Consider the following 144,179-nt stretch of genomic DNA (forward strand, 5'->3'; position numbering starts at 1 on the left):
AATTTTGTGGAAGTTGGTTTTGCCTTTCGGTTCGTCTCTCGCTGAGAAGGAATGTAGAGCCATCTATTATTCATGCATGCTGTTCTCCAGACAATTAACCATGCACATTCACACCTGGGCCTCCCCTCCTCTGAAGCTATGAGTGGAGGGTGGTGAGGGGGTGCCTTGTTCAAAGGCTCCCTTACTGAATTTCACCTTTTTATCTTTTCTTTAAAAAAATAAATAAATAATCAACAATAGATATAGTTCCCCAGAAGACTCCTAATACTGTATATAAACAAGGAAGCAACAGTCCTGGAGTTGGAACCAGCAGCTCTCCTCTCCAGCCTCTGGACCACCACACTTGGAAGCTGACACATGTATTTGTAATGGAAGGAAACTCTTGCCTCTACCTCCCACCTCTCCATCCCTGTGGACGGGGTAAAGACCGCAAGTATGAGCGGAGAGGAGTCGAGGCAGAGTGCAGCACAATTTTTAGAATCCACTGGTTGCATAATCAGCTTCCACAGTGCAACAGGCAGCAGCAGCAGCAGCAGCAGCAGCAGAAGCAGCAGCAGCAGTCTATTTCAGTCTAACACACACACTGACAAACAGTTACTACCTGCTGTTCTCGCATGACCTACTTTTGTACCACCTCAACACCAAACCTTAAAAAACCCTAACTTCCACCCTTTGATTAGAAACGTGTCACTTTTTAAACACACGTTGAATCACCGTGGACACAGTGTGTGTGTGTGTGTGTTTCTGCTTTCCTCTGGAGCACTCTCAGTTTCTCTCCAACTCTGTTTCCACCCTCAGTCAGAGCCCAGACTGCAGGAATGTGCTTTAATGTCATCGTACAGCAACACAACACTGCCCCCATGAGCGCAGAGTGAGTAATGCTTGTAAAAGAAAGACGGGGGCGCCATCTGCTGAGCAGAAGTGGAGCAGGATTTGCGTGTGTGTCCACAGCAAATAAGACTGCAATCTTGTTTATTGACTTATTTACTGTAAAACAAACCCTGCTTTCTTTGTAAAGCACAGTGCAGTAAGCTGCACCCCCTCCCCCCCATCACGGTGTAACCTACCCAGGATGGCAACATGTTCACATGAAAATGTCAAACTACTCCACTCTTTGCTCTTTGCAGTTTTAAAAACCACAGTGGAAAGATTGCAGAGCTGGCGAGCAGAGAACGAGAGTCTATATCAGGGTTTCCAAAGGCTGATATTTTGGTTCGTAGGGTGTAAAAATGTTGTGCAACACATATCACCAGAAATTGCAGGTTTGTGCGACACTGGTAACCATTAAGTCCTTTCCATATAGGATCATAATTGAAAGAGTGGCTTAAAAATGATTTTTTCTTTCTGTGACATGATTCAATATTCTCTTAAGTGCTGAATGGTTTGGGTTGGAAGGGGGGGGGAGGAAAATAGCGACAAGCGAAAAACAAGTGACATAAGAGGTTGGAATCTACTACTAGCCACCCTAAAATTAGTCTGAGGGCTGTCCCCGGACTATTTGCGCTGTGCAAGATGTGATAAATAGTTTAATGGGAAGGACAGACGCAGCAAGACTCCTAAGAAATCCCTTGAACATGTCCTCGTCCACAGAAACCGCTCTCCCATCACACAGCTCTGTTTTTATTGGGGGGATGTTGAGCTGTTCCAAAACATTACGTCAGTTTTACTGTAACAGGGAACATGGCAACCAGGGAGAGAGAAGGGCCCAGCTGTAGGAACAAGCAGTACCAACACACACACACACACACACACACACACACACACACACACACACACACACACACACACACACACACACACACACACACACACACACACACACACACACACACACACACACACACACACACACAGGACAGTAGTCCATTGTGCCGTCCTCCTAATTACATAACCAGGAAAACTAGAGGGAAGCGTAAAAACACAGTCCAATGGGAAGAATCCTGCAGTAAATTAAATATCACAGGAAAATAACACCTCGTATAAACATACAGTAGAAGTCAAGCGTACACTAAAATACAACGTTGGTGACGTGTCAGAGCAAACACTTGCTTTCACAATCCCGTGCCTCGGTCATAAAGCTCGGCTGGCTGCACAATCACACCACTGAAGTCTGTGCTTGAAGCTTTTTTTTGGTTCCAAACTTTAAATCCCTGGTGACACGGAGAGAGCAGACCGCTCACAACTGCCGTGTGACAAGTTACGATCGATAAAAACAACAGTGCGTCGAGTGTTGTTGTGTACAAGCGTGTTCTGAAGTACTCCCACATGTACAGTATTCCCATAATATTATCACTTTCCTCCCCTTTTTCCAGAATCAAGAGAGAAGCAAAGACGTTATTTACTTTCAGGGGGGAAAAAAAAACCTGGAGCATTGGAATCATGTAGTAATCTGAGACAGTATTTATTTAAAAGACATCAAAAACAGTAATCATAAAAATCAAATGGCAACATTTGTCGGAGACAAGTACAGAGTGGAAAAACAAACTTAAGACTTGACCACAAAGCCTGTCTGTGGTCTTTTCTAAAATATTAGGAATTCCCCTTACAAAATGTGGTGAAATCAGAAACACACCTTGCTAATTCGTCTACTTCAGCCTCTCCAGCAAGTCCAGAGCCAGTGTGGCCCTCTTGTGCTGCAGAGTCAGCCGAGTGTGTTCCACGGTGCAGGAGAATTGGGGCAGAGCAGGGAGGGAGTCCAGGGCCTGCTGAGTGCCGAGGGCCTGGGCTTGGGCCTGAGTTGACAGTATTTGGAGCTGGGTTTGGTCCAGGGCTCCCACTCCTGGGTGCTGGGTCTGCTTCAAAGTCAGGATGAGGGAACTGAGGTTTCTGTGGAGCAGCGCCACCCACTGGACAGGTTCAGCCCACAAGTTCAGGTCCCCCTTCTCAAACAGGAAGTCTTCCTCATCCTGGTCCTAAAAGAAAATTTCCGTCTCAGTCAGATTTTTGGGAGAATCTACAATCAACATTACTTGAGTTATGGTTTACGGTAACAAGTAAAATGCAGCACGAAATGTGTCCTAGTTTTATTCCCTGAAGTAACAACACTGATGGAAACAATGACTCTGTCCAGGAACCAATTCGTTCATAAACACTAAAATACTGAGTGGAACTGCAAAATTAGGTGAAACTTTGTGGTTTTAGACGTACACTGAACCGCAGGGCGGAGGAGCTGTACGTGTTAATACAAAGGTCCGCAGAAGAGGCTGTGAAGATTGTCCTGCCAGCTTCCTCCTATAATCTCTGGTCAATGTCCAAAACGCAGCGGGAGAAACTCGAGATGTGTCTCACAACCTCCCATCGCATTCATCACATGTGGACAGCAAGCTCTCCTCAGACATTGTCTGGAGTTCACATCTAAAAAAAGGCTCCATGAGTGAGTGAGTGAGTGAGTGAGTGAGTGAGTGACACCCTTCACATTAGACACGGTCATTCAACTTTGTTGATGTACAAATAAATGGTGCAGCATTAAAAACCAGAAAGACCTCAGGCTTTAACGCTGTTAATATTTAAACAGACACAAAGAAGCAACAGTCTACAGTGGCTCGCTCAAAGCTGCATCGTACAATCCGCCGTTTAACTCGAGTCTGAGAAGAAAGAACCCGGCAATTAAACAGGCACCAAAACAAAACAAGCTGCTAAACAAAGTGGTCGGAGAGCAGAAACTTTGGCGGCTATAAAATGCCCTGCTATTTTGTCTGCTACTGTGAGTAAAACAAGAGCGACCATAAAAAAAAAGAAAGAACGATATAGTTCTATTTGTTCCTGTTATTCCACAGTGTTAAATCAACTGGAATCACAGGTTGGATGATAGAAATTGTGTTCCAGCGTGAAACACAAGGATAATGATTTTTTTTTTTGAGGAAATGTTTTCCTTTCGCACTCGAAAATAATCATCCGCACGACCTAAAAGCTGGCGATCACATTATTTCTCAAGGACCAGCGTCGCGTCTGTTGTGTCCTCGCAGTTTTCCTGGCAGATGATGACACTTTGACAAAATCTACTGTCTAACAAATGTGTTTTCTGCAGTTTGGGATCTTCCTGTTCCATAGAGTAACAATGTAAGATGACAATATGTATCTGCACTGAGGTCACTAAAGGCGCTTTCCTCTGCTGTGTGTTACATATAATTTGTTTACAGAGTGTTTGTAGCATGAAACAGGTTTACAAGTATTTAAAAACACTTAAACCTCTTTCACACTATACTTTTATACTTTATACCTTTATACTTTCTTTCTTTTTCTGCCCTGTGGTGTGTTTTTCTTTCACCCCTTGCCTCACCTGTGTGTAAACTGTGATGTCATGGTGGGGGGGGGGGAGAAGAGTTGCAGGAAGAAAAACAACAACAACAACAACTCCATGCAGTTGCATCTTTTGATTCAGTCTAACTTTAATTTGACCCTTTCAATGATCCAACTGATGAATGAACTGCCATCAAACACTGTCCCAAGTTTTAAAAAAGTAAGGATGACGACAAAGATTAATGTTAACAGCTGCACTGATCAAAGCTGATAAAAAAAGGAGTATTTTGACCCAGAAGTGAATGCTAATTAAACAACGGTAAAAGAAAACAAAAGCAGTTTAAACCTAGAATTAAACGTGTTTTTGACCCTTGGAAATGGGGTATAATTTTAGTTTCAAAGAGGTTTAAGTTACCGGAGAAACGTTCACCAGGCCAGAAGCTTCGTCTTCAGCTGCCTCATCGTTGGCGCCGTCTTTTCCCAGCAGCCACTCTGTCAGAGCGAGGAAACCTGCAGGAACCTGCTCCCACGTCTCAAACAGATGACACAGGATTCTCATGCCCGATTCCAAGGCGACTGGGGGACACACGGACATGCCTGCCATGTCTGTGGACAGACAGAGACGAGACAGTCAGACACAGTCAGAAACATTTAGGACACACAGGTGGACCGGGTCACAAACCTGGACCTTCCTGCTGCGAGACAACAGTGCTAGCCACTTCTCTGCCATGTGACCTATTAAAAATCATGTAATTGAGAAACCTGATTTTCTTAAACAAGACCCTCGTCACCAGAGCTACAATGAAAAGGAAAAATATTTCTGCGGCGCGTTCACTGAAAGCAGTTTCTACAACAGAGTCTATATGAGAGTGAGTATCGTGTGATGTGGTGGCAGGAAGGGAAAAAGCATTACTTGTACTGGAGTGTCCCTCTATCCAAAATAATTAAATTGCACCAAATATTTCTAAATAAGTCGTTTTCCACGGCTGAACAGAGCACCATTTGTAAAATTCAGATTTGCCTCTAAGGAAAAAATGTGAGTGTACTCCCGTCACTGTGCCGCAAGTCCTTAAAGCAGAGAACAAACTCTATATTCTGCAAGATTATCACATGTAAAATATCACGTCTGGTTCCCAAACACCTACGTGGAAACAGAATCCCTAACTTGTTGTGTCAGTGATGTTTGAATGATGCGGCGCTGACGCTGTGTTCCAAACACAGTGTGCGCATGTGCGTCTCCTTCTGGGCTTGATGGCTTTCTGGGAAACAAAACTATAACTCACGCAGCCAACCGCCATCAGGTTGTGTATGAGTGAATTCAAATGCACACACACACACACACACACACACACACACAGAGGGAGACTTCCTGTTTACATGTCAATGAGTGGAGTGTCAGCGTTTAATCACAACAAAACGAGTTAATCCACGGATTATTGAAGACATTAGAAGTAGAACAATAAATACCTTTAATCACATCTATAAATATAATGTTTCCTTCTTTTGGTTTTGTAGTTGTTTACTTTTTCCCCACGTGTTGTTTTGAAGCTTTTGGTTCGAACATTAAATGGTTATATTTTGTTTATTTGATGCCACGGCCACATATTCTTTCATCACATTTGAATAAATGTCATATTCGTGTGGATTTCTTTTTTCCCCTCACGACCACATCACTAACCCAAAGAAATAAATGCACATTTCTCACAAAAAACCGAGGCAGACCTGCTACAAGCCCATATGCTGTATAAGTCAGAGGAGGACACACAGACTTCAAAAGGGGGGAAACATAATGTTGGACTTCACTTGCCGTCTCCAGTTGTCCACGCAGAGCGACGGGGAGAGTGTGTGAGTGTGTGTGTGTTTGTTGTTCTCCCACCTTGACCATCCTCACCACAGCTGACACCCTGATAACACCAGACACATCAAAAGACTTTGGGAGCCACTAGCCAAAACACTACCACTATGGGAAACAAGGAGGGAGGGAGTGTATGTAGACCCTCATCAGCACACAGCCGTATACAACACACACACACACACACACACACAGGGTTGTTGGGAACCCGGATTGTTTTTCCTCTTCAGAGAGGAGGCGTAAAATCAGAGCAGAGCCTTCCGTCTGCACAGAAAGCGGGAGCGAGAAACCTGGTCTGTGAACATTAGAGGCCGTTGATTGTAATGTATTAGAGGAGATTTAAGAGTTTAGGAGCTTGAGTGACAAATTCCTTTCTTCACCAAGAGGCCACCTCTCTTTGGGACGGCCCTGCCTCTCATGTCGAACCTTTACAGGTCCCTGCCGCCCTCCCTCTCCCTCCCTCCTTCACGGGAAATTTTAGCTGCGTTCAATTTATCTACTTTTCTATGGAGGTTTCACACATTGCTTAACATGATTTCTCTCCTCAAGCTGTTGGTGCAAAATGTGCCGTTTTCTCAAGGGGATTGTCTTTCACACGGTTTACTGGTGTGAAGTGAGCGAGTGAGCATCTGTTTGTGTGTGTGTACTTGGGTATATATTACCTTTTCAGGACCTTTTCTGACCGGTACGACCAAAACCGTGTCCATTTCTTTGGAAGTGGTAAAGTTTAGGGCCGATATTTGAATTGTGGTTAAGTTAAGGTTAGGCATTAACTGGTTATGGGTTAATGTCGAAATATGAATGGAACTCAGTGCAGATTGTGTGTCGGTATGAGTATTATCCAAGGTTGCGTGTCAGTGCCAGTTGGTGAATGAAAGGGTGCGGGTTTGACCGTGTGTGTGTGTTGTTGGCATCCACTGGCACACATCTGAGCTGGGCAGGGCAGGAGTGTGAGGGAAAAACTTAACCTTATGCCTCTTGTGGAAACAGTATAACAGTTGGACCATTCTGCTTCTGATGAGTTTTTTTTATTTTTATTTTTTTTAAAAAGACCTACGATGTTTGGTTGCCTTCTTAGAGACAGTGGCTTTATATTTTAAAACTGATTGAAGAATAACAAACAAGCCTTCAAAAACGTCACATTAAAGAGCCCCACTGAGGTATTATACATGGAAATGAAATATGGAAGCTCTTTTAACCTAAATTTAGCTGTTGTTTTTTTTTTTTTTCAAAAAGAGGTCGGTAAACCTGGGTTAGGGTGAGAGGCAATTTAGTTTTTTCCCATGCCAGTGAGGGAGTTTCTCTGTTTTCTTCCTCCAGTGAATCATGTTTTATGTCACAGTGTACCTTAAACAACCAACGTGCCTGTCAACAGTGCAGTGGTCACATTTTTTTCACTTCAGTCTCTCATTCAAACTCACCAGCAACTGAACATGTTTTTCGATTGCTGCTCATAACGTCATGGTTAAAAAAGGCACAAAATAAAGTAAAGTAGTAGATTACAAAATGACCATGTTCACACACGTAACATGTTTAGATTACTGTTGATCAGAGCCAATAAAATAACCAGATATGAGTGGATTTAAAATATGTTTGAAACAGTGGAAAAGGGGCAATAGTTTTTTTTTATATGTACATATATATATATATATATATACATATACATATCTATGTATATACATGTGTATCTATGTACATATAAACACATGTATACAGCACTGTGCAAAAGGCTCCGGCCACTATTATATTTGTTGTTTTAGCAATCCTTTAAGGACCACACCGTATAATTATTTCCAGGAAACACACCCAGTAAATACAGGAAACATATGCATTTTTAAAAGTAGTCAAGTATTTAATGTGACCCACAATAGCACGACCCCAGCGCTCTTAAACCTGGAGTAGAATCTTAACTCATGTTACCGATAAAACCTGTGTTTGTCCTATTCTTCATTTAACAATTCAACAATTATCTGCTACCAAAAACGTCTATAACACCAGGTTTATTCAAGACATGCTTGAGCATTGCATACACATGCTGTATGGACAGCGTTCTAATATAAAAATAACTTTCAGTCACATTATTTCAATCCAATGACCACAGAATAAGAAGAAGGCATAAAAACAACAAAGCTGGTGACGTCCTAAGACTCTCGCACAGTACTCTGCATCTCCAACAAAGAATGCTGCAGGAAGTCATCACTGGCAGCTCATGCTGCACAATGGTTTTCCTGTGTGTTGAAGAGGGGGGGCGAGAGCAGACTGCTCCAGGGACAGTATAGTTTTCCAAAGTTAACAGAACAAATTGCTCACCTGGACCTTGTATCATATCTGTTACATGAATCAGAACAATGTGACCTTTCAAGGTTAGCTCCCTATATACGATATTATATTACCACCACTTCACAACATACATTCACGGCATGGTTATGAGTCTCTCTTTAGTTACTCTGTCCATCCATCCATCCATCCATCAGAAGGCAGTCAGTACATTTCCAAGCACAGTTAAGTCGAACCACGCCATTTAATTGGACTGCTGTCCTTGTCCCACTATAGGAGTTTTAGTGAAGAACAGACTGAAGCGACCTGGGTCACTGCAGAGGGCCTGGGCTCTACCAAGTGAGCCATCCACCACCCTGCATTTATAAGTCCAGGTTAAGTCGCACGAGCACAATAAGAATTTTATCAACATATTCACTGTGGTGGGACTTCATTCCTCTGCTCAGCCACCCACAGAGGCGCAGCGGATTTGGTTTAGAAACCCACTCATCTGAGTGTTCAGCAGCGGGTGAGAGGGCATCCATCCCACCTGGGGCTGTAAACTGACGACAGACCACCGTATGGGTCCCTCAGCGACACCTGTCCTGTCCCAAAGTCAGGTCTTTATTCTATACAGCCTGAATAAAGATTGTCTGTCAAACAGGGGGCCCCGCACAGATCAGCTGAAAAGGGGAGCCGGGTGTCTGGGCCCTTCAAACAGTTCATTTATTAACCCTAAAAGTGCATTGTTGCATTGTCAACTGTACAAGGAAGACTTGGTTAAAAAAATGGACTCGTTTTCTCACTCAAAACACAAACAGAGTGATTATGTTTCCATGCACAGGAACGCACAGTTGCAGCTCCACTATGGCCCTAGTGGGGAATAGATTAATTAAATGAAGTGTGTCTGCCTCCATTACTCTAGGGGACAATACACGGCCCCTTTGTCACTTCTGCGGTCTTATTTTTCAGCAGCAGCAGCAGCAGCTCCACTCCCACTCCTTTCATTATCTGGTGTGTGTTAGTCCAATTTTGGGAAATTCGATTTAGTACAATTTGAGTTGGACTAAATGGTGTTTACATTCATTTTAAAAAGGTCTGGCTTTAGTTGGACTAACACAATTTGTTATTTTTCTAGAGTCATGTGAACGCTCTGACTGCGTAGGCTACAGGCACGACAGCGGAGCCGAGACACCAGGAAACAAAGGTGTGAGGTAGAGAGAGAGGTGTGAAAAAAACAGACACTTTACAGCCCCGACTTCCTCTGGAGACTAACAACAACAACAACAACATCCCCACCAGGAATAATTAACACGACGATCATTATACAAATGTCAGTGAATAATGACATTAAATGACATTAACATTAAAATAACAGTCTGAGAATATGCTGGTACATGAAGTCTGAGCGAAGCATTTGTCATCAGAGCCCAGTCTGTGGTTGGCTCAAGGAATCATATACAAGTTAATAGCTCTCTAATGGGGGGTGGTCTCCTGTCTGTCTCTGTCATGAAAACAACACCATCACCTGCAGTCATTTCTTTCCCCCACAAGACACAAATACAGGATGATTTACAAACAGTTGCTAATGTTTTGGCTCTGGTTGTTTGAGTTCAAAGCCTTTTTTTCAGATAAGGAATAGATTCTGCTGGTTTCATCCTCCTGTGGAATAAGCTAGTGTTGTGCTTCTGTAAACGATTGAAGAAACATTGACTTTTGTGCCTTTCTTTCTTTTAATATTTTTAGAACTAAGTGATGGTTCAAAAAAAAAAGGGTTAATGTTGATGGTTCGACATTGGCCTCCAGTGCAAGGAACTCTCATTATTAATTCATCTGTCAATTATTTTCTCAGTTCTGTCGTCCATAAATCTAAACCTAAAACATATTTATTCAGTGAGCTTTTAATTGTTTTTTTCATGCTTTGATTTATGTGTCATGAATTTGTTTTTACCGTCTGCTTTTAATGCTGTGTGTCTGTGATGCTTTTATTTTGTAAAGCACTTCTGTCAACTATGGGCTGTTGTAAAGGGCTCTAGAAATAAATAACATTACATTACATAAAATGTATAAAATAGTCATCAGTGTATACCAAACCTTAAAATGACATTCATCAATTCCATCACTTTCTGATGCGTGGTTCACAGTAGCACTATCCTTGAAATCTCTATCCAATCAACACTAGCCTGAAGACACCAGTCATTACCGCAAACATGTGATTGTATTTCCCACTAAATCATTAAGTGAAACCAAAAAAAAGTGACAGAAAAACACGTCTGTTTGGTGTTTTTCGGTGCACTCGCATCCAAATTCTATGCAACTCATTGTTTCTACTACGATGTTCGACATAAAGAGGCACGCCGCGTGTTTGATGACAATCTTCCACTTCCATTCATCCCTGTGAGTGAATGAACTGAGGACACATGAATGAAAACATTACATACAGAGAGCAAAGTAGGTTCATCCAGGACAGTTGGATGATAAAGGTTGATAGAGAACCAGAAAGTAAGTTTGTGAGGCCACTGTGGAGAACTGAGCTCATTTTGGTTTTCTCTTCATGCCTAATAGTTACTGACTAAAGTCATTTATGTCCATACTTTATTTTTACACAATGGGTTATTTTTTCCTGCTTCCTCCTGACTTTTTGTCTTCTTGATTCTAATTCTAATCACTGCCTTCTTATACGATGTTGTCCAATCCAAATCCCTCTGTGTTCTTTCTCTCTCTCTCTCTCTCTATATATATATATATATATATATATATATATACATATACACACATATATATATATATGTGTATATATATCCATATAAAGTGATCCCTCTGTTCCTGCCCGACTCTGTCACGGTGCTCGAGGTGAGTGAGGGTGAGTGGAGTTTGATTTCAGACCCAATTACTCTGGAGGTATTTGGGTGGTGGTGGCAATGCTGGTGGGGGATGGACAGGAGTGTGTGTGTGTGTGTGGGAGGGGGATTGTTGGCGAGTGGGATGGGGTTAAATTAAATTTGCTCTTCCTGTCCAGAACAATGACTCCACTGTGAATCACAGCTCTGGGAAGAAGAGCCTTCACTAACCCTAACACCACTAATCACTAACTAAAATATCAGTATGCAATTGTTCAAGTGCAAGGAACATTCATGATTGCAAGTGATAAGGAAAACATTCACACACTTCATTAAAAAAAAAATAATAATAAAAGCATGTTTGATATTTATCTGTTTCACTAATGACATGAAATGAGCCATTTGTAAATAAAAACTATTTTACAAAGAAATAATTTACAATGTAGGGAATTATGCTTTTTTACATTCTAGCTAAGTCTATGATGTTGATCTTCTGACTATTGTCATTTTTAGTCATTACTATAATCACTCTTCGTCGTCATCAACGTACAATATGTTTATTGAGATCATCTGTGAGTTCTCGATTGTTTGTGTTAACTTTAAAAAGAAAAAAAAAGTCTAACCGGGGAAAGAACTGCTGCTAAATCTCCTATAAACAAGGTATTGAAACATTTAACTGACACAGAATATGTATGATATGTATTGCCCCGTCAGATAAATCAATAAAAATGGTTTTAAAACACTAAATTCGGATTAAAAATGAAATGCAAATGACACGTCTACATCTCCACTGTCCAGTACGATTATAATCAAGAAGACAACAAGTGAGTTTCAAGAAATACATTTGAATTTTCTTTTTTTTCAAAGGGGTTGTTTTGCATTTTGCCCTTTTGTGTGACGGCAAAGACCCCGTCTCTGTTCTCACATCTCTGGCCGTCCTCCATATCAAAGGGCCAAGAGTCGTCGCCTCCATCTGAAGCAGCTAACACCTCCGATACTTGACTCTGCAGCGGCGGGTCATAAAACACACCCACACACGCAGGCCTTACACACACACACACACATTCACAGTGACCTGTGTACATGCTCCCAGTTACTGCGACACCAGGGTAATACTGCTGAGCAGAGATATTAAAAAGGTCACCAAAGACAGACAGACAGAGAGGGAGAGTACCGCCATTAAAAATCAAACACCTGGTGTCTGGTAGGCGAGAACTTGACCCCGTTGAAAGTGTGTTATAAACAAACGCGTGCTCTCGACAACAGAAACCGTCATTTTATAACAAAAAACAAAACATTGGGTACGTTTCAAGCTTTCAAATCACTTATTCGGTTAATAACATATTATTAATTCAAACGCATTGCACTGTGTGTGCATTCCTGACGTGTGTACATGGTACATGTTAATAATAGGTTGGAGTAGGTTTCTGAGTGGCTTGGCTGGAGAGTAAGTGGTCATGCAAAAGAATAGAGATAAACACTCATTACCCACAGTGTGTCCAGGAGGAAATGTAGGCTGGTTTACGGTAAGTGACTCACACTGTGCCTCCCCCACACACACACACACACACACACACACAGACTGTAATCTCAGCCTCTGTCTTCTCCAGTTGCTTTGCCCAAACCTTGAGACACGTCCACACATTAAAATGTAATGATTTACATTACGGGGACTTGTTTTTTTGTCCCCATACGAAAGACAAGTCCCACATACACATGTGGACACCCAGTGTGTAATTATGCCTATTGTGTTTTCTTCCTGTTTTAGAGAAAACCTCTCCATCTTAGTCACATTGCTCGGCTTATATCTGATTTCCAGCTGACAGCTTATCTCAGCCCGTCTGGCCTTATGCACATAAACACAGGCACACACACACACAGAGTCCGATTTAGCCTTTAGTTGAAATAACTTGGCATTGAGACTTCCCTCATGACTCTGCCTGCCCACTCATCCATAAACTGTATTTCCATGTGGGGCTGCAGAGACTTTTGAGGAGCTGTTTTTCTATCTCATGTTATGTTATGAGATACTATCAGCGTGGCAACAGACACAATAAGGGCGGGGCAGGGAGAGGAAAAATAGACAAATACAGGAAGCGTGTGCGGTGACAAGTGACAACAGGAAGTAGCACGATGGCTGCTTTTTGGAAGGGACATTTGAGAGGTGCCAGCTGTCTGTCCTTGGGAGTGTGAGGGTCCTGTCCCTGCTGGGTGTGTGCACCTGAGTTCTAAGTAAGGACGGGCATCATTTCATTCATATTAGAGAGAACTGACCTCACACGTTCCCAAAACAATGACACATAACCACACACACTTTTCACTGTTGCTTCCCAACTGCCAAACTACAATTAGTGCCCTTCATTACAGGAACACTTCACCATCCTTACCACAAAATGATGTCATGACCTGCTAGTAACACTTTTTTTTATATATATTATGTCATTTTAACCATTCATCCACAGGGCGAAAGGCGGGGAACACCCCGGGACAGGTCACCAATCCATCACAGGGCCACACAGAGACAAACAACAGTCCACTCTCACACTCACACCTACAGTCAACATAATCTCTCCTGTGGGAGGAAACTGGAGAACTAGGGACGATACCACTTTTTTGAGTCTGATCACAAACTTGCATCTATTGATAATTACTCCGATACATGTGTCCGATGAAGCTGTTAACAAAACATTTGTGCTGAGTCATTTTTAAAGATATAATTCTCCGACTGTGGAACAAACATTGCTCTTGCTGATATTTATTTACATTTTTTCATTACATTTTGTCTGTGATTTTTGGATTGAACCTGATTTTACATTTTTTATCTGTGCGATATTATAGCCAGTGAGTTTTGACCAGTATCGGACCGATACCGATTCCCATCCCTACGGAGAACACACAGGGAGAACATGCAACCTCTTCGTCTTCTTGCCTCATTCGAGAGTGCTAACCTTGTGACATCATCATTGAGTGCTGTACGTGACATCGTTGTGGTCTTATACAGCTTTGGTAAGTGCTTGAGTCAGTGAATCCCAAGTAAGCAAATCTGCTCACATATATATGTCACAGTAGTTGTGTACTCGGTGTGTGTGTGTGTGTGTGTGTGTGTGTATACGCTTACTGAGCAGAGGTGCTGGTACATTTGCAATGAAGTCAGAGGCAGAATCTCTGACGTCCTGGTCTTCATCTTGCAACAACATGAACAGACTCCTCCACAGGGAGACTGTAGTGGACAGACCTGCAATACACACACACAAAAGTCAGGATCCTCAGACCAATATTTCATTTCACCAGTCTACCATCTTTGACACTCACCCAGCGGCAGATGACTGCTGGTCAGCAGAGCGTCTGTGCAGTTGACCAGCACCTTAGCGGCCATCAGCTTCACCTCTACTGGCTGCTCCTCGCTGCAGCATGAGCACACAAGCGCTCCCCACTGAGATAAGGACGACGCCGTCCTTGCACCCTAAAAATGTACATCATAGCATTTCATTGTAGCATTGATCACAGCATAGCAGAAGGAAAATGAAAAATAACCAATGATAATACATTATCAGCCACTTTTATTCTCGGTTATGATTCAGTCAAAAGTATTTAACTTCCAGTTTAAACTGGAAAATGTTCACTGACAGCTGCCTGTAGGAAAAGAATGACTAAATGTATGACCACGGTTGACAAAGGTTGTTTAATTTTAATGTTAACTTTAAAGAAAAAATGAACAATAACACACAGTAACAGTGAGAGTTTGCTTAAACAACATTGAAAAGAAAAAAGGCATGTCTCTTTTCACTGGCTACATTTGTAGACGACGTCATCATTAACAACAGTTTAAATACGTCTTTTTATTCCCAGAACAATTCTTAAACGCTCTTTACCTCGTTAATATTCTTAAGGTTTTTTTTTTTCCCACAGATCAGATTCACTGACCTTTCTGAGTTTGAACACGTTGTAAAGCACAGGTGGAGCTAATGGCACTAATAATGTCTGTTTCAGTAATTATTGTAATTCACTATAATTAGTTGTGCTATTAGTGGCATCTGCGTTTAAAAGCCATTAGGGTACAAAGGTGTGTTTTCTACTTTGTCATTATGATTCACCAGTGCAACAGCTCTCAGTGCTTAAGTCTGGCAAACACCGACTACTCTGTGGTAAAGACAGTACGCAGAACGCATGCAGGCAACTCATGACAACTAAAGTGACTATGTCAGTCCAGTGTTCAACATTCTTTACCTTTGGGTCAGCGTTCAGCAGCTGAACGACCAGCTGAGACACCAGGGTTAGAGCAGCACAGTGGAGCTCCACACTGAAACACAAAATCAAACATCTTGAGCAACCAAATCTAAAGTAACCTAATCTTGACATTGCCCCTACCAGAAGAGAGTTTTTCTCTCATACAACATTAGGAAAATCAGGACAGAGTTAAAGCCTTCACTGCAGATTAACAGAACACCATGGGGCTGCAGTGAGTGAGTCAATAGTTTTAGTTTGAAATAGCCAGATTAACATCGTGAGAGAGGGAGTTATCCTGCTCTAGTCATTCTGTGGAAACGTTCTTGTTACGGTGCTACAAGCTCATTTGAGTTGAAGCATAACATCAAAATTATGGATCTACTTTCTTTGATGGTCAACAGATGGTAAATATTTATAGGCCACTATTATTAGCTTATGACCATCAATAGTTACTAATGTGTGGGTCCATTTTTCTTATTTTCTTTTTTATTATTACACACTGGATCCATTATGTGATTATCAATCTGCAACAATGTGAACCCAATCCAACCCACTTCCACTTCTTGAGGACCATTTCTCCCTTTTAATATTTTCCTAAATGCTCCTTATGTTGTTAGTGACACACAAAATGAGATTTGGCAGTGAGGTGTAAACAGAAGGAAGTCTAAATACATAAATGTAAACTGAAGATAAAGCTGCCGAGGTGGGTCAAACCAACTGGGTGCAGAGAGTGGAGGGTTTGATACAAACTAAGATATTTGACTGTTTCGCTACATATTAGTGTCATTTTAGCATTTTGTGTTTGTTAAAGATGTTGTATGACACCATCATCTGTGGACAATTGTCGTCTCATCCAGTCTTCTTACCTGTCGGAGCAATTTTTTTATATTACAGTATATCTGTTTCCATTCACTCACTGTGCACACGGTGGCTATACGGTGCCGTTTCTGTCTGTCTGCCTGCCGTACTATGTAAAGATAATTTGTCACTATACAAATACATTTTGATCTGTTTGATTTCATTAATCACATCGCCGTTAGTGTTTGATGGAGGAGTAGAACTGCATCACACCGTCTGTGTAAAGAATGATGCACGTGTTAAAACACTGAATTTACCTTTTACTTGATGTAAAACAATGTTGTTCTAATTAGCATTTACAAGCACCATGTGCAGTCAGGGTAAACAGGGAATCAAATCCAGCGCTACGGCTCATATTAACCCCGTTGGACACAGGTTGAGTAGAAGTCCCGTCCGAGTCCAGTTACTCGCTCTCCTGGACTCGCGTCGGGTTCTGACAGAATTATGCAGACATAACACTGCAGCGCGGTCAACCACACAAACATCGCTCAACTGTATTGACTTACAGTCCACAAAAGAAGTGTGCTCGTACTCACTGCTGCATTATAGATCACAATAGCACCAGTGCCATTCAATCACATGGCAGACAAGGGCAGCCAGCAACCCAATCTCATCCCTCCCTGGCTCTAATCATAACCCTGGGGCCACTCCAAAGGGAAAGTGGATCCCCGGGTCCAGAGATTGTGGCCAGGAAAAGGCTTTACACGGCTAAAAGCCTTTGTAATCCAATACTTATTCAAGCCTGTATTCTCTTGACGGAGTGAGAAACGTACAGCGGTGGCTTGTCAATGAAGGTGTGTGTGTCTGTCAATGCATGTCAAAGGGCTTACAGTACATGCGCGCACACACACACACACACACATAGACAGTATGTGCCAAATCAGTTTGTGGTAGAGGGGGCCTGTGACTCATGAGCGTGTAAGCTCTCAATAAAGTAAAGGTTTGACATTTGAGAATAATGTAGGCATAACACTTTGATGACAGCTTTTGGGGAGCCGAAATATCAGCTTTCAACCACAATTACATTTCTTTGTTTACTTACTTTTAAAAAGCACCAGTCTCTCAAGCTGGGAGACCGTTTGGTTAAATAAATACTGCAGCAGTCTATGAATAACACCAGGTACCTAGGAGCAGCAGCAGCAAAGTGCAGAGAGCAGGCCTGTGTGTCCCTATGGATTCTGGACAGTTGCCCGACAGCAGCAACAACAACTGTGGGGTTGAATCTTGAGCTGAAATACATTCAGGTCAAATAAAGAACTATCTCCATTTGCTGTCAGTTCATCTCAACCTGCCGAGCTGCGATTAAATCACTTTATTTTTCTGTTGGGAACTTCATTTATGTATAAATAAGCATCGGTGTGAGTCACACACACGTCACAACATCCAACATATCACCACATAAGAATACTGCACATCATCACCCCAACATACAAAACACCATTTTCGTGTTTGTCATTTGTTAAAAGGACTACATAGAGCAATACAAAGTGTAACAGTCATTAATGAGTCAGATGAACACTGGCATGGAGCTCGACGTGGCTTTTGTTTGTGTCCTGAAAGTGAGTGATCTGTATCTCCCGCCTGAGGTGGTGCGGTGTGTGGGTGGTATCTGAAGCTATCTGTGTTTTCTCTGTCACGGCTCTTCTGTTGTAAATAGTGATTCTTGTTCCAGCCCAATAACTTTGCTGCTCAGTCTTGTACAGGTCGAACGATATGGGCTGATGTTTTTCTTGGGCTGATGTTTTACAGATCAGGGCGGCTGACACTGATGTTTTTGGCCCATATATTCATCCAACTTTCTTTTTGTTTTTTTCTCCCCCTCCATTTGATAATATATGACCATTTAATGGTAACAAATCATACAAAAAAAGGTTTACCTTTAGTAACTACTTATTGAACAACACTAATGGTACGTCTCTCCAACCTACATTTCTACATCTGCACTGCAGTGCAATTATATACAGTGTTTTTAATAGAAATAATGTATAAACTAAATATGAAGCACATGAAACAGGTCATCAAAAATGCAACCTTTAAGTCACTGTGCAACAACTTTCTGAGAACAGAAATGCATCATTTGTATTAATTGTGCCAATGGCGATTCTTAAAAAAATGGCAAATTATTTGGCCCAAACAATTAATTGGTCTTCCTTTAGTCTTATGATTTTTTTTTTAACCCTTGGAACACAGAGCATTTAGGCTGCTTTTGCCATTACTAAATTAAAACATGATGAAAATGACATTAGGAAATACGGCACATTTCAAAGGTTCGCTTGGCTTGTTTTTATGAACAAAAATAAAGAAGTTGTGTCCCATAAACACACACAGCCCATATTAGAGTTGAGTTGAGTAGAGCCGGTAAGTACTTGTAGTCAAGATGCTCATGGAGCCTCTTAGGGGCGAGTACTCCCTCAATCCATTCAATTTGGTATTATGTGTGGTTAAAAGTTCATTTATTTATATATGTATATATATATATATATATATATATATATATATATATATATATATATATATATATATATATATATATATATATATAGACTGCTCATGAATCCATAGTGTTCCCGTATTGAGGGGCGTGCTTGAGAATGATAAGTGAAGAATGATGATCGTGATAGTGGTTACAGGCCCTGATCATTTTAGATGACTGATGAAGTCATAAATATACCTGAATAAACAGAAAGAGAAAATAACTGTAGATTTTGTTTTTAAGGATGGTCTAAAACACAAATGCAAGTGTATTAATTCACATGTCACATACGCATCAATTGTCGAACCCTTTCATCCAAATGGAACCAAAGAATTATTGCATCATAGGTGGAGGAGGAGGTCAAAGAACACTTGAACATGAGTGCGAGTGTGAGTGCTCTGACCTGTGAACAGAGTTCTGAGCCAGAGTGAGGAGATGCATAAGGACCTCCTCCTGGGACAACGTCTGAGCCCCATCCCGCCACAGGAGTTCACCACTGGAGCTTAACACACACAGCACCTGGAGGACCTGAGAGAGGGATGGAGAGGCAGAAGGGAAAAAAAGACAGTGTCATTGTCAACTTCCTCAAGGCCATCCATCAACACAGCTTTGGTGTCCTCTCTGCACGTGGCTGACAACTTGCCCTCTAGGGTATTTTTACCACACCAATCAGATCCTCCCTATGCACACCCTAACCACGGGCACACAGCTGCCACGCTCGCATGCACACTTGCATGCATGTGTGTGCGACTGAGGGCAGCATATTCCCCATTTGTCTTCCGCTTCCCCATCAGCTGGTAACACAGTCCTTAAAGCGTCATCCAGCGTAACCTCCTAAACTTGTTTTATCATCCCTCACCCATCACTGCTTCCCCCTCTCCCCGTGTTGTTTTCTTTGCCTGGTCACTCCTCCAGAGAAGGAGACAGCTGACCGAGTCAGAGGAGGGCGAAGACTTGTTTTCCACAGCGTGAGACCCCTGTTAAAAACACACGTCCAGCCGAGAACACATGTTGACATTCCTCCTGCATATCTCGATGATTATTATTTCTTTCTAGGTCCCAACCTGTTATTAGAGCCTTAAAATAAAGCTTGCTTTACAGGATCTGAGTGGGTGGAGAGCAGGGCATGTGGGTGTGTTCAGTGTCTGTGTGTAAACATCTGTATATTTGTGCATATGATCACTGAAAGGATGAGGCAGATTCAAAGTCTGTTGTCTTTGAGCTTCTGCCAACCGAAAAAATAATCATTAGGTTTAAGGAACAACGTTTGATACTAAAGATAATCACGGGAAATATCATAACATGACATTCAACCATGTAGACAGTTTCAAAGTTACACTCATAATTGTTTTTTTTTATTAACAATGGATCATGAAACCAATAGGGAATCATTAACACACTCTAAAGGACTATAAAACATTTTTGTAGTGTACTATTCCACAAACAAGTATCTGGAACACTGTGATGGACATATAACATCAACAAAGGATGACCGATAATCTGGATCAGCCGATTTTTTGCACGTTTACATGTTTGCATTCTCAGAAACTTGATACATAATTTTTGGCCTCAAAATTTGATCTAATACACGTTTTTTTTGTTGATTGTTTCATTTATTTCATATTTTTTTCTACCGCAGTGCATAGACAAGATCATACATCTTATTCAGCACATGTTCATGCAAGTGAAGGACTTGTGTTATTGCGGTTATACTTCATTAGATGAAGGGCAAAAATAAAATGAGCCAAACATACTAGTGCAAAAACAAACAAACAAACAGAAAATTGCATTTATCAGCCAAAGAAACCTCTAATATCTCCCCACCATCTCTTTCCGATTCCTGTGAGTATGAATTGATCAGGAGTCATTATTCATTCATCAAAGCATTTGTTGCATCAGTGCTTCAGTTAGCCTGAAAAACATCTGATGTTTGTCCCTTCCTATTTCTATTTCGAGAGGATATGATTCTCTCATTTCAAATCCCTGCTAGTGACCAGATTTCTCACCACGCATCTGCTCATCTGTCTGCCAGGTACCACCACAGCTGGTCTGAACATCTCCGCCACTTCTGACATTTAAAAGCCGCTTTTAATGAGCTCTCCATCTTGCAACACACTCGACTGCCCAACAATTCAAATATATAATCGCAGAAGAAGAAGAAAAAAAAACACGCCAACTCAAGTGTAGACACAAAGAGCACGTTAACAAACTACACGGAAAAAAACACAACACAACGACTACTTTTGTTAGATGGTCTAGACAGACTTAACATGACTTTATGTGACTTAATAGCCCCATGTGTGAGGTGTAAGTTTACATGCGCTCACTGTGTAGGCAGGTGTGTCTCAGGTCTGAAATGTACCTACATGAAATTCACTTAACCCACACTTGATGCACATTTATCCTAACACTGCTTCAGGAAGGTATTCAGCCTTCCCACAATTAATCACAGTCTACTGCACAACACCAGTCCAGCTGTTGGCGGTAATGTCGCTATAAAGCACTTTTATGACCAACGGTGAGCAAAAACACACATGAAGAGATCCGTTCACTCTTTTCCTGACCAACAAGCTTTATGCGACAATATTAGAATAATAGCTTCTTTATTTCCATGCTGCCTACATCAGCTGCTCAGGATGCACAATTCTTCCCTGGGTTTCAGCTTTAGTCTCAGTAACTTATCACAATGTGCACTTTATACTATGTTGGTCTTTACATTGCTGTTTATAATGTAGAGTTAACAAGGAACTGTGTCTTCAAACATTAGTGTTACTATGATGTTTTGCTTCAGACTGAGAAAATATTAATTTAACCTTTTTAAAGTCATTATAGCAAATTATTTACTGATGAGTTTGCGTAATAATACTATGTTGGTTGATTTTTCACTTTATTATGTAACATTCCTTTTGATATATTCCAACAGGAACTGGCTTTACAACACAAGCCTAAGCATTAGACTTCACAGTTTCTCTTTCTAATGTCTGAAATGAGAAGCCTGGTGTCCAGATGCAAATGGTGAAGAGATGAATGAGCTCCATTTTTAACACGTTCTTGATTATCACACATTGGCTTCTGACAAGTGTGGCCTTCCGTGAGCAATCTGGATTTACGTGGGTGTCTTTGTTACACAGGCCCCATCAACATTAACAGTTATTAACTATAAATAACATCTGTCATAATTTAAGAGCTAAAAAGTTCTATCTACAAAGGTTATCCTAATTTGGTATTGTGGCAAACTCGAGTACATACAGCTAGCTTTGAGATTCACCCATTTGCTCTCTACTTATTTAAAGCTGCATTTTTATGACGTATTAACATAAACAAATGTATGTTATATTGAAAAGGATGCCAGATGAGTTCACTCACCGCCGACTCGACTACAGCAGCTTCATACAGGTGCATTGTGGGCGGAAAACGCAAAGTTCCAGCAGTAGATTCTACTGCTAAAAATAAACCTGCACATTCAGCAAAACTTCACAGTCATATTTCAGTCACAACCATGACTTTGGCCGTCCAATATTGAAAATATGAGCTCAGCTAACAGCAATCAAGCGCTTCGTGAGCAGCTGTTGGACGGATTGCTTGCATGATCAAACACAGCTGCTGCTGTTTCCTTCACCACGTAGCTCCAAATACATTTTCCCGAACGCAGTCTGTACGAATAATAAAGGCTACGTTAAAAGACATATACATAATAGATAACTCAGCAAAGTACGAAATAAATTATTATTTCGCTCTCTCACTCTGTGTGTCTATATATGCGCGAGGGTGTGTAGAAGTGGAGGAGAGACAACTAGGTCATACACCGCATCCTGTTTTGGTAATTGCTCAGAAATCAACAAGGTGCATTATTTCAGGGCCTAATTCAGTCATCTCATCGTATATGTTTGACAGACTGATTTCTTTCACACATTGGACCATAATAATAGGAGACTAACACGATGTCCTTGGCCTATTGCTGCCCCTGGTAGAGGGGAGGCTCCACTTAACAGGGTCGAGACACAGCTAGTCTGTAAAGCAAAAAAAAATGTGCAGCAGCATGCATCATACAGAGTCCCGGCAGTGGTGACTGAGTCCGTTCTGGTGAAGTGTTAACGACGGGAGTAAGAGAGCTGGACGGAGCAGGTCTGCTGGCTGCCCGTCCGAGCTTTACGAACACAGTGAAATACGACCTTCTGTCCCTGTACAGGAAATTGGCTGCACTTTCCCTTCCAAGACTCCTTAAAGGGGAAGAACTACTGAACATGGGTGTGCGTGTGAGCGAGGGAGAGAGTCAGCTCACTGCCAGTGCGCTTGGCATGTCCCCCGCAGCCGATTAGCATCTCACGCAATACTCCTCAAGATAGGATTTGGACATTTAATCGATTTCTAATCGATTTTTAATCGGTGTGTGATGAGACAGCTATTCTTCATCAGACACTGCACTATTCTTCCACTCATTTGGACAATAAAGTGTTATGCCAAACCTTAGCCATAACCAGTTCATGCGTAACCCAAACCTTAACCGGACCACAATTCAACTCTTAGCCCGAAATCATTTCCTCAGAAATAAGGTTCTGCATCATTAGGACCAGATTTTGGTCTCCATGAGGACTACTGGTGCTGACAAGGTCAGTGTTTATGCCAGAAAAGATCCTTAACACACCCAACCATCCACCCACCCACACACACGCGCGCGCGCACAGTTAGACCTATAAAATAACCAGACAAGTTCTCTCTCAAAAAAACAAAAATAAAAACAAACAAAACACACAAACTAATGCACCTATTATAAAGGTTTGTGTGTGTGTGTGTGTGTTATCCACCTTGGCTAGACACTGGGGGTGCGTCTCGTGAAAACTCAGGCCAATCAGGTCAGACATGGTGGTCTCATCAAGCCACTGAGGTCTCCTCTTCTTCTCCTCCTCGTCGTCTTCCTCCTGCTGCTGCTGCAGCCTCTTCAGGATCTCCTGCAGAGCCAACTCCCTCACCTCATACTGTGGGAACTGCAGCAGACACTGGAGAAGCTGTGTTGTCAGCTGAGGGACCTTCCACAGCTCAGGAATCTCCACAGTGGCACTGAGGACCACCCGCGCCAGGCTGAGCAGGTAATGGGTAACGCCGGGCCCACGGGTGAGAGAGGAAGGGTCAGCGATGACGAGGTCCGAGTCCATCAGGATGGACAGAGTCTTCTGACGGAGCTCTGCCACCTCTGAATCTGGAAAAAGATAAATCAAAATAGGATAAGGACAAAGTAGTTTGGGGTTGTTACACACATTTTGGCAGTTTAAATATTTATTTTAAGTATTTGAAAATCTAAGCCCTTACTGGCGCCATGTTTTTTTGTTTGTTTTTGAGACAGTATTGTAAACACATCTGGGAAAACAAAACAGATGATGACTATTTTACAAATCACTGTAATGAACTTTGTAGTTAGATGTCAGATTCTATAACAATAACTAACAACAGTTGAATTAGTGGTAACATGGGAGCAGGGTCCAACACTCATTGATTCAAAGATAGTCATTCAATCGCCAAATATGATTTAAAATCTATAAATTATGAGCTAAGAACACACATCTTCAATCAAATGATCACTGTTGCACCCTTTATTCCACCTTCCCATGCAAAGTTTAAGCATCCTATCCTCTATCCACATTTTATACAAGGCAAAATGGAGAATTAAATGCAATGGCAGTATGGTTGTTTGCTGAAAAGCCGTTCATTTAAACATACCATAGATGTCATGTGCCAGTAATGTCTGAGAAAGGGATAAAAATAAAACTACAGTTTGACTTTGGAACTCTTTTCCTTATGTAGGTGGACCAGGTTTCAGCTAGTGATTACTGACAATAAATGGGATGTTTGTTTTTCATTTTCTTTAAATGTATGTCCATTTCTACACACACACACACACACACACACACACACACACGGCACTTTGTGACGCAAACAGATGCAGACAACAGGCCAGACTGAAGAAGCCAGTGTCCTCTGTGTGCCTTGCTATTTTGACTTTTATAGGAAGGGCCGCGTCAGAGTCCGTAGCTGTGCCAGGAGCTGTGCCAAGCCAGCCACCTGTGAACATACACCACTGGGGAGTGATCGACACACAAATAAACACACCATTATACACACACACACACACACACACACACACACACACACACACAAACTTCCCCTGAAATTTAAGAATAATCCAGAGGCAGGGCAGCTATAGAGTAACCCAATGCCATTCTAAAGCTGTGCTCCTCCCTACAGTACAGCTTCAAGACTCCACACAGACCAGGGCTTTGACAGCCGACTCAATTAGTTTAACACACAGTCATACGTGCACGCGGACACACACAAACGCACGCATGCACAAACACACAGAGAGCTTATGAAGCCCACTGCAACTCAATCTGGCCCTGCAATGCCACTGAAAATGTGGCCTGACAAAAGAGTGGTAAATGCTGCATTCCTCCAGAGATGGGCTGGGTTACTGTGGAGATGGGCCAGGTTACTATGGAACCTGATCCTCAAAGGGGCAAATAAGCATGGCCTAATGGTTATAATAGGGGGCAGGGGCACTGTAATGACACCAATGATGAAGGGAAAGAGAGGGAGGAGGATGACTGTAGGTGAATGGGAGCGTGTCAAAGAGAAAACGGCTGTCTGTCATAGTGGGAAAGAGAGAAACATGGTGTGTGTGTGTGTAATGGCTGTGGAAACAGCATGTTGCCATTAAATATAACTGCATTTCTGTAGTCCTGATTCATTGCAAACTCCGAGCAAGAGACAAATCACTACACATGCAGACACACCGACAAACAGTAGAAGGAAGCAAATCAAGACGAATGGAGGCCCCGCAAAAAAACCTTCAACTGACTCCACATTCATTACGGACAGAAAAAGAATGACGCGAGGGGGGGAACAAAATGTGAAAGAAAGGAATGGTTAAGTTACAGCTGGGGAGAGAAAGAAGAAAAACACAGTACACGTGTGGAGAGCTGTTTTTATGATGCTCCTCATTAAAATAGTGTGCAGGAGGAGGGGGAGTGGCTTCGGCTGGGGTTCCTGTGACTTTCATGCAATTTTTCATGTCTGATCATAAGCAGCCATTGTTCTGCCACAGCTGTGTTTATTTAAATCCACGTCCACGACACTTGTGTCTCTTTGTGTCGCTCGTGTGCAAACCTGCAGCTGGACCCAGTCCAGGCTCCAGTGGAGTTGTGGTGACTATTTGATATTTTAGGACTCTGTAATGAGACCTGGCTCAGGGGAACACAATGTAAACAAGTGTCAGGCTTTGTGTGTTCAAAAATGTTGGTTCAGGTGTCAGTGGACAGTTCTGACGCAGCAAGATGTGCCGCTTCAGAAATGTTTGGAAACGTGAAAAGGAAAATCTCGCCCGCAAACCTTTTTCAGGTGATTCTGAGTGACACGTCTCGACAACAATTTTTACTCCCATAGGGGTGAACTGTAACTGGGCGTTTTTAGCAGTCTGACACCTGAAATGAAACTGCACTCGCTGATATAGTGCTATGAAAACAACCAAGAAAGTCCTTGCAGACAAACGCAAACTAACTACTCCCCCCCCCCAAATAAAAACATGGCTAAAGAAAAATAGACTTATATGATGTGCTGCTCACATGTCTGGGGTAAGTGCTGTACATGTAACGGCGTGTTTTATAGTACAGGTCAAATATTTAAACTAAATCAAACCACAACATCTGGTTTAAATCGACCTTGCCAACCTTACCCAGGCCCATCCTCCCCCCCAGAAAAGGTATTGAATCAGGTTGGAAGAAGGAAGAAAAGGATCCAAACTAAACTGTAAACCCAAAACTGTAACAATATCACCATTTTAACACTGCACCTTTTAAAAATGCGTCCCATATGACTGAGGCATACGTGTGTGTGCTTCTATAAAGTAAATCAATGTACCACAGAAACTTAGAAAGTAGACGAGTACGAGAGTGTTGATGCGTGTGTGTGTGTGTGTGTCAGTGAGTTTCTTGGCTCTCCGTTAGCCCTGTCCGTAGCCCACTGACGGTAAAGACGCTGTGTCAAGCTAGAACTTTAACTAGACACTTGCACATGCTCTCACATGCAAGCACACAGCTGGATTTCACATCAGCTTCCACACCATCATTACCCAAACTGTGAAAAACAAGCCCCAGACGCTACGTGTGTGTGTGTGTGTGTGTGTGTGTGTGTGTGTGCGCGCGTCTGCCTGCCAGAGAGAGAGAGAGCTGACCTCCTTCTCATGCTGATAGTGTTTTAAAATTTGCTGGGGTCTCTCCCTCTCATTAGTCAGTCTTTACACACACACATATATATATGCATATGTATATATACTCTATGTGTGTATTTATAGCTACGACTATTTTGCCTGCCAGGCACAGTAGCTGACAGATTCACGAGGACCTTTTTTTATTACCTCTCTGACCAAAATTACACTTCAGAAAATGACGACAAAGGCAGTGTACCAACAGAGGGGAAGACAGAGTGATCGACGAAACCTCATATTTAACAACATATATAAACGACTTTGAGAGCGCGGTACAAAAAAATCTAATCAAATCACATTCTAAGAATTCTCTATGCTTTCATTTGATTTATTCTGGAAGCTTTAATTCCATTCCACTTTCCTTAGGGCACTGTTTTTCCTTTTGGCTTGTGACACCGTAGAACCTCATGACAGGTTGCCACCAAAGAGAATTAAAGATTGCTGTGTCCTATTTTCAACTGAATAGTTTTTTTAAATAGAGGTAAACTTGAAAACAGAATTACAGTAAAAAAAAAGAAAGAAACAAAAACAAACTCCCTTAAGTCAGAAAAGGAGGCGTACACGGTTCTTCTCTCGACACTGGATTGCAGCGGTTAGTGCATATTTATGACCAAGAATGACATCTTAAAAGTTAAATGAGTGCATCCAAATATGGAAGAATATGGCTTACCGAGCTGTCACAGATGAACATCAATCGCTTTTGCTAAAGATACTACAAGTAAATTATGGCAACACACTTTTTTTACTCCTGTTAAAGCAAATTACACTTCGAGGACAGGATTTCTTCAAGGCCATCTCACCATCAGATCCCGACATATTGCACATGTATAGTAGCCAGACTGATGGGATTGTGTATATTTTTTAGTGTTTCTTTTTAGCATGTTGACTGTTTACTTGTTTACAAGCAAAATGGTGACCAGTGGTAAAAACACAGTGCTATGAGTCGCTGTCCAAGTATGAGTGTATGAGCTACAGAGAGGCCGCCATGATATTTTAAGTTTGTTTTAAATCAGACAATTGAAGACTGAACAGGAAATGAAATCGAGGCTGATTCCAGATTCTCAGACAGAAGAAGAGTGACTTGTCATTGACTGATACCACACTAATGACAGCACATGAAATTCCAACAAATTCACCGTTCCGTCTGATTTTTTTTCCCCTGCATATTGTGTCAGGCCTCTCTTCCTAGTTTCTTCTCATTTTACTGGCAGAGAAACCTAAGACTGCCGGAGGTCGAGTTGAAGCAATGAACGGTGGGGGCTTTTTTTTATGAGTCCGCGTGGATCAAAGGCCCAGGGCAGAGTAACACATGCGCATGCAAAACACACACAGACCTGTGTTCAGAGGGGAGGAATCAGCTGGTAAAATACACAATTCCTATATAATTCAGGGTGCCAGTTAAAAGCAGGGGAAGAAGTAATATTGAAAAAGCCAATTGTTCACCTTTGGCCCTGGTGCCAAGCGCTCTTAAGAGCTTTACAAGACATCTGAAACCCCACCAGAGAGAGGGCGAGAAATGATGCCAAAGACAGACTTATGATAATAATAGACATAGGCATTAGAGGTGTGTAAGCTAAAGGGTACTTGTTTAGTTATGTAAGAAGCAGAGCCAAGTCGGGCCAGGCTGAGCCCTCAATCTACAGGCTTGTTTTGAGAAATCTCCGGTATTTCCACTGTCAAGGCGAACATGTGCTCAGCACATGGCCAACCGAAAACATTAAGTGCCTCCCCCCTCCTCTCTCTCTCTCTCTCTGCCTCTCCGTACAGGACTCCTCTATAAACTGGGTCATAGGCACAATCCCACCATCTGTCAGAGATCGCTCTCCTTTGGTTTCACATTCCTCCGCTGTGCAGACCCCCGCACAACCCCACCACATACACAGATATTAACTCGCATACGTCTCACGCACATACACACACACACACACACACACACACACGTACGAATGGGGTGGGGGTTACTCTGAATCATCCAAGTCATGAAGCCAACTTCTGTCAACCGCCCGTCTAAATGGAGATCAGCGCTGACAGCCATGCCGACAAACGTCGCAGCGTTTGTCCGTTCAGGCGTACACGTTGTCAGACTCGCAGCAAATGGAGGGAACACAGTTGCTGCTTCCTGAGCTTAGAAACTCCCCAGCAACTGGCTGACATCAGCAAAAGTCTGTGTGAGCACTTATGTCAAACTCCAGAGAGGCCAAAAGCCCTCTGAAAAACAAATGACCGACCATTACCTTTCAAATATTCTTCAAATCAACCTGAGATTAGAGTCAGTGACATAAATAGTCGCCGTTAAGTGATGATTTTATTTATCAGCATTAACTTTTATTAAGATAATCTCTAAACAAGAGGGACCATAGTGCAGCGGAGAGAAAACTGAGCCAAAAGTAACAAAAGTAGTAGTATTATTGAACTGATGTGTAACAAAAAAACAACAGATTTTAACTTCACCAGTCCTACATTCAATTTATACTATAACTAGGTTTTTACAGTTTTACGGACTGTATTTTACATTTTAATCCGTCTTCTCAGTTCACTGACACACTTACACGGTTCCCATTAGTAGCTACAGAGCGAGTGCTCATTGCTTATTTACTGCTCACTGAGCTAAAATGATTCTTCTACATTAAGTCATTCTGCTTTGTGAAAGGTGCTTTGTAACAGGATGAGTTGGGACTGTTTGGAAAACAGTGTGTTCAGCCATATTTTAGTAAATTATACTCAAAGTACCGGAAACTATTGAAGTATCCAGAAGTGGATTAACCTGCAGGAGTTAAGAAGCTGCTTTGGACACTGGTGCATCTCTTGGAAACTTCATATCAAATTCTTGTCAAATGATGCGAGCATAAATAGAAAGAGAGGATGATGATGATATATATTTTTTTCCCCCTGCTCCATGAAAGTGGGCAGTTTTTTATTAAACATGAAATTATCTTGAACGTGGTTACCGCACAGTAACTACTCACCTTCCAAAAGAGTGATCTTCGACCCACACAGGCAAACCAGCACATCCAGAAAGGCTCCTCTGGTCACCACACAGCTGTTATGTCTATAAAGTGAAAACAACCAAAAATTGTGTTTATTTTAGCAAGAAAACATTTTTTGTACAAGTTTTTAATAAGAAAGTTTTTGTTCACTTTTATAGTTGAGGCTCTTCAAGGAAAATGGTGCGGAAGTTCTTACTGAGTTACTGAGGTTAACACTACAGCCTCCAGTCATTGATTATCTATTTTCCACTTTAAACTGTTCAGAAACAGACTCATGTCTTTACCCAAACTCCTGAATTAGGTCACTGATGATGCAAAACTGAATGAATTCATTGATTGTGAGTTCTAATGTGATCTCTTTCGCTAATGTTCTTGACCTGATCAGACCTCCCGCTTTTCTTTTTTTAACTCTTAACTCATGTACAATACATTATTGTATCAAAGATGCATTGCATTAGTTAAATTTTTCTCTTTGGCCTTTGACACTTCATGAGACGTTTGGTTTTATTTATTTTACATATTTTAATTTGAATAGAATTTTTTGTTTTTTTATTGTATGGCTGCTACTTCTTATTGTATTTTATGATTCAAATTTATTTTAAGCTGTTTTATCTAATTTTGAACCTTTTATTATTATGCCTTTTATTTATTCTGTACAGCACTTTGGTCCATTGTGGTTTGTTTAAAGTGCTTAACAAATAAAGTTGGATTGGATTGGATTGGAAATTCTGACTTAGTGGCCTACTCTTAAACTAAACTAAAAACCTGCACAGACGTCCACACTTGAGAAGTGAAAATCTTTCTCTGCATCTTATACTGTGTGTGTGTGTGTGTGTGTGTGTTGCATGTGCTCGTATCTGTGTGTATGCTCTGTATTTTATTGTGTATGTTCACCTGCTTGTGGAATACAGTTAAGATTATGAGGGTGGGCTGAAAGGTTCATGAGTTGACCGTGATGCGATGGTCAAATTTGACCAAATGTGGTTTATTTTTCAACATCTTTTCTGCTGCAGTCTAAATTCTTCTCCCATTGATGCTGCCTCGCTTGGATGTCCTTGGTAGAGAAGCTGTCATCCTGATAGTCAAATAAAAGTCCTCAACAGAAGACATTTCCATAGCATGCAATGCCTTTTTGTCTGTGGCTCGAAGTGGTGGACCCAACACTCATCCACTCATCAGCTGTCTGACAAATAGTCAAACGTCTGTCATCCATCACCATGTGGTGCACACAGTCAGTGTTTTCTTGGTTGGTGTCTGTGGCAGGACATTTGGATATTGGGTCACATGTAAGGTTCTCCCTCCTCCTCTTGAATTCACCTGCCCACTATTACACAGTTGACAAAGCTGCAGCATCATTCCCTAGTGTAGGACTGAATGTCGTGTAGCATGAATATAACCTATAACTTGATACTGTTATACATCCTCTCCAGGTCTCTCTCTTCTGTCTCTAACTCACCTCCCTCTTTCCCTTTTTGGTCCCCCACCTCTCCTCTGTCCCACATTTTCCTTTTCACCCCAACCGGTCGAGGCACATGCTGCACATTTTTGTGAATTTCAGGAATTTCATTGCTCTGGCATTACTCCTTCTTAGTCAGCCCGTGAGCTTTTCAGCTTACCCTCGTAGCTAGTAGCTAAATCTGTTTAAAAAATAATAATAAAAAAAAAAAAATAGCATCTTTTCTCTTGCTAAGATTAATTTATTTAGTAAACTGTCACTGATGAATAATTAAACTAAACAGCCTAAACTAAACTAAGTCAAAATGTAATCTAATCTAATCATTATGACTGCCCAGCTCGGACAGCACACACTTAAAACGCAGATTTCAAATCTCGGTTACTTCCAAACGCTGGACAAGTTGTTGTTGTTTTTTTTTAAAAAGAGACACATATAAACAACAGACGAACAGCAACATCTTTCTTAGCACATGACTGGATGATAAATTGGAATTATATCATGTTGACAACTCAAACAAAAACCTACTGTCATCACTGAGTCAACAGCTTATAGCAGAAGTGGTGAGAAATTTGAAGCAAAGATCGTGGACTCATCACATGAAATGCCCCCGGACATATGATCAAGGCACCAGTTGTATTTGCTCACTATCATTTTATAAATATAATTTCATATCATTTTTTTTAAATATAAGCAATGAACTACTTACGCTACGACTCATGCATTAGCAGAAGAATTACTACTGTTACATTAGTTGTGGATGTTGCCAGAAATTACATGCATGCAGCCTAATGTGTGTGTGAAGTGAAGTAGCGTGTGTGGGCAGAGAGAAGTGTGTGCACTCGGCCGCAACGCTGTGAAAGTGTGAGAACAAGGGCCACAGTGTGTGATCTTGACGTCATATTTTCATCAGATACTAATAACACGCACATCCCCTCGCACAAATCCACACGACACACACACACACAGGTTTGTGCAACTAATCTTCTTATTACACGGCATTGACTTCCATTTATTTGGACAGTCTAAACAAAGTCTAACCCTACCCATAATCTATCTATGACTCAAATCTTACTCAAAAAAGAGATTAAAAAGGACACACACAGTACATGCGTACTAGAAGAGAGGCAAGGGGATTGTTCATGTATCTTAAATGACAACATATTTGAGAAAATATTAGTCATTTGAAGTAATGAATGTGAGTTAAATGTATGTACATGTAAAGCTTGAATCGACAGATCACACTCCAAATAATACAGTGGGGATGTTCTAATTGGTAATGAGTCTGCTGCAGCACCACCCAACCACTAAGTCAGCTGCAGTGAGTGCAAGCGAGTGCCGGCAGTCAGCGTTACGTCGACGCCTTCTCTGAGCCAGACAAAAGTCCCAAATGACAACACACAGCGAGTGTGAGGCCAAAACCGAACGGTGACTCTCACCATTTGAACAATGCATTCCGTCCTTTTTGGAAGGTGACCATTTCAAATTAGTGGTGTTCTGGACGAGCGAGGCAGATTTTCCAAAAACGGAGAACCTCTGACCTGTGATGTCCTTGGATGTGAGTGTGGAGCTGTGTGGAGCTGTACGATCAAACAGACTGCTCTGTGGATGTGCTCCGGTAAGCAAGAATTCACCCCGTCATTTTAATAAAGGCTCATCAGTGCAACCAAGCGGAGCTAGCAGGGCTTGTGTTGCGAACTCCGGAACCCAGTGTTATCTGTTATAGGCCACAGCACGGTGGAGTCTGGAGACCTGGGCCTGACCTCATTCAGGCAGGAGGGGGCAATATCTGTGCCCCATCTTAAGGTCTCGGTCTTGGGTGAGAGGGGCCAGAGGTGTGTGTGTACGGGTGTGTGGATGGGACGGCACACGGTCTCTTTGAAATCAAAGCCTGGGCAGGACATGAAGCGGACACAGCCAAGGAGGGGATGAACACTGGGACAAGGAGCTATTCTTCTGGTGAGGGAGTTGGGAGAGAAGGAAGGATGCTTATCTGTGCGTGTGCGTGCGAGTGTGTCTAGGATTACCGAGAGGCGAGCCACAAGCGCTGAGTGAGGGCCTTGCTGATGCCATTTCCTGCTGGCAGGGGTCTGTGTGAGTCAGTCTGGTAGGAGCGCAGGAGAAACAGCACCTGTAAACACAGAAATACAGTACACAGACACAATTAAACCTTTGTGTATGAGCACTAATAGGGCTGGTAATAAAAACATTACATTTTCCAATTCACAGCCATTTACATTTTGAGTAACAGATACCGATTCGTAAAAACCTTGGATCAATCTTTTTATATGTTATTTAGACTATCAACATCACACAAGACTATGAATACAATACAATACAAAAGTCTTGCGTGACCATGAGTTGTTAGCTCCGGTTAATCTAACAGCTAAACTACAGCTATGGTGTAGAACCAGAAATATGTTTGTTGCTGCCATTGTTCACTGAGGAGGGCAGTTTTGTTTTGCGCTCACAGCACCCTCTGCTGAGCAACTTGTTAATTACTTAAAAATGTCTGACGGCAATCGTAGGATGAATTTTTTTTTTGGAACTTGAACAGGTTTAGAGTTTGAATCTACAACTGTACTGCAGAGTTGTGCTATATGGTCATTATGAATATGGTCATAATAATATCAAATGTAACTACTTTTCTGTCAGTTCCTTTGGTTTAAGAGGTTATATACATACATTTTTATTCAATTTGCAGAATCAGTCAAAATCTCTTTCATAACCGAGTAAAATTGGTACAGAAACTTGAAATATCTCGAAATGAACTGATACTGAATCAAATCAAAATTCTAATTTAATCAAATCGAGACATTGTGTTTGGAATCAAATTAATTCAGGAAGTCGGCATCGATATCCAACACTAAGCACCATCATTCACACATGAGCCAGATCAGTTTCTCATTAATGTTGCCACATATACACTCACCCATTAAAGAAGGGTCTTTGTATCAAAAAGCTCAAATGGTGGAACCAAAAGTCTTCAAACCAAGGTTAATACTCCTTCAGTGTATGTATTTGGTTGCATCATAGGTAAGAGTTTAACCTCACAGCAAAATAAATCCTGACTTCAACCCTGTCATAGACTGATGACATGTCTTGGTATATCCCAGCTGTTGTTGTATGAATTGGAATACGCACCAACACAGAAGCAAATGTTTAATTTAGAGTACATTTCATTCACTATGTTTACGTTAATACCGATTTTTAAAACTGCCACTGGCCTGTTTTAGTTTGAAAATACCGGGGGCAGAATTTGTCACGGACAGAAACATTGGAAATGGTGATGCTTCCATGTTCTTATTAGTTCTTATTAGTGGCAAATGCAGAGCATTACTAATGCTTACTGTCAGTAACATTTTCAACTTGTCTTAGATCCAAGAACAGAAAACCCCAATGTTACTTTCAGCCATTGCCATTTCTAATTTGCTTTATTTTCTGCAACTAAGCAACCAACTACAAAAAGACTTCCTATTTATACTGGCACATGCATGCTCACTGTATGTGAACGGTCATATGAGAAGTATTTCCAGATGTGTTTGTATCAACGTTGATTACTACTAACGGTGAAATGCTCATCTGGATGGATATTGTTTTCATTTAAATGCCATTTTAAAACTAAAACATATAGACGTGAATGTAACCATAATGTGGAGACCGACAACCAGACAAGCAATTTTAAAAACTACTAGGCGGTAAACCGAACTTTGCCTTTAAGGGGAGACGGTGAACATCATCCCTTCTGTTACAGAGCATCGGCCTTCCTTGTACTTGGATTCTAACCCGTGTGAAATACATGTGTGACATTAGACGACACAGCTTGTGGCGACAGCAGCGATCAAAACACTTTCCCATTGAAGATCAAATCATTCTTTTCATTGTGGCTAATGTGACAGCGAGAGTGCACTAGTTTGTAGCAGGTGGACTGGTGGTTGGGAGTGTTCAGAGGCCAGGACACAGGCTGGCTGGCTGGGGTGTGTATTCTGGGCCTTGGTAAGTATACTCTTTAAGCCGGGGCCACGGCCACAGACCAGTAGGAAGCCATTCATTACGCCATGCAGGGAAGGCAACGTGGGGAAAAACCAGGCCGACCACGTAGCACCAAGCCTGGCCACTGAGACCTGGCCAGCCTCTTCTCTTCTCCAGCAGTCTCCACACCCAGGCAACACCCACTGGCTCACACAAACAGCTTCCACACCCCTATATCCGTCTTTCTTTCGCTGTCACTCTCTAAGGGCTTTTCCACCGACAAGGAGTCAGAGTTGGAGCTGAAACCCAAACCAAATACTGAACCCAAGCAATTCCATTGTCAAAAAAACAGGTTCTGCAGAATTGGTCACACTTGGACCTGCCTCTTCCCTCGACTCACAGTCATTTCCCTAAATGCCACAAAACAAAAAATTCCAAGGAATGTTCAGAGTGAGCTTCAACCAGGTTTGGCCAATTTCCAAATCATAGCTCAAGTGTGGAGAAATCTACACGTTTGACACAGTGATCTCTTCATGCATCCTCTGACGGACAAGAGAAAAGCTAATTATTCCAGCATTGTACCATCAACTGGGTTGTTCAATACAATGATACTGACCTAAAATAACCTCAAATAAGTCTGGCATTACTGAACAAATCCAAAAAAGAGGCTTGGATTAAGGACGATTTTTCCTAATCAAATATGGCCTCAGATGTGTGTTTATGATAACACAGTCCATTTTGACATGACATTGAACTCAACAAGAACTCTTTTTCATCCACTCATAGAACTTTATCATTACTGATTTAACAATTTTTTAATTGAAATGTAGATTATGTAAAACATAGGGTCCAGTGTTGTTTCATGCAATTACACAGAAACATACAGATGTGTTTTTATGTTGTTGTTTTCCCTCCATAAAACGGCAAACCATATGTAAAACACCAGGCAGGCTCTGGTTCCATCACTGAACCAGAACACACTGGAACCAGAAGCCTTATGTCTTCATTTCCTCTCCATGCACTCCACAGTTACACCTCATCCATCGGGTTGGGAAGTCCCGGCTTGGGAGGCTGAACCAGCTCAATCCAGCCCAGTACAGAGAAAACTGGAATATTTATAGAAAAATGCAGCCTCCCTGTTCCTCCCCCAAAAAAGACAAGAGTACTAAACACACACCCCATGTGGGAGGAGATGTTGGGATCGGATCAAGCTAAATGAATAGAAGAAGATAAGACAGCAGCACAGAGCTGCCACAACTACTACAACTGCAGACGTTTATCGTGAGAATGATTTCAAATTTGAACCAAACTTACACACACTTGAAATATATAAAAAGTGAATTAGCTTACTGTTAAAGAAAATTAAACGTGCACAGTTAGTGAAAGTCCAGTAATTCTGACCAACATTGCATCTCAGGGGCCAAACAACCTTGTTCTTTTAATTATTGCCCTTAATATTAATATATTTTCTGCTCTAAATGACATTGTTATGATACTAGAGGGTTATAACGAATAGCAAAAGGTTTTACCTGAGACCTCTCTATAATCCATCATTAATATTGACTTATTACCTCTAATATATGACTACAATAACATTCCACCCTCTAGACCAGGGGTGTCAAACATACGGCCCGGGGGCCAGAACCGGCCCGCCAGAGGGTCCAATCGGCCCACAGGATGAATTTGTTAAAATTTCACACTGATCTAAACGTAATGTCAAATGCTCCAGATACCCGTGACTAAATGTTTGTGCCTTTTATAGATCCAGTGTGCTGTGTAAATAGTAAATTTAGGCATGATATTGTTGAAATTGCACTTATATTTCTCAAGAAATTTCATGTTTTGTAAAATTATCCTTCAGTAAATGTAAAACAAAGGAGAAAAAACAAAGGGGTTCTTGTTGTTCATAGGTTATTATGCTATTATTTTACTATTTTTACTGGTCCGGCCCCCTTGAGATCAAATTGTGCTGTATGTGGCCCCTGAACAAAAATGAGTTTGACACCCCTGCTCTAGACGTTGGGGTTGCAACTTTATGTAGAAATCAAATCAAACAAATGTTCATATGTATATATATGAACATTCGTTTGATTTGTTTTCTAGTGAGGCATTAAAATGCTTATGCCTCTTTTGGTCCTGGTAAAAATAGTGGTGGTGGATGTGAGGTCCCTTCAGACTCTGTTATCAGCCTGCCCTGCTGTCCCTCCCACTGCCGCAACCACAGACTGACCACACGCGGCAGCAAGTGCGCACGCACGCGCACACACACGCACGTGCAAAGCAAGTGCAAATAATTGCACGCCAATTCGTGGTTCAGTCCAGTAAAACACATGCACAAAGAAACATATAAATCGGCATTCACATAAAACCGAATAGGGGTTAGGCAAAGTGTGGACGCGCCCAATTAGGCAAAAAGAGATCCAGGGGCTAAATATAAAAAGAAATAAACACGCTTGCGTACTTTAAATAGCCACATTCTTGCACAAACAAAAGCTTCCATATGCAGTTGAGACACCAAGTCACACTCCCTCACATAAGGATATGAACATGGATGCCGCAACCGAGCAATTAAGTGGCATGTGTATGTCTGTGATACAACATGTTTGACCAGTGCATCTCAAAGAGCCTCTGGGGAGGAGTAGCCCCCTCTACCATTATGTATTATACGTATTATGTATTTTTATGTCAGCAGTGAGAGCAGTGTGTGTGTGTGCGGCTGACAGTGAGTACGCCCCTTGCCACCACTAGTGTGAGCATTTCCTAAGGCAATAAAACGTCGACCACTTCAACGACAGGAAGTGGAGTTGACTCCCTGTTTCTTCATCTGAAATGTTAAACAAAACTTCACTGGATTTCTTTCCCCCACTTGGCTTAACACGTAAAAGAATTTGTTTTTACATTGTAAAACAAGCAGACTCAACTGTATCAGCTCCAATGCTGTGATGAACTCGAGAAGGTGGTATGTAGAACTCTACCTTCAGGATGACGTTGTATAAGGCGTCAGTAATTATTATGTATGTTCAGATTATCAAATAAATAAATTCACTCATTCATTAGTTGATCGTTGAAAGCGCTGTCAGTGAAATACTTCAGTTAAAATATGTGTTATATAGCTCTTTATTCTAACAGCTATCACTGATCTAGAGTGTTTAGTCAGTGACTTGTATTTTCAGTTATTAAATATAGGGCTGGGCTATTAATAGATTGAATTAATTCATTTGAATCTTCCACTGCTGTTCTCCTTTGCTTCAGTGTTGCAGCAACCACCCCAGTATCAGGTCCAGATTCCTCCTAAAGCCAAACAGTCAGTGAAAACATACTGACCAGCCACCAGGGGGCAACTCCATTTGTTGAAAAAAGATGAAAGTTTGAATGGAAATCTGTGGGGAAAATTAACCTACTTTATGCTTGATTTCAATTATTTTTGAGGAGTTAATGGTCCCAATCGCTAGTTTAATATTTTCAAAAGCAGACGTGTTAAAATAATGGTAAATATGATTGACAGCTGGTGGACCAATAGGAGTTTCTCAAGGCTTCAGAACAAGAGTTCAGATTCCTGTGGGTGCCGTCACGGTCTGACACCAGAATTTAACACCTGGGTTTTCCTCAGGATTACATAGACAAGGGCTGCAGAAATTAGTTAACATAGAACCATAAATACTTTCACACGCTGCTTTTCAGATGGTTTGGTGTCCTGATTGTTACTCTGTTTGAGTCCTCAGAACCTCACTGTTGTTTTCTTCTTATGAGAAAAGAGGGCATGTATGCAGTCCACGTCCAAACTGAACTGTACCATATTAAAAAAAGTGAATTCATTTAACGACTTAGAAATCAATGATTATACCATAAATATAAACATTAATCTTATTCAGTATTGAATAATATCAAACTGAAAATTGTATCGAATGGGGAACTTGTGAATCGGAATCAAATTCAGGGAATCAGTAAGGATAACCAGCCCTAATTCACAATGACAGGATGTGCAACATACAGAAGTAGTCGCTGGAGTGGGACGTGGAGTTGGATGGAAACACAGACATCTTCACTGTGTGTGAGAAAGTCAGCAGGGTGGTACAGCCTCTGCTTCAGGAGCGCTGATGGTTCCCAGCTCTAAACTTGGCCCACTCACATTTGTTTCTTTGACTATAACAGAGGAAGTCATTCCTCCTTCCAGCAGAAACATCTGCTACCTGTTTGTCTCGCTCTCACACACAAACACACACAGAGACCCACACTATTACATACATGAGCTCTCTCCCAAGGCTAAACACAATGTCCTCATCATCTCAGCATAAACACACAGACACACCAAGTCTGTTAACTTTACCACAGTCCATTTAACATACACTTCCTATTATGCACACTCACTATCTTCTCAGTCTGTAACAGTGAGTGCAAGACGCTCCTCTCCCCATGTACACTGTAGACCTCTATCTCTGTTGTACCCTGTTTAGACCCCTTCGCGATATACAGCTCTGCAGCTTCTGCTATAACTGTCCAACGCCTCTTCCCACAGCAAACACTCCTCAAATATCTGCCTCCATTATCTCCACGATGCCCTCACCCTACAACCTTCACCTGCTATCTTTAGCACGAGTACGGATGGTGTGTGCAGATTATAGCACGGACACCTGACCTGAGCCCATTGGGACCTGTCGGGTCAAGAAATCGGACAGAAATGTTTGGCAGTCTCGGGTCAGGTTCAGTCTCTGATATTTTCAGGTTCCTTTAGTGAAAAACAGAGTAAATTAATTTTTTATTGGTTTATTGAAAATACATAAATGATAGTAAGTGGAAACTGATAAGAAATTGACCTAGTTTATCTGTTCAGGATGGAGGTTGTTACTATGTATGAGATGACAGTGAACATACATACATGAAGACATGCAGGCTATAGAAGCCATTCATGGGGGATCAAACATTTTCCTCCACTACAACTCAAAATAAACCATGATGGTTGGATTATGTGAAATTAACAGTTGATAATGACAAGTCTGAAATTTGATTATACTCAGTGTTAGCTGAGGTTGTGTAACTTGTGTGTATCTGTGCGTTTGTGTGTGTGTTCATCATCGTTGATTCAGTGCACACACAAACACAGAGAGAGACGCAAATAGAGCACATACATCTAGTGCCGACAATGCACACCACACATATATATATACATATACATACATATATATATATATATATATATATATATACACATATATACATATATATACACATATACATATATATACATATATATATACACATATACATATATATACACATATACATATACATATACAAAACAGGCTCATATTGAACAGGTACTGCACTAGTGGCTACTCATTTTAGTTCATGACAGAAAAAAGTATTTTTATAGTTATTAAATAGTAGACAAGGTTGTGCCTCACTAGAAATTTTACTTTATTTTACTACAATGCCATGGGAAAAAAAGAGAAATATTCAACATTGTCAGTCATAGATCAAATACCTCATCCTGTCGCTCATTGTTTTGTTTTTTAATATACAAAAGTTACACAAATGCGCTTTAAAGATGCTAGTGGACAAACATGATTGTCTCTGGACAAGTCCTCATGTTACCAGTCTTTACGTTGAGATAAGCTAAGCTAATTTGCTTCTTACTTAGCACACGGCCTTCTCATCAAACACAGACACTTAGTGGAAAAGTGAATGTTTCAGTCTCCCTTTTGGGCCAACAGCAGAGATTATTATTCATAAATCCTGTAACTGTGAAGTATGTGTGAGGTTTAACAGTCTGCTGTGGAAGGAAAGAATTTTTGTGCCAGTGTCATGTGTTGGATGATCAGGAACACAAACTGAAGGGGAACAGAAACAGAGCTACTACATGCCATAAAATGAAGTGGGAACCAGTCGTGACGTCACCCATAAGAACTCTCTGAATGTGAACGCCCGTTTTGAAGCCTCAAGAATTGGGATTTGGCTCGTGCCATATAGACGTTTCGGAGTTTAGTAACCAGTCACACTGTTGGATAAAACCAGCAGTCAGTCACACTGTTGTATGACACATTATTGTCTATTATCCTCTAAATGGAAACATTTTGAAGATAAGTGCTACTGACGAAGGACTGAAACTAGTGATTGAGACCATTAACTAAATTAAATGTAGACTCATTCAAAAAGACTTCTTTTTGCAACCAGTGGAATCACTCCATATTGGCTATTCAAATTATTTGTACTACGTGATTAACCTCACAGAGGAAACCGAAAGAATTTATATATAGTCTATAAGTACAATAAATGGACAAAACCTTCAAAAGTTTCATCCTGTTTCCCTAAATGCACCGATCTAATCTTTCACTCTCATTTCACTGCTCTAATGCTTTGGCTACAGAGTGTCTTCAGTTATGTCAACGCTGAAGAAAGAAGCAACACTATTTGGTAGCCCGTGGCCAAGTGGAAAGGGAACTTGACTTGTAACCAGAAGGTTGCCGGTTCAAATCCCCACCCGGCCAAAAAGGGCTGGGGTACCCCTGAGCAAGGTACCCAACCCCCCAATGCTCCCCGGGCGCCACTCAGTGTGGCAGCCCACTGCTCCTAATTCTAGGATGGGTCAAAATGCAGAGGAATACTTTCCCTAAGGGGATTAATAAAAAAAAACTAACTTATTTATTTTTTTTAAAACCCATTTCCAAATACTACAACTACAAATACTACAACAAACCCTTGGAAAGTGTCCAAAATGTGTTGTCATTGCAATAACGTTGGCCAGAAAAACACAGCAACAGTAACTAAGGAACCTGTGGTTATAATGGGTGGATACGATTGTCAGGTTGCACGGTGCTGAATAAAATTTAAAGACCTATGTTTACCTCAGCCAAGGAGGTTATGTTTTCAGTGCCATCTGTCTGCCTCCATGTCTGTAAGTCAAAATGATTCCCACAAATCGGCAAATCTAATTTTTATAACATTTTAAAGTAGTAGTATCTGGATAAGCAGATGAACATCAACATTGTGAGATACAGCGTTAAGTGTTGGTGGAGGTTTGTGTTCTTGTATGTACAGTAAATCACATTGTGTAACTAAACTGCTGTAAATGCATACAAAGCAGCTACCTGACAGGTCCATTAATGATTTCATGTGACAACTGAAGGAAAAGACCAAGAGAAGAAAAGACAAAAGAGAGCAAGAAGAACAGGAAGTCATAAATGTACTAAGCCTGACTTTTGTTTTTTTTTTCCAAAAGAGGAGACAGAAAGCAGAGAAACACAGATGGATGAGAGGAGACGAATGCAGAGACAGATCAGGAGACATCTGGGGAAGCTCCACACATGGAGGCCATGACAGGAACGCAAACTAAAATCCTCTCTCTTCCCCCAAATCTCCTCTAATCCTTTAAGAGGCCCACCTTTCCTCCTCATCATCAACCTTTAACTCCACAGCAGACCTCCCTGCGGTTTAGACCGTTATCAAACCGCAGGTGCTCCATCAAGTCCTGAAGAAAATGATGCAGTTTCTATTCTTCGTGTTGTTGAACCCTCGGCCCTGGTGCTTCCACACCGTGCTTCCCACTGCTCCTCATCAGTGTTATTCAATAAAAAAGGACAGGGAAACCCCCAATCCCTCTTTTCCTCTGTGTGTGTTGATATTACCAGCAGACTGTTTGGTTGCGTTTGTCAGAGTGCGATGACAGAACTAAACACTGGTATTTACACTGCGATAACCGCCTTGTCTGGACAGGCTCTGTGTGGGACTGACAGAGACTGTCTGTGCATGTGTGGGTGTGTGTGTCTTACTTTACTTGTGTGGACACATTTTGGTTTGAATCCAAGGCTGTAAGGACATTCGTCACAGCTTTAAAGGTTTGTTTGATGGTTAAGACACTGGGATAAAGCTTCAGGTTAGAGTGTGTGTGTGTGAGGGTGGATGGTGGAGGCTCATGAAATTCTCATTTATAAACTGAGGTCATTTCATCTTCAGAAAGGTTGTAAACGCAAATTTACGACAACATTTTATTTTCATTTGGACGGGGTTCAATTTGCCGTGGACAATCATTTCATCTATTACGAAAGTAGATTTTTCAGAACAAAGAAATCTCCCGCGACTATAACAAACCATGTTAAGAACTTAATTACATCTTCTAAGTGTTTTGGCCACAAAAGGAGCATTCCACTGCATTTGAGATGCGAAAATAAAGGAAAGGCACAACCGGGCTTACTAAGTACTTGACTAATTGAATCCGTAATTGAATCAAAATGAAGGTCTCATTTCAGGGAAGGATGAAAACATGGCACCATGTAATAAGCTAGTGGCTGGAGTGTGTGTCTGCACGACCACAAATTTGTAAAAACAGTCTGATAATGTACGTATCAGTGTTTGTCAAACCTGGAAATAATAATTCTCAAATGTCTTGTTTTGTCCACAAACCAAAATGAGTCCGATTTTAATGATTGCTTTGTTTTACGGAGCAAAGAAAGAAAGAATATATTCACATTTAAGATGCTACAACAATCAGAAGTCTTGTTTTAATAATGAAAAAACTTTCAAATGAAAGATGAATCCATTATCAAAGTAGTTGACGATTCATTTAGTAACCGATTAATAATCGATTCAACTGTTTCAGCTCTAATGTCATTGCAGATGAAAGCTTTCGTTAGCACATACACGTACAGGACGTGCAGGATACCACTGCCCCATAGAGTGTAGTCAGTCCTCCGCATGAACACTGTGGTTCAAGGTATGTACAAATACATAATAGACATTAACTGAACATATATTATTGTGTACATGTGAGGGGGGTCAGACCTGAAGCAGAGTCCCATGGATGTGGTTGTGTTGGATTCTGGGCCGTGGTTCTGGAGGAAGCTCCTGTAGCAAAGAGTGGACCGTGGAGGGCACCTGGGTGACGAGCACAAAGGGGACGAGGGCCCGAGCTGCCATTTCTCTGGTCCGATACACAGCAGAATGACCACATCTGCAGAACATGCAGACACAGAAACCAGCAACAATAACATTAGTGTTAGGAGAGTAAAAAAAAGCTGCTGTCATAATCTTTTAAAACTGTTGTATGCTTGAGTTAACATTGTAAGCATTGTCCGTATTATGATGAATTTGTTTTTTTAGTACTCCAGTCACATTATGTCATGGGCAGTTGATCTTTGTGATCTTTTTTTTTTTATGCATACATTATGTCGTGATAAAACCTAGAGCACATTTTCTTCCTGCTCATTTCTCCCTGTCTGAGTTGGTTTTTGCATAAACTTTTACTGCAACGATGAAAATCAGAAGCAAAATAGCTCCTAGACCAGCAGACGACCAATAATCCCAAAATCAAATATTTTCCAATCATTACCTAACCAGCCAGGAAATAACCTCTTTCATTCGGTTTTCGCCCACACACAGATGTCTGTATCACACACACACACACACGGTCATTTACAGTGTTCACTAGTGAAGGAGAATGTGGCCAGTCACCCCAAGTCCGGGCTAAAATTAACCTTGTTTACAAGCCGATAAGTCTTTCCATCTCCAGTGTCATAACACTGCCATCGCTGATAAGAAAGAAGGACATGACCAAGACCTAAGGGGGGTGAAAGGAGGGGTAAAATAGAGCAGAAGAGGCAGAGGGAGAGTGTGATCTACTAAAGGAAGTATGCTATTCCAAGAGACTTCAGAGCAGCTCCGCAAATCAACCCACTGAAAATACCAACAAGGCTTCACAAAGCTTCAGTTTCAAAGGAGTACTTCAGCATCTCAGAATAATATGCTTCGAGTGTGATCTATACAACTCTTCTGTCTGTCTGTATGTGCAGACAGCAGCTGATTATCTTAGCACAAAGATCACTGACCAGATGATTCCCAATGGAAAATCTAATATATTTAGCGAAGATAAATTGTGACTACATATAAGATATGCAACAAGAGTTTAAAAAGGATAGTTATCCAAACTACTCCCAAGTGACTTGCAGTTGTCCAGCACCACACAACAGTCATATAATCTTATAATATACAATAAGATTGAAGCCAGTATTTTAGGGCAGTTTCACACAGGGATAGTCCAGGGGACTTGGTTTGATTAGGTGGGGAATGCTGAAAAATTCCACACCTGCATTTGGTTTAGTTCTCTTTCACACAGCACTTTTGTAAGCGGACCAAGGCACCTGGACAACGTGATGCAGTTAAAACAGCTGCTCGTTTGGGCACCTATTGCCTGAAACGAGCCCTGACCAGGAAGTAAAAATGCACGAGGAAGAAGAAAACCTGGCTCATCGATCGGCCAGGACTGAAAAATCCCCTTCAGCCAGCTTCTTTGCCACAAAAACAAACAAAGGAGCAACACCAAATTTATACAGTCTTGGGGTTTCTGTTTTTACTTTGGTGCTCAAACCTAATTGGTTTTTCACAAGAAGCTGACCAGTATGAGCAGCAGGCGACGCGGCGAGCTATCCTCACTCCCTCTCTCTGGTTCACTGGATAGTCACAAGGAGAGCAACATCTGCAGGCGGACCAGAGTCAGCTTGAGTTTCGATGAGCTTTCACACCTGCCCAAACGAAATGTACTATCCAAGAAAACAACGGGTATGAGCCTGTGTCTGTTGGGGGAGTTCTGCCACACACACATTCTGGCCTATCCACTTCACTGGGAACCAAAGGTCATGAAAATTGCTGTTCTTCAGTACTTGTATAGAACATTAACGTAAACAAAATGGTATCAAACTTCTTTTTCAAAGAAAATGTAAAGGAACAACATGTTCAGTCCCCCGCGGGAGTCTGCTCTTCTTTATGATCTACTTCTCTACATCATTTCCTCATCTTTAGGGATTCTGAATAACACGGCAGCGCTTTTCTGTGTGTTTTTGTCTTGAAGACACATTTTCAAGACAAAGACATCTCAGCTAGGTAGCAAACCAAAAGCAGTGGAGAAGGAGCTGGTGCAGTTATTCATGAGTGAATGGTTAAATCGCTAATAAAATGCACTAAGCGTTTTTATTTTGAGGTTGGAGGAGGAGTTATGCTAAATAAAGCTGCTGCGCATCATTGAGCCATATTTTAGACATGTCTAAATAATCCAGTAGACTGAAGAGAAACGGTTTTCAGTCTTTAGCCCACAGTGGTAACTTGTCTTTACATACTTGGCCACTTTTTTCTTACATAAACTATAAGTAAAGAAAATCTAAAGCAGGCGGAAAGCAAACTGTTGGTGGTACAGTGGCAATGTTGATCACGTTCACCACCTAACAGCATGGCACTTTAAGCACTAATACGCCTGGATCCTCCAGAGATCACCGCTGCTGCATCTGTCCTACAGTATATAGACAGCAAAAGTCGGACAATAACCAGACCCAATTCTTCAGATTATATGCAGAGATCTAATGTCGGAAAAGGGCTACACTGATGCTAAACATATGCATTTATATAAAGCCAAGGAACAGGCATTGCCTGAGAGTCTCAGTTCAGGGCAACAACTGTGGCCTACAAATGTATTGCGAGCAATCCCCGAGTGCTGTACATAGCCAAACACACACTGGCATTTATGCAAGCATAACAAACGTCAAAGACGCAGATGAAGTGTGTATGGATTGCAGACTGTTTATAGGCCAAACAAGAGGCTCAGCTCCAGTGTGGAAAATTCAGCGGGAGGTTCTAGAGAAATATGAAACACCTATCCATCACGACAGTGGTATGTGGGGATGAAAAGTAAGCTTGCTTTTTTGGCTTTAGCATGTGAGAGAATGAGGATGAACTGAAGTTAAAAGACCAACTTATAGCTGTAGAAAAAAACCTAGGAAAACAAAAAGAGTGAGAGGAAGGGGAAAACGTTACTTGCGAATAATTACTAGCAAGTTAGATTATAACAGAGCGATGGAAATTGCTCGTCAAAAAAAGCTACTGCTGGTCAGAGTAAGAGCTGGGGAAAATAGAACAGCGAAGGCTGTTTGGAGCAACAAGTCAACAATTGTCAACAAATGCTTTTCCACCTGCTGTGAGCAGGCCTCCTTCACCCCCAACCCCTCACACACACACACACACACACACACGCATGCATACATACATACACCTATAACCAGACAAGCAAAGACCCTGTATCAAACACAGACAACAGTTTGCATTCCTGAGCTGTAGATGTGAGTTTATGTGCACATACACACACCCACACGTCTAATGACCGAGATCCACGTCCATTCCTCACTTTCCACATTTGCCAGCCACCATTTGGGGCCCATATGTTAACTATCTGCACTAATTTGTCCCATTGAAACTCTTTTGCGAAAGGAAATGACAGTTTGGAGGGGTGTAATTTTAGAAACAGGGTCGTCCCCTGTGGGGTCTGGAGGCAGACTGCTGACTGGCATGGATGAGACTCATCTGGGTTTAATTTCAAAGAACTGGGACAATTGTTTCGTCCACAGACACTGGAGCGTTTTAACTGAACAAGTGTTAGCAACAAAGAATGTGGCTAATTTCAAATGTCGACAGTTAAAATAATTTTGGAATATGTAGCAGTCTAAATACAACCACTCTTTTACTCATTTCCAAAATGGCCTTTGTGCGACTTTTTAATGGTTAGTTAGAATCAGGTTTGGTGCCACCCAGTGGTATTGTAAAAAAAAAAAAAAGTCTGGCAAACTAAAGTACTTGAATATTAATTAATCAAGTGTTTGATATTTGCCATTAAACTCATTGACGGTAATTAAGAAATTGAGGTTTAATTCTACTACAAACTTTATTTGATAATGTGAAGTAAAAGATGACAGACCAAGTCCCGGATCAGTCCGATAAACTCTGGAAGGAGATGTCCCACAAATTACAGAAGAATAAATGACAGTTGTACGATTGTGTCTACTACAGCAAAAGAAAGCTGGTTTTAGACTTTGTTTTACAAAAGTAAAGTGAAAGTAGACTCATACCCTGAACTAAATATTACATGTACACATACTTAAACCGAACAGTTTCATAGTAATTGTAGGATGTGCACTAAATTACGTATATGTATGACATCCAATCATCCACATACTCAGTCATATAATCTATAAATGAATTATACTAATTGTTAAGTCTTGAACTTACCATGTAAAGTGCCTCGAGATAATGTATGTTATGTTATGTATAGTCCTCTATACAAACACAAATTTAATTTAACTAAACTTGCATACAACTTTTTTTTATTATTATTTTATCAGCAAATGTAACCTCTGTTAGTCGTTTAAATAATGACGGGCCACAGCCACACAGTATCAGTTGACATTTTGAAATTCGAACGTGGAACAAACCATTTCTTTTTTTGTGACTGGCAGGCTTCAGCCAATGTTGACAGGTTCACATTGCTGAGATTTTTCTTTGCGATCCCAGCAGCCTCAGAGTGTCTGAGCAGTGATTTATGCCCTGTGATATCCACTCCAGGCTTCTCTCCTCACACTCACCATCTGCTTTACTCCTTTGCTTTGCTAAGCTGCTAAGCTTTTTTTTTTTTTTTTTAAAGGCAACAAGGACAATGACGAATTGTAAACAACTTACAATTTTCTTCGCACTTTGTCCTTCTTTTGATTTTAACATATACACGGTGAAGGCGTCCAGTATCTCTTTTGGGAAGGAAATGAAAGTGGTGTCTCTTAAAGCCTCACTTTAGTTTATGGGCAATACCATGCCCTTTCAAAAGAAATGAGATATGTGACAGTGAGGACGGGAAAGGAAAGGAGTAAGACAGGGAGGGTGAGGAGAGATGCCTGGACTGGATATCAAGGTACATAAATCACAATACCAGCACTCTGAGACTAAAGCACTATGGCAGAAAGAGAGCGGAATAAAGGGAATGGGAAAGACAAAAACTAGTAGAGAGAAGACCAACTGATCATCAGATATAAAGATGTGGAAGACTGAAATAAAGCGGCCATAATGTATTAGAATAAACGTATCTGCTCATCATCATCCTCCCCTTCTGCCTTTGTCATTCTCTTCCCGTGTCGGTGTCACCTACCTGTGTAGGTGTGACGCAGGCAGAGGTCAGGCAGCAAAGGAATGCAAGTGGGAGAGAAATGGTATGAGGATAAAATGCTGTGTGGAGTAAGGGAAGAATTATTAGGCAGGATGCTTCTTCCAGTCTACAGAGGAGGAGGTGGCTCAGATCATCCGACACGTCCGCACACGCTTGGTGAAGATGGGTTTGGGGGGTTGGGGTAGTGTCGAGAAACACGGCTGGAGCCAAAGAAGTCGGGGCTGGACTATATTTAACATCTCCAACTTGTGGGCTTCATTTGGGTGGATGTGTGCTTTGCATAGATACTCAGGCAGACAGTCACACCTCAACTCTTCATTGCACCAGGAACAGACTTTAGGAATAACCTTTAAATTTCTAAACTAACTAGTGATCCGTTAAAATATTAGCCGGGTAAATCTGACACCTGTTCAACTGCTTGCTAACATACATACCAACCACATGGCAACAACTCCAAGTTGCTACAAGACGACCTGCTGTAGAGGAACATTACCAAACTGGTTTGAGATGATAGAAAGGAAACTAATAACCACCACCACCAGTTCATCACTGGGCCACACAGAGACAAACAACAATTCACTCTAACTATGGTGAGGGTCCAATTTGCCTAATCCTCCAAATCTGCATGTTTTTGGAGTGTGGGAGGAAATCAGAGAACCTGGAAAAAACCTATGCTCACATGGGGAGACCATGCAAACTCCATGCAGAAAGGCCTTGGTTCAGACCAGGTCTTCTTGCTGCAAGGGCAAGAGTGCTAACCACTACAGAACCATGTGGAAGAATCCCATTTAGTTCCGCTGTAGAGAAGTTGTTGAAGACCGGAATAATGTCCAGGTGTTTATATACCCAGGAAAGATGCAGCAGCGTTTGGGTCAAATATATTGAGTGAAGTTCTACGATATAGGGTCATACCTCTATGGATTCAAAGTTTGTAGCAAAGTCTTGAAACCAGAACTGGCAGAACTGTTTATTTTTGCAAAAGCTTTTCCCGCCATCATGGCGGTATAAACAAACTGGGTCACATGACGTTGGGAGTTCTATAGGAGCTAATAAACAACTCTAACACTGACACTTGGCTCTGAGTGGTAGAAGCGGATAGACACCAACAAACCACTTATTCATAAGGAGGATAACAATACTACGTGTCCAACCAACATTTACAAACACTACCAACATTTATTTGCAAAAACACAACGTCATAGACACACAGTTGGACGAACACACACAAGTTATCTAAACTGTCAATAAAGCATTCCAACCTCAAGGTCATCGTCTCAGATCCCCCAATCTCCTCTTACAACTTCATTCTGTCTCACACACACACACAAAGTGCGTTCATCAAATCTCACCGAGACAAATGTAGTCAGGCAGTGAAGGTCCTCACGAGAGCAGTTACACAAACCCGTGTGTGCAGGACGCACAAGCTCCAGCTCTATTTGCAGGTGCAGCGTTCACAGAGATGAACATGTTCCAATAATATTTGTAGATTTCTCTATCTGAGGAATGTGAAAGATGAAGAGCGTAACCACACTTTCCCAGTGGCCTGTGAGGCCTCCGCCACAGTAAACACTGAGTGTATTCAGACAAAAGCAGTCACAATATCACCAACTACTACGACATGAGACCGCACGAGCAGTGGATTTTGTCTCAAATGAAGTGTGTGCAAACGAAGATGCACACACTGACGCACAGATCTGGTCATTCGTCAGAATACGCCGCATTAACAGAATTGTGATTTTAGAGATTTTCTACGACACGGGTTTCTATGAAAGACGTACCGTAGGAGCACCTGTGCAAACAATACACAGGAGCGCACACATTGTTGAGGCTGTAGGTGTTTTGTCTCAGCGATTGTGAAGTGCACTATTCTTAGAAAGGGGTTGTGGTTTAAAGGAATGTTGGAGAGGTTTATCGTGGACGTGAGAGCAGGTGTGTGACCCTCTTACATTTGATAGCAAAGCCCTTTATGTTTTTGACTGTAACCGTGACAGCGAGGCCAATCGTAAAAACAGATGGACAGGACAGAAGGACAGGCGGACAAAGCTGCACCGCTGGTCAGTTGAGTATATGGCTCTCAATGGCCATTGTTCTTAAAAGACACAAATGCAATCGTACAAGATGTGAGGGACTCAAATCACGTGACTTGACTGGAGTCTGACGAAAGTCACAAATTTGAGTCCTGGAGGAGTTACAGTCACAATTTGTTTTTTGAAACGTGTAAAACGTTGGGTGTCTGCTTTTGGGGCCTTGCATACAAACCTGGAAGGCGAGCGGCACCCACACCCCTACATGAAGTTTCATCCGACACAAAGGACAGTAAGACAGGAAGTCTTGTTTCGCTGGGTTTGATATTTGAAATGCATTTCCATAGTTTAACGTAGTCATAATGTCAGTATTCTATATATTTTAGGCTATGTAGTTCTATTCATATTCATTTATTGATGTTAATTTTATATCTTTTTTTTTTAGAAACAAGTCATTTGTATGGGACCATGAGTGATACAGTTACAGACACAATGCCAGCAGTATTTGTATAGCAGTTTTAAATGTGGAATATCTGGGAAATCATTTTCATCTTCTCACATTAATACGACTTGACTTGCTTGAATGAAACTTGAAGGTTAAGACTTAAGACTTGAACAATGTGTGATTTATTCCCATCTCTGGTGATTGTTTTATTCTGTATTTGGACTATCTATTGTGTACATAAATGTGCGTATACTTGTGAGTGTGAGTGTGTGTGTAGCACTGACACCAACCTAATGATGAAGGGCATGAAAGGTGCGAGGCCCAGAGGAGAAGATGATCCGTCCATGGGAGAAGGGTAGAGTCGACTGAGCACCAGCAGCAGCAAGAACAGACTGGGGTGTAGCTTCACCTGACCACTGTCACTGAACACACAAACAAAAGCCGTTCCTTTCATTAAAAACAACTGTGCAGTTGACAAACTCACGTCATTGACCACTAAAATGTAAAGGAGTAGAGATATAGAGGTTTAACTGTGGCTGTTTCTGGACACCAATCAAAACACGTATCAATCTATTGCCAGTTTAGTAATTATTGCCAGTAACAGAGACACTGCACGTGATGCTGAGTGATACAAAAGTCTCTTGAGACTCTTTCAACGTGAACCGAATTTCAGTTGTATTAGCTCCACTGACGACATGATGTTTTTGTCTTGAAAGTGAAAGAACCCATTCATTTTTGTAGCAGATTCAATTAAGAGGCAATTTTTGTTCAGCATTTCAAGAATTAATTTTCTAATCATCTAAATATCATTTAAGCACAATAACTATCAATATAATTTTTTTTTTTAAATGATCGTCGACCAGCCCTAAGTGAGAGCTACAACAATTTACTCAGAACTAAAAAGACTGAATGATTTATTCTTGAATAAAATGATGCATTTGTGTTTGGAACGCAAATGTTTGACTATTAGGAGATGCTGGAGGGCTGGATTTGGTTCACAGGCCTTTATTTGTTGATCACTGCTCTATGAGTGTAGTCAACGGTGAAGAGAAATGGGTGCTTGTGATGATTAAGACTAAAATAAATGATTAAAAATACTAAGCTTCTGTCAAGAATGTGATAAGCAAAATAGCCATTGTTGATTTTATAGCCCATTTTTTGTATGGATTTGCATTAAAAGAATGTTTCCTTTTAGGGGTAAATGAATTCAAAGTGTCTTACTTTATTATTTAACTTGATATGCCGCAACTACAACAGAGAGCACGAGCGATATATAGCGGTGAGCGCACTTATGTGGAGCCCGTTGTCAAGCTCAAACAGAACTATGAAAACCACATACAATCAAAATGCCAACGCAAAATATAACGGGCCTTAATTTGTCTGGCTTTTTTGAACGCAGCATATGAAAAACCACCCCCACACCCAGCACAGTCATCTCCTTATCCGTCCTTGAGCTGAGCTTTTCACCTCCCTTTTTCCCTCCATCCAAATATCATCATCACCAAGTGACTCAGAATGGAAACTGTCCGCCTGTGCCAGCGGTTTCACATTTTCACTCTGACAGGCTCACAGTGAGCGAGCGAGGGAGGAAAATGAAGACAGGGAGAGAGAGAGAGAGGAAAACAGACATGAGCTAGAAACACAAAGTAGATTAAGGTCAAAGATTAAATGGATGAAGATCAGATACCTAATACAGGAATAGAGTTTTGCAGTGTCTCTGTGACTAAAGGACCACATCTCAAAAGGTTATAAAACTACTTAAGCTTTACCTGTGCCAGTACAGCAGTGTGCCGGGTTTAAATACAGGAACATGATAGGAAAACAATGTTTACAATGTAGCTAAGTTTTATTGTAGGTTTGGGAGCTTGTAAGATCTGCTTCTGTGAGCGTATATGTCAGGAGAGCGGAATGTCCTTTGGGCCACCGTCATTAGTCATGAGGATCTCATAGAACAGAACAACAACAGACCCCCCTGCGAAAAACAACTTGTGCTTTTCATTAATTCACTCAGCGCTGGAGCGTCCGCCGGGACTGTTGCGCTGCAGATCGGCGAGATGGTCACTGTAATAGCGGCCCAATTAGTGACCAGTCTAATGCGTTTAGTGTCACAGTTCAGTCAAGCCCAGTGAGACAGGATGTGATGTCAAGAGATATAGGAGGGAGGCAGATAGAGGGAAAATTGCAAACATATTAAGTCATGTTGGGATACAGCTGGAGGCTCAAACACTTGACAGGATGAAAAAGAGACTCGGTGGCTTTTAATGCCGCTCTTAAATTCAATGCTGCGTGCCCTCTCTCTCTCTCTCTCTAAACTCCATCCATCATCTGCGATTTATTTTGGTTTAACATCTTTTACTGAGAGTGCAGTGACAGTACACTGACCTTAAGGGGTTTCATTTTTCAACAAGAAAGCAACGAGAGGGACAGTAGCAGGGACACAGAAAAGGCTCTTAAAGAAAAAGGAAACCCTCTGCGAACCATTTCGTTCACTCTCAGACAAACAAATCATCCGTTCTGTTTTGGAAATTAGACAAAAGAACTCAGGGCATGACATGAAAACTGTTTTCTTTGGAAGAGGGGGCCGCAGGAGATAAGACAGACATAACATTGGGGGGGGGGTTTTATACAAACAAATGTAAATATAGACACAAATTCAAATTTCAATAATAATAAAATAGACTAAAATACTTGTATTACTGCATAAACAATTGTTATGATCACGATTCATGAGAATTTTCGGGGAGAGCCGCTGTGCCGAGCAGATGGATTGCATCCATGTATAATATGTACATGCTAAAACTCTTAATTACAACCTCAACATCTCAAAATCTCATTTCTATAATCTTTCATTTATTATGCGACCTATTTTGAGAATGCACTTGTACTGCCACTTCCACAAGGCTGCTTCAAACCACTAACAGCAGCTCTTCTACCTCCTGTCCTGCTGTGCACTGCCACAGTATAGCATGGCTGGTGTGTTTGGGTGGCGAGATGCACTGAGACCATGTGGGAATTCAGAGAGCAGAGATCTGGTTCCGTGGGAAATGTACGAATGTTTTAACAAGGCTTGAAGGGAGTGAGGGGGAATTGTGACGGAGGCAGTCCGAAAAAGCATTTAATTAATTCGAAGCACATTAAGATAAGGCCGCCTGAGGAGCTGTTGGATGACGTTGATGCTTTTAAAAAAGGGAGTTTGGGTTGAACAGTGAAAGATATGGCCAATGACCCTCAGTGGACTCAACTCCCCACTGGAAAAAAAAACAAAACTAAATCTCAAAAGACATGTTCTTTACAGGGCTGTAAAACCGTGTGCTTTGAATAAACAGTCTGTCAACTGTGAAAGCTCATTTTTGGCAAAAAGGTGTACACAAGAACTCAGTCCAGGGCAATGCTACTTCATTATTAGTGAGACTCGGGTTCACAGTTTGTCTCCCAATTTTTAATGCTGCGGTAAATTTATTCAAAAACCCAGCAGCAAAAAAGCTCCACTGCTCAATCAGTTTAACAGAACAAATAAGCTGCCTTAAATGGCTTAAACGTGGGTGAAATTAAACCCCTAATGGGATCAACAAAGTGTGAAAAGCCATGGCAAGGCCTGAATGTGGAGTGTAGATTAGGGGAGAACCACCTCACCTTTCCACTGTGGCAGCAGCCTCCTCCAGCTGGTTCAGAAGGAACGGATAGAGAGCAGGAAAACGGGTGAAAAACTCTCTGCCCGTCATCCTGCAGGGAAGAGAAGAGGATCCAAATGTCAACAGGCATGTGTACAAATAAAGGCGCTCTGAGCTGAAACTAGCTCTCTGCAGATTTTTATACCGATTCCTGCAAAAGCCGACATGAAACGAGGAGTTGTTGTTTTTGGGCTCACTGAACAACAGCATCCGGATTAGAGAGGCACAGTTCTGATCAGATCTGAAACGACCTGATCAACACGAGCCAAACCAAGAACGGCGAACAGAATGCGATTCACAATATGGCAGATTGTCTCCTGTGCAAACTCGTGATAAAGACACTGCAGTTTAATGCTCATTTCAGTCTAGGGCTGCAATGACGAACTGACTATTACTACTACAAGTTCTTCTTTGTTCCATATCACAAAGAAATCATTTAAACTGAATAAGTTTGGTTCATCATTTCCAGGTTTGGGAAACACCAATCAACATTTTCTAACATTTTATGGCCCAAGCAACTAAATGATTCATCAAGAAAATAATCAACAGTTTAATCCATTATGAAAATAACCATTCGCTGCGTCCCTATTTGAATAAACTGAGGTAGATTTGAGGTGCTGCACAGACACTGAAAACAATGGATAAAGTGAAAAGACAATCCAGAACCAAAAAATCACAGAGCGCAAAAGAGAAAAATAGGTAAAGACATTACAAGGACATTAAAAAGAAAAGAAAAACAATGTAAAGTAGTCCAGCACAACGTATCTGCTGACTCAACCGTGAAAAGAAATAAAACAGCAGTAAATTAAGGCTAATGTCATTTAGAGGAACAGTGGCAGCAATTACGTGATTATTTTGAACACGTTCCATAAAACATCTGTCTGTACCTCCAAACAACAGATGACGGGACACGGACACAAGAGAAATGTCTCAGTCAGACGTTGTAATATACCGATAAGGACAATCTTATATCAAACGAGCCTTTGGATTTGTTTCCCCTCTTACTGCTCAAACACAACAATCGCATGAGTGTGGTATGCACATGTGCCTCCGCCGTGTGTTTGTGCGCACGCATCCACTCAGACACATACACAGCTATCAGTGAAACGGCAAACGTTATATTTAACACTGGCGGTCTTGCTGATGCAACCGCCATTCAGCCTCAAGGCCAATAAAGTTTTTATTTAAACTCTGCCAGTCTAAATCAAGTTGCTCCTAAAGGGAAGAGGTTTGGTCAGCCAAGCACATGATCACAAGACTGGAGAGATGGCAAACTGCTGCAGTCACGACTGCCACTAAATCTGGACGAGCGCATACGTACACACACAAACACTTGGATCTGGTTCAAGTTAGCAGCAGGCGCTAACTCATGGTAGGCAAGAGATTCACGTGCAGGTCTCGGAGCCCCTCTCTTGACATGGGCTGCACAAACGTGTGTGTGTGTGTGTATGGAAACAACTATAATGTCACAGTGAGTGCATATGTGCAAACGTGAGACTGTGCATTACACAACAGTACGTGTTCACCACGCTCCTCCTCTGCGTTCTCCAGCGCGAGGCTCTCCGTCTGATGAGCTGCCTGAAGGGCAAAAGTCAGAGGTTGTGCCAGAGCAGATAACGAGGGCAAAAAGAGTTGACAGAGTGAGGTGGTGGGTGAGGGTGAAGAGGACTAATCACACTTGTAAACTATAAATCCGGGTAGTTCCACTCACAGATGGGTTGCGTGACCTTTAGAAAAACATTCATTAGCAAGATGCAGTGAAGTTATGACAACCGAAAAAACGCCAGTGCGGAGCTGAGGCCAAACCTCTAATCATTCTTTATAAAACCACAGCTGTGTCTACTGAAGATGCAAGCGCTTCCAGACAAATGATGGCGGCACAACAACAGGACAAGTGTCCTCGTTTCACATTCAACTCAAACGAGAAGCGGTCAGATGCGGTTAACAATATCAGCAGCGCAGAGAATGACAGCTGCGGACGCAACGGCGCGTCTGCTGCGATTTGTGAGAGAAAATAAAGCCCCAAAAGGGACTTTTTTTTTCCAAAACCTGGAATGTTATTCTTGTAGCGCGGCTTTCTATCATGAATCATGAATGTAGTGACATGACACACACAGCAGAGGAGATTAACTATATCAAGTATTGACCAGCTACACCAAAATAAACATTACATTCAAATATTTCAACACTGATATCGGAGTAATCTTCCAGTTACGGGTACACAACGACACAATGAGGACACTGTAATCTCCCTTTCAACTGTCACATCCTCATTGGTTGTAGGATTATTACATTTTAGATCGTGTTGAACAACATTGGAATAAGATGTTTACTTTTTCCAAAGGACATCACGTCAAAAAAAGTCAAACTACAGTTTGCATGCAACAAAACAACCAACATTATTTAAACACACTGTCTCTGCCAGAAATGAGAAGCCCGTCGCTTTGTGTTGGCGTTACAATTAAATTAGTCCAATAAGACTAAACGGAAGAGTGAACTCAGTTTAACAGTTTAGATAAGTTGCAGATGTTCCTCTCCCCTCTTTGACGACAGTCATGTTCACTAAAATTGGTGTTTTCATGTTTTGTCAATAATATTTATGTAGCAGGATTTGGATACTGGACATTCATAGACTTTATACACATGATTAAGCAAAAGTCAATGTCTCTCTGTCTCTCTCTTCAAAGACAACTGTTTACTTAAGGGCTCAAAACCACGTCAGCAACGTTCATTTGAGACCTGTGTGTGAAAAAAAAGAGAAGATGAGGTGTAAAATGAAACGTTGACGCAGTATTAGGATGAAGCTGGAGACGCCGGGTGGAATGCAGACAGAGCAGAGATCTTCACAGCGTCAACAATGTTTAAACTTTCTCTCGGCAGCAGTGTTGCCTCAGCATCAGTGTATGGATAAACAGAGTTGAAGACTGAGGACCTTCAAGCAAACAACACGTCTGGATCCCCGTTACTGCACAATACTGAGATTCCCACAGACGGCAACAAGCTCGACACACACACACACACACAGTAAGGGCCGGTACACGTCGAGACCGTGACACACAGTTTAATAATGTTGCGTGGACAAACTGTCACAGTGCATTTTCTGCTGCCAGAGATCACAAAGCAATAAAAGTGTGGCAATAACAAGGACCAGGCGTGTGCGAAAGACAAACTCTAACACACACACACACACAACTATAAATGAGTTGCAGCTTTCTCACAAACATGCACGCAGTTCTGTGCCAATTATTGATTACCGGCATGATAATAACTGAAAGATTATACTGTTACTATTGACTTGTAAAGCACAACATGTACAGACAAATGTTGGTAGTAGACGTATACAATCTCATTGTATTCCTCCGATGTCACTAATTCTACCACATGGTTATGAGGGCTGCAACTAAAATGATTTTCTTAATCGATTCATCTGTTGTGTATTTTATTTCTTATTTGGTCCATAAAATATCAGAAGATGTTGAAAAAAAACCTTATAAATGTGACGTTTTGTCCACGAACCAAATGCATTCCGTTGTATTGATTTCTTTGTTACGTGGAGCAAAGAAACAAGAAAATACTTAGGACTTTGTGTTCATTATTTAAAGAACACTCAACTGGCGATTCATTTAGTAATTGATGAATAACTATTACAGTCCTAATGATTATACAAAAACAACATCACACTAATGAGAGAAAAGAAAGCGGCAGACGTGAGGGAGAGGGGAGATAACACAAGTGCACCATGGGAGGGACAGCAGACTGAAAACACAAGTGAAAACCAGATAAGACCAGAGACCAGATAAACAGGAGCAGCCTTGGTTCGGTGAAGTCTTTTCAGTTGCATTCGGAGACATAACCAATCGGAAAACGGTAAAAAGGAGCCAGACTGAACTTCCTGGAGAGCGGCCCAGAACATTGCGAAACTCTGCCATGGTCACTCAATATAGAACTGCTCATAGGGACAATGCTAACATGCTGATATTTGGCAAGAGGCATAATGACCACTATGTTGTTTACCTTTACAGTTTACATTTAGCACAAAGCTGAAGGCAGGAGCACAAGGCTTATTTGTGTCAGAGATGGCATTAAAAAGTGGAAAGTTGGATTTTTCCTTTAAAGCTATAAAACGTGACACTTGGCATTTGTTAATATAAATAGATCTAACACATCAAACCGGTATGAATGCCTCAATGTAATTAAGCCCAAATGTGAAGGATAATAAAATGTTTTATTGTCAGTGTACTCAGGATTTTAAGCTTCACATACCACCACCATGATGATGTAAACACTGGACTTAGATTTAAGATTAGACTTAAGACTTTCCTCAAGTCAGCATCATTGAATGCTCTTGAATGCAAACAGAAATAAACTGCTCAGTTTATAAAGGAGGTAGGAATGCAACGTTATGGATGTCAACTTCCATAAGACACCAGTGAAGAAGAAGGAGTGGAGCCTGGCTTGAGCATGCAGGGGACCAGGACTCTTATCTGAACCATTCCCTGCTGATTTCTCACATACATTTTCACATTTTGAGTTTTGAGCGATATTTTCCACCACTTTTCGGACGTTTTATGAACGAAACAGCAAAGAGATGAATCAAGAGAAGAATCAACAGATGATCCAATAAGAAAAAACTATTAGCATCATCATCGCTACTATTATTATTGTTGTTAATAGGTGCTACTGTGATTGCTGCTGTTATCATTTACACCATTACACAGTGACACGTGGTTATTAAAGAGCCAAGTCTTCCAGGTTGTCTGTCTAGTTTTTCCTCTCCCCATCTCACTGGCTGAAGTAAAATGTGTCTCTGCAGTTGGGAAGGCATTTCTTTTTGGTGTCTAGACAAACCGTTTTTGTTCAAAAGTGGGAAAAGTTTGCTGACATTATGGTATTAAATGACTCTTTATTTAATGTGTAATCACATAAAACGTGAAGCATCCTGAGTGCTTAACTCCACCTCACCTGCCTCCAAGTTGTCAAATTAGGTGGAGTTAACAAATCATAAAATATATATGTGGAAAAGATCCCTTCACCTGCTACTATTCTATTTTCCAAGGTTTTTCCACACTCTTGTCATAATTTAAGCCTCAGAAATGATCTTCTGTTTTTTCAAAGCAACCTTGGCAGCAGAGCAGGATTAACAACAGCTAACCTTTCAACTAAAATAAAGAAAGTTAAACCTCCTTGAACCACTTCATCACATACACAGCTCATACATGTCCGCTGTCCGCTGTTTGTGCAGCTAAATTATCACTGGCACAACGGACTGCACATTTTTGCGTATGCAGGTGCTTCTGGCTCTACGGATTTGACCCTGAACATTTGTAAGAATATCATCACCGTTGCTATTTATTGTGAAATCCCCAGGCAGCTGTTTTTTTCCTTCAATAAAAAGCTGTGTGGTCACTGCGTGGTGAGTCCCATTTACGACTTTGTCTTGTTCTGGCTTACCTCATGAAACAAGCAATTGAAATTACGGAAGTGGTTTATACACACCTTAGAACAATCTTATTTAAATAGCAACCAGGAGGCATATCAGTTACACCACATCAATGATGTTTTGTCAAGACACGTAGTTCCACCATATTGTCAAAACAGGGCACTCGGCTAAAACCTGTTGTTACAAACTTTTAATCTCTGAGGTAATTAATTCAGGTTTAATTCATCAACGTAAACATCATCGCCTTGGGTTTAAGCACACCCTATTTGACTCCCCGCGGTTTATGGTGCGAGCGGCGTTTAAAATCGTGTGACAACGTCCTTTTATCCTGCAGACAACACGGTTCATAGATGTATTATCAGCAAATATTTCCTGCCCTCATTACACCCAATGTGTAGCTTTTTCCATTGAACTCTCTGTTTGTAATTACAGGACGTGTTTGGTGGCCAACATCTGCAACAGATGCCGATACAACAATGTATTGTACCGTCTCAACTACAACCCGCACGTTCGGTACGCCAGTGCTTTATAGAGTAATTATGTGTTTTAATTTATATTTCATCATTCCATTTTATTATCCCCTTTTGTTTATTGTGTAAATTCCCTCTTGCTGGTTAGTTCAGACCTGCATTTCTGAAGCAAAAACCAGAAGAGGCCGAGAGTGAGTGAAACTTTTTAGGCAAGGTGCTGTCACAACAGCGCCCCTCTGTGCTGTAAGATAATTACTGCTCATAGACATTATTTTACTTAACCTTTATAGTTTTACACTCTTTTTCTATCTAATGTTTGGTTTATTTTTAATTGTTATGTCCTAAAAAAAGAAAAAAACATTTCACATTTTATCTCAAACGAACCTGCATACTTTAAAAGTGGTTAAAGCAAGTGGAGTACAACAGGAAATAATGAGAATGATGTCCCTTGTAATTCAGCACCGAAATTATAGTAAACTCTAAACTGGTAGAGCAGTGTGAGAGGAGGCGAGGCAGCAGACCTGTTCTTCTTTGAGTGCTCGTCCTTCCCTTTCTTCACTCCAAAGATCCTCGTGATCAGGGTGCTGAAGAGAAGAGTGGACGAGTTCCTCACCTGGAACAGAAAACAAATGGGAATAAAAGAGAGGAAAGGATGAGAAGAGAGAAGTGTCTTTTTAAGATTGCAAACAGCATCACCGCAAAAAGCATGACTCATGCAGTTATGAAGCAATTCTCTGCGTCGGACCTGCGATCAATTAATGAGCTACACTGAGCTAAAAAAAAAACTGCAATCCAGACAACAGCAACAGACTTATAAATGTGTTCATTCAGCTCTATGATCACTTAATAAGATAGAACAGGATGCTGCTCAATGACAGTATACTGTGTTACTTTGTAGAGTGGAAACAGAGACTATCAGTAAAGCCTGGTAGGTAGGTGTTGGAGGAAAAAGACAGAGGATGGAGAGAAACTCACTGCCCAGACAGGAGAGGTGAAGCCCAGCACCGCGGCCTGCATCCCATCCGAGACGAAGGGGATGATGTTTTCACCCAGGCGAGTGTCCCTGTACAAAGCCCTGAGGATGTTTAGAGCGTGGACCTGTGGCGGGAGAAACAAACCAATGCCCGCATCATATCAACAACAGATCACATTTCAATTCACATTGAAGAAATCAGACTCAAAATGTGGAAACGGTTGACATGACCCCGAGATTATTATTGTGTACAGCTATTCGATGAGGTACTAAAGCACAGTGCGGTTGCTATTCATGAGTCTTCTAGAGATGGACTGTCTCCTCTGTGTTTATTGGGTGTGATGTGGATTCTTAATGCAGTATTGATCAAACCCCCCACTATAACTGCAACTACTGACTGACCCTCACCTGTGCCACGTGAGCTCAGACTACTTGAATGACCATACCTGAGGGACAGTAGAGCTCTCGGTGTTCCTGTCGGCAGACGGCATGGCCAGTGTGATGAGCTCTCTCATGGACATCTTCAGCAGACTGCAGCTGGACGACTTTGGCTCAGAGGAGAGCAGAGCCTGCAGAGATGGACAAATAAAAACACAACATTAAAGATATAGTATGTAACATTTCTGCATTAAAACATCTAAAAAGTAAAGGCAACTGGGGTTTTTTTTGTATTGTACTTCAATATAGAAATCTGTATTTATACTGAAAGCATCAACTCTTTCATTCATTTCAGTCACCTTTTAATGATGGCATCCACTGCCATTGCCTCTGTATCATGACAATACACTTTTAATGATCTAAATCTAAATCTTCTCCGCACTGAAAAGAATGCCAGGACTCTTCGGTAGGAAGCCACACGTCCATTGGTCCCGCAAATATTTACTTGCCAGCACGCAGAGATGCAGTGTGCTTTTACTTAGGTAAGGCAGTGACGAGCTGCTCAGTGGAGCAGAGCCTCACCAGTTGTAGTGAGGTGTCTAATCATGGTCTCAGTAGTGAGCAGAGAGAGCGTGAGGGAGGGTGGGAGTCAGTCGGTCAGGGTCACACTTTTAAAAAAAAAGCTGACATATGCAACTTTCAAACAAATCTTTCGAAAAAAAAAATGCTGAGGATCGCTCACTTAATCAGAAAGTGAGCTGATGCTCATGATCCCATGCTGCTCCTCGTGTCATCTATTCAGAATCTGACAAAGTGTGAAATATGGTCACAATTTACCCTCCCGGAGCAACTGTATTGAATACAGCTCCAGGCATAATGTGACTCAGCACTTAAAATCCACAGAGATCGAGCGATGATAAATCAGGGAACCTGACCGACACTTTATGTCTGCTTCTCACACCTGCTGAATCCCGACATCGTTAACTTTCCTCATCCTTCTCTGCAGACATTTACACATCCCAATAAAAGCATGTAAAATAAACAAGATATTATGAAGTGATCACAACACAAGCAGATTTGGTTACCTGTAGATTCCCATCACTCCGGATTTTCACCACTTTTTGATCTTGTTAATACTTTTTTTTCTTAATACATCTTCCAACAAGTAATGAGATGAATATTACTGATGTGATATAATGACAATTTCCTATATGATGATCAATATGTTGTTTGTGAGCCCAGGGACACGTTGGCATTTGGACTAGCAGCATTAAACCCGACTTTCCAAATGCAAGACAACATATTCTACCACTGAGCCCCAACGTGGATGGATCGATGGATAGTTTGTGCAACTGATCTTCATTATAGGCCACATGAAATCAACTTTTAAATTACTTCATATTTCTTTGTTCTCAATTGAAAGCACCACCGCACACAATCATATCCTGTGATATTAAGCAACAGCCATTACATAAGTTCTTCTACACCAATAGCTTCACTGAATGACATCATTTGTATGCACCAGGAGTGGGATTTGGGAATGTGGGAGTAAGGAGGTCACAGCACTTGGCTGCTGTGTGAGAGAGGAGTTATCTTAGTGTGGGAGCTGATGGGAGCCAGCTGTGTGTCTGGCCAGAGTTATGGTTAAATGTCGGGCCTGGGAGGGATAGGGAGATGGAGGATGGGAGGAAAGGAAGAGGAGGAGGTGGCACAGTCTGGCTCCTATAAACATTTTTGGGGAGGGGGTTTGAAGGTAGGAAAGAGAGAGAGGAGGGCTAGCCTGGTTCCTGTGAAGTCTTTCCTATGTTGATCCAGACCAGTATGGGTGAGCATAGGAGCCAGCCATCTCTGATGTGACTCCATCTTCTATGTGTGCAGGAATGCAAACTCAAACGTCTGCCAAAGTGTGGACTCGTGCTTCACCTCAGACTTCCTCTGCTTTGTCGGCATGTTCCTCTTTCTCCTTTATCTTTCTCCGTCTCTCTTCCTCATCATCTTATGACATCCGTGTTTGTATTCTATCAATTTACCGTGATACTACTCCTTTTATATATGACTTCCGCCCTCTGGTCTTTTAATTAAAACAGTAAATTCTGCCAACTATACAACTTTGCCATGTAGATAATTACCATTAAACCTAAAAAATAAATAAATAAATAAATGGTCACACATGAGTTTATATTTGTATGAGCATCAACTTAAAAGAATTGCATCTGGCTAAATCCAGTTCAAAGAATTCAGCTCTTTGTATGACAGCACATGCCTGGCATACAAACAGCATCAGTCATATCAGCGGCAGAGCCAAGCGCCTCCTAACCATAACCACAACAAAGGGCGAGCCCGCTCCAAAATTACTGCCACTATAAAACACGAACCCTGTCGTGTCTAGTTTTAATATCAGTAATCAGAGGAAGTGGGAAGGAAAGCTGTGGCTGAATAACAGCCTGAGTCAGTCAAGTGTTGAGTCAGTGAGAGATTACAACACACTGTTAAAGGTGTGTGTGGGACTGGTGACTACTAAGAGGGGTCAACAAAAGGACAGTGTGTGTGTGTGCATACTTGTATTTGTTACCTCTTTAGGACCTTTGGTCCTCATGGAGACCCAACCCTGGTCCTAATAACACAGAAACTAATTTCTGAGGAACTAAGATGTGAATTGTGGTTAGTTTAAGGTGAAGCATTAACTGTTTATGGTTAAGGATAACGCTTTGGTTCCAAATGAATGAAAGTCAATGTAGTCATTGTCCTAAGAGGAATAGCTATGCAAACCTGTGTGGGTGTGTCAGTGAGAAAAAAGCAGAGCTGGATTAAGAAATTTGGCGATCTTCCACCACGAGTGCTTCAGTCAGTGACTTAAAAAAGAAAAACGGAGCATTTTGACATGCAACAATACAATACAATAAAAAAAAATAAACATCCTGTTTAGTCACACTTGTGCCTGCGATGATGGACAGAAAGGGAACGAGTGGTTCTAAACAATGACAAAGGATCACTGTGTCCGGAGAGGGTTAGAATAATGAACAGTGCGTGAACCAATGTGACCATCACCCCAGCACACACACACACACACACACACACACTGCAGAAACTAAGACAGTGGAATGTGCACTTTACTAAAATTCCTGTAACCTCTGTGCTCTGAAGTGTTGTAATTTAAACAACAACCTCTCAGTAACACTTGAACTCAACAGAGCGAGTCTCGCATCAAGAGTAAACTTCACAAGCACCCTTCGGATACTTCTTGAAACCCATGCCCACACGCACCTGGATATAGAAGGGTATTCCAGCGCTGCGACGTGTGGCACACAGCTTGGACGATGGATCGCTGGATTTGACCTCCTCCAGGACCTCAGACAGCCAGCAGGCTGGAAGCTGCTGCAGGGCCTCGCTTCCACTCCTGACACACACATGAACACAGACAGTGTAGTAAGTTAAGTATTTCTTTGCTTGTGTGATCGTCAAATTCAATAATATCCAGTATATCACACTGGTTTTCCTCAGTATCAACATGTGGATCGTTCAATATATATCAATATAATGTTTATACATTGCAAGATGCTTTTCTTTCTAATCTTTATAATCATCACTGGGTATTTCCGTGTGCGCTTTTTCGAGATCATAAATTTATTTTTATTTTCAATCCAATACCTTTCTCTCACCAAAAACAAACCAAAGCACAATGTCGCTGCAAATGATCTTTTACATTTGTTCACTTGGCCAAACAGATGGATTTCAAAGACAGTTCAAGGAAATGATAAACATACAGATAATAAAATGTGTCACACAAGTTGACAATTGTCATAATGTGATCTTTAAAAAAAAAAAATAATAATAATAATAATAAAACTGTTGATGGTGTCGGTTGGCTTTCAACAAACTGGAGAATCATTATTTATAACTTTATCCAATGTGATTCCTATCAAGTCACATCAATCAACCAGAAATGTATTCTACTGAATAAATCCACAGTCTTTGGAGGGATTAATATTACAAAGGAAACTGCTGCCCCAAACATTGACACATTAACTGTTCTCTGGGGCACCTGGTGCTCAAGGCACTTTTAAACAAATGCTATGAATACGATCTGAAGCAGCAGGTCTGGCAAACACACACGCCCCACAAGAAACCACACACTCGCCCTGTGGAAGAAGCAGCTGCTTCACAGGAAACATGGAAGCCGAGAGGATGAATTTAAACAGTCAATGTGGAGGACAGTGCTAGAGGAGCGGAAAGTATAAGGAGCATGCCAATGACTGTATTGCCCGCGTCGTGTGGGTTTGAGTGTTTTGTGCGTGTGCAACTGACTTTGGGGTTTAGGCAAATTGGAAGCTCTAAATTGACCGTAGGTGTGAGAGTGAATGAGTGTTTGTCTCCACGAATCGCTGCGATGAACTGGCGACCTGTCCAGAGCGTACCCCGCCTCTCGCCCCATATGTCAGCTGGGATTGGCACCAGTGCCCCCCGTGACCCTCATGTGGAGGATAAAGCAGTAGAAGATGAGTGAGTGATTGGGTAAATGGCATAATAGTTTGGGGAAAGCAATGAATAAAAATTTTGAAACTGATGAAAGAAATTACGGACAAATAGTATTCAACTTCCTCGGAATGTCCGAAGTGTGCATGCAACGTTTGCCAAAGCAGCGTAAACAATATTAATCTTCAATGTCAATCATTACAGCATTAAAAGCGGAATTTTCAGAATAAAAGCCCCCATTTTGTAATAATCGTTTTGTTTTGATTATTTTGTTATTGTAATTTTTTGGGGCCATAATTGTAATTGAACACCTTGAATAGAACTATGTATTTCTTATGGATTTAAAGAGTGTTTTGGCTACTGTAAGAACACTAGTGTAACAAAATATGTCACATTGGTCTCATGGTTTTTATACGTTTTAGTGGAGAAATGTTACATATTATATCTTTTATACCATGAAACTGGTGAAAGCCTGTTGTGATTAACACATTTAGAACATGACAGGTGGAGTGGCGGCTGAAGGGGTAGCTGAGTTCATCTGGTGTGGCTGCGGGGGTACGTCTGAAAATAAAGGTTGTGAACCACTGTCGTAAACAACTTCAGATATATAAACGCACATGGCTAACCAGTCACAGAGTGAAAAAAAAAAAAAGAAGAAGAGAAAAAGTAAAGAAAGATATATAATAAGTAAGCGGAAAAACTGGGAAGAAAGAAGAGAGAGACAAAAAGACATAGTAGAGCGCAAACACAGTGGAACACACCAGAGCCAGATCCCAAGGCAGAGCATCAAAAGACTGTGGTTAAGCACCCCGCAATCAACACCCCATAACGCAGCACACGGCCTGCATACCATCCACACACTGCTCTACGTCTGATGAAAACACACACTCACATCCACACAGGCCTGGAGCAGCACGCACACACACACACACACACACACTGCCAGGACGCCTACACACAACCACTAGAATGTCACCCTCATTATACGACACATTGAGAGACAGGTTTCTGTGCAAGAAAGAAAACAACTGCTTTGTATTTTAACTGCCCTGCACTGGGTGGTTCTGAGTCAATACTGCTGCAACGGTTTTGTGGTTCGTCACCTGCCGCAGGGCTAAAGACATCTTCTCCACAACCCGCCATTGAGGAAAACAGAGAGGTACGTGAAGACAGTGAGAAATTCTTTCATGACATTCAGGTTTAAACAAATTTGCTTTTTCTTTTTTTTTTTACTTCCATAAATAGCAGAGGTTTTAGGGAGTGCGTAGCCGATGACACCCGAGCCAAGTTTGATGTCAGAACAGAAGCCCCATCAATCTTGCAATGTTAATTGTCCACTTAAAGTGAATGGGAAGCTTTGAATGATCAAACTGAGATATATTTAGAGAAACCATCAGTGGGGCAATAGGGTTTGGCCCTGACTTGTTATACAAGTACGTCACTTATTTTAACCTTGCTATAAGTTTTATTCTGTATGCAAGTTCAGTATAATGAGGCAAATAACAATTATTTTCATAATTGATTAACCTCTCAATTATTTTTTTTATTAATAAATTAGCTGGTTGGTCCATAGAAATGTCAAAAAAGCTTGCAAAATGTTAAATCTCCTTTTCCCAAAACTTGATATGATGACGCTCTCAAATGTCTTGTTTTGTCTTGTTTATAATGACTTCTCTGTTATATGGAGCAATATCGAGCTTGTTGTAATTATAAAACAACACTCATAGAGATTACAGCTGAAACAATTAATCAATTAATCGATTTGGATAACCGATTAATCGGTTCAAAGCTTTTTTTCATGATTAAAACAAGATTTTAAAAGAATCATTTTGGTTTGTGGAAACAAGACATTTGAGAACATCATCATTTCCAGGTTTGACAAACACCGATCAACAGGTTTTCTGATATTTTATGGACCAAACGATTAATCAATTAATCGAGACAATGATCAACAGATTAATCGATTATGAAAATAACCGTTAGTTGCAGCTCTAATAGTGATTAATCAATTCTCAGAGTAGCTGGCGATTAACTTAGTAATCGATTAATAAATGATTAATCGATTGACTGTTGCCACCCCAGTTCTATACACGTCAGAATTATCAGCTACACTGTTATATGTCCTTATTTGATGCATGTATGTTTTCAAGATAGACGGTCTTATTTCACACTGTGCATGCATGTAACGCAGGGGTCTCAACCTCAAATGTGTGTTTGGACAGCAGGGAGCCAGTCGGCAAAGTTTTTGAAAAAAAAGACATTGAAATAATAATATTTATTGTGATATTTCACATGATTTTGTTTGTTTTGATGATGAAAAAATAATCTAATAATTAAAAAAAACAGACAGAAATAACTCATTGTAATGTGATAAGTGATGGGCCACATGAAATTGACTGGGGGGCTGCATGCGGCCCACGGGCCATGACTTTGGCACAGTGTGATTCTCAGTTGGAACCAGCTCTATTTTTTCATGGCCATGTACCTCTGATAAATGTAATTCCAGAATACTTCATCTGAAGACAAGGAGACAACATGCCTTTTGCCAATTAGAAGGCAGAGTGATAGTCATTATCAAGATGGAAGCTAATGGCCACAACCCTGCAGCGGTATTACCTTTCACTCCACACACAGACACACACAGACACACACAGACACACACACACAGACACACACCTGCACAGCATGTCGGTGAGGCGTACAAAGCCAACATAGGCCAGCTCGAAGGCGCCACGATGACGGGACTGAAGAAGCTGCTGGCGGAAGTACAAGCCTACACCCTCCACCTGTAACAGAGAGAGGGACAGAGAGGGAATCAGCTATGTTTGTGTGTGTGTGTGTGTGTGTGTGTGTATTATGCCTTTTCTGACATAAACGGAATAATGGCAGAAACTGAAGTCGGTGCAGTGCACATTGTTATTTAGACAGAAGCAGGCTGACTAAAAGCACAGCGGATGGAGTATTGAAGGAAATACTCGATCCCACGTTAACCTTTCCTCCACTTACCAAGCTCGTTGGAGCTGTTACACAGGCTGCACTCTTGTTTTAGAGACACCACTTAAGTTTTCAGCCAGTAAGCAGCGAGCATGTCAAGCGTGAGAGCGGCATGTCAGTAGCGTGACAAGTGTGTTCAAATAAGGATGCTGAGCCATCCACATAATGGCCACCGTCAGTAAAACCGTCCAGTTAGTAACAGTGTTAGCAACATTATTCTAACTATATACATACACACACAAATGAGTGCTGTTTGTGTGGCAGTGTGTAAACTGGTGAGTGTGTTGCAGGTGAGGCGGCAGGGCGAGGCGGACGCTGAGCTCCAGTGCCCTGTCATTAAGGCTGTGGTATCACCGCCACCACAGAGGCAGCCAGGCCCCGACTTAGTCAGGGGTGGCATGGAGGGCACAGGGAGGAGTGGCGAGGCTCTGGTGCAAAAAACCCCTGTGTGAAAAGGGAAAAAAAAAATCCCAAAGGCCCCTCAGGGGATGTGGGGTTAGACACAACATCTAAACTAACACAGACACAGACCCACAGATGAACAAGGGGTAGACCAGTCACTGTAACCTTCAGTGACCAACCCTGATGTAACTGGAGGAACCAACAGCGACACATGAAGACTGGGTTTTGTCTGAGAAAAACAGCAGGAGAAAGTGCTGAAACAGACAAAATTGAGGAAGCACTTAGAGACTGCAAACCTGCACCATGGCCGATCAGATTCTCACTTTGCAGATAAACAAAAAACTTAAACCAGCGAATCAATTATCAAGTTAATTAAGCAGTCGATTCATAATCAATTAATTAATGAATTGATGGAGGCTACACACAAGTGAAATGAAGTCAACCCGCGGCCCCAGAAAATTTCATCACAATCCATACTTAACTTTTTTGGGCAATGCTGCTTACAAAGAGACAGACCAACAGTCAAAAACATAAACTCCCTGGCTGAGGACATAAATACATAAACTACTGTATATATGCATGAAATCGAATGATTACAAGAACAATGAATGCAAAAAATGTGGGGCTTAGGCAGCCCATTTTTAGCCAAATGACTGGTCAGTAAACTTGACTGACCCTGCAGACCCAAAGTGGACTCACTTAAACACCACTGAGTAAACCACAGTGGTACCAAACCCAATGACTTATCACACTGGTGGCCAGAGTGGACTCCCAGGACAGGTCTGACCTCACCGGGGTAAAAATGGCAGCGACAGTCACTGTTAGATAGCCCGTGGCTGCCAGGGAGCAGACCGCTGCGGTGCTGAGCTGGGCCGAGCCGGGCCAGGCCGCGGCTTCTCCTATTTAAAGCTTCCCTCTCAAAGGTTCCCTTCTGTGTAACGATTCAAAAGGGCCGAGCAAGCTTCCTGCGTGGGGCAGGGGAGGGTTGGGGGGTGGTTCCTTTATTTAGACGTCAACTTCCTGTTTGCAAACGTGCCCGCTTCCCAGAAAAACTTCCATGTGCGGAGAGAGAGAAGTTTCCCAAGTCTAATTACATGTATGGCTCTGGGCCGTGACAGTGACCTAAATAGCCAACTTCTCCCCTGACGGGACAGAGTTAGAAAGCACTCCAATAATGTTTGTCTGAAGAAGGAGTAGTGATGTTTGTTTGTTTGTTTGTTTTTTTAATGTTAAAGCAAATCATATATAGTCAGAATCGTCTATTGAAACATAATAGGATAATAATCTGTCTCTCCAGCACTAATGCAGTGCTAGAAGAACTGATTTGGTATCGGGTGAAAAACGTGATCACTGTTATATTTCAGAGAAATTAAATTAGAAAGTCATATCATTTCAACACAGCGTTTCGGTCTCTAACACGATGTATGAAAACAATCAGTATCTAGAGGAGTTTCCTTTAGTTATTTAATGCCGAAGTGTTCAGCCGAGTCCAAAATCCATCCCTCATTCACACATTCCCATTCATAATACGCACAATACTGTACTCTGTCCAGGATATGAATCATTTTAACTCTGCAGCATCGCGGACAGATTGAACAAATATCCACAGTGGGAATCTCTGAGGGCAAAGTTTGGGTGCAGAGGAATTAAATTTGGACACTCAAATAAATTAAATAAAGTGCACTACAAAACAAATTGCCAAAAACTGCCAGAAAAGCATTCCTATTGTGTTATATGTGGTGTGCGGCTGTGGGTGTACTTCCCTCCCAAACGGTCCATCTCTACTGTGTAACCAACGCTCCAACCGATCCATGCCACTCTATGCCAAATAAACATCAGCGCTGTCAAAGACGGTGTTGATCGGCTACTTTGGTGGTCTCAGGATGTTTAAGCGCAGCCATTTCATTTCTCATCTAATGCAATACAATCATCCGACTCCATTGTTCCGTCTAAACCAAATCTCCCGTTTGTGCTGAAAACATCTACAAGTGATAATCAACGGAAAACACAGTGGGTGAAGAGAGAATGACTCAAATGCTCGCCTATAACAACTGTTGTGCCACCCAGTCACAAAAAGACTGGCCAACCTCCAGGCCAACAAGGATATAATACAGGATGCTCGCCTGTGGACCGCAGGAGGTGTTGAGCTCACACACATTTTGGAAGGTGATGTGTTTAGGTCTCTAACACGCACACACACACACACACCTTTATTTATCCTGTGCATGCCATCACTGTGGTAGGGCAGAATGATTTTCTTCACACTTAGCTAGCTTCACTGGTAAGGAGTTCCACTTTCAAACCAGAGCTTCGGTTTGCAACAACCCAGCTATTTACCTCCTGTTAAGATATCTGACTATATCTATCGTGTTCACTCCTGTGTGGATTAGATTTGGTTACATTGTGTGTTTTATAAAGAACTCTCATACACTGCCAAAAGTCACAAAAGGATGTGTTTCATTGATAACTGCCAGCATCAGAACTGTGAAGGTCATGATTCACCTGTCAACATTATTAAAATGGTAACCGTGTATATCAAAGTTTCGGGAAAAAAACACATTTTCTTTCCTGTCCATATTAAGATAAGTCAGAAACTTATTTGGTGAGGAAAGCTCCACAACAAGCTATGATAAGCCTCAGGAGTGTAGCTTTCTGTTTATTGGAGAACATCTGGTATTAATCTTTAAATGATTCCCTTTCTCAACTCATAATAACAGAAATATTATAAATGTTTTTTTAAAAACAATCCACTCCTTAGTGTCAGGCTTCCAAATGTGAAACCTTTTAAGGCTTTGTTATTACTGCCGCCTGGAAAATGACTTTTAAACTGATCTAGAACTAAAAGACACTTGTATACGTGTCATTGGGCATAAAGAGCCAAAAAGACGAGAGAAGCATACACAGAGCCCAGTATTGCTCTTACCCTTGAGCAAATTTTACATTAACGGTTATGTTTGGATCATAAATTAGGGTTCTAAATGCCACATCTGTACTAAAAGTCAAATTAAAGTCTAGAAAGGAAGTTGACAGTTGCCCCTAACAAATGAATATTCAGTCATTTTAAAACTTCAGGATGTTAAAACACAGTTGGACTCACATTCAAACCCTCACATTCAGCATATTGTACGGCGTGATACTTCATTCCTTTCCCTCAGAGGTGAAAATATATGCTCAACAGACAAACACAAACACACACATGCACACACACCCTTTTACCCCCTACACAGACAAACACAGCCTGTGTCTGGTACCCTAGTTATTACGGATGTTCACATGTTGAAACACTCAGACAACTATTCCTGCCTAAGTTTGTACGTGCATCTGACTCTGAGTGTGTGTGTGTGTGTGTGTGTGTGTGTGTGCAGTACTCGGTGTTTTCCTGCTGCTGGTGGAAGTGATTTGGAAAGAATGCAGTGGAAAGGGCGGGGCGTTGCGGCTGTTAAACCAGCAGGGTCGAGCCTCAAATGAAAGCGCAGCGCTAACGAGGGCGGATGCTAATTGAAGAGCCTCCCAGCATGGTGTCACAAACAGACACAAACACACATCCCCCTCTACAGTACACATATGCACACATATACAGTAACTGTGTTTTGCGTGGATTACTGGGTTTGCAGCAAGTGTATGTGTGTGTGCGCGAGAGAGAGAGAGAGGGTGGAGATGCAAACAGTTTCCGCGAGTGACAACAACACTGTCCACATTAAGGTCAGGCAGCTGCGTGTATTTTTACATCATCTCATCCTCGCCGTGTGAGATCGACAATTCCTGATGCGACTGTGCCGGGGGAGTCGGCGTGTGTTCTCGGCAGCGCACCACCACAGCTCAGCTGTTGTAGCTTGGTTAACCTTGTTAGCCTTCTCATTCTAAAAAGACTTCAAAGCAGCAAGAATAGTGACAAGACAGAAATGAATAGCGGCGGCAGATGTTTACGGAGTCCGCCGTCAGATGTACCCAGAAAACACTGGTACGGCGCATGGGATATTTTATATTTTTTTTCTAAATGTAGCCTATTACCGATGGCTTACCACATCATTTCTGTACACTGCACATTGACATGACATGAAGGAATGAATCAGTTTGACGTTTTCTCTTCCAATAACCATTTCCATTACCAGTGTTCCTATCTTACCACATCTGGATACCACATTAGGATCATTTTTATCTAAGGTAGCATGAATCCAAGCACTACATTGTGGATAAAAGCAACCCTATTGATGCAGAGTAATGTCCCGCAGGCATTAACTGACACAGGCAGTGTGTGTGTTTGTGGGTGTTTGCTAAAGCAATACAGGCTTTATAGCATCCGACTGGGCTCGATTTAAGTATTTAATGAGAGTACAAATGCCAAGCGAGTCACATCTTGCTACAAAGGTGTATGATAGGTTTTTGCAGGTCTGGGCAGCGCAGATGTATAAAAACAGATCTCATGGGATAATAAAAGATGAAATTGTTAACTGAGTGCAGTTGTGTGGTTAAAAAAAAAAATCCACTCGTTTTAATTTTGTTGTGAACCAAAACGGCATCTGCTGTTATTTGCTGTCACATTGACTGCAGTTACAAAAAAGAGTCACTAGATGGCATTTCACATGAAACAACTTACTGTTACTGGGGATGCTGTAAATGATTTTATGTCTGACAATAAGGCCCTACTGTGGTACACCGCAAAGAAATCTTCAGATATATGAATTATTTGAACAATAATTTAATTTCAATGAGTTGTTGTGAAGTAACGCCAACGTTAAGACAGTAGACTAGTCTAAGTATGGCAGAGCCTTTTGTGCTTCAAGAAAAGGAAAACTGGAAAAAGAGAACTGACAATCCTCTTTAATCAATTTAATCTAATAGACTAAAGGATTTGGAAAATGTTGACAACCCTATTACCAGCATCTTGCTGATGATGTGCCTTCACAACGGTCACCAAACAGGAAGCACCGGGAACATAAAAGTTGTCTGTTGCCCCTGAAATTGTTCAGGTTTTCTTCTTTTCTTAAAGAAAAGGATGATGTTCTACATTAAAAGGAAAGGAAAGGAAATACCTGGAATGTTTTGGTCTGACTCTCAATATTTTCCAACCACTACATAGACAATACCGGGTAATGGATGAATTCTCAGACAATTGTAGTATTTGATAATGGACATTGGACTGAGAACTTCTTTCTTATTCTTTTGTGGATATGGATATTGACAGGTTAAAGGGCTTAAATGGATCCAAAACTAGTCAGACCCTGTTTGAACGAATTGTATATGTCTCCGTTCTCACCTGCTCCTCTGTGATGAGTCCTGGTTGTGTGTCCGCCTCGTCAGTGGTGTGGTGCAGAGGCAGACTCTGGCACAGGTGGCCGAGCAGCATGGCCACTTCCTTCATGCTACGCCAGCAACATACCAGCACCATCTGGGCTGTCACCCTGTAGCTCTCACCACCTGGAGACAACACACATCCACAGAGAGACAAAACAAACTGTGACAACATACTGGAATATTGTGGCTGCTCTTACTTTATTCCCTGATAGTTTACGCAAAGAAAATGAAACAGTTGTAATAAATGGAAACAGTGTCACAGAACATGCTTGCTGGTCATTTATATTCACACACACATTTAAATTCATCAAGTGACACACACAAAGTATCATGTACAGTAAATACAGTACAAAAAAGGCCAAACACTGCCCCCAGCAGCATATTAATGTTACTGCACCCACAACAGCACCAACTGAATCCACTGCTCATAGGGAAATCTTGACACTGGTGAGTCTGACTTTGAATTTCACAATATTTAACATAGGAATTTCAAAACTACACTGAGTTAAGGTCGAAAGAATAACAATTCTGTGTTCAACTGAATCAACCAGTGTGCCATAACTCACCCGTGTCCACTGATGGAGTGTGTGTGGTCTGACTCTGTGTCTGATCTTCTTCAAGGTGTGTGTCCAGCTCTCTGGTGCTGGTGAAGAAGTCATTGGTGTCTCGGGGCTGAATCTCCTGCAGAATCCTCTGCAGACCTGCTGACGTCTCTGTCCATAAAACACACAAAAAAAATATCACATACAATACTCCTTTAAAGGGACTCTTTTGGTGCCATTAGTATGAGTTGAGTATTTTCTAGTTGACGTGTAAGATAAAAAAATGTATCATTTTCTACAGATGTCTAAAGTGGGCCAAGTATGTCCATGTTCAGGGAAATGCTTTAATCTCTTATTTTATAGGCTATTTTATTTTTACCCTCACAAATTATACATAAAAAAATGATTACATTACATGTCATTAGCAGATGCTTTTATCCAAAGCGACTAATCCAGAGTAAGACATGAGATTACCTGAGTCAGTATCCATGGGGATGAGTCCTTCAGGGGAGGAACTCTGAACTACCGGGGAAACCACGTCCGACATTCTGTAGCACACAGCAATGAGCTCTGACACCAGACATCTCCAATGCTCAGTCTGTTCCAAGCTCCTAAACGCACATATTGAAAAAGCAACTGCTCAGACAAACAAAACACAATGTGCTCTAGAGTAGTGCAGTAAGCTTTCCTTCACTGCCAACAACAAAGACAAGTTGTTTAACATGTGTATGAGCTGCGATGGTGTTTGCTCTCACTCTATGTTGAGCTGCTGTAGCACTGCTGTGATGCAGTGAGCTCTGCCATACAGAGGAAAGGAGGCCGCCGCTTGTAAGAGTGACGACTCGGCTCTCAACACCTCTGACTGCAGACAACACAGCAGGAACTGAACCACTGTGGACAAAAACAACAAAACACATTTCACATCTGCAAATCGGTAAAGTGTTCAGTACATGCATAGATTGACTGTGAGTACTATACACCCAGAACCTACCTGCAAGGGTGTTGAGTTCCAAAATAATCTTCTCAGAAGCCTGGGACTGTGGAGGGGGAGGCTGGAAATCGAGGCCCTGCTGCTGGGCACAGTGCAGCAGAGCCTGGCTCAGGTGTGGCTGCGGCAGCAACATGTTGAGGAGGTGAGCTGCTGTGACGCTGTCAAACGGCTTGGTGCTGGTACTGAGGTCCAGCGCAGCTTGAAGGACACATCGCATCCTCTCTGGCTCCTGACATCACAGAGATGATGTGAACATAGTGATTGTACAATGTGAAACTAAAAGTATTTTTTAAATAATGCATGCACTGTATCATGTAGGGTATCTGCAGGTATAAGGAAGCCAAATGTATGGCAACCTTGTTATATGCCCAGTTCTTTTCTTTTTAAAAGACTTTTAAGACCTTAAAAAGCCCTTTGAATCATCATTTTTAGGGATAATTAAGGCCCCAATTTTGAACAACCAAACAGACGAGTAGTTAGTGTTTGGATTATTTACCTGTAGCCCAACAGCTGATGGAGGGAGCTGCCGTAACAGTGTGGATGCCAGATGTTTGACTTCCAAGAAGTTGCTGGCAACAGAGTATAGGACATTCTGAGCATGTGCAGAGGAAACGACCTCACCAAGGGCAAACACATCAGAATCTGAAGAAAATGGTGAGGTAGAGGTTAAAAAAAAAAAAGGAGGTAGGACACACAGTGAGACAGTTGGAGCACCAGGCTGGCATCAGGGTAAAGAGCCTGTCCAAAAATGGATAGACAGTTGGCTGAGGAGCCAACAGAATCATGGACTCCAGTGCTGTGACTTGGCAAAAGCTAATGCAATCAATGTGCCAAGTGTCATCAGTACGGTGCCCAGAAGCACTCTGCAAAACTTTTTATTTGAGGACCCACTTTTTAAAGATGACAAAGCATTGTGACCACAATTCACGATATAAATTGTGACAAGAGCCAATTTTGTCCATATGTTTCTGACAATTTCTACTGACAACAATGTAATTATTATGAATAAGTTTACCAGCATTTCTGATTGATATATGTGCGATAAATGAATCAACTTCATTGTATGCATGTCAATTTAACAAAGGCACATAAATACTAAGTAATAGCCTGGAAATATCCTGCAAATATATTTGGTGACCCAAAACAACATTTACCAATACAGTCTCTAGGAATTTCTGCCCGAGAGTAAAGCCCTGAATTCCAAAATACTACAGGCTTGTGTTTTCTACCACGTATATGACCAGGTGTGCAATTTTCAGCTGTGGTATAAGAGAACAGTTGATTCATAAGGAACCTAGTACTTAAACTGAATAACTCACTGCAAAAAACATTTTTTTGCAGTCGAAACAGTTACTAAAAGTTACTAAAGTTACTGAAGTAATAGCATTACACAGCCACTGCCTTTGCAGTGATACAATGATTAAAATATGTATATTATAGTGTACATTTGTTATAAAACTATACTTTTGGTAATTGTGGGAGAAAGACGTCTGTGACATTCTGTGAAAGTCAATTAAGTCTGCAGGTGCTGAGTGTTAGGTGTACCTGTGCTGAAGGTGAAGAAATGGCCCAGTAAGCAGAGCAGGTGGAGAACCATGAGGCATTTAGAAAACGAAGCTCCAGGAATCAAAACCTCCAGCAGCCTCACACAAAGCCAGTGGAGGAACTCCTACATTGCACACACAAAAATAGCCCTTTATTAACAAGATCGAACAGAGAAAAGTGAGTGCTGAGTAAATGTGTTGTGTGAGTGATATACCTTGTACAGATGTAACGTGTGTTGGTCTCTGTCTCTCTGCTCCTGGTCTCTCAACTGACTCACTCTCTTCTGCAGCAGCAGAGTGCTGTCCCTCACTCTACAGAGTAACTGAGGAGAAGGAGATGTTGTTGAATGAAGTGACCACTTTGGTGTTTTCATTTCATCAAACATGAACATGCACCGGCGTTCGCACTGTGTGATTTTAGAGGCACCAACGACGACGTGATGTGAACTGCTCACCTTCTTCAGCAGGCTGACTGTCTGCTGTCTGACGCCGGGGGACTGACTGTTGAGATTGGGCAGCAGGAAATGGCAGATCAGGTCCATTTCCTGTGAAGTCAGAACCTCAGTGCTGCGGTGGCTCTCGCACACCAAACCCAAAGCATCCATCCTCACCTGGACAGTGAGAGATGATGATGATGACGACATTCACGTATGGAGGGAATCCACGAAATGCACAATTTTAAAGGACCATTCACACACATTCAAGGACAAACACAAACTCACTTGATCGTGTTTGTGTACGAGTGCCTGCTTGAGGAGGGAGAGGGGCACTAGTCCTCCCCACAGACTCTTTTCAGAGGATGGAACAACACCCTGGGCCCTGGCTGCCCGCAGGCATGTCATCAGAGCTCCCATTGGACCTCTACAACCTGACCCACCTGGTAGAAAATAAAAACTTTATTAACAGAAATATTCTACCCCATTACTGACTACCTTCTTTAATTGCTTGTGGTAAATATACAGTCTTTCAAACCACAACAGAAGTCTTATTAATATGAAGTGATGTGGATCAGAAGGGGAGAAACACAGAAGCTTAAGATACATGAGATGTGACTGTGTTCGTATGTGGCGTCGTGTGAGTGTTTGGGACTTTGCCTGTGCTGGAGGGAGGCGTTTCCTGCAAGGCCTGCACCATGTGAGCCAGGCTGGATGGGCTGCAGCGGAGCAGCTTTGGCAGGAAGTAGTCCAGGATGTATGAGGTTTGATCCAGTCTGGCACGGCACAGCACCTGTAGCAGTGGTGTTACCCATGTCCTGTGCCAACACTCCATCCAGTCCTCTACCTTTCCTGCTGCAGCAGCGTCCACCACCAGCTGTGCTTTGTGACCAATAAGAAACTTTTCCAGCAGGTTGCTGGCATAAGGAGCCAGCGTCTGGTCCCCCATCAAGCCCAGGAGACACGATGGCAGTTGGGGCTGGATGTTAAGCAAGTACCGTGCTCCACAGAGCTCCACCAGGCAGCCCAAGGAGCTGTATTTCCCCCTCATGTGCCACTCAAGTCCCAGCAGGCTTTGGGTGAGCTCTCTGATGTAAGAGTCCTCAGTAGGGTCAGAAATGGACGAATTGATGTGCAGATGGAAAAGGAGAAGGTTGTGAAAAAGCGAGCGGGTTTGGTGGCGCACTGCGTCTAGTGGGTGTTCCCAGTGGGAGTAGATGTGCTCAAGGAGGTGTCGGTGCAGCTCGGAGCCTCCGCTGAGAGCCTGCTGGAGGTGTGGAGGGCAGGGCCGTGGATCTCCCTGCAGACAGTCCAGGGCCGCACCACTCCACAGTGTTAGCACCCGAGCCACCACCAAGGCCGTACTGGACTCCTTTACACTATGGCAAAAGAAAAGTATCAATACCAGGATAGTGGTAGTACATTTTTAATAGAGCAATCAATTGAAAAGTCAGTTTTGACAGATGTACCTGACATCCAGATCCAGCAGCAATCTGGGGACTAACAGTAGCAGGTTCTCCCACTGTGGTCCTGGTAGAGCGCTGTCCCAGCTAAACATGGCCAGAACCCCATGACACAGATACAGGGAGACACCCAGCGGGCGATCACTCGCACACAGATGGATACACCTCTCTTTGAGCCACAGCGGGGCCAGGTCCAAACCCTGGACTGAGCTTTGCAGCAAACTGCACACCTGACACAAACAAACACACAGGAACATTAAGGTGATTAAATGTGTCTTTCAAATGTTGCTTTTGATCATGAGTTTTAGGAAAATAAATAGTAACAAATGTATATATGTGTATGTGTATATATATATATATATATATATATATATATATATATATATATATATATATACACATATATACATATATATACACATACACATATATACATATATACACCCTCAATTACCATTATTCCAATAGGGATTGATTTTCTTTGTTTCTAAAAGCTGCTTCCTTTGTGGACATTTCAATGAGTGTGCAAGGTGTAATGTGGAATAACCAGAACTATTAATCCATGACTCACCAGAGAAGCGATTTCTTCCCCAGAGCCCATGACAGACCTGATCAATAATACAACAGCCATGGCAGCTGTACTTTGGACTGACTGGATGAACTCCTCTAGAGGCAGAAAGAGGAAAAGATGAGAAGATCAGTGTGGTACAGTATGTTGGGGTAGTACTTTTTCTATTTTTATGCGTCCCTTTTTCAATCTCAGAATATTCCTCATTCTTAATATAAACCAAGAAACTGAACTGTGAAGTTGTTGGGTACAATGTGTGTGCACAGAATACTACAGTTAGCAGCAAGTTACCGTCAGTCAGGATGTGTACATAACAGCTCAGGAGGCTGCTCAGTGTCTCCTCCATCCTGCAGTGATCCTGCTCTGTCTGCAGGGCGGCACTGATGGTCTCTTGGGATCTCTGCATTACCAGCATGGAGGTCTTCACAGCAGTCAAACAGGAGTGCATCAGCTCGGCCTGGGCAATGTGACGGCCTGCAAGACCACTAAGGGAACAGCAGGGGGCGACATACACACATTGATAAACAACAAGCCATGCACTACAGATGTCAGGGTTTTCCTGATCCACTCCAAGCGTTTGTCAAATTTGAGTGCAGTCACAATGAGCCAGGAAGTAAATGCAACCAAGCATGAAAGAAAATACAACTCATTTAGCATTATCAAATGTCAAATCTCTAAATTTTATTCGCAATACTAACATAAGTTGTGTACCTGTTCTGATGAAGGTATTCCCTCAGTCCCTTATGAAGAAACTGCAACACTACACAAACGAGAAGAGCGAGAATAAGGCTGAGAGAAAAAAACACAGAGTCTCGTCTTAAAATCAGACAATAAAGACATGCAGACACTAACCTTCAGGCCCAAGTTTGTGAATGCATCGCTCACCTGGAGATAAAACATTTCAAAGAGGCAGATTTTGGTGTTTACTAATGTAACAGGAGGAAAAAAATTATCTGATCGATCAACAAATCAACATTAAAGGCAACCACGTGCAGTAGCCCACTCACCAAGAGGGAAGCCATCCAAACAGGCAGCGATTGTGTCTACAGTGTGAAGATATTTGTCTGAACCCAAGTTAGAAAGACTGTCAGACAAGCAGGCACACAAACAGTCTACAGTTTGCTCCCTTAACCAGGCAGGTACTGAACCCAAGGCACTGCGGACAAAGAGAAAAATTATTTATTACAGAGCCAAAGAATGTATTGTTAAATCTGTACACATGCAGCACTTTTACATCTTAAACATCAAAGAACAGACTTTGACAAAAGGTACCTGGCGATGGCTCGTCGTAAGGGATTCTTGGCTTGCAGGGAGGTGAAAAGCAGGGACATAGTGTGTAGACAGGTCTCTAGAAGAGTGTTTTCAGTCTGCTCTTCACTCAGTGCCTCCAACTGGGACCCTGCCTGATGAAATGTAAATAAAACATTTTTGGTCATATACTGTATTTTCAGTCTACACAGACATTATCCGGAGTTTGCTGTTCACATATGACAGTACCACAACATTGTCTCAGTGAGACACATCCACAACAGCAGCAGAATGTCTGCAATTGTCTGATTATATATATGTTTATCATGAAAATCACAACAGTCATTGTGTTCTTTACCTTTTTCACCAGCTGGATCTGCTGCACTGGCTCTGTCAGCTCCAAACAAGACTGTAGGGTCTGGGCAACCTGACTGACGCCATCTTCTCCCCCATCCACAGACAGGGATGCTGAGAAAGACAAGCCATACACCTCAATTTTTAGTAGTAGAAAATGCAGTGGAGCAGGGTAGAACTGCAAAATGTATATCTTGTAAATGACTGCCATTGCAACAACAACATACACAACATTTATATTTTACTTAACTTTTAAATTTACAGCACAGCACCTGTAGCAGTGGGGTTAAACTTTTAACTTTTAAATGCAGGCATAAAGATGTTGATTTCCTGATGTTCTTCTTTTCAATAAAACTATGATGCTGAAATTGAAATAATTAACTTTTCACCGTCTGGGATTATGTTATCAGTGAACCCAAAGCACAAAGACATTTCACCTTAAACATAGCTATTTCTTTACTTATTGCAAGTCACATTATCATTGCAATATTCAAATATGTTGCATGTTGTGCAGCTTTATTAGGGGACACAATTGAACAGAAAGAAGTAGTAGTTGAACAGAAAGAAGCAGTAGTAGCAGTAGTTTTGACTTCATTACCTATCAGTTTGTGCAGGTTCTGCTCTTCCAGCACCACAGCCTCCACTTTGGCTGTCTTCTTCTTCTTCCCCACCATGACTCTGCCCTGTGTGGGAAGCAGGATCATTCCACATCAGCCCCATTCATTGAAAATATGACTGTGATTCAAGCTAAAATACAACTAGATTGTAAAGAATAAAACTTGGAGGCAACCCAGCCTCATTCTCCCTCTTTCAGGTTCTCTTCTCTCTTAACTGACAACTTAACCCACACTTGTTAACAGTATGTTTCTTTTCCAACTGCTAGCAACTGTTAGCCAACTACTGCCTAGCAATGATTCTACGAGCCACGTTGAAAAGAAACACAGATAGGGTAAACACTCAAAAGTCACGTCAACTAAATCCCCACAAATAACTGTTAAAGAAAGGCAATGATTGATTGATACGATATGACTGGCATTCACGTAAGTTTAACATGTGGTTTACTCACCGGAGCCCCAGTGTTTTAGCTGGCTACTGAGGAGATTCAAGTCGCAAGTAAAGAACGACCTTTTCCGGTAATATGTTTTTCAAAATAAAAAACAGGAGTCAAAAAACAAAACAGTTCACAATCGTTGACTTGTTTCGTGAATTAAAATATTATTCACTTTATTTCACGATTGAACAGATAGTAACAAATATGTGGTGAACACAGTTGATGTTGTAAAATGTTAACAAAACATAACTCTGAAGGCATACTTGGAATGGTTCCTGTATTGTTCCCGGGAGATTGACGGTCCATGCTGTTGCCGCACGCGAGAGTCGTCACTTCCGAAAGACTGCAACGGACCCGCCCACAGAGCGCTCCAGATTTCTATTGGTGGATCTTAACGTCAATTATTGTACGACGCAACCGCTGGGAGACGCCCATCAAAACTGCAATTGGACAGAAATCACGAAGCAGCTCCCTCTGACTATCTAACTCCAACTTTTCCCGTGTAACTGGATTGAAAACCTTTGGAAGACTGAGCCATTCACTGTGTTGTTGTTTTTTAAAGTTTCCCTCACAGGAATAAAAAAATAAGAAGAAACGCATAGACACCGGAATGGACATGGCGTGAAGTCCCTATTACAGCTTTACATCTCTACTCTCAAGGGTGAGTAGTAAACTAATGAAATTTGCTTTTTCTGTATAGTGAACAGGAAACGATGGAGAATAACGTATGGTGGCTAACTGGTCCCTTTTTTATCACTTTTTATTGGTGGAAGAAGTTAAACGAAACACTGATACTCACTGAGTTGGTGTTTTTTGTAAGTACATAAAAAGATAGCCGTGGGTGTTTTAATTCAGAGTAGTGATATTTTCTGTGATCTAAGGACACTTAAATCACCCAAATACATAACCTACTATGTGTGTTTGAAGTAAAATACCAACCTCTTCGCTCCACAGAGAGTTTATCTCAGGTTGACTCAGTCCTGTATGAGGAACAGCATCAATTGAATACTTTTCAGGACTGCTTGGTTGCTTGTCTGAATTTAAAGAGTGTGTACAGTGGATTTAAAGGTATGGCTTTGTTATGTGGAGTATAAAGTATATGTTGGAATACAATCAACTAACTAACTCTCAAAACTCTCAGAACAGAGCAACAACAAGGAGGCTTCACAACTTTTATATGATTAATATTGCGTTATATTTTGTTAAAAACAAAACACAAATTATTTTAACAATTGAACATGGGGCATTCGTATGGAATAACCACAAAGAAACACTTCTAAGATAACAGACAAACCTGGAAAAAGTGGGGTTGTAACAATAACATAGCACATTAGAAACATTTGAGTGGGGAAATAATATAATAAAATAAAACTTTTTTAAAAATGAAAAAGCAGTAGTGAGTGACGCATATACACAATGGACACAGCATTACTTAACTACTGGTCTATTAACAGAGTATTGTGCACATTTTACATAATAGCCCACAGGCATTTCATGGGATGAAAATGTAGTGCCTATTATAAAAGACAGGTACTGCTTGCACAGTCCATTTCCCAGTGAGAGGTGGATTATATTCCCACACTGTAAAGCCTTATTTTAATGTCATTCACAGCAGGTAGTGGAGTCTTTAATGACTGGCTGTGGAACCACTCCAGATCGAAACACAGGAACATTCTCACCCTACTGATTCTGGTTTCATTGTTTATGCAAACAAAAATAACTAGAACAAGACAACACGTGAAAGACATTGATTACCTTAATCTGGATAAAGGCATGCTCAGATTGAGAGATGATTTTATTAAGACGTGGAGTTTTTTTTTCCAATCTCAGTTGCATATGATAATGAATGAATGTTGTGAATAAATAGAGACATTTTGCACATTTAACTTTTCACAGACTTTTTGTTTTCTATTGATTATCACAGAATTGTTGTACCGTGATATTATTGGTATCATAGACCATGTATCGTGTATCGTGACATGACGTACCCTGTGATTCCAACACCTATATGATAACATCCCGTTTGTCTACATAATGTGAGTAATGTCTTATTGAGAACAAGGTCAACAGTTTGGCTGACTTTACTCTGGGGGAAGTGGGAGTGAAAGATAATCACAGACAGACGAGGTTCAGGGGTTAAATGGCCTTTTATGTTTCTCACTCAGCTCTGTATCTGTCCATGATTCACGCATTTGACTAATCTTCTGGCAGGATCTTTTTTTAAATCTCCAAAGAAAGAAAATTGGAGTGAATTCACCTCTGAAATTCACAAAGTGAATTACATATATCGTAAAAAACCCACTGTTTTTAAGTACATAAAAATATAGTTTTGGTTGTTTTAATGCAGAGTAGTGATATTTTTTTGAGATTTAAGGATACATAGGATACCTAAATACATAACCCACTATGTGTGTATAAAGTAAAATTTGAAATACCACAAATGAAAACCTTTTCACTCCAAAGAGCCACATTTCTGACGAGTCTTAAATTGTAAAAGTTACCAAATGTACAGTTCATACATTATGCATGCTCTTATATTTGTATTTCTTCTTCAGTATGTATACAGTATGTAAATACTTGCAGTCTGTTGTTGATGTTGTTTTGTGGGTTTCTTTTTTCCTTTGTCTATGATTATACCACAGGAAACAAGCAGAAAAAAATAAGCCTGTTGAAACAGTTTATGGCCTCTCTCTCTCTCTCTCTCTCTCGCTATATGTCTCTCTAGTCTCTACATATGTTTGCAGTCTCTTTGTGAGGAGGCCATGCTAATGAGAGGTTATTACATAGAGGAGAAACCCAGGCCTTCTATCTTCCTCCTCCTCCTCCTCCTCCTCCTTCATCTAAGATCTTCATCTCTCTCTCTCCTTCTCTCTCTCACTCTCACTCTCTCTCTTCCACCCCCCCCCTCACCCCACAGTCTGTTTTCTCTGGAAAACATGATGCAGATAGATCTGGCCCGGGGAGGGCATTGAGGTGTTTTGGAGCACCAGTGGAGTTTTACTGTTTGGTCAGGCAGAAGTGATACGCCCACTGCCCACGCTGGTTCAACTCAACCCTGGAATGGTAGCAATGCGTTTATACAACAACAACAAACCCTCTGTGTGTGTGTGTGTGTGTTCCATGTGGTGGAAATCTCTCAATCAAACCTATTCTGGTGCAGTAATAACACAAATGTGCGTCAGTCCTGTTATTGTCTCTCAGTCAGAAAAGACAATCATCCCTGGGGATTACAGTCACAGCGCCCATGTCAACAGACATACATACTATTGAGGTGCCTTTTAGCAAAACTCTGAATCCTGACCAGCTTCACAGGTGGTTTTCTTTTCCCCTGATCTCTGATCTCCTTCACAAGGAGGAAATTGAAAAGGAAATGTTCATACAGGAAGCCTTTAGGAGATTGCTGCACTACTATTTACATATATTTATTCTCTGTTCCACTTCTCCTCCCTCAATCTATCTGTGTTACAGAAGATCAGCCAGTATGGCGGATGGGGAGGAGACCATGAGCCAGGAGGACTGGAAGGAAAAGTGTACGGTCCTGGAGGCTCTGCTCATGAAGTTCAGAGTGCAGATCATCAAGATTCGAGAACTCACCGCTGACAAAGTTGGTTCAAGTAAACTTTATGCTTTTCATCACACAAAGACAAAACTCATCCTCTTTGCATCGTCATTGAGTCGAACTGTTGATTGTGACTGTTTCAAGATGGAATTTGGAGGCTAGAGGATGGAAGGCAGCAGTGAACAGAACGTGGCACAGGAGCAGTGGCGGCCACTTATCTGTGCCCAGGGAGCAATGAGGGAGTGTGTGCCTTGCTCAGGGGCACACCAGCCTAGGGATGAGCTGATGCAATACTCAATATCAGTCCATTACTGGTCAAAAATCACTGGATCGAATATCGGACAGATAAAAATGTAACATCCGATACAATCCAAACATCCTATCGCATGCTTCAGTCACATTGTGGGCTGTTTATTTCTTTTTCATGGGAGGAGAATATTTGTTACACAGCTGGAGAATGATGTCTTTGAAATAGAAGAAAACTTAAGTCCTCTGGCTCATAAAGAAAGATTAGGAAAGGTTGTGCCTTTTTTAATGAGTATTAAACTCGCACCATTGCAGTGATGCAGTCCTATCAATTCCCCAGATGTTTTTCTGCCCAGGCAGTTCATAAAACCAAACGTTTAATTGACAAAGGCAGCTTACCACCTACAGAAAGCAGCCTCTGCAGCTGCTTTCAGACCTGCACTTGAATCTGGAATTGTATGGAGATTGTCCAGCGGGGACTTTAAGTGAGAATGGAAGAATGGAGAATGTCCTTAGAAGTTCTCCTGCCACCTCACAAGTCTAATCTAAGGCCAATGTCCAGGTGACGTCATGTGAGAATGCAGCAGGAGAAGCTCATTGAATGAGAGTGCGATGACTCTGCCACCATTCTCCTGCTGTTGTGAACATAATTCACCTAGACAATCTCGCACTGCGCTCATTATATGTGAAGAATGTCTGGACCCAACTTTATCCTGAGTTCATGTCCACAAATAAAAAGGCTGGGGGCAAAATTTGAATCAAAGTCTATGGTAAAATCAGCCTACTCCCCACTTGATTTCTAATGTCAGTAAACATTTTCCTAAAGAAGTCTCAATAGCACATGGTGTCAGTTTTGTGAATTATGCCTCCATATAGGAAATAGACGATAAAGCACGACACATTATGAGTGGACACCAGTATCTGTGAACATTATGCGTCCAAAAATGACACCGCAACGCCGGTCTTCACAACACAATTTTCTTTTTTGCAACTGGAGGACTACGTCCATTTCTGTACACGGCCTATGATCGTACCACATGTACGTAAGTCCTTTTAAGTACAGGAAGACGTTCACATTCATACACAGTGAGTTGTGGTGTGTCTGGTCGTTGGGGACAGAGCAGCCTGTCCCTCCCAGCTGCTCGGCACTGGGCTGGCCCAAACTGTTCCGTGGCCTAGATCTGAAGCTGCTCTCCGGGGGATGCTGATTAGAGCTCTAATGTAAACAGCAGTCTGACCACAGGGCTCCGTCGCGCACTGCATGACGGGATTGACCCAGCTCCAGTCAATTACAGAGTCAAAGTAAGCTCAGCTGGACAGCAAAACAAGCTCCTGGAGAGACTTGGAAGACAGATTTGGCGTTGGTAGGTTTTTGCAGCCTGTGGAGAACATGTGAAAGTCTCGCCCCATCCGTCCTATTCGACAGGTTCAAATGAAATCGTAAAACACACCACTAAATAAACGCAGGGTCGCATACCATAGACACTGATGTGCACTCCACTGTAGCTTGCAATTCTTGTCTATTTAACACATCAATTAAAAGTTGGTGCCAACACCACGCACAAGGCAAACCACACTCTTTTCGTGTGTCGTTCCACGCTGGTGGAATGACCTACCGAGCACTACCAGAACTGGGGCGTCCCTGTCTGTCTTCAAGAAGCTCATGCAGACCCAGCGCTTCCAAGAGCATCTTCTGTCTTAGCACTTACCTACACTTAGTCCACTGTTCCTATCTAGTGAATTTCTATGTATATTTTCTTCTATGTAGCTTATTCCTCTTATGCAAGTCACTTTGGATAAAAGCGTCTGCTAAATGCTTAAAGGAATTAATCTTCAACAATTTGTATTTAGTTTGTATTACTTGAATAGGGCTAGTTTTTTTGAAAAATTGTGCTTCCCAACCTCAGTTACTCAGGGGAAACTGAGGTTGCGAAGCGCAATTTTTGAAAAATACTACCGCTATAAGCTAAATGCAAATCAGTGACACATTCCTTTAAATGTAAATGTAAATATCTGGTCCATAAATCACTTCTACGGTGCCATTATTATCGATTGACCCATCACCGTTGTGCCCACTGACCTCTTGATGCCATGAACTCATCATCATGTTGCTGTCCACAGACCCCTGCTGATGGTTTTCCTCTCCATTGAGGCTCCCACCAACTCAGCCCGGAGCTTGTTGTTTTAAAGCCTTGCGTGGGCGCATATATATATATATATATATATATATATATATATATATATATATATATATATATATACGTCACAGAAAAATCCCCCCCTCGTGTCTCGTTGTGGAGGTGGGCTCTGAGGCTCTCTGAGTGGTCAAGATACAAAAAGACACAGTAATAATAATAAAAGTAACAAGGTTGTTATTTATTGACTGATGTCTGACACGTAGCTAATCTGTCAGTGGCTTTATAGTGGCTGCTCCACCTTATGTAGCAATATATGACCAACATGTTTTCGTAACAGATTTTTACAGAAGGGTCTTCATGGAAGTAATGATTACTTTAAATGTTAATTAAGAGATTAAGTGAGACTCTATGTAAATAAAGCATCATTTCCTTATTTTTAAGGATAATGATAATAATTATTCATGTAGATTCCTTTAAGAATCCAAACGTGAGATTTCCTGCTTTAACTTCACAATTACTAAAAATAGAAATGCCAGCTATTGTAAGACATTTTGAATCCTCTAATTTCTGTTTCATGAACTACTTGACTACAGCTGGGTTTGGCAGATTACTGAAATCCTCGAAAGCCTGTGAGAGAGGATAGAGAGGGCAGGGTGGAATGAAGAAAAAAATAAAGCCCTGTGTAAAGACTGAGCTGCCCCACAGAAGGAAATACCCTTTAGTTTGGTAGAGAGTGTGTGTGCGTGTGTTGGACCAGAAGTGAGTTATTCTGTATGTTGAGTATGTCTGAGTGTATCAAAGAAATCTACACTATTGTAGATTTGATCCTGTACATTTTTTAGAAAGTGTGTGTGTGTGTGTGTGTGTGTGAGCGTGTGTGCGTGCATGTGTGTGGTGCAGCTATTTGGGGTGCGACGTTAGTTTTGGCCAGCGTGACCTCCAGCTGTAACACTGGGGCACACATCTCTTGGTGGAGACAAAGACGCCATGTGTGTTATACTTCATGATTCCTCCTCCCTGCGCTCGCTCACTGACTGACCCTGTGAGGAATAAATGTGATCCTCATATCTTATTTCTACAGACATAAACTATCAAGAGTGAGCAGACGGGAACTCTATGAAAGGTGTGACCCAACAAGTTAAAAAGACTTGGAGGTCATCAAAAGTGATTGCTATTGTGCTGATCTTTAAAGCTACTGGGATGGAGGATTTAATCTTTAAACATCAAGCTCACAAAGTATATCATTCCAATGAATTGTTTATATAAAAAAAACAGATTGATGCACATTTGGTGCTAGGTAGAATTTACAGTAGCAGGGTTGTGCATGTGTGATTAAGCCAAAATTGTTCAATTCAATCTGTGATATGTTTCACATTGGTCCTCCATGATGATCGATTCCACATTTAGAAAGAGACAAAGCATCCACCCACGTGTATATGCGGGGTTAACTGACCCTGTGGAGCGATTGTGTGTCAGATCAAATACGATGGTCGCGTTCGCCAGGTTAGAAGTATGTCACCTGCATGTTAAGATCTGATTCATAGAGAAATCAAGTTATGAAAACAAGTTTCAGGCAGCAGCGAACAGAGAATAAGCCCAAACTGTAGCTATATTTGACCCACAAGTATTTGGTGTGAAACCTGTATAATTGTAGGTAAACGTTATGCAGTGGCTACAGAGGGAGGCTTTGTGAGCTGGCTGTCTGGCTGTGGATGGAGTGATGGGGGAGGGAGGGAGGGAGGGAGGGATGGAGTTCAGGGGGAGGTTGGCCACAGAGCACTAGTTGTGGAATTCCAGGAATGGAAGTTGAACTGGTTTTGAATCTGAAGAGGGAATTCAATATAAGAGATGATAGAGCGTTGTTCAGAGGACATGGGGCGAGGAGAGAGGTTGCGAGTGTTTGTGTGTGACAAATGTGGACACATTAGAGCAGCATGGGTTGCCATATTGTACTTGAGTGTAGGGAGCAGGTAATGGGCCATGGAGTATAACTCTTACATTGCATTGCTCATCTCAGCTGCTAGTGACTTATCCTATATTTAACATAGAGAATGAGCAAAACACACATCCACTTACAGTCAGTACAGGGGAGAATATCGTTATCATTAGACTGTGTGTGTGAGAGAGAGAGAGAGAGAGAGAGAGAATGTCGTCTTCAGCTGTAGCCTACAGAATACAGGCCCTGTAATTAACAAGCTCTTCTTTGCCAGATGCTATATCTGTAACTGAGCAAGGCACATGTGGTTTGTGGCACAGCAGACAACCTATATAGTAGTAGTAATGTGTGTGTGACAGAGAGAGATTAACCTTTTCTGCATCTGCTTTTAATCAGAACTTGAGGTGAAAGTGATCTGTGTGTGTTTCTGTGGTTTGCACAGTGAGTAACTACAGAAATAGATCAAGAGTTTCATGCAGAGGGGTCACAGGTCCATGTGGTCATTCATCTTGATATTTCACTGCAGTTTATATTAGCTCAAACGTTATATGTTGCTACAGTACTTCTAAAACCCTAAGAATTTACAAGAATAAAATAAAAAAATGAAGTGACAAGTGGAGCAGTGGCTGCATTAAAGGTCTTGCTTCCACTTTAGTCCAGAAAATGCTGTGCAGTGGAAAGAGTTAGTGTCTCCTGCAGGGTGTGGCTGCTTTTGAGTCTGGGTCCATTTTCTTTTGGCCTCTGGAAGTGAACAGAAGCAGAGGGAAAACTGTAGCACAGGCATGCCAGTCTCCAACCGACACATCCAACCTGAGGCTACATACGGTTTTTCCGACAGTTTACACACAGTTTGATATGAACCAGAACTGGATGTTGATTTCCAAAGCGTGTGTAAGGAACCTCTGCGGACACCGAGTAGTTGGCGACATTAAAGTGCATCATGACGTGAGCTTGTACAGCCAACGGCATTTTCCAATCCTGTTGAGGTCAGAATACAAGGAAAAAACAGTGTCAGAACTTGGATGGAGGAAGAAATTAAAAAGATTAGAAATATACGTTGAAGTTCCACAGAATTAGAGAAACACATTTTCTTCAGTTAGCCTTTAAATGTTTTTCTATCTGTTGTAAACATTAGGAGCTCCTTCAGTCTTTGTGTGTGTGTTTTAGTAGCATCACACCTGTCTTTTAAAATAGAATCAATGTCACATTATTCATTTGCTGTGTCCTTGAAACGCGTCTGAAAACGGGTTCCAACCTTTTCACGGTTGTCATGCTTTAGTGGCACAACGTTGCCTCCATCTGTCTGAAACGAATAACTTACTATGTGCATCGCAAGAATGAAGCCGGCTATAGTCTGGAGTGGAGCTTCAATATGAACTTTGATGTACTTTTGTTAATGGTTAATTCATCCATCCAATTATCCGCTTACGTAACGGGTCAGGGAAGGACCCACATGCAGTACGCGAAGGCAGGCACAGTTGGTAATGACGTTTATTCAGCACAATGTTCAGCGACCGTTCAATGAAAACCCCGCGATGAGAAGCTGGGCTCACTGGAGATTTCTGGTTGTCTGAGCTCCGTACCGTGGAAAGTCCTGGAGCCCAAGGTGACAAGCCCACACAAGGGAGATGACAGGTCCGGTGCAGGGCCGTTCCGCCACTGGAACAAGCAGGCAGAAGACAGGCAGGTAGCAGGCTGAAGCTGAAGACGTTGTCAGGGCCAGCGAAGGCAGGTCAAGGACCGGCAGGGTCAGTCCTGCAGAATCATGTGGCACTGAGTGCACTGAGAGGTGAGTTTATATACTGGGTTGATTGGTGATCAGAGGCAGCTGAGTGCAACAGGTGGGATGAGTTGGACTAATGAGCAGGGAGTGGCTGAGGAGAAGGAGGGGCTGGTGAGCGGAGGTGAAGGAGATCCACACCCAAGGAATTGTCCATAATAACCAAGTCACTGAGAATGCAGTTGCTTAATAAAACAGTTTTTACAGTTGATTTTTGCAAGTGTATATTTTGTTATAATGTATCAATTCTAAAATCTTTAGCCATTTGACCTATTTTATATAGGTTTTACATATCATAGTTGAAGACATCACAATGGTGCAAGAATTGTATATTATACCGTACCTTTAGTGTCATTGTCCACATCCCGTTCTCTTGTGTGTCAGCCATCTTGTCCACAGGGGCTGTGATGCACTGCACATGTCATGTACTGAAGCTAAACAGCATAAAGTTCTCCGCTGAGAATTTCCGTCGACACACGGCATTTTCCTCAGTGAAGCAGCTGAGGTTTTCCAGCGTTTCCTCAGAAGACACTGGTTTCTCCCATTCTTCGGCCACTACGAGCTGAGGAATTTCAGAGGAATGTTGTCTCATAAAGCCATCCCTCGTTCCTCCATCCCTGTGCTTTTTTTTAAATCTTTGTGTATGAGTAAGTCGTGAGTGTGTGTGTGTGTGTGTGTCAGCATCTGTGTAACTGTGTAATGTGTGTGCACGAGTGGAGGGTTGTAGCCTGCATGACCTTTTCATGTTGCTGTAGTTTTAACACTCTGCTACCAGGTTCCACATGCCGGCCTCTGATCATCACGCACAAAGAGATGCTTGTACCTGCTATAGCTGTGATACCTCATCGTCATTATGTTTTGTTATAGTTAATTTATGAGATCATTTAAAGAGCACAAGCAAAATATGAGCATAAGTGTGTGTAATTACAGGCTGTAGAAGCTGATATCATGTGGTGTAAATTCACAAAGCCACAACTTACAAAGGAAGAGATTTTATATGAGAAACTTGCTAATGCCCAAACTGTAAATGCCGGTGTTGAAAAATGTATCTTAACCTAATTCTCTGTGTGAGTCATGTGCAATGGAGAATGTCCAGATGCTGGGAAGCATCTGCGCTGCTCCGGCGTAGCCGTGTTATCTTAACTCAAGTTCTCATTACGTCTGTAGCGCGCAGCTTTCTTTGTCTTTATTTGGTGCTGTTGTATTTGGCTTGGGACAGACGTGGAGTTGATACTTCACCTCCACGTGAAAAGGTTTTAGAGCGTCACAATGTGACGTGTGTGTTTATCGACTCATTAGAAACACAAGCAGAGGATATTTTGACAAAGGAACGTGTTTCTTCCTGCTTTCCTAGATTCAGCAGCTGGAGACGCAGGTGATCGATGCGGATAAACGGGCCTTCACTGCTCACCAGCAGGTAGGCTCTGCAGCACAACTGTTCACCTGTACTCAGTCCAGTGTGCGTTGCTCGTTTGCCCACCCGTTTGTATGTGTGGTGATTAAAGGTGGAGTGGATGGAGGAGAAGCTGAAGGCTCCAGATGGTCAGTCCGCAGACTCTGAGGTGCATTTGTTTCAGCGCTGCCAGGAGCTGGAGACCTTGGTGCAGGAGAAGGACGACGTCATCCAGCAGCTGGAGCAACAGCTGGAGGAGCAGGTAAAACATGCACACCGGGAATCTCATCAGAGCAATAGCTGTAGCAAGAGTGGATGTTTTTACTTTTTTTTAAATGCTGCACACAGTTTTGTCCTCACACACACTCACGCAAGCAAGCATTTTCCTCTAGGTTTGAGTAATGAAAGTCTAATTTGTCTGCTGTGCAGCTGGATAAAAGCTGCTGTCATGCCCTGGGAATTTGGAAAATAATTTTAGATGCTCAAACCTCAGCCTGGTAGAGAGAGAGGGAAGATGTTTTTGTTTAAGCAGCGTGTGAAGGACACAGAAACGGGATTTTTTTTTGCTATGAATACTGTGTTTATTATAACATTGAATTTGCAGCTTTTCTGAGCTCATCTGTGCTTTTTACAGTAAACCTGCTTTTTGGATGCACTTGAGAGGACTTTTCTCGGCACCAATTTTCCATTTGAATGAAATTCAGTGGCTCATTTCATCTGTGTTCATTTCTCTCTGGTATCTTTGTATTTTGAGAGAAACTTAGATGTCTCTGCATCCCACCTCTTCCTTCTACTAGAAACAGACCCGAATTCAAGATGCCAAAACAGTGGAGGAGAAAGCAGCTAAGATCAAGGAGTGGGTGATGCTGAAGTTGTCCGAGGTATTGTTGTCATCTTATTACATATAAACATGCCCAAGTCTGTTTTGTATGGATGGAAAAAAAAGACTTTATGTTTATCCTTCAGTTCGAGGTGGAGAACGCTGCATTAAGAGAAACCAACAAGCAACAGGCAGCTCAGATTCTGGAGCTACAGAATCAAGTGCAGGGTAAGGATGCCATCCATGTGTGCTTATATATGTATCCCTGAAGAAATTAAGCATACTTAATTGTCCATGTACTTATAAATAATTCTCTGTTAAATGTATACAAACAATGCTAATAAACTGGAAAAGTAGGAATCTCACAATTACTGGCTCTTCTCTGACGGACAATGTAACCAACTCAAACAATTTTTGTTTCAAACAAGATTTTTGGTACCCAAAAAATATTGTATTTATATACCCTATACTGTAACTGTGTACATGTAGAGACACACGTATGTTTGTTTTACCGCTGAGACATTATGTGTGTTTGCAGCGTTTGAGCACAGGTGTGGAGGCGGTGGACGAGGCGCGCTCATCAGACCAGGTGAGGCCCAGCGTCTCAGCAGCCTCACGTTCGGCTGTTTCCAGGTGAGAGGGAAGAATCCTCAGGTCCTCACGGGACCGGCACCTTCCCAGAGAACGCTCAGCAGCCAGGAAGAGGCCGAAGGCAGCGGGGAAGCTGGTGAGTCGTCACACAGTTACAGCCGTGGAAATGTGCCTGATGAAATCAGAAAGGAGAAATGGAACGTGACTTAGACAACATTTGTTGCCGTTAAGTCATATCTGTGGCGTTATAGGGAAAGTTTTTCACTGCTAAACCACTTGCTGTAGTTTACAGGGTTTATTGTAGAGGGTGTGTGAGTATTCTATTGTTTAGAAGGTAAATAATATGCCAAGTTGCACATATTCTGATCAAATCTGTCTAGACTGTATTTATTATTCTTTTTTCTATCACTATCTGCTACTTGTGTGACTAATAAAGGATAGTCTTATTTTATAAGACACACACACACAATGAGCACATCACGTAGAAATGATTAATGTACATATTTTCATGTTTGCCTTGACAGTGAAGAATAAGCAGACTGCTTCTCCAGAGGCAGATGGTGAAGTCCACAGACCAGATCAGGTTCTGTGTCCTCCTTTGGAGGATGACAGTGCATCTGAAGGCCTGGCTGAGGATGGACGTGGAGCTGAGTCTCGTGGCGTCTCCTCTGTGCTCTCCAGTGCTGCATCAGAGGGGGAGGGAGGAGGAGGAGGAGTCTGTGAGGGCAGAGAGGGAGTGTGTGGTCTGGAGTTCAGCCGTCCAGGCAGCGAGACCTACCTGACAGCGTCCGACGACAGCAGCTCTCTGTTTGATGATGACATGCAGCGAGCAGAGCGGCCCAGCTTCAGCCTACTGGGACAGTCAGATGTAGGGTCGGGTAAGGAGGGGGAGGAGGAGAAGGAGGAGGCACTCAGAGCCAAACTGGAGGATAGCAACTCTGAAGAGCTCAACAAGCGATTCCAGTCACAAAGACTTGACTCCTCATCTTCTTTCAGTGAACCAAACACTCCCAGCCCACTCCTCACCCCTGCCCTGACACCTAAGCGACCCACCCCGCCCCAGGACCTGAGGGACAACCCTGCCTCACCCAAACAGCCACGCCTGCGCACACCAGAGGGGTTTGGCTTGATGAATGTGTCTCTGGCCAAGAAGCACCTGAGCCAGCCCTCAGTCAGCTCAGAGACAGCCCACGGACAGTCACGCAACGCCCTCAGCATGCTGCGCCCCTACCGGCCGCAGGAAACTGACCTTGACTATGAGCGGGAGGTTGGCATGGAGACGAGCAGGGATATGGTCACTCAAGCCCCCTCTAGCACACATGTTGGGTCAACTGTGCCCTTCTCGCAGGCTTCAGCTGAACCTGGTGCACCAGACTGTGATCTGTCAGCACCTGGCAACACACCTCCTACCCCGCCTTTACACAGACTGCCCTCCTGGGTAAGAACGTCCAGCTGTCCATTAAAGACGCGTCTGTCGTGTCACTTAAACATTGTTAATGTGCGTCTACTGCTATGGTTCCCATTCACTCGCAGCAGTCTTGAAATAGTGCACTGGAAGACACTGGACTGATAGGATCATATTTGAATTCATAGTGTTACTGGTTTGTTAAAATTGTTATGCTGTGGTATCTTTTTTTCAACAAAAAAAACGTAGTTTTAGTCAGAACAATTGAGTGTGAGTTGTCAGGCAGTGAGAACCAAATTTAGGCACAATTTGACTGAAAGTCGGTGCCATTAAAAGTTTAGTATCCAGCCTCACTGACACGTGCCTTGTAAATAACATACCACATCTTCACATGATGCCTCCAACGTTACAAAATGATTACCATCTGTTGGGCTCGTACAGTATATTTAAGGTTATACACTAACAGATGCTTTCTCACGGTTTTAATGTGTGCGTGTTTTTATATACTGGTGGATAATCAGCAAAGTTTCTTCACAGGAGAGTCGCATCTATGCTGTGGCTAAGTCAGGCATCAGACTGTCTGAGACCTCGTGCACAGACCCTGCTAGCAAAGGTAAGTCAGACACACGTTTGATGCATTTTCATTTTAACTTCTGGTTAATGTAAGCTGTGATCTTTGTTGCAGACCCTTCTCTCCAGTCCTCTTACCCTGCCTTTGTGATGTACACATCCCTTGTCTATAAAAACATGACAACACCCGTTTATACTACTCTGAAGGGGGTAAGTATAGCTGAAGACTGATTTTGGTCTGTAAAGATGTTCATGAGGTTCATTTTAATATAGGCCTGGTCTGTCAATGCATTAAAGTTCTAGCATTTTTCTTTATTATTATTGTTCCTTTAACACAAATATAGCATCATTTTTAGCTCAGGTGGTCCTGTGTCTCTTTATAATATTCTTGTGTTTTTCAGCCCTTTGTTTTTAGTCAAGCAGTTGCAAATATCTAATCTAAATATCTACACTGTGTCTTCACAGAAAGCCACTCTACTGAGCAGCAGTCCATTCTCAGATGAGTCGTCCAGCTCTGAGGAATCATCTAGTTCAGGGGAGGAGGACAGCTCCGTCTGCAGCTCCCGCACCTCGTCCAGCTCCCGCAAAGACAGCAGCCCAGGCAGCCCACGCTCTCTCAAGAGAGGTAGAAGAAAAAGAGACACATGTGCCACAACACAGCTGTTAAAAGAGCAAAAACAGGCATTTAGTTAATCAATATTTGCTATGGAACTTCTTGATTTCATTAAGAAATATTAAATTATAGTTTGGTAACATCGTAGCATTTAATCATTGTCCAACCTCATCATCCCACTTGCGGAAATTTGGCAAAGGACGCACCATCATTAAAAAAGAAATACAATACAACATAATATAAAACACATGATAGACAATATGCCTAACAAAACACAACAATCAGATGTGCCAAATTCATAATGTGTATGTACGAACTCTCACGCTTTCCACCGCTCTGCATCTCCACCAGCTGTGTCCATGTCTTCAATGACATCAGAGAGTGACTATGCCATCCCGCCTGATGCCTACTCCACAGACACAGAGTGCTTTGAACCAGAGCACAAACTGCCCAAGACCTGCTCTGCAACCAGTGACAATGGCAAGAGTGTGAGTGTCTGTCAGGGTGTCATTTGAAATACATCATGTTAGTTAGAGGCTCTGACCTCCTGCATTGTTCATAGGAGCCAATGGAGAAGTCAGGCTACCTGTTGAAAATGGTAAAGACCTGGAAGAAAACCTGGAAGAGACGCTGGTTTGTCCTCAAAGATGGAGAGCTGCTCTACTTTAAGTCGCCTGTGGGTTTGATTCATTTTGTAGCTTCAATATTGAACTTAACTTACTTAAATGTTGTGCTCAGTATAAAGGTATAGTTCAGGTTTAAGGAAATGTGGCTGTATGATGCATAGACACATGGGCAGGATTGACAGCCAAGTCTGTTGGTTCACAGTTTTACCAACATGTTTAAGCTGGTAAAGTCTGTCTAATGGTGACATATAGCAGCAGCCATATTTTGAAGGTATTGTACAGCCAGCATACCTGACATTATGCTGGTAGCATTATAGCCAGCAGGGGGCAGAATCAGCTCAGGCAGAGCTGACTGATGTGTCACCTCCTCATACAACCACATTTCAAAACTATCCCTTGAAATGCCTAAAACCCATTAAGGCATTTCTTAGTGGATCAAATCTCTTTCTCCCGCAGAGTGATGTGATCAGGAAACCCCAAGGTCAAATCGAGGTCAACGCCACCAGCAGCATCGTCCGTGGAGAGGGAAAACAAGTTCTCCAGGTTGTCACCTCACCATTTTTTAATAAAAAAAGACTTACGTTGTGACTAATGTGAAACATCTCATGTTTGAAACATTTAAACTTTGTTGATTCCATTTTTCCTTTCCATCCTCATCTCTTTTTTTCCTCTCCTCCTGGTGTGTAGATAGTGACTGGGAAGCGTGTTTACTACCTAAAGGCTGACTCTCCCAACCTACTGGAGGAGTGGCTCAGGGTGCTGCTGACCGTGCTGAGACTGAAAGCGGCCAGTCCTCTCTTCACTCAGCCAGATATTCGCCCTGGCATGAAGGGCCTGCTCATAAAGGTCCAATAACCAATGTGGCCTCTTGCCCTGTGATGAATCTTGACACACGTACCCTTATTGGTAAATAGTGCAACCTCACAATTTTGTCAAATTTGCTTTAGGTGAAGCATGGCCACTCTAAGAGGGTTTGGTGTGCTCAGATTGGGAAAACGCTGTACTACTTCCGCAGCCAAGAGGACAAGGTACGATTTTGCTCCGCAAGCATTGACAGGAAGGGTAGACAAAAACATGGCGTGGACAGGTGGACATCTGGTCACTGGCTTTTATCTAAAGTGCAGCACTTAAGCTTATCTTTGTTGCTTTTGTTGTCTTCACAGTTCCCACTTGGTCAGATCAAGCTGTGGGAGGCCAGGGTGGAGGAGGTGGACAGGTCGCGGGATTCAGATGATGACCTGAAAGTGTGTGGGTGGGGCTCGCAGGGAGCACACTTTACCATCGCCATCCACCCACAGGAGCAAGGGCCCACGTACCTGCTTATAGAGTCTCGCCATGAAAAGGTTCTCGCACAGCATTTGTATTTTATTTGTTTTTATTCAGAACCATCTTGTTACTCAGTTAGCTCAGTTAGTTAGGCCTACTCCACACATGTGTCCCCCTTTCATGCTTCTCCGGCTTATCTAACAAAGGGGAAAATGCCCCCAACAATTCTAAATGTTGCTGCTGTCGTACTTGCTCTGCAGGACACGTGGCTTTATCATCTGTCTGTGGCAGCAGGCACCACAGTGGGTAAAGTTGGCACTGAGTTTGAGCAACTGGTGGGAAAACTCTTTCAGTTGGATGGAGATTCAAGTGAGTATTTCTTACAAATGATGCTGTGTCTCTGATTTTGTTTTACTAATAACTTGCTGAAGTGTCCTTGTATCTACAATGTAGATATGACAACATTCGAACATCGGTCACAGACAAAGCACCTTTGATTTATGCAGTTACTCACACCAAACGTTTAAATATAAGACACTTTCAAACCACTGCCAAATGAGCTCACACAATTTTTATGTCACGACAGGGAGAGGCATCAGCAATAATGCACCCTAAGGCATGTCTGATAGTATTGCCTGACAGAGCCCATTATCTTCTGTCTATTTTCATTCGATTATATTACCAAATCACTTCTTGTGACCTCTGAACTGATAACTGATAACCTTACGGAATCAATCAAGTCTTTCTCTCTTTACCATTTTCATGTAACATGAAACATATAGTGTTTGTTCTTTTTCTTCGGTGTTGCATAATTCAAGTGTCACTTTCTAATTAGTATCTCTCTCACGTCTCTGTCCGTCAGACTCACAGATCTGGAGACATCCCATGCTGTGTTTCAGTAAAGAGGCTCTGACGTCTCCTCTCACCACGCTGCCTTCACAGGCCCTGCAGACAGAAGCTGTTAAACTCTTCAAGGTTCACACTGAAAAATACACACACACACACACACAGACACGTTGTATTGATGTAATGTTTCATTCAGAAACATGTGTATAAAAAAGCTTTCATTTGAACAGTGTCATACCGCTGAAGTATTTTAGATCATACGTCGCCTCTCCTCCTGTCTCTGTCTCGGTGCATCAGACTTGTCAGCTTTTCATCAACGTGGCCATTGACGCCCCAGCTATCGACTACCACGTCTCGCTGGCCCAGAGTGCCCTGCAGGTGTGTCTGGCACACCCCGAGCTCCAGAACGAGTTGTATTGCCAGCTCATCAAGCAGACACGCAAGAGGCAGCCGCACAATCACCCAGGACCACTGCAGGTTTGCTTTCTCGCCACAAGATGTCAGCAGTGTCTCGTAATATTATTCTTTCACTGAGATTCGCAAGAGGAAGAACAGGGTGGAGCTGTAAACAGAGGGTTGCTGAGTAAACTCATATATCAAACGCCTTGAGCATATAAATACGTAATTTCTTTCTTTTTCAATCACTTCAGTCAACAGTGTGTTGTTAGACACTTCGAGAGCCTTGCCTTTGTTGTGTTGACATAAATACAAAAAGAGCCTTTATGCTCAGTGACCAAGCCCTCCTAAATCTAGTTCTCTTCTAGTCATGTGACATTCCATAGCCAATATGCAAATATAGCAAGAACACCTGGAGTCATATTGACCAGCAGAGGGCAGCTATTGAAGCTGAAAGGTCACCTTTACCTGATGATTTTTAAAACAGAGTGATTCATAGCATGATTAACTTTTGAATTTCCTCCAGGAAACGCTGTGTTGTTGACTAATGTGATCAAAACGGATTGCAATTGTGGCAGACAGTTTCATGGTAAAACGTTGTGCAACCGCAGTTGCCGGTTTGTCGCTCGCCTGCCGCTTTGCCGTCCGTGAGAGGTCGTACAGAAACGTGAGCAGTGACAGTGTGTTTGTGTGTGTGATTCTTTAGGGTTGGCAGTTTCTAGCCCTGTGTGTTGGACTGTTTCTGCCTCAGCATCCTTTTCTCTGGCTGCTCCAGATCCATCTCAAAAGACACGGAGACTCCAGGTGACAACAAAAAAAGCATGTGTCATGCTTGAGTCACATGCCTGCCAAACAAGTCTGCTGAAACCTGCTGAACTGTTTCCATTGACTTATTGGTCAGATAATATTTTTCCACGAATACTATTATTGCGTTGCATTACACTAATGATTTAAAAACAGGTTTGATTTAAGTATGTCATTAACTTAGCAAATTACATTTGGTTCCCCCTTAAAATCTCTAATATGTTGGCACACACAGATGTCTAACAATCCTGACACTCTACATCATAAATGAGGCTGTAGTGACACTGACACACGCCTCATCATCTTTCCCTCTTATTTGAATGTACAGTAGTTTGTAAGGTGCAGTTCGTCATGGAGTGCCCTTTTTCAAATCTGAGGTCAATAAAACACAAGGGTCGAAAGTTATTAACCTTTTCAAAGAGACAACACCAGTTTCAAACTGAGGGTGTGGCACGTCAGAGGCATAACTAAACATTTCGAGTTAGGTTATGTGATGGACCAAATCCAGCGTGTTTGCCCGACTGTTAATGCAAAATCCAGGATATTTGTACTCCTGCGACTTCAGTTCAACATTTTTTTAAAGTTCAAAATGAAAGTTGTAGTGTGTAACTTTATCGTATAAACAAACGTGTGTTCCATTCACTTTGTGACACTTTGTGTTTCTTAGTATAGCAGTGTGTTTTGTGCTCATGTTGCCCAGCGACATTCCCGTGCATGACTGAAAACACAACAACAGCGAAAAGTTTCAAAGGTAAATTCTACTGTTCAATAGTTGGACGGGATAAATGCTTCTTGGCCCCGCCCACCCCTGTCCTGCCACTGAATACACAAAAACACTCCCTCAGTCACGTCTGACAGTACCGGTTGACAGAGGCTGTTTTCAGATGAAGGACGCGGGATAAAAATAATGTCCCATCATTTCTGTTCATGACCAGGCAAAATAATAACAACAACAAAAAAATCACCACAGGTTACACACTGCAGCTTTAAGTTAACAGGTAAATCCAGTAATGTCCATGTATTGCTTTCCATTCCAGTCCACACAATTGCTTCAAAGGCACAAATGAATGTCATCTACAAAGGTGATTAGTTAGTGCTGAAATGTGTTGTGCTAGTTCATTTTTTTACATTTTACTATTCTCATATAATGCCCATCCCTCTCATGCACTCCTGTATCACTATCTCGCTCAGGACTGAGGTAGGTAAGTATGCCATCTACTGCCAGCGCTCCATGGAGCGCACCCAGCAGAAGGGTGAGAGACAGGCCAGGCCGTCCCGTATGGAGATCCTGTCCATCCTCCTGAGGAACCCCTACCATCACTCACTGCCTTTCAGTGTCCCCGTTCACTTCCTCAACAACACCTACCAGGTAATGTTGACATGTCACACAAAAACACAGATAGCAATATTCATTAATATTAATATGACTATTATTAGAATGACGAATACAGCCGAATTCCAAGAGTAATACAAATATTACAATGTACATAATATATTGATCTAAAAGAAGTATAAAATACAAACTATTTATTACTAATTATTATTATTAAAAACTTTTATTAATGTTTATTCATTTTATTAATTCATTTCTTTTTTCATCACACTGTTTATGTTGAGTGTGATGTCCAAGCTACTGGACCTTGAATTTGCCCTTGGGGCTCAATAAATTTTTTGAATTGAATTGAATCCCTACTCCCTACTCTGCATTTCTCCACAGGTGGTGAGCTTCGACGCCTCAACCACAGTCGACGAGTTCCAGTGTCGCTTAAACCAGGACACTGGCATGAGAAAAAATAGCCTATCCGGTTTCAGCTTGTACTCGGACGATCCTACTGGACGGGATGTGGAACACTGCCTGCAGGGAGGCATCAAGGTGCGCTTTTCACGATTCACGTGAAGGTTACGTTTTTTTGTTCTTTCCCAACATCACGAGTCGTTGATGTGTATGTGTATGTGCAGATTTGCGACATCATCTCCAAATGGGAGCAGGCCTGTAAGGAGCAGCACACTGGCAAGTCTGAGAACGCCAGGACTGTACGCCTCACCTACAAGAACAGGTAGTGACTCTTTAGAGTGAACCAGAACCAGAAACATTTCACATATTGTAGTCTTCAAAAGAGATTATCATGTGGTTCATCCATTCATTTCTTTTTTTCCATAACCATCTTCTCCCTCCCTCTGTTTCTGTTTTTCATTTCCTTTCTTTTCCCCAGGCTGTACTTCTCTCTCCAGGTCAGAGGGGAGTCAGAGAGGGAGAGGTTGCTCCTGGCGTATCAGACAAATGAAGCCATTGTTGCCGGACACTTTCCTGTTAACAAGGAGCTGGCCCTGGAAATGGCCGCCCTGCTGGCTCAGGTCTCAAACTTCATTCATTTGAAGTGTTTGCTGCCTTTAGTCACTCTCAGGAACTAATATTACCAAACCCTCACTTGAAAACTAACAAACACCTTTGTGTTGTGGTGTTCAGGTGGAATTTGGGGATTTTGAGCGTCCCTTCTCTGCTCCTGGATCAGCCCTGACCAAGTCTAACCAAACCCTCAAACAGGTCCTGGAAAGATTTTACCCTAAACACTACCGTAAGACCACAACTGAGGAACAGCTCAGGTACCAGAACACACTGACAACTTGCTGTGTCTCTACACACATTTCCTGCTTTAATGTTTATGTAGTGATGGCTAAATAATACTGAATATGGCTGCATTAGAATCATTACTTCAGCCCCTAAGCCTTTACACATTCAAACTGTTATAAAATATGTGATACTACATTCATATTCATATTCAGTGGCTCGACATTGCCTTGTTACTGCCCCTTTAGACTGAGGTGGAGATTTGTGTCAGTATTAGAAGAGGAGATGAACATGCTAGTGGTAAAGAAAGACAATCAGGAGGTTCAAACCGCACGTGCTGAAGCTCAGAGCCTAAATTTCACAAACCTCAATATCCTGTTTGTGTTGGCAGTCAGCAGGCAGAAACTCCTCCCATCTGCTCTTATTTAATCATTTTTACTAAGCCGCTCGAAAGAGGTCTTACTCTATTTTTGTTGTTTACAATTTGAATGTAATTAGTCGAACAGGAGGTCTAAAACCTGCACCTGTCACCATCTTGCTCAAGCCAGTCTGCTTTCCCTGACCTGCGTGTGCGTCTTTTATTGTTCATGTGCTTGTCTGTGCCTTTAATCTGTCTCATTAATGTTTCAGTCATTTTGCACAGTTTATTATTATTTCTTGTATTGTGAGTCTCTTTGTTGCATGCACTGTTCTATTATAGAATGTCAAATGCCAAAACCAATCAGAAGATAAGTCAGAAAATATTTATTTAATCTTTTTGTTTTTGTTCGAACTGTCCAAGATTCCACCAAACTATGAATGCAATTGTTTCTTTTGGACCCCTGTTTATAAAGACTGCATTAAAGGGTTGTGGTTTTATACTCTGCAGGCAATTACTGCAGCGTCTCTCTGCCCGCTGGGCCTCGCTCAGGGGTCGAAGTTCGTCTGAGTGTGTCAGGATTTACCTGACGGTTGCTAGGAAATGGCCGTTCTTTGGTGCAAAACTGTTTGAAGCAGAGGTAAGTGTGCGTGTGCGTGTGTGTGCATGCGTGCGTGCCTGCGAAATAATACATAAACTGGTGTCGAACAAATCAAGATACAAACTAAGATAAAACAAAAAGGATGAGGAAAGAAATGGAAACAGCATCATGTTTCTCATGTTTCACCTACTAAATAAATAAGGATTAAGTTTGAGTGATAGTGTGTGTGTGTGTGTGTGTGTGTCATGTTTAAACACGCTCTAGGACGAGTGAATTGTAGTGACTGTTGTACGTGTTGTTGACTAAGGATTTAGTCCACCTTTATATTCTTTGAAGTCCAAACTGTCGTCTCAGTCGGACCAACAGCTACAAAACAACACACGGACGAGTAGTGTGACGTCGCTACTCGGCAATGTTTGTGTCCTGAGATCTTGTGAGGCAGAAATTTGTGCATGGATCCTTTAAAGACAACAGCCTCTCGTGTCTGAGACTCATTTTGAGCATAACCACACATCACTGTCAAAACATCGACACTCCTTCTCTACTCTATCTACATTGCAAAGATTTGTTTCAAATTTCAGTTTCAGCCGGAAAAGTACTGTCTTCACTGCCTGTGTTTTTCTCTGCCTTTAGGCCATCACTCCGTCTCCAGAGCAGGGTGCGCGGGTTTGGCTGGCCGTGCACGAGGATGGCATCAGCATTCTGGAGCACAACTCCGTCGTAAGTGTTCCGGATGAGTTTCTACATAACTTTGCACAACAGCTTCACATGTGAGCTTGTTTTGTGACATGCGGCCTCGTCCTGTAAACAGAAACCGCTGGTGTCCCATACCTACAAGAACCTGATGACATTTGGGGGCTGCAAACAGGCCTTCATGCTGGTGCTGGGACAGAGCATTGGCACCAACGGCAGCAAAGACAAACCCACAGATAAACATCTGTTTGCCATGGACAACTCAAAGGTGAGTGAGAGGCAGCGATCTACACGTTTTGTCTTATGTGAGTCCACTTATTTTGGTCAAGTTATTGAGGAAGAGTTCAACAATATAGCTCAAAGATGCTCAAAGACGGGCACCTGCATACAGTTCCATCATTGTGCGGCCATTCTGCTCTGTCTTTACCATGTTTACATACCTGAATGAACTGAGCCCCTGTCATGTGCTTGGCTGATTAGATATTTCCATGATAAAGTAGAAGAACAGGTGTATCTAAAGAAGTGGCCGGTGAGTGTTTACCAAAATTAAAGATAATTTCTTTATCTACAAGAAGCTTGTCGGGAGAAGAACCTTCATGTCGTATGATAAACAAACATTTTAACTATGACCTGCACATATGTCTGCAATCTGGCAGAAAACATTCAGAGTATTTTCAAGCTGTGACTGAAGCAGCAAAACCTGTCCAGCAAAAAACAAATGATTCACGAAGAAAACCAAACCAAACGTAAAAATGTAGCTTTGTTTGCAGCGTTAATTGATAATCAATTAATTGGTTTGAGGTTGTTTTTTTTCAATAATTAAAACAACCGTTCTGATTTTTTGGCTCCTTAAATGTGAATATCTTCTGGCTTCTTTGCTCCATATAACAAAGGAATCATTAAAACGGAATTATTTTGACATTCAACCACATCATCGTACTCATTTAATCGAGAAAATAGTCGACAGATCAATGGATCAATGAAAAAAATTGGTATTTGCAGCCCGATAAACACATTTGTAATTGTAAAAGCTCCAGTGTGTCACTCGTGTTGCCAAAACACAGCTAGTGTAGCTATCTGCTAGCAAGACTATCTCACTCATGCTTCCGTCTTCTCTCCTTCAGTCAAAATAAAAACATAAAATATGCCACTCAGCGTGGGAACGTTGCCACGGACACGAACAAACAAAACACAGCTCCACTCAGAGGTGGATGTGCACACGTCTGTCACCAGCACCACCGTTTGATTCCTTGCTTCCTGCACATCGCCCAACAGACAGATGGTGGTGAATGTCTTTTGCAAAGTGACTCTGACGTCTGAAACGTTGATTTGTCAACAGATCAGAGAAATCACCCTCCTCGTCTCCAGTTACATCAACAGTGTCCATCAGCAGAAGGCCGCCGCTCACCACCTCTCTGCCCCAGCTTTGATGGTCGCTCAGCCCATCAGCCTCAAGAGCAAAGAGCTGAGGAGCAAATCACCACCAGCGCTGGGACGACCCAGCAAGGCCCCGACACTGCTGTGACGGCAACCCAACAGGACAATGTCATCTCATGGTTTTCCTTTTTTTTTTTTTTATTAAATGAAGGAATTGTTTGAACACATAAGAAGCTTTGCTTAATGATGCTTTATGAAGAAAGAAATAATACAAATAATTGTATTGGGGTGTTTTTTTGCAGGGCACAGTAATTCTCTTATTTTTGTATGACGGAGGATACTGAACAACAAAAAGAAGAACATAAACCAACTGCAGTGAATATATTGAGTGTCGCGAAGCAACGTGTGACAGGTGTAGGAGTGATGAGTTGCTTGTGACGCGAACCTCGAGTGTGAGCCCTGTGTGCTTTTAGTTACTGAACAGCCAGGTGAGCTGTGAAAGCTTTAATTGTTCACTCATTCACTGGTGGAGTGGATGCCTCAAATCAGCCAATGTTCCGTCGGCGTCGCTTAAAAGAGGAAGTATGGCAGGGTTATGGTATGAGAAGTCTGTGGTCATTAAGAGGAAGATGGTAAGAGGATGAAGAACATGTTTGATAATAAACGAATAGGGTGAACTAGGATGTTGTTGTTTTTTATTTATATGTAGTGGCTCATTCCATTAACAAGAAACTGGAAACCTTTCGTGTAAGGTACTTTTTAAAGAAAAGTAATCATTGTTTTTACACCTGTATATGTACAGCGAAGCATATCAGGTATCATATTTATTTGTCAAATGAATTGTATTTAAATGCAGTTTTGTGTTATAATTAATGAAATGCTTGAATAAAGTCAAGGTTACTTCCTCATTGTCTACCTGCCCCCTTTTTTTTTATTATATATTATAAACCACGCCCTCTGGGAGGCAGTTCATATACACAGCGAAACAATGACAGTACAGACACTCACTATTTCCTACATCAGCCTTCTTCTACTGCCCCACAGTCGCCGCGAAGGTATCATGACATGTCGATACCTGCAAAAGGTGCCTGACAGCAACTGGCACACCCTCATTCCTGCAGTCTTTCACAGAGGAGAGAGACAGGGAGAGCAGTGGGGGAGGGGGGGAGGTTATATGAAACCTGCCTCAACTAGTTTGAGGCATACTTTTGTCCCAGTGTCACTATGGAGACGAAGAGAGAGGGAGGACTCTCACAGAGGGGGGGGAAAAACTGGGTGAGGCTAAATAGAATGGAGTCAAAATAAAAACAAAGTAAATGTGCATGAACAATCGAATAACACTGGACAAGAGTTAGGAGAGGAAGTCATACAAATAATAGGTCCTTTCAAAATATTTGTAAACTAAAATAGTCAATTAAAAACCAGAGAAAGCACTCCGAGAGCACAAACCTGCACCAAAGCTGCTCAGGTTCACTCCGATATCTCACAATTACTGTCAGGAAATCCTAAATCCACACCAAAATGTAATCATTTCTTTCAAAATGCATGACTTTTTGAGTTATGTTGCTCACTAACAGACAAAAGGTAATGATTAAACTTTTTGTCATGGTGTTATGTGTCACATGTGAACACTAAGGCTTAAATAGGGGCTGCTCCATCAAAGAGAACGCAGACACACAACAAAGCACAGACCCCTGTGATCATGTTTTGACAGGAATGTTTACTTCCGCAGTTCCACCACCTGCGTCTCGACTCTCCTCCACTCGAGTCGCCCCTTGTTCAATTAAACCATTTCTGCTGCAGACTTTGACTCTGAATAAAAAGCTCCTTCAGGGTTGCTCCAAGCGCCTTTGAACCCAAAGCTTTCTCTTGGTATTTGTTGTGTACATACTGCAGAGTGCTCATTTATACGAGTGAGCCAGAACCTGTCCGACAGGTTGGACACAAAGCCAAACAGTTTCTTAAGACATGGCTGGAGATGAGTAACCAACTCCTTTTTTCTTTTAATACACGGACAGGTGCCGTCATCTACATACCAAGGTAATCTTTGCTAACCAGTATGAGTAAAACAAAGCACATATAAATAAAGCAGGGATTTAAGTTCTTAGTTTAAACACACAGACTGGGACACATTCAAAACAGGACTGCCACACCCATCAACCTCCAGTGAGACCTGCTCCATGTAAACAGGTTTACAACAGTCCACCTGTATAAAAGGGCAGCCATTTTAATTTCTGAGATAAGGGCAAAAGTCCATGTGAAGTTATTAAAACCACACCATTTGTTTGTGCAATAAGGTGACCACTATTTCTTGTAGTTTTCCTGTCCATATACAAATGCCTGTACTTTGCTATTGTGTTAAAAAAAAACAAAAAAACAAAGTATCACACACAAAAAAAAGATGGAACTTCATCAAGAGTCTTTTAAAACATTTTATTAAAAACAAACTGTCAAACACATCAATAAGAAAGCAACTGTACAATCTGTTACACGAAATTTAAACCATTCGACAACTTCTAACATTTAAACATGGCATGTGTCAAGCATATTTTAAAAAGCACAGTTCCTTATGGCATGTGGGACTGGATGATGCATGAAGACTTTTGAAAAATTCATAAATAAATGATGGTATCAGTAGTGCCAATGTCACCAATGAGCATCGGCATTGCTCAATTAAATGGTAAAAAAAAAAGGCACACTGCAAAACATGATCATCCAGTGGTGATGTATTAACCGACTCTTCATTAGACAAATCCCGCACCAGAGAAGACTTTACATGGCCTCCATCTCTCTTTGCTGTATTGGAAGAACAAGACGATTAAAGCAGGTTAGCAAAAAAAAAACCAGCTGATTGACATTTAAATAAAATAGTTAACAGGAAATTGTCTCACCTGAGCTTTGTTGTACCGCTGGTTCTGTCTCCTTCTGGTAAAGAACTATACATGTGCAGAACAAAAATAATAATAATTAGCAGAGAGAAACATCAATGTGCTTCAGACAAAAAAAGAGGAAACGCTGTGGCAGGTGCACTCACCAGGATCAGCAGGCCGGCAACCACAGCGAGCACCACCACCACGATGACAGCGATGATCCCTCCAGACAGGTTCTTCATGGTGAAAGTTGGGGCCTCCTCATCCACATAGTACACCAGAATTTTCTCCATCTCCAGCTTCTGGGTTCCCACCATTGGCTCAAACTTATCCTGGTTCTTGAACAGGGGCAAAACCTTCACCTGAGAGATGATAAAAAAACAACAGTGTGAGTTCAAAAAGGCGCCTCCTGAAGCCTCCAATGAAAATATAACAGTCGCGATGTCAACATAGCAATAGCATACATCTTTCTCCATGTAATAGGCCATGTTGGCAATGTCAGTCTTGCGCTCTCCCTTTGCCTTCTTCACATCGGCCACAATCAAGCGTGCATCAGGGTCGTACTGCGGAATAACACACAGGAAGCTTCGGTTATTATCGTCAACCAACACCACGTTAGAGTGTGACATGCATGGCTTCATTTTATGCTCTGTACATGGACCAACAACGTACCTGGATATCATCCACCAAATCTTTGTTGAAGTTCTTGTAACGCTTGTGAATGGCATCCGCAATTGCACTACAATTTCAAAAAGGCAAGAAGTGATGATAATGCAGAGATTTCAACATAAACGTGCATGTTTGGAAATATTCAAGACACTCACGTCTTCAGAAGTTTCTCATCCACAGGTTTCGGCAATTCTTTGTGAGTCAGCTGAAGACGGACCCAGCTGGAGGGGGGAAAGGAAGAAACATTTCAGATTTAATCGTCAAAATAAAACATCCCAACACTGTTGATAGTTGAAGGGTACTCACAAGGTCTCCACCAGCTTCTCACACTTGAGGTTCTTGTCTCCCTTGTCGGTTCGACGTACGCCGGCGCTGTTGACGCACCAGCACTCTTCAGTGTTGTTGCACTGCTTGGCCTTGAATTTGCCGTCACTCTCGCACTCTGGGTCGTAGATGCCGTCGTTGTCCACAAAGGCCGTCTCCACTGGCTTTCCTCCTACTATTATACGAGTGTCCTGGCCCTTTCTGGCCCTGTACATCTCTGCCTTCATCAAAATGCACTTGGGGACCACTGACGATGGGACAAAAGGGCAGGTTATGAGCAAATGAGGGCTACAGAAATGATAATAGAACGTGCCGGATCCCAATAATACTTACATTTGGTGCAGTCCAACTGCTGTTTGTAGTTGTCACCAGTCATAACATAACAAGAACATGGAGTCCCATCACAGGTGGCCCACTTCATAGTCTCACATTGACCTGAGCAGAAATAAAGGTTTTGAATTCAGAACCAACATAATTGTCAACTATTAAAATTAAAACAATATATATTTTGCCACTTAATTTAATAGGTCGTTGTTAAATTGTGATCGTTTCCAACATTATGAGCAGTAACATGATTTAAAAACGTTAAAAATCCTCAGAAACTGGTCAAATGTGGAGTGTTGACTGTTCCTGTCGCACTGTGTCATAGAGGCCTATAAGAGCAGCAGCAGCAGCAGCAGGTAGATAAGCAGGTTTACTGAACACCTGGGCGTTGGTTTCTATAAACAGACAAGTCCCCCAACGAGCGGGACAAACCTCCCAACCCCCACTCTTCAACCAAACTATCTGCTTCACTTCACATAGCTGAAAACAACACTTTCTACATCATTAAGGGGTCCCCTTAAACAACAAAATGTCAAATTAAAAAAGAAAAATGGGATTAAAACCTAATTACAACCCTAGTTTAACATTACACCGTGTTGCTCATCTGTGGTACTTCAACCACAAGCTGGTTTCCTTTTTAAAAAAAGAAGGTAAATGAATCTACTTACAGCTCTGGGCTGAAGCTCCGGCCGCAAAGGCTGCGACAAACAGCGCGATCCAAATCTTCATGTTGATATCGACAACAGAAGAAAAGAAAAAAATTAAAGTTTCCTTGTTGGGTTTCTGTGCGTCCGACGTCCACACGGGTCAAAGCTGAAGTGAAGAGAAGCGTCGAGCTGTAGAGCACTTCCTCTCTCTGAGTGCAGGTGTGTCCTGGTCAAACCTGTTCGGAGAGAAAAGCGGAGGAGCGCACGCGCACAAACTTAAGAACGGAAAAATGCGCGAGCAGCGGCTGCGTTCGGTTGCTATGAGGACCCTAATTAGTAATTAGCTCCCTGCTTGTTGTTCTTGACGAACTGAAGCAGAAACTGCAGAGGATTCAATTTTTATTAACTCCAATCGTAGCCCGCGGTGACGTCAAAGAGAGGGGGAGCTCCAAACACACCTTTACACCGGTATGACCATATTTGGTCACACCCACCCCCATTTTCAATTGTTGTCATACTGAAGGTTCCTTCTTTGTTTTTTTGTCCTTTTAGCTGTGCAATTAATCAAATAATTAAACATTTTATAGACTCTCTGTAATATTTTTTGTCACTTTCTATTATTTCCTTTACACTTATATATATGTTTTGGCTTTATTTATTTTGACTATTTTGAAACTAGTCCCTGTTGTGTATACACATAAACGTGGGGTTTCTACTGACCTTTGCACCTTTTTTTTTCTATTCAGAAAAATACAACACACACTCTACAAATATACATTAAAGTAAATATTTGTACTATATGGTAGTACTGACAATTATTATAATCAGTAGTAGCACTTGTTGCATTTTCTTGTTGTTTTTAAGTAAATGAATGTGAATAATGTAGGAAACAAAATCTTTATACCACTTACACACACTTATGTAAGGTCATATGTTATTTTAACATTACTTACATTATTCATGAACCTTTATTTTTTATTTTATTGTAAGGTTGTTGTACACTATCCAAAGTGTTCAGCTATGTACAAAATCTTGCAATTTCCCACTGTGTGCATTAGGCAACTCAGTCCAAACCTGTATGTTGTTTACAATCAACTGGGAGACATTGCGTTATGATGACATCATCAGCTGTGGGAAGCAGGTATCTGACATGACAGAAACCAGCACGAGAGAAACCATTTCTCAGGTGAGTCACGCTCGGCTGCATGACACAACTGAGTAACAGCGTCAGGTATCACTGAGATCTGTTTGAAAAACAACAACAAACAAGCAGATTTATATTTGTGCGATCCAGTACAAATATTACATAGTGCTAAAACGTGAGAAATACTTAAAAATAAATGAGTGTCGTATGAGTATAACATAACTGAACTGAAAATGTCTGAACTGATTTCACTGGGAGCGTTTCATTCGATCTTACTAGAACCAGTGTCTGTGTTTTTAATTTATTACTGTGACCTCAACTCCTGCACTTTAAATATCATGCAAACTTTATACACTTTGACATTACTGTTTTTGTCAAAGTCATTGTTTGTAACCTGTCTCCTGTGTCTAATCTAATATATCTGCTGCTGACCTCTTGGCCAGGTCACCCAAGGAAAAGAGATTTCGATCTCATTGAGTTTTTACTTGGTTAAATACAGGTTACATTGTCCTTCACACCTTTCTCTGTAAGCTAATGATTAAATGTTGATTTGATTGTAACAATTTGTAATGTGTCTCTTTTATACTAGAACAATACAATCTCATCTACTGCACACATATACAGATTTGAAATGTTCTGCCACTCATATTGTTTTTTATTAGTGAGTTAGTTAGGAAAACTTATAGCTGAGTTAAGCCATTTTCCCTGTCTCTAAAGTAAATGTATACTTTCTTTAGTCATAAAGTATGTGATGTGTACTGGCATATAATCTTAAACTGTGCAGGAAGAAAAACAAGTGCCTATATCTGTGTATATTTTCTATATCAGCATTGTGTGAACTCATTTGAAAATGTTGGAATCTAATATACATTTGTTTATATTTAAAGTGCTAGTCATGGTCCTTTGGTGTGTGGAAATACAAACTATCACAGTAATCACAGTATAAGTATATAATGATAATAAGAATAAGAATAACATTAAACTGCACTTTCCTCAGAGAGGGAACAGATTAGGTGATGAGGACAACATTTATATGAGAGGAAATGATGGCTTACGATGGTTACTAGCCAAGTTTCAGTGATGGGAAACAGGTGAGGTAAGTGAATTTGCAAACAAGAAGAACATCTGGGGACATCTGGTGGATAGGTGGAGTATGACAGAGATCATGTCACTTTGACAGCCATGAAACAGTAAGTCAAGCCATGACAAGGTATCATTCTATAGCACAGGGTGGGTGGTGAACAAGAGCAGACAGACAGTACCAGTGTATCATGTCTGCCGATGAGTCAGAGACAGGGTTGACTGTGTAACACGGAGAAAACTATTCCACTGTTTCCATTGAATGTGTGATTTGTTTGCAGTAACATGAAAAAGGAACCAACAGACTGAGAGAAGCAGTATAAAAGTCACATCATAAAAAGTGCCTGACCTGAAAGGTCAAATGTAAACAAAGGTAAACAACTGTGCAGGTGATCATATACAGTACATGAATATGTTGCACCTGTGAACAGAGCTCATAAACCCGTATGTGTGTAATCTGTTCAGTAGCTGCTGCCAGATATGTGTTACTATGAAGTACACACAGGACCAGAGGTGGAAAGTAATGAATTACATCTACTCACGTTGCTTTAAATGAGTAAGATGTTTTTGTTTGTTAAAACTTGTAATTTTACTTACTTTTAAGGGTGTGTTTTTTGGAAGTACCCTTTTTAACTGATATTTATGATACATATTTTATTTTGTCAGCACTTTCATTTGTAAGGTTTGCCTTTTATTAAAAACAATTCATGTGAAATTTGTGTCCCCTTGTCCTTTTTGCACAACACAAGACAGAACCACAACCTTGTTAAAAAAGTAACTAAGTAGCTTTTACTCTACAGTACATTTTAAACAAGATACTTTTTTTAACTGTAACTTGAGTACATTTTTAGACTAGTACTTTTACTTGTTCTTAAGTAAAATGTTATCAAAATAGTGGTACTTGAGTAGTATATTTCAGTACTCTTTCCACCTACTGTATGTATATAGTGGCAGATACTCCATGTGTCTGGACTGAATGATGAATAACTGAGGCCGATAAGTTTATGCTCTTGTTTTTCTGGAACTGTGTGTTTCACGCTGCTGCTTTTTCAGGTAGAGAAAATACTGATCAAGTAATTAGTCTATTCTCTGTGCTACAAACGGTCAACTGTTTCAATACAATTCTTTTAGCCCTGATTCGCCGGTATCCTTTATTGGCGTTTGTAATGTAATATGTGATGAATTAATTAATTAATTAAGTAACAAATAATATGAAATACATTACATTTTTAGCAACTTACCTAACACTGATAATATGTAATATGATCCACATGTTTGTACCATAGATCACAGTTAGTAACCGATATTAAACACAAACAAATCACACATTAAATAACCACAGAGCTATAACTCTCCTTTCCTCCACAAAAAAAAAGCTAAATAAAAGACTTTTCAGTAGTGTCCTGTCTCCTTGTCTACTGTGAGGAGGACAAATGAATGCCTTAGGGGACAGAGTCACTTATTGTGCGAGTGATGATACATAAGTAGGGGAATATGGGTGTTTCCCTTCCCAGAGGTTTAAAATGTCAGGGCAGTACATGGTATGATGAGCTGGACCATTGTCCCGGCTCCCAGGGGTGCAGGATTCAAGACAGAGGTGAAGGAGAAGGAAATGGAAGATGCTACCTGACGACCGAGGTTCGACTCTGTCGAGAAAGTGGAAGAGCAGAGGAGCGGTCGAGAGGAGGGAAGTCTGCACTTTCTCCCCTACGAAAGACTCAAAGGAAATATGCAGTAAGTGCTTATATTTGGGACTGAACTTTAATTTTTACGTCTGTCTTAGTGGTGACTGACTATGTCTCCTTAGATTCCATTCAGCATTTCTTTATGATTTAAGCACAAACGCTTCATTTTAGATGGGATTTGCATACTGTATTTAATTTGACCAAAAATCCTTTTTAAATATGTGAAGAATTAAAAACTAGGTGATTATTGTTTAATTGTCTGTATTATATGTATTAACTTGACTTTGTCAAAATCAATATAGCTATTGATAAATTGAGCTGTTCAGTTATTGAATGTAAAAAAAATTAAAAATCATCCTGGACTGCTCGCCAGTCCATCACCGAACAAACATTCACACCGACAGTGTCCAATTAACCTTTGTGTGTTTTGATAGTTTATTAATGAATAACAGATATATGAGTTCTGTTTAAGGGAACATTATCTTCTCCAGACTCTCAATGGACATTAACATCACAAACACTCGTGACATCCTCATGTTTCAAATGGCAAAACATGTTGAAGATTGGAGAGGAGATTACGGCTGCTGTCATATGCCCATCATCTCACATTGCACTCCCTCAGGGGGGCTCAGCATGATTTTTAGTCCAGCCATAACCTTTCAGTGAGAGACAAACAAAGCCTTGTTGTGGCTACAAGGTAATATTGACATTTACAGTCAGAACAAACAAGGATTCTTATCATTACTGTAATAAGTCCAGTAATTCAGCTCGGTCACTTCCTTGAGGCTTTACTCAAAATGGTGGGATGCCTCCCAGTGTGTCTGTATGATTGTTCAAACTTTGAACACATGTTCATTTAAAATAAATCTTACTTTACATGTTATATTCACCCACTGAAGATGGACTTCCACGGTTTTCTGTCAAGTGAAGTTTAAAGTCTTAATGTGGGAAAAGCTGGCACAAGAAAAAACAACCTCTGTTGAGTGAGGATATGACGATAGGTAATACTGTGCCACAGTAACTGTAACAATAGACACTCAACCATTGTTTGGATAAAAGTAGGCTTTGGAGAACAAAGTAGAGTAAGGCTGGTAAAACACACTTACAGTGAGGTCAAATCATTGTTGCTTCTTCTCATGGTTTGTTGTGTGCAAGATCATTTTGTCAGCAAACAGCAGTTTGATTTAAAACCTATTTTGTGGTTTTCCTATTTTCTATGACTTCAGTGTGCAATAACATTAAAATCAGATGTATTTATTTGTTTTCATTTACTATTAAGTTTAAAAAAAAATGTTTCTGAACTTTATTGAATTACAGTATAAGGGTAATGATACAATTTGTCTGGTGTTCTTTTCTTTACCCTCACAGGTTTCTACTCCTGTGGCTGACAAATCTAATAGTGGTGCTGGAATACTGCAGTGCAGGTAATCATCAATAATATATACAACTTCATCTAATTTTAGAGGGAACTTGAATGAAGCCACTGTCTCTTATCTTACCTTTCATCAAAAAAGTACCATAACCAGTTTTTTTCTCATTTTCTCTCACCCTTGTTGTTTTCAGTTGCGACCCTGGGTGACTGTGAGGCAGCCGGCATCAAGTGCCACGCTCAGGCTGAGTGTCTGAAGAGCAGAGAAAACTTCACCTGCGAATGCCGCATGGGCTACCAGGGCGATGGTTTGCTGTGCTCCGACATTGACGAATGCCTCAGCGGTCTGCATAGCTGTCACTCAAAGGCCACGTGCAACAACACTCTGGGCAGCTACAGCTGTTTCTGCACCAGTGGCTATGTTGGAAATGGCAATGACTGCCAGGACATTGATGAATGCCAAAAAGACAACGGAGGTTGCCACGTCAATGCTCTCTGCACTAACATTGAGGGAGGGCGACGCTGCCAGTGTAAAGACGGCTTCACGGGCAATGGCTTTGGATGTACTGACATTGACGAATGCAAAGACGCAGGTACCTGCCACTGGCATGCCACTTGTGCCAACAAACCCGGGTTCTACATCTGCACATGTAACGCTGGCTATAAAGGCAACGGAAACTACCTGTGCCTCGACGTCGATGAATGCTCAGAGACTCCTTATGTTTGCTCTTCCTCACTTGGCTATAAAGGTTGTAAAAATCTACCTGGCACCTATCAGTGCACGTGCAGCAGTGGATTTGAAAGCAACGGGAAGAGCTGTGTGGACATTGATGAATGTTTGGTCAACACCTGCAGTCTATATGCACAATGTGTAAACACCAAGGGCTCCTATAATTGCATCTGCAACAGGGGGTTTGTGGGAAACGGCATGACGTGCGTGGACATAAACGAATGCAGTGGAGAAAACATGTGCGATGCCAAGGCGACTTGTATTAACAGGCTGGGGACTCATGAGTGCTCCTGTCCGATTGGCTTCCTTGGAGATGGATATAAGTGTGAAGACATTGATGAGTGTGCAAATCCCAGCCTCTGCCCATCAACCACTACCTGCGTCAACACTGACGGATCATATTACTGCGACTGCGGCCTTGGTTTTATCTTTAATGAGTCCAATTGCCATGATGTGGATGAGTGTGCCATAGGCCGGTGCAGCCCCCATGCAACCTGTGTCAATTCTGAGGGCTCCTTCAACTGTACGTGCAAAGAAGGTTTCGAAGGAGATGGCTTGACCTGCGAGGATGAGGACGAATGCTCATTCCCCGGACAGTGTCACGTAAACGCCCTTTGCTTTAATCTTCCCGGTTCCTTCAACTGCACCTGTAGAGAGGGTTTTTCTGGAGATGGGGCGGTCCAGTGCAATGATGTGAATGAGTGTCAAGTGAATAATGGAGGTTGCAGAAACAATGCCGCATGTGTCAACAGCCTGGGATCCTTCTCTTGCACGTGTCCGAAAGCCTTCATTTTGATTAACCAGACTACTTGCCAGGACATAAATGAATGTGAGGAACAGAGCAACCTGTGCAACAAGAATGAAGTGTGCAAGAACATTGACGGCGCGTACGAGTGCCCCTGCCAAGTTGGTTACTACCGTCTTCCCACCAGCCTGGACTGTGTTGATAGGGACGAGTGTAGAGACAACCCTTGTCACGCCAATGCCACGTGCCTCAATACTGCCGGGTCCTATATTTGCTCCTGCAAGCGTGGATTCGAAGGAAATGGCATAGAGTGTAAGGATATAAATGAGTGCTCCTTGGAGGGCACATGCCACCCACGGGCACTATGTACAAACTTAATTGGAGATTTCCTCTGCTCATGTGAGCAGGGCTTCATAGGAGATGGCTTCTCCTGTGAGGATGTGGACGAGTGTGCCCTTTCTGATTCCACCTGCCCAGCCTTCTCAGTGTGTATCAACTCCCCCGGCGCTCACGTCTGCTCATGTTTGAATGGAACCGTGGCCTTCAATGACACCTGTGTGCCACCCACCACACTGTGCGACCCCGCCTGCGACCAACACGGCCTGTGCCACCGTTCGCCTGCCAGATACCAGTGTGTGTGTGACCTGGGTTATATGGGCGAGGACGGAGTGGCCTGTTCAGACATAGATGAGTGCCAGAAGGAGAACATTTGTCCCGAAAATGAAACGGAATGTGTGAATAACCCGGGATCGTTTTCCTGTGTGTGCAGAAAGGGCTACACTCTCCGTGGATCAAAATGTGTTGGTAAATGAATATCATTCTTATTTTCAGTTATAAACATGGAGCCTGACAAAAGACGTCTGATTTGCTGCTTGTGTTTTTAATTTGTTCAGTGACGCATGTGGATCAGTAATGCACAGACAACACGTGTGTTGGCAGGGCCGATCTGATATTTTCTTTAGAAATTAAAGGTCAAGTGTGTAAGAATTAGAGATGAGACAACATAGAGCAACAAATCCATTCACCCTTTTCCAAGCATGCCAAGAAACTGGAATGGTCTTCATAATCCAGGAATACTGTTTCCTCCTTTTTCTTGTTTCATTTATTGGGTGCATGTGGGCAGACATGCTCCACTTCCTTTACACACTGGATCTTTAAAAGGTACTTTGTGTTGGGTTTGGCAACATCTATTGGTGATGCTCACCCTTCTTTTCCCAGCATCTAAGTTAGCCTTCAGTTATCATTTAAACTCAATTGTGTTTAATTTGTTCATTAAAACATGGTGGCCACAATAGAGAAGACGCACCTCTGATGTAAATATAAAGGGCTCATTCTGTGGTAATGAAAACAACAATTCATACATTCCAGTGATTCCAATAAGAATGATTTCATCTGAACAATTTGTTTAACCTTTAGATGAATACTTTAATCTAAATCTTACACACTGGACCTTTAAGTAATCGGGTATATTTAGATACTATCCTAATTGTTTTCTATTCCAATCCATGCAAACAGTCTTATTAGAGTTTATTCAAAACACATTCTGTGTGTCGTGCCAGTAGTCGACTATTTGATTGTGGTTTCAATGCAATAGTTGTTGTTTTTTGTGAGAAAATAAATTGATATTAATTCCAGTATAGAGTAAAAGTAAGTAAAGGTTAATCTGTAAAACAGAACTCATTACAATTCAAAAGGGATTATCCACTGTCAAGACGCTGCTAATCCTAACTGTGACGCTCACTTTTTCCTTCCCTCCTCATTGCCAGATGTGGACGAGTGTGAGACGGGGCAGCAGGAGTGCAGTGAGTTTGCCCAGTGCAACAACACAATAGGCAGCCATTCCTGCTTCTGCCTCAGCGGCTTCACAGGTGACGGAAAGAACTGCTCAGGTAAGAGTCACACTCTCACTGTTAGCATGTACAACCACCAGTTGGTGTTGTTGCCTCCATGAATGGACTTTCTCTTGAGCTTTCCTTAAGCTCCATTTGGGGCTCTTTACCTGACACTGTTCCATTTTGGATAAATTATAGACTTTGATGAATGCCAAGACCAAAATGGAGGATGCCATCCACTTGCCAGATGCAATAACACGGAGGGATCTTTCTCCTGTGCCTGTCCACCTGGCATGGAGGGCAATGGCTTTGACTGCCAGGATGTAAATGAGTGTGACAAGAACTCCTCCCTGCCACACAACTGCAGTGCCCAGGCTTTGTGCCTCAACTCAAATGGGTCTTACAGCTGCGAGTGCCTGCATGGATACGATGGCGATGGCTTTACTTGTGAGGATGTGGATGAATGTCAGCTAACCACGACCTGTGGCAGCAATATGTCGTGCAGCAACTTCCCCGGTTCCTACAATTGCTCATGTATCTTGGGTTTGGTGTACAAGAGTGGCACCTGCGTGAGTGAAGACACTTGTATAAATGCTAGCAGTCATTGCGACCCCCTTGCCGAGTGTCACCCACACCAAGGTTCCTTCTACTGCAGGTGCAAAAGTGGTTATGAAGGGAATGGCACGGACTGCTGGGATGTGGATGAATGTGACAATTCACAAGGCGGAGTCTGCCGTAACTTCTCCTACTGCTTCAACACTGACGGCTCCTTTATCTGTGACTGCTGGGAAGGGTTTGAAGACAATGGGACACACTGTCATGATGTGGATGAGTGTGTGACAGGGAACTTCACCTGCCCTGAAAACAGTACCTGTAATAACAAAGACGGGAGCTACGACTGTGCCTGTGACCCAGGTTTCTCAGGCAACAACTCCTTGTGTGTGGACATAAATGAGTGCCTCCTTGGACTTATTCAGTGCCCCAATTTCTCCAACTGCCTAAACACAATTGGGTCTGTCCTTTGTAAGTGCTGGGAAGGTTACCAAGGCAACAACACTGACTGCGAGGATATCGACGAGTGTGTAGACTACTCCACCTGCCCTGAGCATAGCACATGTATCAACACTGATGGTGGTTACCTGTGTCCTTGCGACGAGGGGTTTTCCAGGCTGAGTGACTCGTGTTTGGACGTCGATGAATGCGGTGACAGTGCGACAGGGGAGCGTTGCACCAATGGGACATGTGTGAATGCTATTGGCTCGTATTACTGCACGTGTTTCAACGGATTCTGGAGCAACGGGACAGAGTGCCTTGATGTCGATGAATGCTCAGGCTCTTTTAACTCCTCAGTGTGTCTGCCCCATTCCACATGTGTAAACACCCCTGGGTTTTACCTTTGCCCCTGTAATGAAGGGTTTATCATGAATGGCGCAGAATGCCAGGATGTAGATGAGTGTCACAACCCAGATGGCAACCCATGCCCTGAGCACTCATCATGTAACAACACAGTAGGCTCCTTCATCTGCCCATGTAACCCTGGGTACAAACCAGTAGACTTGGGATGCGGGGATATTGATGAATGCCAGGATAACACCACCTGTCGCTCTGACCAGGTGTGTACAAACCTCCCTGGAGCGTACTCCTGCTCCTGTTTCATGGGGTATCATGAGGAGGAACAGGCATGCGTGGACAACGATGAATGTGAGAATTCACCGTGTCATCCCTTGGCACGGTGCTACAACACTCCTGGCTCCTTTTCATGTCACTGCCCACTGGGCTTTGCTGGAAACGGCTCCTGGTGCAAAGACGTGGATGAGTGCGTCGCCCTGACCAAACCGTGCCACTCTTTTGCTCGCTGTCACAACACTCAAGGCTCATATGTATGTGTGTGTATACCCGGGTTCCTGAGTGTTGGCTCAATGTGCACAGATGTCGACGAATGTCAACAGGGGAATGTACATTGTCATGCCGCTGCCACGTGCTCCAACCACGTAGGAGGCTTCAAGTGCTCCTGCAGTCATGGCTGGAACGTCGTCAAAGACGATGGACACGGAGGAGAAGCATGTGTGGACTTGGATGAGTGTCTGTCACCCACAGCATGTCCTGGGCGTACCTCCTGTACCAACATGCCAGGGTCTTACAGCTGCTCCTGCACCAACGATGACACAGTGTGCTCAACAATGGCTGGACAGGGTTAGCTATGTCTATTAGCTATTGTTAATCACGTGTTCTCACACTGATACGTGTGTCTGTGCATGTGTGCTTCACCATTTCCTTTGACTAAAACTAAAACTAGCATTACAGTAAGTTGTTGTTTTTAAGTGAAGAGTCGTTTTTGAGAAACATAATAATAAGATTAGTATACTTGTTTACAGGCTATTTAAGGGGAAAAGAGAGAGTGAGTTTAAATGTAATTGGAGTAAATTCCGTGAAAGCCTGTGTGTGTGTGTGGGGGGGGGGTTTTCTCCAGATTCTCCAATTTCCCACAGTCCAAAAACATGCAGAGGATAATTGGACACTCTTAAGAGAGTGAATGGTTGTTCATCTCTGTGTCCAGGGTGTGTCTCGCCTTCTGCCCTGTGTCAGCTGTGATTAGCTCCAGCTGCCCCACAACCTTCATGTGGTAGACAATGAATGAATGAATGAATGAATTAACTGATGTAATATATTCAAACGTGGCAGAATTGACATGCTCTTCATCTGTGGTGTCAGGTCCTGAACACATAACTTGTCAGGCATATATTTTTTCCACATTTGTCCCCCGCCCCATAAAATGTTAAATATGAACTCTATCTAAAACATGGCAGCTCAAAGAGTTAGTGGTCTGGTTACTTTAGTTGATGATCTGATACAGTCAATCCATCCATCCATCTTTGACTGCTTTATCCTCCACATGAGGGTCACGAAGGGCACTGGTGCTGATCTGATACAGTATATGATCAAAATGAATTAAGATGCCACTAATTAACTTCTGTGCTTCCCCAATAGAGAGCAACCTGTACCCCTTTGGAGAAGAGGTTGGTGATAAAGGTGTAAAGATCAACATAGAAGATGGAAATTCGCCCTATATTATTCCACCTGTGGGTTTCCCGTTTATGGGAAAATTATACGACAAGGTTTACGTGAGTTTCTGAGCTCAGTTTCATATTATAATGATTATATTTCATATTATATTGTTCATTTAAAATAACATTTATATACATTAACATTAAACTTAAATGACTTTATTATCAGTTGCTACATATGAATGAAGATGGACCTCATGATATCGTCTCTCCGGTTCCTTCCTCAGTTTTCTGACAATGGTCTTGTTCACTTACAATCTCCCACTGAGAGCCAGCAGTACCTGCTCCCTGCTCCGTCGGCCAGTGGCTTCCCCGACAACATAAACGGGGCTTTGTTGGCCGTCTTTTGGGATGACTGTGATCTCACCATTGGTGAGGGACAACTGTTTTATCAGGTGCGACATCACTCACCAGGGCTCACGGCTGGTTTTTGTTTGTTTGTTTTTGAGTTGAAAAAAATAAAATCTCACCGACAAAGTCATAGAGATGCAGCCAACAAAAGCACATTTCTGTCATAACCAAAGATTTAACAACGATTTAACATTACTCCTCCTTTCAGGAATACCAAAAGCCGGATGTCTCAGACGTCTACTCTCAGCTGGTGTTTAATCGTACAGCAGAGGAAGTGACAGAATTTCAGAAGAAGAGAGGCAAGCCTGCTTTTATCCCTGCGTGGATCCTCAAGATCACCTGGGAACAAGTGATGCCCGTCTCCTTCCAGGAGATTGACCTCTCGGAGGTAAGGATTGTTGGAATCACGATAAAAGAGATAAAGACAGTATTCATCCTTTGGGGTGCTTAACTTTAGTAAAATGCAATGCAAATTTTACACAGATTGACCTACTTTAAATGCCGATGTGAATGAAATGTTTGAACTTGAGCTGTCAGCAAAGTTAAACATAGGAGTGTTCATTTACACTCCTATGTTTAACTTTGGTGCCACCTTGTGGTTGCTTCATGCAAAGGTGCTTGAATGCAGTGAGGGAATACTTGTTGTAATGTCATGTTGTTGCATTAAATAGTTTTAACAATTTATGCAGAAACATAAAAGGGATAAATCAGGGTTGTTTTTCAGTAGTAGTAGTAGTGTTATTTATGCAGTGTGGTACATATAGTAAACAGCTTTCAGCACGCTTCTCGCTTCCAGAGACAGAAAATGGATCCAGAATGCAGTTTCCAAGTGTGTTTGGTTGTGAATAAGGACAGCAGAGCAAATCTACAGAGCCTCAGACACAACATGAAAAAAAATCTCTGTTTTATGGTCACATAATATTAATTAGTGTGTGCCACAAATTAAAATTCCGTGTCGAATTTCAACCATGTCATGTCTGGGGCTCCATACAAAGCTGCAGCAGCCCAGTTAAAAGACATCATTCTACCTGTGTATTGTGTTTAGACACTTAACCATGCTGTCAGGTAACTCTTTTCTTTGGCACTACACTGCCTTCTTCCTACAGAAGTACGAAAAACAGTCGCAAAGGTGTGTTACACTGGTGCAGATCAACCTTTAAAAGGCTATTCTGACAACATGGTAAAAATATTCAAAATATAGCAAACAATTAGATGGCTACTGATCTTCTTTTGATATTGATGCATATCCGTCTCCAAACAGGCAGCACAGTTAGGGTTAATGCTGCTTTTTGTATGTGATCCAAAAGACTGTGCAAGAGAAGAATGTAAAAGAATGAACCACCTCTTTTTTCAGACCAACAGTTTCCAGGTTATCTTGACCACAGATGGCGAACGCTCCTTTGCTATCCTACAATACGGGGATATGTTGTGGGGTCCAGGCCAGAGGAAATATCATGATGCTATTATTGGCTACACAAATGGAAAGTCATCCTTCAAGGAGACCCCTGTCCCTGCTGACAACAACTTTGGGCCTAGAGGCAGATACAGGCCCAATCAGGTGAAAGGACCCCTGGGGAAGTTAGGTCAGCTGGTGTATGACTTTTCAGAAACAGCAGGATCAGACACAGACCCTCAAATCCGATGCCAGGCGTGGGCAGTGAAGGAGCCTGACCCTGCTGAGTGGACAGAGGAGCTGTATTCATGTCCCTGCAACAGCACCCAAGCTCAGGAGGACCTGTCCTTCTTGCAGGACACTACTGATCTGAGCTTGAGGGTGACAAAGCTGAGGAATCAGCGATGGGGAGGTGCGGCAGGCCACACCTTTCACTCAGTCCTGTCCAACAGATATGGTTCAGGGAAAAGGTGTGTGTATGAACCAGAGGGTCCGCTGCTCGCTGGGTACAATGAGCGCTACTTCTTTGGACACAGCGAACAGAAATATATTGGTAATACACGTGATTCTACACGTTAACATGACAGCTCTATTCAAGTTGACTGACACCACAGTAGTTATTACAGTTTTTCATAAATGAAATGAAATGTAATGGCATTTTTAGCTTTCTTTTCAAACCTTCAACATTTCAGTGATTGGTGAATAAGGATAAATGATACAGTGTCTTACACCAGTAGGCAGAAAAGTTTGCTTTTTAGTTGGCATGATTATTACACATTATATATGAGCTATAATTGTGCCCTTTCCAAAATATGTCAGGGAACTACACTGACCATCACGTACCAAAACAAAAAAAAGTGTGTGGGACATAAGGGAGGATGAATATCTGAGTCCAAAACATTTTAAATGTTTTGAAGGTAGTAATAATTCTCTTAACCAAGCTTTTACTTTGGAAATTATACGGTAATTCTTTATTATCTCCTTATGACCACACACACAGTAACATTGTTGCTGTCAAACTGGACATTACATGAGAAATAATATGGTACTACCTTGATATTACTTCCAATTCAAAAACAGATATAACCATTCATTAACCATGCCGTTACTGCAGTGTAATGTAACACTAACAATGCAAAACAAGCAGTTTGCCCATTTGAGCTGCCCTATAAACAGCCACAGTGTCACAGTCACTTGCCTTTCAGTGTAAGAATTGAATCAAAACTCTGTCTTCAGATGAAGACCTCCTGCCTTTCCAGTGGTGTTGTATGGAGTCTACTCTGTGTCATCTATACCTAACCAAGAGGCCACAGGACCGTTGCCAGGGTTACAGCTGGTCCAGCCCTGACAGCAGCACCTCAGGAGGCACAAAGGCGGCACAGGGTGTAGGTAAGGGACCAAAACTTCAGTTAAATCTGCAGAATAAGCCGTCAGTGGTAATAGTACACTCACCAGCCACTTTATTACACAGTGCAACCTAATATTCTGCTGCTTTAGTTCTTCTGCGTGAAGATTCGGTGCATTCAGAGATGGTCTTCTATATACCTTGTTTGTAGAAAGTGGTTATTTATCGTTGCATTATGAACTGGTCTGGCCTTTGGCATCAACTAGACATTTTCACCTAGAGAACGACCTGAATATTCTGATACTCGGTTTGAGCTTCAGCTGGTCGTCTCAACAGTGTATTCCTAAACGCACTGAGTTGCTGTCATGTGACTGGCTGACAAGAAATGTGCATTACCAAGCAGTTGTTCTACCTAACAAAGTGGCCAGTGAGCATATACAGCACATTTAGCCCCCCGAACAAACCAAATGCTTTGTCATCCACTCCTGAAGCCTTCTTTTTTTTTAATTGTCATCTTTTATGTCATGTCAGTGAAAACTGGCCCCTAAACGCACAGTGATAAGCACAATTGCATGTAAACTTACCCTGTGTAAGTTTCACAAAAACACAACCGTTAGCCAAATGTGAGCAATGCCCTGCTGATAGCAAACACGATGAGGATATCACTTTACATCGCTTTGATTTCTTTCTCCGGCACAAGACTTTTCATTAGCAGCGGGACAAGGTTTCTTCTGGACGTTGCTATTTCACCTTTTAAAAGTAGCGTTCATGTCTCACAGGTAGGGACTCATGTATTAACTGTTGTTGTCACAAAATCCTGGTACACTGATACTCAGCAGGCTAAAACAGTTCCTTAATTGTCTAGTTTGATGAAATGACATATTTTTCCCAAGAAAACCTCTGTGTGCCATGTTTTATCTGCAGCGATGGTGTACGGCAGTCTCCATTTCCTCACCTTCGACGGTACCGAGTACTCCTTCAGGGCACTGGGAGACTTTGTGATTGTGCGTCTCTCCTCCACCACCGGCTCTAATATCTTCACCCTGCAAGGACAGACTGACAGACTGCACACCAGCACAGGGGAGATCATTGACGCCCCAGTGATGGTGCGCATGGCTGCTTTCCACCAGGGCATTGGCAAGGTCAGGATGCTTTTGTGTCAAGATGTAAGACACTGGAGTGTGTGAATTTGGAAAGGGAATTAGTTTTTTAAAGGGCGTTGAGTTTCTTCTCTTTTTTTGGTTTTAAATAAGCCAATTTTTTAATATTTTGAGTGTAATGTACTAAGCTTACTATAAAGAAGCATCAAATTTGATAAAGGTTAGAAACACTGATACAATATATAAATACATTTTAAAATTAAAATAAAAACCAAAGAGCCATATCTCCAGTTGTCAAAGATGGTAAATCCACCAACTCCCATTCACTGTCACCAGAAAATCTTTGTAAATTATATTTTTAAATGTTCATGTATGTCTTTCAGATTGAATGGAGGTGTGCAGAGGAAGGAGAAGGACTCCAGGTCTTTGTAGATAACGTCAAGGTCCCAGTGAGAATAGGTAAATACAAATCCTCTCTAATCGGACACACATTTGAAAATTTATTTTGGACTTTCATATCCATCCATCCATCCATCTTCTACTGCTTTATCCTCCACACGAGGTTCGTGGGGGGCGCTGGTACCAATCTAATCTGACATAGGGCGAAAGGCAGGGTACACCCCAGACAGACAAACAACCATTCACACAATCACACTCAAACCAATTCAGTGTCTAATTTACCTAATCCCCAAAATCTGCATGAGAACATGCAAACCCCATGCTGCAAGGGCAAGAGTGCTAACCACGCCACCAACCGTGTTGCCCTAATATTATATATAATAATTAATAAAACCAATATTTGGCACAATTAATTTTTTCAGTAAGATTTATACAAGCTAATATACATGTGTAACCCCAGCCGGGCAAAAGAAAATGACCTCTCTTTATAGTAGAGTGACTGTGCTTATTAAATTTACACTGAAGAAAGTACAAAATAATATGGCACGATATTATGACATGATACAATACAATATGAATCAATATGATTTATTGTGGGGAAATTGGTCTCAAGTGCTGCACACCTAAATAGGTCCCTAGTTACAGTAAAGTGAACAAAAACAAAACCACAGTGGCCAATGAACATTTGTATTTAGTCCACATTGCACATTCAAACCTGCAATTTAAGTAACTGAAAAGACAATAATATCTATTTAGGACAGTGGTTCTCAATCTTTTTATACCAAGTAACACCTGAGAAAATAATCAAGTAACACTATTGTCACCACCGTTAACATACTAAAATACAGCGGTGTAAATAAGCCGAGCAAAGTCAGCTACAGTCTTTTCACAGGAGGCAGATTTATTACAAATAAGATCATTTGCTCTCTCCTCATCCTCCTCTTCCTCCTCACACTGCTGTGGTGCAATTAGATTAAAGATTATAATGATTTTTTATTATTGTTATTATTTTTGTTAAAATTCCTCAGCTCCACTCCAATCACATACTCTGGTATATAAAATAGAACAGTATTTTCCTCCAAGGACCACCAGAGGAAGCTCACGTACCACTGGTCGTGCCTCAGTTTGAGAAGCACTGTATTAAAGTATAGGTGAGAGAGTTGTTGTAAAAATCCTATATGACAAATATAACTGTTTTGCAGGTGTTTCGCACCAGGGTAAGAAGGACTTTGCTCTGCGCTGCTTGTCGGCGTATCGCTGTGTGGCACTGTACGGTGGTGGTCTCCATGTGGTGGTGTGGCGTGTTGAGCGCCACAATCATCTGGCGGCGATGGTCGGGGTTCCTCAGACCTTCTACAACCGCACTGTGGGTCTCATGGGTCTCTGGAGCTCCAACCGCTCAGACGATTTCCTCATGTCTGATGGCAGGCTCCTCCCCTCAGCTGATCGCAACCTCCCCTCAGAGGAGAGCCTTCATACATTTGGCTTGTCCTGTGAGCTGACCATAGATGCACTTATTCCCACATATGTTTGTTTTTGTACAACAGAAATGACCTCTGTGCTTTAATTATGTGGACCTTTACTGCTTTAAACCACCATGTACAGTCAGACTCACTTGCTTCCATGCTTCTATGTGTGTTTCTTAGGGACAGTCCCAGGCCCAGAGAACATGTTGTTCTCTCCGCCTCCCCTGGTCCCACTGAAGCATGTTTCCTCTGAGGACCTGCTTGAAAGTGTCAGTCCTGCTCAGGTGGAGAGGCTGAGGAGAACCTGTAAAGGCAACATGTTTTGTGTTTATGACATCATAGCATCCGACAGCTCTGAGATGGGCCTACAGACACTGGACGCCAAGAAGCAGTATCTAAATCTGGCACAGATCTACGGTGAGATGTCTACACTGTTATCAAAGTTTTGTTTTTTTGAGGATTCATCTTTAAACCTGTGCTAATTTGATGGGTTCTTTCTCTGTTTGCTGGCAGGTAACATGCCTCCCATAGTGACAGAGCCCATGGTGATCCACGCCAAGGTCAACGTTACTGTCAACATTAAGATGATTGCTCAAGACCCTAATGGAGACTCCTTCACCTATTCTATAGTCTATCCCAGACCTCCAGGGTCCTCCATTGGCATTGGTGAGACAAACACACGCTGGTTTCCATGACTTCAGAGGACATTGCATTGGTTTACATTAATTTAGGTTATGTCCCCATAAAGAAGACAAGTCCCCTCAACGTGACTGTGTAAACAGATTTAGGTTCCCACAACATAAGGAATACCAGGTACACACACACACACACACACACCCTCTCCCTTCCTCATTATACATCAGCCAGTGTGCTCATGAACTCTCATCATAGATGGCACATCACTCACTATTCTTGAGACCCTCCACTGGCTCCCCATTAAAATTCAGAATTCACCTCAAATTATCCCTCATAATGTACAAATGGTCTCACCTGTACCTACGTCTCAGAGCTCCTCCAACTTGTCTCCACTTCAAGACTGTTGACAGCCCTCCTGGCACCCCTTCCACCCCCCAAAAAAACACACTGTACTCTCGGTTTTAATCAGTAAGTTGCTATTAATTGAACTTGTCCAAAGAGACAATAGTTGTACTTCAGGTTCATGAATGAGTTCCTGTTTGTGCAGGCGTTACAGTGCCGCTAAACACAGGTTGTGCTTTCCACTGCAGTCGATGGCTTCCTGAAGTGGACCCCCACCAGCACCCTCCCTGTCGACCTGACCATCAAAGTCAGTGACGGCTGGTCCAGCTCACTCTTCACTCCAACCCTGCACATCTGCAGCTGCCTCAACAGAGGAACCTGCCAGTACAACAGCGTCATCGAAAGCCACAAAAAGGGAAAGTTCCAGGTGCATTCATTCATTCATTTGAATTAGTGCTCATACTCAATTTTTCCCAAATACTTCCATTCAAACAGACGTCTTTTCAGACTGGATGCTTATGTCAATATTTTACATACAGTCTCCATGCACCATTATATTAATATAATACATATTTCACACATTTCATCTACACTTTTATGCCACATTAGTGTACTTGCTGTCTCTACTTTGGTCCTGTGTATAATGTCAATTATGTGATGACAGAAAACCATAAATAATCAGAGCTCCCTCACCAAATGTTCCCATACACATTCTGTTTACACAATCGTCAGCTGCACTTCCAAAATGTAGATTAGTTTAATTTAGCCTCAATCTGCTACACAGCAACATATCAGCACTGGCAGTTTAGGTTAGCCGATTTCAGAAGATGAAGGTAAACAAATGCTAATTAAAATGAGAACAATCATAATGGAACCACTTTATGTTAAGCTCGCTCTAGTCTTTCCAGTGGTTGGCATTTATTCATTCATTCATTTCCCCCCCATGATAACCTGAATGTTTTCAGTATAGGTAGGACAGGTCGCAGAGGACCCAAATGCAGATTTCAAAAATGAACAATAAGACTTTGAAAAACAACACGGAGCAGAAACATAGGGAAATTAACGTGTACAAAAACAGAGCATGAAAAAAAATACTGTATTTGTATAAGTATTGTGCCCAAAGACGCGCCAACAAACCAAACCAGAGCAAATACAACACACCACCCAAACCCAATGACCGAAAGTAGACACTGCAGAGCACAGAGACTAAATACACTAGGGGCAATCAAACACAGGTGTGACAAACAAGACACAGGTGGAACACATTAGGGCGGGGCAGACAATCAGGGAAGACAAGACAGGAAGCAGAACTACACACAAGGGACAAATCTTCTAAATAACACTGGAAGCAAAGAAAACAGGAAACCAGAAACAGAAATAAAAAGTCATGGTACAGAAAAGAAAAGTCCAAACTGAACGTGTCTGTTTCACTGATCTAGTCACATCTATTAACATGAGGTAATGTGTCTTTCTTTCCCTTCGTTCTTGCTCCGCCTCCCAGGTGGTGGGCTGCCTGTGTCCAAAAGGTTTCAGTGGGAAGTTCTGTGAGAACACTGCCAATATATGTCAAGGTCAGCCCTGTTTCAGGGGAGTGAAGTGCCATTTGACAAAGCCTGACCAGTTCACCTGTGGAGAGTGTCCAGAGAACACTGTTTCCATTGGAAAACAGGGATACAAGTGCTTTGAGCATGGTTTGTTGCACTATAATAATCTCCATCAGTGGGTTTTTTCACATTATCAGGTTTGGGGGGTGGGTGGGGAATAACACTGAGCCCCACAGTCTATGATTTATCCTCCTTGTTTCTCTGTATATGATCACAGACATGTGCAGCCCTCCTTATCCGTTCCCCTGCCACAAAGACGCCAGCTGCTACAGCACGAAACAGAACTACACCTGCACATGTAAACATGGCTTCACGGGAAACGGATTCAACTGCACAGGTAGTGAATGCTTGTGTGAACACAAGCAGCACATTTATGACAATTATTGATTTCCAGTTCTGTGTTTGTCTTTATTTTAGACATAGACGAGTGTGCAGAGGTTTCAACCTGCCCCAATGCCAAGTTTGAGTGTAGGAACAAACCAGGCTCAGTCGACTGCTTCTGCAGATACAAGGACACCACAGACACGGATGGATGTGGTATGTGCATCATGTGTTCACTCCCATTTAACCCGCTTGAAGACTTTGTAGTTTAATTAATGTCTGAATGACATGAGTGGAGCCAATCCCACCTGACATACGACGTAGATGAATTGTGTCACACATAAAGTTGTCTGGGGGGGGAAAAAAAGAGGCACTCTGGTGTTGTAGGAGTCTGGAAAAAGTTGTGATAGCAGGTTACACTGTCGTTGCATCATAGCTTTGTTGCAGGCCAAGTGGGGGAGGGAGAGAGGGAGTGCTGTGAGGACAGCTTTGTTGATACTGACTACATCATGTCTAAGTCACTTGCAGAAAATGCCTGACATTAATATGAGGACTGGTGTAGTCTAAACAAAAAAGGATTGATTGTGCTTATTACTGGAAAGTTAAAGACACCACATGTTTTTCTATTTTTCCCAGTGAACTTTATAGTTTTTCGGATGAGAAGTGTGAAGAAAATAACTGTAGCTTTAAAAGTAGGGTGTTTTTCTGGATTTTTACTGTATTGCTTAAAATCCTCTTCACAACTCGATTGAATGGCCCAACCTAATTAATTGGATCGTATTGGAGGGAAGTCTGAAGAAAGGGGCCTGGACTTTTTGAATTCCAAACTTAGCCTGCTCCAACAGTTTTTCCAGGATCTCCAACCCTACCTTTAAATATCTGTGCTTTGGTTCCACAGACTGTATATGGTTGCAAAACAAAGATTTGTGGACTGTCAGTGGTCAGGTAGAAGACCTGAAACTGATGATTGAGACCATTCACTCATCAGGCTAATGTTTACTGATGTCACGTGGGAAGTGTGCTCATTTTCCGAGACTTACTTACTTCCTTCCTGTGCTTCACTTCCTCTCAATGGTCTCAGAAGACTACATCCATTTTTATGTACACTCTGTTATTCTGTTTATTACAAGGTGAATTAGTTAAACACCTTCATAAAACCCGTCCTTTAGCGCTACATGAATGGATTTGATTTGGTTCTGAATGTGTTTCTCCGCAGGTGACTCCGCTAATCCTCCAGGTAAGAGCCTTCGCAATAAACACACTCCCAAATACCCGAGGTAGTAACATGTTATCACACAGCTGCCCTTGTGTTTTCTGCAGGCTCGAATTTGTTCAACGTCTCTGTGAGGTGGAAGGACACCAGGTCTGATGGACTCAAACAGGTGTGTGTGGTCATGTGTGCTCTTTAGGTCAGAAAGGACGCTTTAGGACGTTTTGTGGCATAAGCACTAAGCACGACCAGTATTTCGTTTTAATCCATAATCTGTTTGTTCCCATCCTTCAGATGGAGAAGATTTTGTCACAGGGTTTCGAGAACAAATACTACAACGTGCGTAAGAAAAACCAAGAATATCGTGTCAACGTGTCCAGTGACACGCCCCACTGGTTTCTGGAAGACTTCATGCGCAGAGTCAGCAAAGAGTACGGCATTTCGGACATTAAAGTCGATGGTAAGATTCTAATGGTGATTTAGGGCTGTGGTTACAGTGGCGGGAAAAAAACAGGTACTGCACAGTCCAACTGAATTTTTATTTGTAAGTCCTGCACTGAAATTTAAATAACACAAAGAGACATACACACACACACACACACAATATATAAAATAAACAGCCATTCTACCGAGCATTGCTGCCGAATATTACATTTACACCTACTATCTTTAAATTATTTCACTATCTTCCTTGTTTTTCCTTTTTAATTTGGCATTTATACTAAATAAAATCTGTCCCTAAAGATGATATTTTTTAATATATGCTGCATGTGATAAACACATATATTTTGCTCAGGTTTCTATTGATTATTTTGTCAAAAATATATTTTAGAAATGTGATTTTGTCAGTTGTCAACTGTAATTGGAAGTGTAATATGTTTTATAAAATATAGAAAACTGCTGGGATGTCATAAATATCTATTAACTGTAATTTTGAATAATAAACATGGCTTACATCATCTATTAAAATATTGAATATGAAATATGGTGCAGAACCTGGTGTTGGTAAATCTGCCTCTGTCCCCACTTCCTGTACAGATGTGGATGAGTGTAAGTCTAAGGAGGCAGCGTGTATTCATCCAGCCCTCTGTGTCAACACCTACGGAGGATACAGGTGTGTCTGTAATGGTACTGATGTGGATGAAAGTCAGCCATGTGTATTAGGTGAGGATCTGAACATACATAGCATTAACCATAATAGACGGTTATTGTTATGAGTAATATGAACCATTTCTGAGAGCTGATTCTTATTACTAGCGTTAATGCCTCCTAAACACACCTTTTAATGATCATTTTGCACGTCAAGCCTGAATCATTTAATGATTAAATGAAATAATTCTAGGATGATTCACAGACCTGTGTATTTAAGACACTTTCTAGAGTGTGCTATGTGACATGACATAATGAGAGTTTTGCCAGAGTTTGTCGTGACTTAACGCTGACTCACCCTCCAGAGAGAAGTAAACAGAATGACGTGAAGCTGGACCTTATTCTGGGGCTGGTTCTGGGCCTCGGCATCCCGCTGCTGCTGCTGCTTCTCCTGGCTATACTGGCCTGTTTCTGCTGCTGCAAGAAAAAGACTGCGACTGGAGAGTGAGTGACACAAATGAGACATTACACGTCACATGAACCAGAAACACATCTTTTTATTTTATGTGCGTGATTGAGATAAAACGACTAGGGAGCTTTAAACTTTCCAGTGGCCGAGCATCAAATGCTCTGCATTTAGATGAATGAATTTATCAAAATCTATCAATTTTCGAGCAATCAACATCAGATGTGGGGTGACTATACCACATCACATATGTTCTCTGGTGTGTAGTGAACATTCAGACCACATTACAGCCTCTATAAGATGAGGCATGTCTCATAAAACAAAAGCAAAGGCACCATTAGACCCCAAAATCTAATTTATTCCTTGTCAAAGGGAGGCTGCTGGAGCCAATCCCAGGTGAAATAGAGCAAAAAGTGAATACATATAATGCAATAAATGGTTCCAAAACCAAAACATACAACTTTACAAAACTATACATCAATAAATTGACTAAATGTAATAGCCAAAGTAAACAAAATTCAACTAATACAGAATAAAAAAAGAAAAAGATAATTTAGGAAAGATAGGTTTTGTCCAGTAGAGATAGTTCTTTTGAAAAGTTTTAGTTAGGTAACAGGTAACAAAGACTATTCTGTTCAGCAACTCCAAGACTTTAAATCCCGTTTTCTGCAGCAGCAGCAGCAGCAGTGCTGTCTTCTTCTTATATTTAACTTCTCAGTTGGAGGACGAACTGCCCACTCTCTTACTATATTAAACAAAAACACTTCCTACTAACTGCTTTGGTCCGACTTATGAAACTGCACTTGGATAACACAGCGGAATGTTTGCAAATAGAATTTACAGTTTATCAAGGTAATGACGACGGTAACATGTCCACACGTTTGACGTGCTCACACAACAATCATCCAGTGTGCTGATTTGCTCCCCTGTAAAGCTCTGGTTTCTGTGGAGCGAATATAACGTTAAGCCAGTTATCTTTGCTTGGCTTAAAATGAACGGCTGCACAAATTGACTGTGGTTGCGTGAGTTGCATGTCAGATTATTTATGTGGTGAGATCAATAACACACAATGTATAATGTATACAAGAATACAAGTATATATGTAGGATTTTGGAGGAGCTGGTGGAATTTGTTTCCTTCAAAAAGTGCATGAGAGAATTAACCAAATTAATCGTGTACCAGTCTCAAGCCCAGATAAATAATAACAAAATCTCTGCCAAAGAAACTTAGTGAGGAATTAAATGTGCTTTTTCCCAAAGTGGTAAACTATTCCTTTAACTATTCCTATAATGCATGTTTCTTTTTCATGTAATAGTTTGACAACACAAGATTAAGTGACTGAAATCATCTAAACAAATAGCACATACTGTATGAAAATATCACATGATCAGAGGATTTTAGTGTAAAACTGAAAGGTTTGTGTAAAGTGGAAATCCACTCTCAAACAAGAATGCATGCATGTATGTGTGTGTGTGTGTGTTCTGTGCATCATAATGTCCTTGATGCCAGCATGTGTGTGTACAGATGTGTGGCATCTGGGGCAGGTGTTAGTGGGCCACAGAGACACGTAATCCCCCTGATGACTGCCCTGCTTTCTCTGTAAACTAGACTCAACAGGGAAATAATGGTTGTGGTCCACGCCAGCAGCATTGTGGGATTATATTGTTAGATTAACGTGAGAAGCAAAAAGCCCAGAGAGGAGGTTATGGTGCTGGCTTTAAACAAGATTATTTGGTATGATATAATTTGTAGGATGCACGTGATATGATGGGGATGGAGTAGTGTTATGTTATGATCACTTTCAGCTGTGTATCATTTTGACACAACGAGGCTGGCGCTTACAAGTAGAAAAATCAGTCGGTAGGATATGTTTCAAGAAATTATTCTAAATTATAGAGTCGTTTTTTTCCATTGCTCAACAGACTCCGAATTGCCAAAGTCAGACAACTGGGAGTGGAGAGAAACACTCAGGGTGTAGATTTCATGTTTTTAAGCAGCTTTGGCCCCAGAATTCTGCATGTTTAAACAAAGTGAATATCTAGGCTAGAACCGGCATGAATATTCATGATTCACTGAGAATGCAACAACAACAACTGCTGCCCATCCAAACATGTCCGCAGATTGCCTGAGATGATGGTCTACTGAGTAGTGAATTATAGAGACAGCAGTAATCAGAGCCAGGAACCCACTGAATAATGGTACAAAATGTGGTGAAAATAACAGCAATAGAGATGAATATACAGCATTACCACTCTGCAGTCACCTGAAGATGAGCACATAAAGATAATAAGGACATCACTCGACTTGTTTGCTACCATCTAGATGAGGGGTGTCAAACGTAGGGCCAGCGGGCCAGAACCGGCCCACCAGAGGGTCCAATCTTGCCCACAGGATGAATTTGTGAAAATGTCATATTATGATTAGATTTTAATCCTATATAATATAAGATTAGAATCCTATATTTTTCAGTAGATACATGTGACTAAAGGTTTTGTTCCTTTGTAGATCCACTGTGATTCGTAAGTTGCAATGCATGTGAGAAGTGTAGATGATAAATTTAGGCATAATATATATATTTTTTTAATTTTAAAACTGTTTTTATCAAGAAATTTCAGGTTGTTCATAATATGTTGTTCAATTTCAATTTCAATTATATTTTAGTTATATAGCCCAACATCACAAACACAAGTGACACCCTCTGTCTTTAGACCCTCACTTCAAGTGAGAAATAACCCAAACTTTTTTTATAAAAATATACTTCATTAAACGTGAAACAAAAGGAAACATTTGGAGTTCTTGTTGTTTATAGATAATAGATCTATCTATAGATCAAATTGCGCTGTATGTGGCCCCTGAACTAAGATGAGTTTGACACCCCATTTCTTGTATACCTCTGATGCATCCTGATTGGTTGATGTGTTTTCTTTTCAGCCTCCCCCACCTGTTGCCCAACCACATCCAGCAGCAGTACAACCCACCACCCTTCAACTACGCTGACCCTGCTCTGCAATACATGACCCACTGCAGCCCTCGGATCATAGACAACATCCCACCCAGGCAGCGTCTCAGATAGCACATAGTCAAACCCCATAAAAATGCAAGAATATGTTTGTAAATGGCACACTGAAAGACAAATGTACATGTATAAAAACACAATGCAAGCACTTTTGGAACCAAGTTGTTTTATAATAATGTTAAGATGAATGAGACTTATTTATATTGTAGGCAACAAGTACCTAAAGCAGAATAAGTTTGAAAGTCAACCATTTCCAGTTCACTCTGCTGAGCGATGGACATGCCAAGTGTGAGTTGGAAGTTGTTGGGTCTTTTTTGCCAGGGCAACAGTTTACGGTCAGAGTCTGACCCAGCAGAACTTGACAATCTCTTGGCTGAAGGCATGGATGAAAAGTATACCACTGCAGTGCTCTTTATCTTCCAGCTGACACTGGGCCAACAGCATCCTTGAGACCAACATTAGCATTTACCAGAATACCTGGCGTGTCACACTCCTGCCCTCTGTTCACACAATTATCCAGTTTATCAAAGTTCTTGTCCAAAATGTACAATACATCATTATTTGGAAAAAAAAAGGCACCTGTCACCGAAACATTGCTAATTTGATCTATGTTGGTGTGTAATTGTTTTGCAAACACATCAGTCCATATCCATCTCCCTTTGGTCACACAGCAACAAACTAACAGCCGATGATTGTTCATTTGTTGCATCACGGGTTTCACCTGGCAGCTGTTTTGTTCTTTTTAAGCATTAATTGTATGTAGGCAGAGGATGTTGTTGTTGTTTTGTTTGCATTTTTCAGCTTCAAATGCTCTGGCTTGTTTGTCCTTTCGGGCCGCTGTAGAAACATGGCAGCGCAAGATGGCGGCGTTCGTACAGCCTAAAGTGCATAGAAAAGGCTTATTCTGAGGCTACGAGAACCAAAAGAGTTAAAACATTGTGTGATTAGACATATGTATGTATATGGTTTTTAGGCGTTTAATCACTGTAAAATAAAAATCTTTTGGTTCTCGCAGCATCTAGTATGAGCCGATACAATAACGGTACTGGTCCGATACTGGATGTAAAATCTGATACGATCCAAAAATCCTACATATCGCATGCTTCACTATGCAGAGACTGTAAAAATGGAAATAAAAAGCAACAGCATTTTAGCTGAGTCATGTTGTGGGCTGCTTATTTCATCATTATGGTGGAAGATTATTGGTTACACAGTTGAAGAAATATTATTTGAAACTACCTGAATTCGCACAAATGTCTAAAATGACTATCGGGTTGATTTTATTAGCAGCACATACTCGAGTTTGTGATATCGGTATGGTATCGGACACAAAGAAGTGGTATCGTGACATCCCTAGAAACTGAAAGAATAAGGAGAACTGGTAAATGTGTAGCTCATTTTAACAAGTCATATTTTAAAACGACATCCCAAGTAAAATGCTTGCATTCAAACCTTAGGTCAGACAGTGCATACGTTTAATTATCATCATTATCGAGTAGCAAAATAAAGGTAGGAGATTTGTGAATTTAACAGTCAGGTGAGATGGAAACAAGCTTTTTTTAACTTACCATGTTGTGTTTATTTTATATATCACCATCCATGGAAAATAATTCTTTTAGATCATTTGTATTATTATTATTATTGCATTATTATTACACTGTTGCATGGACTGTGCTAGTTGGCAAAAATAACTCAATACAATAGATGATCAAAGGCAAAAAATGCTCTCATGTACAGTTTTGACTAAATGTACATTGTCTTCTGGCTTAATATTCTTCTTATTTATTTGACCTGCATTTGCTCCTTTAGCCACCAGATGTCCCAGTTGAGTCCTCCACGCCAGGCAGATCAATCACATTTGTTTATGAGCAGGGTGTAAGAAGAAGAAGCACTGCACTGTCTCTCTCACACACACACACACACACACACACACAGATGACGAGACACCTGCTCTGCAGCCTTGATCTGGAAGTTGCCTCAGCAGTGGCGGCGCCTGCTGCCCCCTGCAAAATGAGCTCATCTGACAGGGGTGCGGAGTGAGGCAGCCCTGCACGTCTCTGGCACTGCAGAGACAGACCCGGCCTTCGCCACAACCTGGGTCAAGAACGGGTCACTTCTGGAAACACTCATGCCCATCATTTCTGGTTATACACTACAGGATGCACTCAGGCAGACCACTAACCTTGTGTCACCTCTGCAGTGCTTCTTGCATGTGCACTGGGATGATGTCGACAATACTACATACAGGGTCTGGCGTGAAAACTTCTGTAAAGAATAAAAAAGCCATATCAAGTAGAGCTCCTGACACCTGTGATACAAAGTGAACTGCAGCCACTAAGGATGAAATCACCTTGGCAAGAGAGCTTTGTCGTGCCACTCTTCTGGAAGATTCCAAGTAGCAGTGTTTCATGTGCTGCTGAAGGCTGCAGTGTTTGAACTCCAGCTCCATGCTGACTGCAGAAGACAACCTGGAGGCATGCCAGTGAGGGAGAGAGGGAGGCAGGGACAGAGTCGGAGAAAGAGAGATACAGAGATAGGGAGAGGGGAGACGGGAGGGGCTGAAAAATGAGTCAGTGTAGATCAACTGCAAGGATTCAGTTTGACAGCCAGTAAATGGTTTTCTCCCTCAGATCCCCTCAAATAAAACAAGTGACATGTGCAAGTTTGGAGGCAGTTGACGATCTGATGCCAGGCAGAAACATGTTGCGGGGGGGGGATAGGAAAGTAAGTGCATTCTTGCTTCACACTGTATCCATTTCATCACAACGTGGTTGAAATCGGCTGGGAATAGAATGCCTACCAAATCCTCTTATCTGATTTGAGGCCAATAATCATTTCTGCTTCTTAAGATATAATCTTGGAGAACAAGTGATTTCTCACAGGTAGGCCACAACACTGATGGGGTTGGCTTGTGTGTGGTCAGCCTGGACCTTGGCCATGGCTATAGCCCTTTATTGCATGGCTGTAAAACCATTCACGCTGACTGGAAGTAGTTTGCTGTGTCGACCAAAGCAAGACCTTTGGCCACTAGTGCTGGTAATCAGGAGCGCTCAGAGACCTGTCAGGTGAAGCCAAAAATTGCCCGAGAGTCGGATACCTACATAAACACGCCTTCCTTGTTGGTAGTATCATCAGTGCATGTATGGAGAAGCATTGTACAGATGCATGATGTCCACTGATCCCACATTAACACACGGGTGCAGACAAAGGAATGAATGTGCTCACTCACACAATGTAAATGTTTTTTCAGTCATAGCAGGTACATCCATGACAAATGACCAACTGCCATTATCCCCCATGTAAGGCGATCTGCTCTCTTGGCATGGAACGAGCAGGTGCATTACAAAGCCTCATTCATTAATAATGGTCTCTGCGTCTTTAAGTTACACAGGTAAACATCTTCTCATATTTGTAACCAGTGCTTTGTCTATTAAAGTCCTCACAGGCCACTTAAGTAATTCAGTTTCTTGAAGCTATTCGCTCGAAAGCTGCTTAATTTTAGGGCTTGACTGCACAATGCCAACACAGTTCTACTGCATACCGTCTCTCACGTGGCATGTGTCAGCCCGCCCCCAGGGCCACAAACTAACCAGAACCACTTGATACGTTGGGTTTTTTTTTTCTGTGAAGGGGATAATGTAGGTAGGGCCCAGGGGGGGAGATGTTTTATGGGATACTGGGAGGTGACATTAATGAAAACGAAAGGTCTGACTCTAGCCTGCCCTAGGCTGAGCTAAAATGAACTTTGACCCCCTTTGTCATGTGGAAATGAAAGCTGCTGTTTTATAAAAATGTTCAGGGTTGGGTTGTGACTGATAAGGACTTATTATGTGAGGCAGTTACTTATTCAAAGAGCTGATAACCGGAGGGAAACTTAACAGTGCACATTTCAGAGAATACAATAAAAAGCAGAAGTGTGACATATGCTGCATCGCCCTCCACACTGAGGGTTAACTCCTCTTTGGCCTTCATCAAGGAGATTGTTTTTTACATTTTATAGACCATTAAGTCATGTCTCCTGAGTTTCAGTATGCCCTATACATATTAATCTCCCACCTACAATCACCTTTGACCTGGCACAAGTCCTCTGAGACCTGGGATTCATTGAAGGACATGTCATCAACCAACCAAACAGCCGACTGTGCATATTGAATGCAGTGAAGCTAAAGAAATTGGTCAGGAGGACAAAGCAGAGGGCTCATCTGATTTTGAAATATTTATGACCCAACAGTTAAC

General features: G+C 41.8%; 3 protein-coding genes across 3 annotated transcripts; 1 reads left to right on the top strand and 2 right to left on the bottom strand.

The window, feature by feature from the left end:
• Positions 1-2,377: 2,377 nt before the first annotated feature.
• On the bottom strand, positions 2,378-84,172 carry thada (THADA armadillo repeat containing). The gene is made up of 38 exons (XM_044045962.1): positions 84,150-84,172; positions 83,682-83,766; positions 83,088-83,197; positions 82,754-82,884; positions 82,489-82,637; positions 82,334-82,366; positions 82,193-82,241; positions 81,773-81,966; positions 81,485-81,579; positions 80,920-81,143; positions 80,111-80,829; positions 79,739-79,893; positions 79,472-79,627; positions 79,232-79,339; positions 79,018-79,141; positions 77,969-78,114; positions 77,473-77,701; positions 77,237-77,372; positions 76,956-77,092; positions 76,506-76,652; positions 75,902-76,062; positions 69,925-70,034; positions 66,040-66,172; positions 62,844-62,966; positions 62,400-62,522; positions 61,946-62,037; positions 55,477-55,566; positions 52,134-52,265; positions 44,187-44,355; positions 33,467-33,570; positions 29,966-30,048; positions 23,551-23,942; positions 19,149-19,273; positions 15,415-15,487; positions 14,500-14,650; positions 14,306-14,422; positions 4,655-4,845; positions 2,378-2,912 (listed from the first exon to the last, which is right to left on the bottom strand). Exons 2-38 carry the CDS (start codon positions 83,755-83,757, stop codon positions 2,586-2,588), a joined length of 5,814 nt encoding a protein of 1,937 aa, XP_043901897.1. The 5' UTR covers positions 83,758-83,766; positions 84,150-84,172; the 3' UTR covers positions 2,378-2,585.
• Positions 84,173-84,610: 438 nt separating this feature from the next.
• Positions 84,611-109,627, top strand: plekhh2 (pleckstrin homology domain containing, family H (with MyTH4 domain) member 2). Its single transcript, XM_044046476.1, has 30 exons — positions 84,611-84,795; positions 87,603-87,738; positions 95,148-95,210; positions 95,299-95,448; positions 95,984-96,067; positions 96,153-96,234; positions 96,545-96,733; positions 97,122-98,035; positions 98,540-98,615; positions 98,688-98,782; positions 99,038-99,197; positions 99,537-99,673; positions 99,748-99,861; positions 100,268-100,354; positions 100,499-100,657; positions 100,759-100,839; positions 100,975-101,154; positions 101,338-101,446; positions 101,940-102,052; positions 102,221-102,400; positions 103,026-103,123; positions 104,315-104,492; positions 104,841-104,996; positions 105,083-105,180; positions 105,337-105,478; positions 105,591-105,727; positions 106,561-106,690; positions 107,285-107,371; positions 107,463-107,612; positions 108,684-109,627. Exons 2-30 carry the CDS (start codon positions 87,616-87,618, stop codon positions 108,867-108,869), a joined length of 4,458 nt encoding a protein of 1,485 aa, XP_043902411.1. The 5' UTR covers positions 84,611-84,795; positions 87,603-87,615; the 3' UTR covers positions 108,870-109,627.
• Positions 109,628-111,139: 1,512 nt separating this feature from the next.
• On the bottom strand, positions 111,140-113,936 carry epcam (epithelial cell adhesion molecule). Its single transcript, XM_044045135.1, has 9 exons — positions 113,577-113,936; positions 112,918-113,019; positions 112,567-112,831; positions 112,416-112,481; positions 112,264-112,330; positions 112,056-112,154; positions 111,756-111,953; positions 111,613-111,657; positions 111,140-111,517 (listed from the first exon to the last, which is right to left on the bottom strand). Exons 1-9 carry the CDS (start codon positions 113,635-113,637, stop codon positions 111,494-111,496), a joined length of 927 nt encoding a protein of 308 aa, XP_043901070.1. The 5' UTR covers positions 113,638-113,936; the 3' UTR covers positions 111,140-111,493.
• Positions 113,937-144,179: the final 30,243 nt, after the last annotated feature.

Source organism: Solea senegalensis, linkage group LG15 (genome assembly GCF_019176455.1).
Source record: "Solea senegalensis isolate Sse05_10M linkage group LG15, IFAPA_SoseM_1, whole genome shotgun sequence".
NCBI classification, from domain to species: Eukaryota; Metazoa; Chordata; class Actinopteri; order Pleuronectiformes; family Soleidae; genus Solea; species Solea senegalensis.

Excerpts from the sequence above, each read along its gene's own strand:
- thada (XM_044045962.1), bottom strand. The coding sequence starts at position 83,757 with ATGGTGGGGAAGAAGAAGAAGACAGCCAAAGTGGAGGCTGTGGTGCTG. Across the intron at positions 79,894-80,110 it reads AACGCCTCCCTCCAGCACAG|GTGGGTCAGGTTGTAGAGGT; the intron begins GCAAAGTCCCAA and ends ATTTTCTACCAG. Across the intron at positions 14,423-14,499 it reads CAGCAGTCATCTGCCGCTGG|GTCTGTCCACTACAGTCTCC; the intron begins GTGAGTGTCAAA and ends TGTGTATTGCAG.
- plekhh2 (XM_044046476.1), top strand. The coding sequence starts at position 87,616 with ATGGCGGATGGGGAGGAGACCATGAGCCAGGAGGACTGGAAGGAAAAG. Across the intron at positions 106,691-107,284 it reads CAAAACTGTTTGAAGCAGAG|GCCATCACTCCGTCTCCAGA; the intron begins GTAAGTGTGCGT and ends CTCTGCCTTTAG. Across the intron at positions 107,372-107,462 it reads TTCTGGAGCACAACTCCGTC|AAACCGCTGGTGTCCCATAC; the intron begins GTAAGTGTTCCG and ends TCCTGTAAACAG.
- epcam (XM_044045135.1), bottom strand. The coding sequence starts at position 113,637 with ATGAAGATTTGGATCGCGCTGTTTGTCGCAGCCTTTGCGGCCGGAGCT. Across the intron at positions 111,658-111,755 it reads TTGCCGGCCTGCTGATCCTG|TTCTTTACCAGAAGGAGACA; the intron begins GTGAGTGCACCT and ends GCACATGTATAG. Across the intron at positions 111,518-111,612 it reads AGCGGTACAACAAAGCTCAG|CAAAGAGAGATGGAGGCCAT; the intron begins GTGAGACAATTT and ends CTTCCAATACAG.